This window comes from Tauraco erythrolophus, chromosome 5 (genome assembly GCF_009769465.1).
Source record: "Tauraco erythrolophus isolate bTauEry1 chromosome 5, bTauEry1.pri, whole genome shotgun sequence".
NCBI classification, from domain to species: Eukaryota; Metazoa; Chordata; class Aves; order Musophagiformes; family Musophagidae; genus Tauraco; species Tauraco erythrolophus.
In genome coordinates this window covers 80,097,104-80,241,282 of record NC_141469.1, presented here as the reverse complement: position 1 = coordinate 80,241,282, position 144,179 = coordinate 80,097,104, and the positions used below count along the sequence as shown (strand labels likewise).

The following is a 144,179-nucleotide window of genomic DNA, read 5'->3' as shown; positions in this document are numbered from 1 at the left end:
TTGGGAGTAAGAAAGCATCGCAGCAGTCGGAGGAGATGGATTGCATAGCCTGCTAGGTTGAGCCATCCCTTCTCCAAAATATCCACAGCCTAGCCTGAGCCCCGGCAGGCATGTGCTTTATTAGTTTCTCCTATAAATATTTAGACAAGAAACACTACAGTCAGGACTAAAAGAAATTATCGCTGTGCACCTACTTCTAAAGACCTGTTTCTCTACAGGAATCACCAGTCTGGCAAGATCAACTGTAGGAGTGAAGGCGACACTGCCACGCTAAATAACTTTTCACCTCCAAGACAAGCTTTTTTCTCTTTTTGTACTATTGATGGTGTTTGAAGTTTTTTCTGTGTATATTTCAAAGTAATTTTGATTCATTGTGAAAAATCAATGTGTAGACTCCAGTTTTACCTGTCCTTATGCCTTCCCTTTTTATCGCTTTTATCCTCACCCGTCACGCTGTTCTTATCTTACCAGTATCGCTGCAAACGTGCAGGGTGTATGCACCAGCAACTTTCCAGTGCTCAAAGTCCTCAGAGGGCCTTAACGTGTGAGTGCTCTTGTCAAAGCCTCAACTCTTCGTCCCTTGGAAGAGATCTTTGCTATGACTCGTGCACACAGAGTGACAGGAGATACGCTACGCACTCGCTTTTAGATGCACCCAGGCTTCCTTGTATGGAGGTGGGGAGCTACAGAGACATCTACACACTTCGCTGTCATGCTCCTCCACCTGTGGGGGGGATGGGACAGCTCTCTGCAGCAGTGCCATGGTGCCTTTCTGCTTCTCCACTGCCTGTCTAGTGTAATGGCTTTACGTGGGCAAAATTATTGCTGGCTGGTGAAGTCACTCTGCCGCTGCGTATTGAGACTCTCTTTCCGCTTGGTGGCCATTGCAGTGAACAAACATGGAAACGACAGTCTGGTGTTGCTGCCGCAGGACTCCAGCAGTGGCCTGTACCTCCAAACCAAGGGAACAGGCACGGTAGTCAACCCGCACCAACACTTTTCCAGAACTTAAAGGGGGCCTACAGGAAAGCTGGAGAGGGACTTTTGACAAGGGCATGTAGTGATAGGACAGGGGGAAATGGATTTAAAGTGAAAGAGGGCAGATTTAGATTAGAGATAAGGAAGAAATTTTTCACTCTGAGGGTGGTGAGGCACTGGAACAGGTTGCCCAGAGAAGTTGTAGATGCCCCATCCCTGAAAGTGTTCAAGGCCAAGTTGGATGAGGCTTTGGGCAACGTGGTGTAGTGGAAGGTGTCCCTGCCCATGGCAGGGGGGTTGGAACTAGATGATCTTTGAGGTCCCTTCCAATCCAAACCATTCTATGATTCTATGATTCTATGTTCTGGGATACTAAGTTATAAAGAAATCTTCTGTAACAGCTGAGGTATTAAAAGGAAACAAATAACTGTTTGCTTACTTAATGGCCATCAGTCTTGATGGCGCTCCCAGTTCGTTTATAGCTCAGGACGGAGATAAAGGTTAGCATTGACCACCCAACAACAAGCTTTTATATGCGTCTAATACAGTTGCTTGGGAACACAATGCCAATATTTTCCGTGTTGACACCAGCACCTGTTCTGTCTCTTAAGCAGGGTGGCTTCCGTGCAAATAACTCCTGTGTGAGTGCTCGCATCAACTGGATCCAGTTTGCTTAGGAGAATTAAAGGAGCACAACATACAGTGGTTAAAGAGATTTTCGCATTAATTATAAAAACAGTGTTTTTTCTGCGTAGATGCCAAATATTCCCTCTTGTCTTATGGATTAGTGGCTTTGATACTGCTTGACCATCAGTTGTGACCGAGGCCAGAAGGGAGCAGGAGTAACTTGGAAATTGAGAGAGGGTTGCTCCTACTATTGCGAGTGGCAGCTGAAGTCAGAGTTCTGACCGTGCTTTCTGTGGCATTTTGTTACCGTCCAGGTAAAGTACATACAGTAAACTGTAATAAGAGTTTACAGGGAGTTTTGCTCAAATATGCATCTGAGTGTTTTCACATATTCCTCCTACTGACTCCACTGGCACAGCCCACTAGTATAAAACAATCATTGGATTTAATGTGTTGATGGATAAACCGGGATGCGTATCAAACCTGCCCCCTTCCAGAGGGGATAGGGAAGCCACTGGTCCTGAACATGTCCCCCTCACCTGGAGTATTATGGAAGACATGCTGTTTTCAGCCTTTTCCATGCTGAGTGGCACAGAGAAGATATTTTGAGGTTGCAGAAAGTACTCGTTTACATTTCTAAAGCGCGGTGTAAGCTCGCTCTGCTCCTGGCTGCCTCAGAAATAGCAGGGCTGGCTGAAGCCAGATAAACCCTTGCAAGTGGAAAGGCAGCAGCAAACCACAGCCGGCTTTCCCCACCACTGTTCGCTTGCTGAACCAACACATACCTTTTCACACCCTGAGACTGAGTTGGGGAGGAAGAGGAAGACGACTTTTGCATGTGGGTAGATTGCTGTCGTAATAAACACCTGAACAAACTTCACTGTATCCTATCTTGGCTGTAACTGCGTATGTGGCAGACAGTCTACAAAGCTAAAAACTGTATAAAGTTTGCTCTTCCACCTCCACCCAGCCAAAATATATTCCCCGGTTCTCCCTCAAACCTTCTTAATTTGAATAAATAGAATTAAATCTCATATAAATGATGGGACCTGTGTCTTCTGAAAAGCACGACACCATAAAATCCTGGCTGGGGGAAATACCTTCTTTGGGCAATGCTGGCTTAAGCAACCATCAGCCCTAGCCCCAGCTGCTCACAGGTACCCCTGCCTCATCCCCTGCCTCATCCCCTGCCTCATCCCCTGCCTCATGCTGCCACAACTGCTTGCGTAGCTGGGTGATGAACTAAACAGAAGCACAGATCCAGATGGAAAATAGCCCAGGGGAAAGGGGGGAGGGAGATTTCAGCCAGATCGTTCCTCCATCTCCTCTCAAATGCGGGTGTTTACACCCTGCAGCAATAGTGGGAACAAAAATTTTCCGGGGGAGGGGAGCAGCCAGGGTGGTGACTGTTTAAACCAGTTTTACCACCCTCGCTGAATGCCAAGCCGTTGCTTCAGGATAAAAAACCCTCGGGAAGTCCCCAGTGTTAGGAAATGGGGTGGCTGATTTCCCTCAACTCCCACCCTAATCTGTTTACTTTTTGCTGGGACTTTGGTGCTTGTCACAAGGGTGTCACCAGCAGGTCCCTACGCACGCCTCTCCCCCCTGTCACCACTGCTCTGCCTTTCAAGGAACTTCTGTGGTCTGACTTGCAAAACACAGAGTTTCTTAGGGAATATCGAAGAGGAGGCAAGACAATAACACACGAATTGCCTACGTAATACGTGACTTCTCTGTGCGAGCACAAAGTCTTCCCAGTATCCCACTCACCGCTTTATTCCTCTGCCAGGCTCTGTGTTTGGGCTGGACACTTTGTGCAGCACTGGCACGGGGCTGTAATTTGACGTAGTAAATTGCTTAACGGTTTCATAACCTTTTCCTTTCACCTCTGGGTAGAAATGGGAGGCTTTGTTCAGGAGGTTGCATCACAGGAACAGCTTCTCCAAGAAAAAGAAAAGCTGGAAACGAGGTTACACTACTACGTTGCATCCCCGATTGTTTTTTTTTTTCCTACACAGTCCTTTGGAGACGCAGCGTGGCAACGCTAAAGCAATCTGCTCCGCCAGCGTTTGTCAGGGGGATGTTAGCTGTGACCCCCGGCAGATGCTGCGGCAACGAGCGTGCGAGTGACTGGCACCGATTAGGCTGTGCCACAGGGCTCCCGTCAGGCGTTTCCTAGAGCAGCGAGGGCCTTCGGGGCTGGGCACGGCAGCGGCGGCAGTGATTGCTACTGATGGCTGTTGGGGCTCTTCCCAGGATAAGTCCGGTCCAAGCTTAGATGCCAGCAGCTCCTGCTGGGTTAACATGAGCTCGATTAGGCCGGCGCTGCGGAGGATCACTAGACAGTGCCTGTGTGCCAGAGGCCACTGCTAACAGACGGGATAATAAGATCTCTTCCAGGGGCTGATCCGGCGGTATTACGAGCAGGTGTTTTGCTGTCTGCTTCCTCGGCCATCGGAGCGCGGTGATTTGTTACAACAGCCGCTGCGGGTCCTTGGCGGGTTTTTGTGTCACCTCTGTGCGTAGCGTAAAGAAGGACGCTGCCTGGTTTGAGGCAAGTGTTGGCTCCATGCTGCTTCCCACCTCCTGGAGGGGTTTTCATCTCCGTGCCAGCTCTTTTCTGCCTTTTCCTGGGGGATCGGTCTCCCTTCAGACCTGTAGATCAGGAGTTTCCAGCCTAAAGGCTACACCCCTCAGTGGGATGGGGAGCCTGGCAGATGCAATTTGACACATTAGGAGTTGGGGTCCTGGCCGGGCTGCAGGTTGGGCACTAGCCCTGGCAAAGGAGAAGGAGCCAGGGATGAGGGGGTGGCTGACCTCCCCTTCCCATTTGCCGTGCTCTCGGCTTCCCCGCTGCCCCAGCACTATGGAGAGGGAGGGCAGGTGCCCCATGAAAGCGTGGCCATGCCCTGCCCCACTCAGCCATCTCCCCGCTGTCGCACGGCCGGGGCAGCCCCGGCAAAGCCGGGAGGACGCGTCTCTGTTTCGGGGTGCCCACACGCCGGGCCTCGCAGCGGGGCGAGGAGCGTGCCCTGCAGCAGGGAAAAGGGGCGGCGGGCGGCTGCGGTTCTGGAGCCGGCTCTGAAACCGGCCCCGCCGGGCGCGCTCGCACGTCGGGCAGGTGAATGCAAACACTGCCCGGGGCGGCAGCTTCCCGGGGGTGGAGCCGCTCCGGCACAGGTGGCAGGGCTGAGCCCGGGGCCCTGCGGAGCCCTGCTCCAAACCCAAGCCCCAAGCCACCAGCCTTCACCCAGGCAGCGAGTTCACCTCCCTAAAATCAAGCTATTGCCCCCTCGCCCGCCACCGCCACTGCCAAGCAAGGCTGGCCATGGCGAGCACGGAGTGTCCGGGGAAGGAAGGCGTGGGGGGCAGGAGGAGGAATTTGGCCCTGCTGAGGAACAAGCTGTACATGGGGGAGAGGAGGAGGACGGAGCCTGTGGTGGAGAGCACGGCCGCCGGCGGGGACCACGGCACCTTGAGGAGGAGTCAGTCGGACAGGACAGAGTACAGCCAGAAGTTACAAGGTACTGGGGAGGCTCGCTTGGTGCTCCGCTGCGAGGGATGCTCTGGGCTGGGATGGTATCTCGATGCCCTTCAGCCTGGAGAAAAAGAAGGGCATGGCAGTCTGTGCCCCCACGCACTCAGAGTTGGAGGGAGCGATTGCCCCCTCTCACCCTTGCCCCCCACTTCCAGGGTGTGAAACGTTTCCTTTAATTTTTCTAAATAATGTCGTGTAAGCAGGATGCAAAATGCAATCGAAGGTGTCGGTGCGTTCCTGCGAAATGCGTACGCCACCGGGATCTTTCTTGTTTGTCACCACAACGCGAACAGTAATGTGGGGTATTTGATAAGTAATTAGAAGCATCAAAAGCATCAAGGTCAATTTTTTCTTCCAGTTAAAAATATCAGGATCTATAATGTGTTTATCTGTTGCTCAGATTGTACAAGCTTGAACTGAAGTACGTCCAAATACATGTTTTGATGGATATGCCGATTGAAGTTATACCATTATGGAGAGGGTTTCTTGTCAAATAACCAAATTGCATCTGGACTAGAAATTGGCAAAGTATGTCAGTATTGGGCCTGTCAATCAGAAATTTAATAGGATGCCACAAATTGAGGAAAAGCATGAAGAATGTTTATGGCTATTTCTGGGAGTGCTCTGGAACATCATGCATTTCTGTGGGTTTCTGGGGTGTTGAATAACAGGGTCCCATCACAAACACGGGGCTTGAGTATTATCGTGTTGTGAGTGTGTATTACTAATAGTGATATAACTGCCTAGTGACAGTCACTCTCATGGCAATAATCCTTTATGGGGAAATAAAATGGGAAAATACTTCGGGTTGCTATATTATGGTTTTGATGCACTTAATTAGGAAGTAGCATTCCTTCAGAGAGACAATAAAAGCAGAAAATAAAATAATAAACCTGAAAATAATAGTATTTCTGTGGGGGCTGCATACGCTGAGAACAACAGAGTGGTTCATCGATTATACTGTTCCCTCCTCGTGATAGCTAATCAATGAGAAGATGAAAAATTTTCAGTTAAGTCAGGCACGCACTGCAGGGGTCTGGTGGGAGTGTTTCATGGAATAAGCATGGATTGCTACGGCTGAGCAGGCAAGCTCCTGGCACACGTCCCACCGAAACAGCAGTTTTTTACTCATGAAGGAGGTTGCCCAGGTGAGGTCAAGGTTATCAGATCAGTATCCAGCAAAATGTGTGAGATCTTTCTGTCCCGTGTCAGGTGTATTCATGCCATGAACGTCTCCTGTTTAAAATCCGGAGCAAAAGAGGTGGAGAAGCCTAGGTAGTCATGGCAGAGCATGAGGTTATGTTTATGGCAGCAGTCCAAGGAGGCAGTAAATCCAGCTTTACGGCTCCTGCCACTGGCTGAGACTGCCGCGGCCACCTATTGCAAAGCACCGGTCTGGTATGGGCTCGCTCTGCTTGCTCACGTTTGTTCAAGAAAAACGGTGATGGGTTAACAAGGTACCTGCAGGCTTTATATTGGATTAGAAGTTGCCTGTCCTCAGAGTGAAAATATAAAGTTGGTAGAAATCCCTGTAAAGTGTATTTACAGTCGCAATAGAAAGAAATGCGGTTGTGTGCCAAGGCCTGATCAGGATCAAATTTTGCTGAGCTAGATGTGCCTGAATCTGGTAGTGATCACAGATCCCAGACCTGATGTGCTACCTGCTAGCACTGACGATGTGCTATGATTGTATGCCTTTATGTTCTTCATTTTTCTCACTAGCACTTGGATGCAAAGCAGCTTACTCCAAGGTGAGGGAAGTCGTTTTGTTGGCACAAAGCTTTGGAGTTCTCCATCCTTGGCAAGAAAAGCCAACAGACCTGTTGGTGAAGTAAAGGGTCTGTTGCGTATCCCCAGGTCAGGGCTCTGTGATCACCCTGGCATGCTAAATGCTTTGCAAAAAGATACAAATGGTAATCATTTGCACTTGCTTCCCATATGAATTGGAGGAAAAGCTCTGTGTTTAGTTGCCCCTCCCTTCTACAGTCCCCTGTTGCTATGTTTTCTAACACACAGTCTGCAGAGCTGCGGTGGGTATTAGCAGGGACAAGGATGTGTTAGACAGGGAGACACAACAGGAGCAAACCCCACAGAGGGAAGTCTCCCGTGAGTGGGGCAGGTTTCCACAGCTGAGAATCAGAGGCTGCAGGACCACCGTCTCTGCTAGTCACAGGCCATCTGGGCAGAGCATGAGGACCAAGCTGTCTTTACGCCACAACGCCCACATCAGCATTGCAGCACATTGGTGCAAGGTGAGGCACGGGCAAGATGTCTCTCCAGGGCCCTTCCAACACTCTTTATATGGTTCCCTGAGTAGAAACCGGGCTGTTGCCCCCCCAAGCCATTTCCAGCAGCTCTGATGTATGTGCTCAAAGTGCAGCTCAGTATGCTAGAAAAATAAGTCCTCAAATAAAAGCCCATAAACAAAAAAACAAGTAAGCAAGCAGTTGGGCATAAAACCTCCTGAGAATTCAGTTTCTGCTGTTGAATTTCTCTTAAGCTTTGCTGTTTTATACAGAATCCAAAATATTTTCTATAAAGAGTGAGAAAAGGACCAGGTACCACCCAGATCTCCAAGGTAATTAAAGTAGTTTGCTCTGTAAGTCTACAAACACGAGCACAATAGCATTGTCAAAGGTGCAACCCCCTGCAAGCGTTTTTCACTTTAAAATTAAGAATTCATTAAAAACACAGGAAAGCATTCTCATGGTTAATTATTATACTAGACACATCTATTCAATACTTTATCTGGTGTGAATGGCTGTGCAACACCTCCGCCTTTACTCCTTTTAAAAAGGAAACAAGATGCAAAGTAACCATTATATTCTCAAAGAGTTTGGCAAGCATTAGTGCCTCTATTTCAACTCATCCTGGGAGATAACCAAAGGCCTGCAGCCCCATTTTAAACGGGGAAAATGAGGAGATTGCTATCAAATGTCAGGTTTGTGATGCAAGTATGCAGTCATCCAGAACTCAGGTTGTAATTGCATTCTTGGACCAGTCCAGGAATACCTTGGTCAAGCCATATATATTTTTTCTTCCATGGTTCTCCATCAGCTAGACAGAAGCATCATTTTTCTGAAGAGGGAAGAATGGAGTTAGGGAAGATATATTCACTAGCACTTGTGGTAGATGCAGAAATAATACTGAGGGTCACTGCAAGAGCTAAGATGCAGCTCCTGTGATATTTCTATGCAGAGCTCTGCTCTATGTTCACTAGAAAATCCTGCACATACGTACTTTCAAGAGGACTGAAGAACTTGCTACTGTGCTTAAGCAATGGCACGTAATGGTATTTGGCAGCTCTGTTTTCGAAAGTATTATTCATAGCTGTTTAGCTGGTAGGAGTTGGTCTCTTTTCTACAGTGAAAATCCATCAGTAGCAGCTGTAAACATAACTATATTAATATCTATGTATTGCATTAATGTTGGGATCAGTCTCTGAATTACACTAAAGCTACCATCCCGTGAGTACCTATGTATTTCGGTGAGAGGAGTGTGCTTGATGTAGTTATTGGCACGTAAATGTTTGCAAGATCAGGGCAGATTGAGATATGATGTATCATGGGAATAGATGCTATCAACCAAGAAGGGCAGACCATAAAAAGGAATTTAAAACATAGTTCACTGACTGTTAGATTTTGGACAGATTGTTGGGGATTTTTAATAATCATACACCAAACTTGTGCTTGGTATGAAAAACAAGCTATAGAAAATAGTGGGTTTCCAGAAGGAATCGTGGATCACATTTGCAGTGTTCAGAGAGACAATACACGCTTTGAATATACTCCTCATCTTCCAAATCTATTACATATTAACTTCCTTATAACTTTAGTTGTGAATCGGTCAACTGTACAGTTAAATGATTTGCACGTGCTTCAATTTAAAATACATCAGTAACTTTCCTGTAACAGATGCAGAGATCCAAATCACACAACTACCACGATATATTGCCTCAGAGCTCATACCTGAACCTCTTATTTCATGTTTTGCCTGTGTCTGATGTAGTTATGAGAAACAACTGACAGCAGAATTGAAGCAGAAACCTGCAACATCATACAAGTTCCTGGAAAGCTGCTTCCCTTTGGTGTAAAAAAACCCAGTCAGAGGCAACTTATCCCCCTTCTCTCCATCACAAGCAGGGCACCTTCCTCCATCCCGTCCTCCTCGCTGCCTTGCGGAGCACACTGCTTCTTCCTGCGTGGGCTGCCCGTGCACCTCCTACCACGAGGAAAGATCCTCCGCGCCTGTCCCCAGTTCCTTGTTTGCTTTGTGCTGTACTTACTGATTAACTTTCTGTGAATGACAACGGAGATATATATCCTATTTCACTGCAAAGCGTATTGATCTTGGGAATGGCTGGTTTGCTGAAGTTCAGTAAGGAGAAAAAGTCCGGATTATTTCCTGAAGCGCAGGAGATGGCTTGATGAGAATACCCGCTGTGCCCTGTAGAGGAACCACACTGTAACAAATACTTTTGTGTTTATCCCGTGCAAACTTGAGCTTGGAGGATCTAATTCTGTTAACTTGCACTGCAATAAAGCTGGAGTTACTCCTCGAACTTCTTGCAGGGGCAGCCAGGCTGGGAAGTGAGCTCGTCGTTTCAGAGCAAAATCCATTTCGTGCTGCTGTGTTGTGTTTGCACCGCACTCGGCGCGGTCCGGTCCTGCCGTGTGGCTTAGGACTCTTAGGAGCTACTGCACCATAACTCCTAACAGCAGCTGGGGCGAGGGAGTGAAGACTAGGGCCCAAGGAGGTTTACGGATCCTTCTCTGGGCATATCAGCAAACATTTTATTAATTGGGATACTTTGTGGGTCACAGGGCTCACAGTTCGTACAGCTAATCCGTGGCAAATCTCGAGGCGCGTGTGTCCCAGGGGAAGCGGTTCAGAGGCAGCCCTTCCTCCCTTCTTACTTTATTAACATACATTAGCTCGATGCCAGAGGAGTGGTATGTTTAATACCGGTATGTGACACACTGGAAAGGTTTATTTGTAAGTATCAGTGCTAACAATAAGGGCATTCTTCTGTCACCTGATGATAAGCTTTCTTCCTTTCCACTGTGGTCACATGGGATCTCTCTGTACTCCTGTCAGCACACATATAATTAAAGCGGTCTGCTGTCAAGGAATTGAAGAAAGAACTTGTGTGTTGAATGTAAATATTTTCTGTACCTTATGGAACAAAAAAATGATCAAAGATTGAATGACCTAATTGCAAGGAAGTCTCTGATGCAGATTTTATGTGCGAGCCTGTTGCCCAGGAAGGCTGGTGCAAGGTCATTCTGGTCCCGCGGTGTTCTCCTCCTGTGCGCAGGAAAGGGGCTCTTGGCACATGGAATTCGGAGCCCGTGTGCAACAAACCTGCTCCTGAACAGTACTGCTGCTACGTACGTCTCTGAGTAAAAGAAAAAAAGGCCTTTTGCACAACCGTTTCCCAATCCTTTTGTGTTTCTATGCCCAGCTCGGAGTTCAGCGGATGGATCTAATTCGCACCATGTTTGCACCATATTGTTGCACCATAATAACTTTGGTGCAAAACGGTATTGACACCCCTGTGAAGGGATCCCTCACCCTTGCGAGGGGAGGGGGATCTGGAGTACAACTGCTTGTGTGTTAGCTCACTTCTCCTCCCGCAGGCAGTGGGACACTCCATCCTTTCCCGCTGCTTGTCCCATTTCAGGCTCCCTGACTTCCAAGGATCCCTGTGCCCCACAGCCTTCCTGGCACCCGCAGGGGAAGCAGGGGCGTAAGGGGCACAGCCAGGGCCACGGTGTGAGGGGAGATGCAAGGGGTGAGAGGGGAGCTGCCACAGAAGCAGTCTCTGAACTTGGCTGCCAGCGTTTTGTTCCCAAATCCAGCTGATAAAAGCTGGTGTACGTTACCATGTAATCGCTAGGTTATCTGAGGGTGTACAGGCTATCTGAGGACTTGCTTTCACAGAGGAATAATTTTATCTAGGGTGGTGTGAGACTCGGGTTTCACATGTGAAAACACAGTGCTGCTGTAATTTGTTTGTTATACCTTGATAACTTATGCCTTCACTGCTCCCTTGTGCCAGGCAAAATCCCTGTATCTGCACAGCCCTATATCTGCACATACCCAATCTCAAGAAAAATGCTGATTTTGGTGCAGAACTTGCGTTCCTTTGGTGTCTTCCAAATGCTGCCCAAGTACCGAAAAGGCCTGTAAGTCACTCCACGCACCAACATCACTGTACTTGTTGCTATGTCCTGTGCCAGTACCTTCACTTCCAGATGGAAAGCATCAGGTGGGGAGAAACCTGGGTCCCAGCCCCAAGGGCAAACGTAATATCCAACCTGAGCATCTTACCTGGGAGGAAGGGTGGATAGAACAGACCTCTCGGAGCTGCTCACTCTCCAGGTGGAAAAAACGGGGCATTTTGCACACATAGATCTTGCAAACCTGCTCTGGCTGCTCCTCCAGTCACTTGCTGTGGATCCCCCAATGCCTTCCCTGGACCTGGAAGATAGCTGCCACGTTTGCACATTGCAGGCTCTGTTCCTCCATGCTCTCACTGCATTGCTGGGTGTCTCCATCTGGGGGTATTTTTAGACTTCATGCTTGCAAGGAACTCTTTTTGTAAGAGTTGCTGCTTCGTTCATGTCATCACCTAGCGAACCTCTTGTTTTGTGCAACCAGAGCCGTGTACTTCAATACACAGCTGGAAAATCAAAGTCATCGCCTTCCTCTCCAAAGCAAAGTCCTCTAGAAAGGTGACTCCTGCAGATAACTGACATCACAAAGCAACAATCGCTAACACTACCTTCTACTTTACATTTTTATGCCTACTAAAAGTGCCAGTTACTTTCTTTGTAAACTGGTCTTAAAGTGTAGTTGTCTAATAAACCATTCAAAAGTTTTTTCTTTTTCCTAGACCTGGCATGTTTGAGGACAAACGAGCCAAATTCTTGCTGTAACAATTAATCCTCATCAATGTCTCTTCCTGCTAATCCTCTCTTTCAAACCATTCCGGGACTGGTATGCATTAACAGGTAGAATTGAGTCTGCTTATATTCCAGATATGCCCTTGCTGTTTGTGCATTCATTAAACTTTTACTTACTCCACAAGGATTTCAGCAAGCTACTAATGTTCTCAAACTGGTCAAAAGCAATCAGCTGAACATGAAATCACAGGTTTTGGCTGTAATCGTCACTTCAGGATCTTGCTGTTGCATTCTATAGAGACAGATATGTCTGAAATGAAAACGTGAACATATTGAGTGAAAACGGAAAATTATATTACCTTTAACAATAGGATACATTTATTAAAAAACATGTTTTCTATAAGGAAACAGCACCTACCTGATATTTCTCACGGTCATTTCTTCCTGTTGAGAATAATTTTTATTTCCTGGCATTACTATCTATCATGCGATAGGGATAATAGATGAGCCCTGACATAATTCGAGAATCAAATTTGATCAGGGTGATCTAATGACATAAACTGAAAGAACAGCCTCTCGAGGGATTGTGACTTCAAGCACGAAGTGGGTTACAGTGGCTTTGATTTGCTCATACAATGCCCTCCCCTGCCACAGGTATAAAAGATTAGAAAGTTCTTTTGCACAGCATCTTGTGTTTACCTTCAGATTCCATCTGGTATCGTAACAGTGCTGCATCAGAGATGAAACGGCACTACTGAGATCTTCCAGGATGTCTGGTCCTCTCTGCACTTTCTCAGGAGTCGCCCTGAACTCTCACATACAGCCACACACACGCAAACATTTTCATACCCAGTCTCAAGAAAAAATGCTGATTTTGGTGCAGAACTGGAACGGAAATGGATGGTTCATGTGGTTACTTGTGAATTTCCAAGTGTGGTTACATACTGTAAATTTTAGAGGAAAAAGCACCTGCGATTTTAGCACGTAAGCAGCAGGCAAGGCAGTCTCATTCTGCAACCCTAGCAGAAAATTGCTCAGAGGGAGCTGTGGAGTGGTGCTGGTACCAATTCTGCTCTCCTCCTCACTGAAGTAAAGGCAGGATCTGTTTCTTCCAGCACACAGCACCTTTGGTGGATGAGCTCTGCAGCAGGATGAGATCCTGTGTAGTCCGTGCACTCGCACCAGCACGGACTCATTAGGGCAAGATTCAGCTTAAAATTCTTTCGATAGCCCAAGCCTTGTGGAGGAGAGACATCCTCATCATGTTTCTATTTTGTTGTCTGTGTACAAACTTGAGGACAAAATGTTCATGCTTGTGTTAGACTTCAAGGCTAAAAACTCAAAAGTAAAAAGTACATCTAAATAACAAAAAAGACAGAAAAAACAGTCCCTCCTCCCCGGTTTGTTTTGGTTCCTTGTCCTCACTGTTTAAAACTACCAATACAGAGGCAGAGGTGCAGTCCCAAAAGCAGCTATTTAAAAACATAACTGTGGTCACATCAGTTTCACTAGGAAATGTGACAGGAGAAGGATTAATAACAAAATTATGCTGTCTGAATATCAGTGGTGAGCATAATTGTAGAAGGAGTTGGGGATGATGATATATTGGATTTGCAACATCTTACAGCTCTCAGTGGAAGACGGCTCAAAGCCCTCTCCTGAAAGTTGCTTTATTTTCCCACAAGTCCAGCTCCAGGTTATCATATACAGCCTTGGCCAGTGCTGTACTGGTGAGCCACATGCCGTTTGACGCTCACTTGAGTGCTCATGAGCTCACCCTTGACAATCAATTCCAACAACTGCAATATATTCCGTATTGGCTCTCAGTGAGCAAAGCATCAGATACTTCTTGCTGTTGCCTCATTATGCAGCACGCTCCCTACAAGAAGTTGGCTGGAAGGCACAGCAGTCTGATCCTCAGCAGAGATCCCCATCCTTTGCTGCTGAGCAATAAAAGCCCGTGCCATCAAAGCATGACCTGGGTAATGCAGAGATGAGTACAGTAATGATACGTCCATCTCTGTTGGTACTTTGCACCATCTTGTGGCTAGCAGAAAAATACCAGTAGAGCCTCTGAAACCTTCCACGTTTTGTTTTGGTTTGGTTTGGGGTTTTTTGTACGTATTTTTCCTAATGAAAAATACAGATTGTCAGTGTACAGAGATAAAATTCAGTGCCCTCTGTACAGCTGACATAGATGTCTGCAGGCTGGCTTACGAACCAGCAAAAGGGAAGCCCATCATTACAGATAAGTAGGTGGTGTGCAGGTCCTGTAGCATACGTAAATTATCTATCTGTAGAAGACTCTCTTGCATTTCTGTGTATTTGGAACAAATCAGATATTCTAGGTCTTAAGTATGGAAAAATAGTTAGGAATGTCCTGATCCCACCGACCTCTGTTGTTCCAAGAAATGTTTGTTATTGATCATTAAAGGTTTTCCCATATTCTCCTGTGATTCCTTTGCCTCTTTCAAATAAATGTTTTTATACAGAATTACAGGTTTTGTTGTCATCGTTAGTAACATTGTCTGCATTTGAAAACTTATCTTCCAGTGCCTACAGCCCTCAGCCTCCCATGAGTAGACTCAACATTACATCGCACAGAGCAAAGGTTATTCTAGTGAGGCTTATTTATGGTAAACACAGCCTCTTTCTTCCATAGGAACACGTTTTCTCCCATGCTCCAAATCATAATAGGTGTCAGACTGAGTCTGTGTTTTCAAAGAAGTAGAAGGACATCAGCTATCCTAGCATTTCAGTGTGACAAGGATCAGACACTCCTGTGCTCCATGGAAAATTTCTTCCCACATGCATAACGTTAAAGCTGAGGGAGCCAGTGATGGGTTATCCCCTTACTGCCAAACGGACAGTTTCCTTCACCAAACCCATGTCGACTTTTAGAGCAGGGAGATGGGTGACACTGTCTGACCTGGGGCTGCCATTTCTTCTGCTTCTTTTCCTGCTCCCCATGGCGATTTGGGAGTTGGAACACTGGTTGTGTTCCCCCACAGTCACACAGGGCAAGCTGGGTGAGCACACAGGATTATGATGCTCCTCACAAATCTTCCTCTTTTAAACAGAAAAAATGGCCCCACAGGCGGGGTCCTCAAGCCCTGCCACTTCGCCGCAGGAGGATGAAGAACAAGTTAGCAGACGCATGATGGCCAGGAGGGCGAAAATTATCGCAGAACTCGTGCAGACGGAGAAAGACTATATCAACGACCTGGATCTCTGCATCAAGGAAGTGATTCAGCCCCTGAGAAACAAGCAGGTGAGCGCCGGGGGTGGAGGACGAGGCGGTGACGTCAAGGTCTCAACTCACCCACGTTCTGCTTGCAGATTATCTTCATGCAAGCATGAGTGTCGGTGCAGGAGTGATGTGGTGCCGGGAGCGGGTCCAGACCTCGCTTTCCAGAAAGGGACATGCCAGGGCTCTAGCAAGGAGAGCGGGAAGTCAGATACACTCCTGACACTTGTGCTGCACTTGCATAAAGCCTGCATCAAGATACTTGCCCAGAGGGCAGCTTAGATGCTATATCCCTGTTCGTGGGCTGCAATAGCAGCTTCCACCTCTCCATACTGCTCTGTAGTCATATCCCCTGGTACGTGCCCTGGCAGACCTTTACTGGTGCCTTCAAAAGCAGTAAAAAACAATAAACCCAAGCATTTTCCGTGATAACAACCTGCAACACAGCATTCACAGAGGCTGCAAAAATTATATCTGCTGCTAATACAGAATAAAAATACTTTCAAACAGACCTTAAACTAAGTATTCTGTATGTAGAGTTCCTTATGAAATTGGTGACAAACTACGGTGCAAGGGCCAAAGTGTCTTTAGATTACATTGGCACTGCCTCCCTGGGAAATGCTGTGGGCAGCTGAAGCCTGTGCTGTTTAAGCTCCTGCAGGACCTTTTTTCTTTCTTAAAACTCTGTCAGAGTTTGTTCCAACCCACCTTCAGAAGAGCTGGCACCTGCTGGCATAACTTTAAGGAGTTGTTGACTACTTCTTCCTCCTCACTTGTTCATCCGCTTAGGAGTAGTCTCCCCTTGACTCCCTCCCCAGCCTGGCCAGCACCGAGCAAGAGTATTCCCTGGTTGAACTCGCTGAGATTTTTGACAAGCATGCTGTATTCCTTTGCTCTTTTCCAGCCAACTGAATTTTTTACCATAAGAGTTGTAGAACGCTGGAACAGGTTGCCCAGAGAGGTGGTGGATGCTCCATCCCTGGAGACGTTCAAGGCCAGGTTGGACGAGGCCCTGAGCAACCTGATCTAGTTGGAGATATCCCTGTTCCTTGCAGGGAGGTAGGACTAGATGACCTTTGAAGGTCCCTTCCAGCCCTAACCATTCTATGATTCTATGATTCTGTCCTTTGTCACTGTATTAACATGTGTAAGTGTCCAGGCACAGCGTAGTTCCAAATACTATGTAGGCATTGCGCTGGAGCGGAGGTCAGAAGTCCTGTGCTAGATGTATACAGGAAAAGTAATTTAGAGATTATAACTTGTCTTAATTTAATAACCTCTGCATTTTTGAAAGGCTTTCAAGAATGTTATACGGTTTTGAGACTAGTTCTCGGATAAACTACCGTATTGAAAGTTTGTAATGTGTTTAGAGAAGAGTAGCATTTAGAAAATTGACCTAGCAATGAATCTGTTTCATATTTCCAAATGGATGAAACACATTTTAGCCCCTATAATACTCATAAAGACATTAACTGCATTAGTACTGTAAGTATATTTCTGATTGTGTTACAATAGCATGCAATTTGATCCTCCTGGCATCTGGTCAGCTGCTATGTAAGTCAGCCATTCTGTTTCTGATGGAGAGATACTTCAGAGGGTATTGGTATGGATGTGGAAATCAGTCTTGCCTTTGTTCTCAGCATTAGCACATTACCACTGGCTATCTCCAGTTGTCCCTGGATATTAACTATTGCCCTGCTGTGCAAGGAAATAAATAACGGCTGCATGAAAAATATGTCGTGCAAATTTTCTACTTGCTCTAAAATGAGTAGGGACATGGAAGCAAATTTTCTGTTGGTGTAAATTGATGCAGTTCACTGAAGCCAATGTTGTGTGCCCGGGCTCTGTAGGAAGCTCTTTAGGTTATATTAATACCCAGAATGGTAAAGGTGTTTGTTTTAGTGGAAATTATATGATCTTGGTTGTATTTTTGGATTTATAGAACAACTAACTGAATGGTACCACCATCTTGAAGTCTTTGTACCTGGTATCTGGCCCCAAAGCACCAAGGTCTCAGTTTATGTAGCAGCCTCTGTTAGCAACTGGTAATCAGGGAATCAAACCCACTGTCAACTATTCTGTTCCTCAGTGGGAAAGTAAACAAAAATTTTAAAGCCAGCTAAGGATCTTTCTTTTATTCAGACGATAATATTTATTTCCTTCCCAGGTAAACACTTTCAGATTAGGAATAGTTCATAATAAGGGTAAAAGCACTTGATAACATGCCCTTTGTTAACTGCGTCAACCATATTATACTAATCTGAAAACTGTATATGTGTCCTTGAAGTCACAAGGAGGATGTTTACATGAGGTTTTGCAGAAGCACTGCTTCCTGGAGTGTTGAACACTCAGGGCATAGCAAGAGAAGGTCTGTAATATACAATGTCCTTCTTTATCCTTCATCAGTAGCTGCTTAATATTTGTATTCCATTAGATTGCTCGCTTTGACGTGGATGGCTTGTTTAGCAACATTGAATTGGTCCATCAAGTATCAGCCAAACTGCTGTCATTGTTGGAAGAAGCCACGACAGATGTGGAACCACCCATGCAAATAATCGGTATGTTTACTGTCCTCTTGAGTTCTACAAAGCTACGTGAAAGAATAAACATAACTCTCTCCTGTCCTCTGCCCTCATCAGACCTAACTAGTACCACTCCCAGGGGCTAACGTGCTACAAGCTGTCCATAATGACACAGGAAAAATGACATGTGAAACCTGTCCAGTTGCTCTACTGTACTCATATGATCATGATGCTCTTTTTCCATCCCTCTGGATGTTGAGAGGAAGGAAGGAAGGAAGGAAGGAAGGAAGGAAGGAAGGAAGGAAGGAAGGAAGGAAGGAAGGAAGGAAGGAAGGAAGGAAGGAAGGAAGGAAGGAAGGAAGGAAGGAAGGAAAGAAAGAAGGAGTTTAGCATGAGTAAATCTGCAGCACTAAGTTACGCCACGTACTGATGATATCTTTTTTGTCTGTTTTGATATTGCCTACCTAACTTTGCTCACTGTCGTGGTTTTAGGCTGATCCAGCAACTAAAACTCACACAGTCTCTCCTTCTCCAGTAAAGTAGAGAGGAGAGAAAAAAAAAAAACCAAAGGGGCTGAGGGTTGAGACAAGAATAGAGGGAGCACCCACCAATCATGGTCCTGGGCAAAACAGACTGTGTGAGTTTTAGTTGCTGGATCAGCCTAAAACCACGACACTCACGCTCTTACACCAACTTTTATATTGCATGCTCATAATTGTACCATTCAAGAAAAGCATTGAAAATGATTGGAATAACAAACACAACTCCCCCGCACATTGTAAACATGTATCTACTGGCAATACAATTCATGCAAGAGGTGGTTAAGGCTTAACAGGGACACGGTCAGTCAAGGCAAGAAAACTGTAATTGATGTGGAGTTTGTGGAAATCTGTGCAGGAATGGTTGTAGGGATCATAGGTATTTTCAGCAAACAGATCGCCCCTGGACATACCACAAAAGTCACGCGTTTTGCAGGTGGGTCCATGAATGTTAAGACTGTGATCTATTCACTTGACATTCTGGCACAGCTGGAGAGATTTAAGAAGTTGCCACTCATCAGCTCTCCCATAACTGCTTCTTCAGTGCACAGGCAGTAGGTGATCCACCTTTAATTTGCTTCAGAGCAAAGTCAGCCCGTTTAGTATAAAAATCTTCCAGCCATGATTCAGAGGTCAGAGAGGGACTTTCTTCCCTAAACTGACTACATACCACAGGTAACATGTTACAGAAAGGAGCCTTCTTCTCACAAATAATGGGATAAAAAATTATTGGTTACCGATTGACTTAGAAACATGATATTGAAGCATATGAGACTTGGGAAAAATATTAATCCCAGCATGTCTCAATCTGATTTGCCAAGGCAACAGCTTAACGTAGTTTGATGTGACTGTGTTGTTTGGCAGTATTTCAATAAAAGTGCATCATGATGAGTCACACCCTTAATAAGCAATGTTCTATTCTAGCAGGAAGTGCCTTTCTCACAGCCAAAAGAGTCATCCTTTTAGTTCCCTGCCACATCCAGAAGTAAAGAGAAACAATTTCATCCATCTGTTAGGGTGTATTTCTCCATAATCAGACAAAGAACCATGAAAATGTATGGGATTGTGGATCACAAAGTTGACTAAATTATGGCAGGAAAAAAGACGGCAAGTAAGGTATGAGATGTTCTTCCAAAGGCTGAGACAAAACCAGGGAGAATAATTACACCAATGTAAGCAATAAGTTAGTAAGTTTCTCATCCTCTAAAAGTACATCAAGGTGGTAACTTTGTCTTCAGGATCTCCATAATCAGTGTAAAAGTTGTTAAAGCCAGTCTATAGAAAAAGCAGGCTGAGAATCTGTTTAGCACACCAATCATATTCTATCACATTTATGGCGTTTAAACATCTTGCATTGAAGTATCTTACTTTGGAAGGCAATCCAGTCATGGTGAGGTTGAGGAGAACTTCTAATTCATTGGTTTGAAACCAAAACAATGCGGCTGCTCGTATTCATGTCTTATTTTAGTCTATGTTCTCCATGCCTCATGTTATGTCCACATTGATGAGTAGTAATGTTCAACAGGAGCAGACTTGTAGAGTGAAACAGTTGGTGCTGAGGACCTGGTATCCATACTACACGGCAAGAGGTCTTAGTTCAGAATGGCTGTAGCCTGTTCCTACAGATTGAGAGATTCCCTTTATGGTTGGACTGCATAAGATGTGTCCTCGGAATGCATCTTCTGGTAATTACCATCCTCAGAGAGATCTAGTTTGTGTGTCTGTGACTGCTTCACCACAAAGCCAAGGCATGGGAGATGAGGTCTACTGAGAGATTGGCTTCAAAAGCCCTCTCCTAATCTGAGGTAAAATGCTAATGTAGACGCACCTTTTGTGGTGCTTGGTCTTCTGATGCTAAACACCACTGAGGTTAAATACCCTTTCTAGTTCTCTCCTGTATTTTTTCTGCTCTCTGTTCTGAATCTGTTCTCCCTGTTCTGTTTTCCTGCCCATGGCAGGGGGGTTGGAACTAGATGATCTTTAAGGTCCTTTCCAGCCCAAACCATTCTATGATTCTATGATTCTATGAATACTGTATGTGGAGGAATATGAAGACTCCGTAACCTTACCCTGGCTTTAGCTATTAGACTCATTCTTTCTCCCTCCCCCACCACTGCCCACACAGGAAGCACCACTGAAAGCCACAGGGAGAAACTGTTTCTGTCGCTCAAGCCTTCCTCCTAGGATTTTCTCTTTGAGACTGATGACTAGCACACTTAAGAAGAGGCATGGGGCAGGTTTGGATCTGTCATAGTGCACAGAAGACTCAGAATTACTAAACCTGTGCCCAAATACAATGTGGTTTTGGCCCATAAAGCAAGTTATATGCCCAAAGCTCATCTGATTCGGTCCATATGGCTCATAACCAAGAAGGGCTTCAGGCTTAAGAAACCCATCTGCTTTTAAAAGGTCTTATCCGAGAAATCAGCATATAATTTTTCTCATCATTGGGCATCAATGAAAGTATCTGTCATTGCGGTACAATACATCAGTAAACAGATCCTGCTCCTCTCTTTCATTCTGGAGAAAAGAATGATAATTTCCAGCCTCTAGAATATGCTGAAATAAACTGTAAGTCAATAGCTTGCATTTTTGCTACTGAAAACATAACCTCACTTGTGGGCTTAGCATAGTACAGGCTGTGCTGAGCACTTAAAGTCAGTGAAAAGTGTGAGAGCTCAGCATCTCAGCTGAGCTCAGCATAGGAGAGCTCAGCATAGGAGAGCAGCCCTGAGGAAAAGGACTTGGGAGTGCTGGTGGATGAGAAGCTCAACATGAGCCGGCAATGTGCACTGGCCACCCAGAAAGCCAACCGTGTCCTGGGCTGCATCAAAAGAAGTGTGGCCAGCAGGTCGAGGGAGGTGATTCTGTCCCTCTGCTCTGCTCTCGTGAGACCCCTCCTGGAATACTGCATTCAGCTCTGGAGTCCCCAGCACAAGAAGGACATGGAGCTGCTGGAGTGGGTCCAGAGGAGGGCCACGAAGATGATCTGAGGGCTGGGGCACCTCTTCTATGGAGACAAGTGAAGAGAGTTGGGGCTGTTCAGCCTGGAGAAGAGAAGGCTCCGGGGTGGGTGATCTTATAACAGCCTTCCAATACTTAAAGGGGGCCTACAGGAAAGCTGGAGAGGGACTTTTTACAAGGGCGTGTAGTGATAGGACAAGGGGCAATGGCTTTAAACTGAACGAGGGCAGATTTAGATTAGATCTAAGGAAGAAATTTTTCACTGTGAGGATGGTGAGACACTGGAACAGGTTGCCCAGAGAAGTTGTAGATGCCCCATCCCTGGAAGTGTTGGCCAGGTTGGATGAGGCTTTGGGCAACCTGGTGTAGTGGTGGGTTTCCCTGCCCATGGCAGGGGGGTTGGAACTAGATGATCTTTGAGGTCCCTTCCAACCCAAACCATTCTATGATTCTATGATTCTATGATCTCAAAGGATCAGGCGCCAAGGGAGCGGGATCAAGAGAAAGCTTATTAAGGTTTCCCCTTACACCACTGGCTAATAAAGGCCTGTACAGAGAGTTCACGGGAAAGTCAGGATGCAATGAGCGTTGGTAGCCATCAGCATTAGCATTAAGCACAAGGCAGAGAAGGCAGACAGCTAGAGACCATTGAACTATGTGATGCTGGTGCTTTTCTGACTGTGGCCTTACAGTAACAAAAATGAATTCGTGTGGTCTTAGCTCTGCCATTGTTGTTCCCTTATTCGCACCTTGAAACCAACTCGCATTAGACAGCCCAGTTAACCTTCGCTGCTAGGGGAAAAAATCCAGAGCTGTGTTACTGTGGTAACTGAATCATTTTTCACTTTAAGACGGAACAGTTCAATGCAATGTATTATGAAACAGCCCGCTCCGGTCAGGATGAAACATGCAGGATGCCTGACAGCTTGGCGTTCACCCTGCGAAAGAATAGAGAGCTCCCAATTAATGTGGTGTTCGGCTTTTAACTTCAATAATCATTCCTATAACTCAACAGAAATGTTTATAAAACATTGGACTGGTTGCCACATAGATGCAATTTTCAGTAAATGCCCGAGACAGGAGTTTTCACCATTCTCGTCGCTTATTATATGCATTTCCAAGGATGCTGATCAGCGTGCTGCTACGTAAGGGTGTAAGAACTGAATTAATATCTCAGCAGAAGAGATGCAGCATGCCTTCTCCGCTCAAACAATATTTCTTACATACACAGAAACTGACACAGGAGCTTTAGGCTGAGAGAATTAGGCACCAGAATTAAATGGCAAACGGGTCCAGGACTACTTTAGTGCCTCTAAAATTCCCAACTGTTCTTTGGGGGAAAACGGTGGTGTAGAGGACTGGAAATGGAAGTATTTTCCCCTTTCAGTTGTATGTACACCGAAATACTATATAAAAATGGCTGTAATTCACGGTGGTTTTATTTATTTAGGGGAAGGGTGGAGGTTGTTCCTCTGTCACGTGAAGAAAAATCTCTCTTCTAGGCCATAACAATTGCCATTTCAGGATTTTGCAAAACAGATAAAAATGAAATGGCTAATGGGAGATGGAGTCATTATTCCTGTTATAACCCATTTAAGTTCATATTCAGTTGAAAAAAAAGCCAAATGGAAAATTAACAGGCTTACATTCATCCCTCCTGCCAGCCCACGACACAAAAATGGTCTCCCCTTATCGGTTAAGCTCTCCTGTGTGGTTTCCACTGAAGGGGGCATTAAGCTGGGGCAGTGAATTAGGGGGCTGAGTATGAAGGGGTGCAGGGTGTAGACATTTCATGCCTTTTCCTGAGGGAATTTTTGTGCATTAACACTGATATAATGGTGCCTGGCTATGACAAAGATGAGCAGCTGAGAAATACATGTAATAAATAATGCACATAAACATGCAAGATCGTTTCTAAGGGAAGTAAAGTGGAAGCCAGCCTTTTTAGCTCACGGCTAATGTGGTGGAATAATAAAACTCCTTCTGAGATGCTGTTGTCTGGCTTGACACGCTTTGTTTTTCTCCTTAACAGGGGAAGTGTTCTTGCAGATTAAAGGCCCACTAGAAGACACATATAAAATCTACTGCTATCGCCACGATGATGCACACACCATGCTGGAATCCTATGAAAAGGATGAAGAACTGAAGCAGCATTTAAGACACTGTGTACAGTCCTTAAAGTAAGATCTTTTCAAATGATGATTTCCGTCCATAGTCAGTTGCCTGGCAGGGAACATTTTAAATGGATGTAGATGAAAGGTCCCCTGTAAATCCGGAGTTTTATGAGGCTTGCTGGGAGCTCTGGCTTATGCTGCTTTCATGAAAAGATGACAAGCCAGGGGCCATGATTAGATTTCTTTCTCTCTGAGATGGCCAAAAATAGCATGAGAAAGGTTGCTCTTCCTTAACTTCAGTGCCCCATACTGGCAAAAAAAATGCTGCATCATATCATGGGCATATATTGGGAACACCTTGCCCAGCTCCTAGGAAATGTGCTGTCCTCGTCTTCAGCAATTCTATTGCTTGAATTGAAATAGCCTGTAATGGCACTCTTCACCCGCACGGTGTTTCTGGGCCCCTCTTGCAAAGCTTCAGGGATCTGGAGTGGCTGTGTGGTGCTGGACCCCTCGTGATGGGTGTGTTTGAGAGTGGTCAGCACTGGAACAAGCTGTCAGGTCCCACCAGTGGAAAGTGCTTTGTGCTGTCGCCTCCAGCACTAGTCCCTTAAGGAAATGTGTTGAGAACTGGGGATGCCGCAGAATCCGTCTTTCCCCCAGTACCATTTCCTCCTGCAGCCAGTTGCAGGAACCAGCTTATCCGCTCCATGGAGAGTGTTTCTCTTCCCACTCATAAACCCCCTTGCCTTCTCACTTTCCCAAAAGCATCACATGGAGCTGTCAGGAGGGCACACACCACAGTCTTTCAGATCAGAAAGGACAGGCCCATGCTGCATGCTTGCAGGAGAGATGTAAAGCGATCACAAATAATAGATGTAAAGCTATCACAAATAATGGACCACACATCAGCAACAGATATTTCAACCACACCCTCGTTAGTGATCGGTCTGCAGAGATGTGTTAAGACTTAGAAGATGGGAAGTAGGTCCAAGTGAAACCTGGAAAGAGCGGTGGAGGAAAATATTAACAACATTAAAAGAGAAATGTTCACTTTGAAGACAGGTTATGTTGAAAATAAGGCTTATTTTGTGCGACATGTCCAGTTATTAAATACATAACAAAGTATATGTGCAGGATACTTAGGCTTTAGCTACCCTGGAAGTTGAAAGAAATAGATTTTCATATCAACTCAGGCTTTCAGGCTAACGGATGGCCAGGTATCTGCCCTAAGGGGCTTGTTTTAGTTGCTGATGCCTACAATATTCTTTTCCGACTAATCAAGAGAACTGCTACTGTCATTCACTCATCCCTGCTGCGGAGGCAAGGGGACATGGAAGGAAATAAAGATAAAAGATAGTGTCCACATACATGCTAGGGTGGCTGCTGCCACTTGAATTCCAGAGCCAGCAAGAGGACCTCCTGTCCCAACATCACAGCTGAGATTTGTGAAGAGAAAGGATATTTTGTGCTGAGCCATTGTAGCCTTCGCTAGCAGGAAGTGACAAAGCCTTCCTCACAATGAAGCCTTGTTTTGTCTTGTTCTTTCCTGATCAGCCTTTAAACAGGAACCAACAAAAAAAGCACTTGTGCATGTATGCTATGTTGTGTTTTTTCCCAGTGCCTAAAGATTGCAGCCAATTCAAATATTAAGACCTGAAAGTGTCAACTTTTCAACTCAAACGCAGAGCTGTGGTCACCTAAACATGTTACTACTGATTGGAGAATACTTGCCCTGGGAAGAAAACTATGCAGCATTTTTGCCAAATAAGTTACAGGCTGTTTTCCATCATGAGACATAATAAATGTGGGGGCTGGTGATGACTATTCTTGAAAAATGTTTAATTATTAAATAATTATTTTTTCCTTGGAAATAATATTGTTCCATATTTAAAAAATTAAAATTGGCTAACGTTACTAGGGGCTCCTGTCCCTCAGCTGAGTAATATCTGCGATGTGAAAAACAACCTCTATATCAGGAACAATTTGAGTGGCACTCTGCACATCTGTACAGACAAATCAGATTTAATTACCCATGCTGAGATTCCTATTCCTCCTGTTGACTGAAGAGTAGAAATTCCATCCCAAAATGTAGGTGTCTGCCTTGGAGACATGTGCAAATCCAAATTCTGTAGAGTCCTGTGTTTCAGCAGCGATTATGCAAACTGGGGATGTTGTTTGCTAGCTTAGCCAAAGAAACGCAGCTGGTAAAAGTGAAAGGATGCTGGCAACTACCTGCTCTGCTTTCAGCCTGGAGTAGCTTGGTCAACTATTACAGGGGCAGAGGGACGTCATAAGCACGCAAAGTGCTGACGGTACGGAAGCAATGAAAGCACCAGCTTCCAGATGCTCCGTTAGGCACCGGTGGGCAAGCAGATGAGTGCAGGCAGTCAAAATGCAGTGGCTGATGATGTGATGTTAGGAAAGCCTAACAGAGAGATGGAGTGACATTTTGGTTCCCTCGCATTTGAGTCGATTCATACCATAAGGAAAATATTCTATGTGCATGTTTGCATGTTTCCAAACTACTCGTATGTCCTTGCTGCTTTTAGTACACGTGTCAACACCATCTTACTCTGAAGAGGTTTCAGTTGATGTGTAGCCTACAAAAAACTGAACAGCTTCTTTGATTCTATATCCTAAAAGGCTGAAATGTATTCCTTCTCATTTAGAAATACATTTCTTTTTAAAGAGAGTAGACGGGAATCTTTGTAAAGTATAAGAATGACATGTTTAATTTTACTTTTTGTATTAAAGACTTGGTATTACTTACTGCTGTTAGCACACTGACCCAAACTTCTTTCTCTAACAGCGTTAGGACAAGGCTTGGTCTTATAGCCAAAGCCACGTTTCTGACAATCCTTTCTCATTTGGGGCTGTCCTTTCAAAAAGACATAGGGCCAGATTCACTGGTACCCTCTGGCTGTTTTGTGCAGTTCTGCTGACACACAGCAGCCATAAACCTAAGTTAACTGGCCAGTTACAGCTGCTCTGTGTCACTGAAGTGTATCTGAGAATCTGGCCCCTGATCTGTGTAAATCCTTTTAGGAGGAATCTAATATATGTTTTGTTTTCTTCTCTTTTGCAGAAAGATATATGAGGAAGAGTAAGTACTATGCCTTTCTTACATGCAATATAATCTTTAAAATGTCTTTAATTTATCTTCAGTGTGCTTAGAGCTGTATGTGTGGAAATTTTAAGAACACAAGCCTTCTGTGTCAGTATAACCCACAGCTTTTTCCAGGACATATGTGATAAAGACTCTTGGTTTTAATTTCCCTGAGCCTTCCTAGTTTTCTAATTACCACTGCACTAGCTTTGCAGTACCTTTCAAAACTTGTGGTTTATGAAGCTACTTAATTTGGTTGCCAATTACTTCGGAGCCCTTTATTATCACCTTGCTGTCTTAGAAATGTGCTTAGAGAGCTCCGAGGTCTGCAAGAGTGGTTGTCAACAACATAGTGCTGGTTTCTGAAATCCAGACACTCTGAAATTATTTTGCTTAGGCCTCTGTAGACCTGCTACAACACACGTTAGGTTCACAGGTAAAGCTATTTCTAAGGTGACAACCCCTTCGGTAGCCCTGTTTGAGAAGTCCACCTTAGCATCTTCCCTCTGACGGTGGCTGGGAGAACATCAGAAAAGAATAAGCTCATTGCAACACTGTGCCAGAATACTCACTCAGCCATCGATAACTTGTGGTTAAGGCACTTCTTTGCCAAACGTGGCGTCTTTGAAAAGCTATGAAGGAGAGTTTATCACAGCTGCAGTTTCTGGACATCCAGCAGGTTGGGATCATTGAAATGCAGCATCTCCTGAAGTTACCTGCAGGGAGAGGTCAGAGGAGAGGTTAGCTGAACTGAAGAAAATTATTACAACCCCAGGGAGAAACGTTAAGGGAGAAAAGAGGAGCAAGTGTGCTCTATATTAGTAGGAGAGGAACACCTGTAAAGTCAGAGAATTTGTTAATCAGTCAGTCAATTGCACATTGTAAGTAAAAGATCAGTGTAAAATACACTTTGAAGGATTTGCATGTTGAAATTCTACAGTTGGGGTTTTTAAGCTTTAGTCTATGAAAGGAAATAGTATTTCTGCATTTTGTTTCAATAATTGACATTCTTGTATACTCCTGTCTCCCACGGAGCGGGGCTCCAAGAGGAACAAAATATCCAGAGAGTCACAGTAAGATCACGTGAGACAGCAACGCATGTAGAAGTAGCACAAGATGGGCTGCTCTGCCTTGCCTACCCTATCAGAAACGAATGCCCAGTTTTCTTCTTCAAAGAGTGTCCAGTGGAGTGTAGGATACAACTGACTTTCTGAGTTTAATCTGGCTCTTGTAAAGCTGTGCAGAGCCCCTTCCACCGGGTTTAGCTGCGGGACCTTCCTTGAGCTTGGCTACCTCGCACGGTGTAGTGGCGTTGGCCTTCCCCACTGACCAGCAGGCCACTCAGGAGTGCCATCACCTGCAAGTAAGCTCAGAGGTTGCAGAGTCTCAGCCGCCTTTGGCCAGGACCGCACCCAAAAATCTGGTTATCACTGAACTGGAAAATGCAGCATAACTCACCCGAAACAGTCCGTGATGTTGCTGCTCCCAGATTGCTTTTCATTCAAGCACGATCAAGAAAACAATTACATAAACACCAGCCAGTGCTGCCCTTTGCTAGCAGCTCGATAGGTCAAATTCTGCTTGGCTTAGCAACTGTGCAGCCTCAGTGGATTCCCTGGGTTCGCACGGGAGTCTCACGGCACAGTGCGTGATTTGCCCGGCATGTCTTGTACTGAAACGAGCTCACGGACAGTAAACCAGGCAGCCCGAGGCTTTAAGTCGCGCTGCAGCCTATGATGCCCCCACGCCATTTCAAAACTGCCAAGCTGAGCGTGACACCAGCCTCAGCCCTGCTGTACCATCCTGGCGGTCGTCTTTTCCGCTGGACATAGTTGCTGGGTAATGAGAGCGAGTGAAACTCAGTCCTGAATCACCTGCCTTTGCACAGCTCACCACCGTGTGTTCGTTAAACAGGCGAGAATCTTGGTGTGTTTGAGACTTTGTTTTGCTGGGAGGGGGGAGGGAGGGCGTGCTGTGAAGCTCACTGCAGTGAAGCCAGCGGCATCTACTGCAGAGCTACAGTAATAATTCGCGATGAGATTTGTACAGCTACACATGACCTAGAATACTTGCTAAATTCACAATAACGTAGGGAGGGGGAAGGCTGAAGGAGCGTCACAAATGAATTATCAACTTAATTTTCTGCACAATAGATGTCACAAGCCGTTACTCGCCTGTTTCGGTCGCGTGGCAAGGCCACGTCCTGCCCGGCGGCCGGGCGCATCCTAACGGGGCGCGTTGCTAACGGGACTCGGCCAGGGAGAGTGGCTATCACCAGCTAATCTTGCTGGGGAGAATTAGATGAGTTGAACTTTGTGGCATTTAGTGCCCCAGGGAGTCATTATCTTATAACAAACCTACTATCTCTCGAACCATATTGCAAGACTGTGTCATGCAGATATGCGAGCAGAGGGCTGTTTATCACTTGGGCAGCTGTCCAAAGCACAACTATATAAAGAGAAGACACTTGAAGATTTTTCCATTCATGAGGCAGCTTTTATAGATTTGCATTCATGGGGCTTTTCAGAGAAAACAATAACAATTTAAGATTTTTTTTTTTTTTTCATTATTGCTGCCAGAAGCTGAAAGAAGGGAAAATAGCTCTCTATATTTAATGTAGGATACAGGGGAAATGAGGGGGATTGAAATGATGAGAAGGTTTGGGGACATCAAGAAGCCTTAAAAGGCATCTACTGTTAATTTTTTTTCATGCAGAACTTTTTTACAGATAATGCCTGTGCGAGAGAGATGGTTTAAATATGCAGATGTCTCTTCTCAAAGGCATTCAAATTGTTAGTTAATTAGTCAGCGGTAAGGATTGGCTCTTGTAGTTTTTATACATATAAAAGTGGGAATGAAAGCTTTTTTTTTTCCTCTTTTACTGTTCCTGCTGCACAAAACAATAGATCAGCCTGCAAAACCAACTGGCTGTTCCCTGTTTTTTGTACTTTCCTTCTACATTGTGTTATTCCGTCTTTCCATATGCAGAAATCCTTCTTCCCCTAGCATTAACTCTTGCTTAGTTAATGTCAAACAATCTTTTCCCCTCCAAAGAAGCCTTTTCAGGCACGCAAGTGGAAAACTCACTCTGCTTTACCGCCCTTCACGCCGTTACCAACAGCTCACGCTCAGTTTCAAAGGGGAGGTCTGTGAGTCACAGGTAGCTGGTACCAGCACTGGTGCTGGAGTGTTGCCTGGTTTGCTCAGGAGCGTGCTGTAACAAGGAGAGACAGTGGAAGTGTCTGTCCCGCTGCTGGAGCCTCAGTAACAGCTGGCCCTGGCCCTGGGGCTTGGCCACCTGCTGTTACCTACTCCAGGGAAACCCCATGTTTCCACCAGCCACGCGGAAGGTAACGAAGGCACATGTGGCTTGGTCCTGCCCTTCTCCTGTTTTTTCCCAGGCTGTTGTGACAGCCTGCAAGCTGCACAGCTCTTTCAAGCCTAGAGAGCATCAGCAAAGGCTTTTGTCTGGAGTGAGGCTGGAGCATGAATTCAGCTGGCTGGTAACTCCCTTGCATGGAGGCCAGAGAGCTTGGGTGGCCTTGATGGCCTGAGCCACTTGGATGCCTGGGAAAGCCACTCTGCTGCCTCTGCTGAGCCAGCGGGGATGGAGCCTGGAGCTGCAGAGTGTCCCTGTGTCCGTGCTAGAAGCTGTGGCTTCCCTACCCCTCATCCTTCTGCCACCCTAGGCAGCTGCCTGCTTTGCCTTTGTGTAAGGTGACTTCCAGCAGGTTGGATCAAGCCTGGGTGAACATCCTGTATATTCAGCATTCCCCCAGGCCAGATTGGGTACCCTTTGGAAGCTCAGGCATCATTAAAAACAATCTACCAGCAGCCAGGAAAGAAAAAACACAGGTAAAAGACAGTAGAACTTGTAGGTCACTGTGGGGAGTCGAGAGACGTTGTAAGAAGGGATGCGGCCGTGAACGGATATCCCAGTTACCCGGTATCCCAGTTACTCGCAGCAGGGAGATGTTGCAATTTTAAGCCTGAGGGGCCAGAGCAGGATGTAATAGTCCCCTCACATGCATTTCTCAAACTTCCTGTTATTTGTTCTTCCACCTACATCTCCCTTCCTGGGTGTTGTGGTGTGCAAGTTGTACCACGTGCACCCTCAGACTGAGTGGGATGGTTTCAGAGGTAATGTCTAAGCAGTGGCCTGGTAGGTTGCTGAAAATACAGAAAACTCAGACCCGGTGTGTATTTCTCATTGAGGGGGCGAGAGGAGGGTTTCATTTACAACGGCCCCTGTTCCCTGACAGATGTATCTATTTTTTGACTTAGGTGGTAGTTGCACTTCAATGACTCAGTGCAAAGCACTGCTCTGGTTTTGATATTTTCTGTAGTTGAAAGCTCAACTGAAGGATATAAAAGGCAGCAGCATCAATGACTAGACAGAAATAATAATAAGTTTCTGTCTTCAAGGAGTTTCTCCTTATGTGACTTTTTTTTTTTTTTTTTTTTTTTTTATAAATTACAGAGGAAAGCCAAATCTAATGGACATGGGATCCCTGATGATCAAACCAGTGCAACGGGTGATGAAATACCCCTTGTTACTCTGTGAACTCTTGAATTCAACTCCTGCTTGTCACCCTGACCACAAGGCACTACAAGATGCCCTTTTTGCTATGAAAAACATTAACGTGAACATCAATGAACTTAAAAGGAGGAAAGATTTAGGTAAGAAAAAGGCACAGTAAGTTCTTCTGTCTTTGTAGGTTTGAACTGGCAATTACAAGAGAGGTTTCAACTCCAGTCATATCACTACAACAGTTTTGGCTGGTGCTACCCAAGTTGTGTAATGGCTGGGTTTCAAGAAGGTAACAGATGCCTTAATGTCAGTTGTGCTCAGCCAGCTATGTTATCTGACTGGTAACTCCAGAAATATGAAAATGATGAAAGAGTTAATGTTATATCCATGTTCATTGACGGTAACGCGTTGCAAACACTGATAATAATTAAGGTGCAGTGATAGCAATATTTCTTATAGGCTTGCCACAGTGAAGCAGCCCTGACTTCACTCTTCCCAAGGCTAGCGTTGGTAACAGAGTTTTCATCATCTCAAGCATTTTCACACAAGATTACAGCAAGTGACATCAAAGTGTCTGCTCTCAAATGGTTTCATATTTGTGTGCTGGTCCCTGTGAAAAGCCCCGCGAATACAGATTATTAGTGTCACGAGATTCTCTGTCTGCAGTGCTGAAGTATAAGAGGAATGATGATGATGAAACCCTTAAAGAAAAGTTTTCCCGACTGAATATCCACTCCATTAGCAAGAAATCCAAGAGGGTCACCAGCCATCTGAAAATACTGACGGGGGGAGAACCTCAGGTACTTACTCATCCAACTGCAGATTTGCATTGACAGCTTCACTTCTGCTTTTGCACTGGGCATTTTTTAAAACATGTTGGAAATGGAGTTTGTGGCGGTGCTTTTTTTTCTGTGTCATTTATAAAGTCATTTTCTGGTTGTCACAGAAAAGAGGAAAGATCTTTGTGATTGAAATAGAAAATAACGTAATGTGTTCTCCACCTTTTCCTTTTTTATCTAAGAGTTTCTCAAACTTCTGATCTTCAGCAGAGGGGGAGTGGCTGGTAGTTTTGTGAAACTCAGCCTCAGATCTGCTCTTTGCGGATAGACTGGCAGTGGTTATTGTTGGCGCTGCTCTGCAGCATGACATTCAGGTTCTGAACCCACCGAGGAAGATGAGTAATACATCTGATTAGGAAAGGTCATGGGTTTTGCCTCTACATGTGTAAGGACCTGGAACTGTCAAAGCTACCAGAGGCAAAGAACCCTGTGATAAGTCTGATGGGGGTTGGGTGGTCAAAAATAAAATGCTCCTTCATCATTTCGAGGTTGTAATTCGAAACCTAGCAGGACAAACATTTTCAGGAAAGCTTAAATCTCAATCTCAAGGAAAATCAATTACAACTGACCTTGAAAATGACATCCAGTGCACCTCACTGCATGAGATGGCTGATTATACAAGGTCACTTGCCTTTCTAGACGTGACTTTACAAGATATGTGCCGGTTTTTCCTGGTTTGTTTTTTTATCAGTCATTTCCTGCTTTCTCTGATGCAAACTACCCATATGTATTTTTTCTGTTCATTTATTTGTACAGTGGAAATTTTTGTTTTCAGAATGGGACACCAGCAAGGCTATAAAATCAGAGAAAAACAGGGAATTAAATTTGATTAAAGAGAGATGTGGTTTTCCTTTTTTCTTTTTCCTTTAGAATCTTCGGGTTTATGTTTTCTTGGTTTTGTTTTCTAATTAAGCTTCAAACATTTGAGAATCATTTTAGAATCAGGATACATCTGTTAGAGATTCAGCCCTCTCTCCTGCTTAATTAGACCAAGAAAGTTACCAATTCACATCTCTGAAACACGCTGTGACCCTTACAGCAACACCAATGAAAATGAGACTTGAGATTTCTCAAATTCCTCAAGTAAAGGAAAAGGTAGGCAAAAATAAGCGTATTCTCAGGGTTTTTTCAGTTAGCATAAAAAAGTAGGAGCCTATTTCCAGCTGCAGAGGCTTCTAGCTGAAGAGCTGGCATTGCTCTAGGGGTAACAGCTCCACCTACAGCCTGCCTGGGAAAAATCTCCCCACCACCCACAAAAAAGCATCCAGGGAAGTAATGCCATGACATAAAAATATCTTTCAATTTTCACCACTGTTTCCTCAAGTGGAGCAACAATAGACAGAAAATGAAGAGTTTTATTGGCACACATAGGTGTGCTTGTAATAAAGCAACTCCCTGCTTCCACAAGGATTAAAAATTAAATTCTCCATCACGTTGCCCTGTGCCTTTGACTCTTCTTGGATTAGAACTGGAGCTTGGGGGAATCAGGGGCCGATCTGTTCTGTCTTCAAAGAGACGAGTTCTGGGAAGGTTTGAGATTTTTCTGACAGTGCTCTGGACATTTCTTTCATTAGCCAGGCTTTTTTGGGCTGCCAAAATAACAGTGCAAACATCTATTTTAGGTGAAAGATCAAACTTTTAATAAGGAAGAAAAGTTGTTTCGAAGTTTAGAGAAGACTGTGAAAACGTGCGTGAAGAACATTTCACTCTCCTCGCAACATCTACAGGTGGGTACAGGCCTTTTAGAAGTTGGTGGCCACAAACCATGTCCATAACCCGTTTAACATACATTTCTGCCACGGGTTAGGCAACACCCAAGTATTTCTAAGCCGGCCTGTCTGCATCACAATATCAAATCAATGAGCTGTGCTGCTGCTGCGTTACTGAGCCCATGGCAAAGAAGTTTTGAAGCCCACACTTCTGCATTTTTCTGCTGGCACAAGCAGGCTCTATGGACACTCATGGGTGCAGTGCTGTCTGGTGGCACAGATATGATTTTCAATCCCTGTGTGAAGCCATCATATGGGACATGCACATCTGCTGCAGTGGAGCACCAACTGCTTCTCACTAAAAATAGAAGAACCGAGTTGCAGCCACATGAACTGAAATGCCCAAACCACATATTCTGGATGTGAGGGCTCCTTCCTTTATCATTTTGCTCGGTTGTGTAGAGGGCTAGCATTAGATGCAGAGAGTGCTCAAGTGCTGTAAATATCGTTGCTTTAATCCTCCTGTCTGAAGGCGCGGGCTGGCTTGTAACTTACCAACTTTTCGCTCTCACGGATGACTTGCCAACTTTGTAGATGGCATGAGGCCCTTCAAAATGTACGTTTGCCCAAACCAGACATGAAGGTTGTTCGAGAGGTAGGTACGATCAATAGCCAGGCTGGCCAGAGCTTATTGCGAACGCACCTCGTTTGGTTCAGGACACAAGGGAAGGCCAGTGAGCTCAGCCGACAAGGATTGTTGCCTGGGATGGTGTTGACAGTTCCTGTCCAAATGGATGCAAACTTCGTTAAGAGTAAAATTCAGAGTAAGCAAAATGCACCACTGTAGTGCAATTTACACCTCCAAAAGAGGCCTTTGAGGGTGCATGGGTCTTGAACTGGCTTCTTGCTGAGGAGTAGCTAACTTCCAGTGGGAAATTCATTAGGTTGGGGCTTAATTTTTTCAGTTGAACATGAACAACTTGATTCTTAAGCAGTTTACATTGAAAGTAGACATTGAAAATAGACAAAACACGGAAAATATTATCACAGTAAGCAATCCCACAATGGCTGAAAACTGCACTGAAACCGAACAGGTGTCCGAGATGGAAAATATTTCTGATTCCATCAGTATTATTGCAGTATCTGCATGAGTGAATGCAGTATATTAAACCAGATTATAATACAGTTTCATCTTCCTACTGTCTTCTCGTTTAGGATTCTATACATTTGGCTGCACAGAATATAATTGGGCTTCAGGAAATCTTGCAAGACAAAGATGATGAAGTCAACGACTGCTTGAAAAAACGGAACAACACTCCAAATCTCTGTGAAGACCTTGTAAGTTTATGCAGTGTCCAGTGCTACACAACTATCTGTATGTGTGAGAAAACAGGTCTACGTGAGGAAGACTATGACAGAAAAGAGCAAAAAACCTTAGAGATCAGTTGAGTGTTTTTGTTGGTTGAGTTTCTGTGCAAAATAAGGTAAAATTCACTGTGTTTTCCCTAGAAGAGCTAAAGAAAACTTCTCAAGCTAAATTCCAGAGTTTAAACTAAAATCTTCCGGCTAAACTTGCACATTTCACCTCAGGTTTGGACAGGAGCAGCAGATCTTTGCTTTGCTACTTTTGTTACCAACACTTGCAGTTTTAGAGAGACTTTTGTGATCTTTGTTGTGCTCATGAACTATTAGCTCCTGGAATCATAGATCTGTGAAAATCTCAGCTTTATTACCTTTGCAAGTAAGTTGCTATCCTTCATATAGGGAAACCATGAAAAATCTGAGTACAGCCCATAGGAATTAAAAAGCAATTAAAAATCCAAAGGTAATACTAGTTTTTTTTTTAACTAGTCTCTTGCTTTCAGGGACCAAATGAGTTCTAATGCCTTGGTCTACTAAGATAGACTAAAATGTCTCTTCAAAATTGGGCAGGCTGCTTCTTCAAACAGCTGCTCATGCTGAAGAAAATCAGAGGTGGAGGTTTTCTTATGCTTTCCTAGGTTTGCACCAACTGAAATATAGCCATTCAATCCTTCTCAAAACACTGAAAACAGAGCCTGCCAAGAAACAGAAGGATCTTTGACAGACCACATCCTCCCAGATAATGACAGGGAAGCAAGATGTTGTATTTCCTTTCCTTCGAAGTTCCCACATTTGAAAAGAATCTCAAAAATTAATCTCAATAATCAGAAAGATATTTTCAATGTCTTTACAATGAATGAGTGCATAAAGTGCAGAAGAGCACCCTTCTATCTTTGCAGCAGTGAGTGTCCAGTATGGAAGATACCCCCCTATTCATCAAAGAAAAGCAAAAGCAATTCCACAATAGATGAAATAGAAAACTTTTTTTTCAGAAGCAATTTTGTAACTCCTATTGGCTTATGACCCAGCTATTCTGAAGGTCTATGTAATTTAAAAAAAATAATAATCTTTTTTGTTTTAATGTTTTAACTGTGAACATTGTTATTTACCATGTTAATTTCTACTTATAATCTATTTATTTCTGTGTCTTGAATTTACAAGATACAAGGATTTGCTATCCTATGTATAAGTTTTTTTTAACAAAAAACTTCTGTCCTGAAAGTGCACAATGAGTAGATATTCCAGGACAGTGCATGATAAGTAGATGTTCTCATTGCACAATCCATAGTGTACTTTAGATGTTTTCCTGGAAGGGTAGTATCAATGGAAATCTCAGCAATGGGCTCAGGTTAATTTTTTTATTTTTCCTTTGTGCATTTGTCAATAATGAATCTTTCCTCTTTCATTATATTTTAGGGAAAATTTTAGGGTAGAAATCCACAATAGCCTCTTCTCTTCCAGAAATGCGGTCCAGAAGTTTGGAAAAATTGTTTTCTTAATGCATCAAAAATTGGTTTGCTAAACACAGCCCAGTTTTTCAGGTGGAAATAAAGTAGGAACTATCTAGCTAGTGTGCATCATCTTGGCCTTGGGAGAGCAGTTCTGGTGCTAAAATGGATCTCTCCTCAACTGTGGTGTGTTATGGAGGGTAAAGGGACAGCTGCTCTTTTATTCCCACATTCAACCCAAAAACTTAATTCACATTGGATATCCAAGAGCTTTAGTATGATGATGAGTTTCACTCACTACAAGCCTGTGCTGTGTTTGAACAAGTGACTTACAAAAATAAATTTTATTTCATGCAATATTAATCCCTTGAGACAATTAGAGACTAATGGAAAAGCCTGAGAAAGGCTTTGGTTTTTTTACCAGGTGTCTAATTTTGCTGATTACTAGAGATAAAACCAACAAGCATAACATAATTTAATCAAATCAAGTGATTGTTTGTGTTTGGTTAAACAGGAATTGAGTTACAGCTGTTTCCAGGAAAAAAAAAAAAAAAACAAAACAAAAACAAACTGAAAAAGCTTTGATAGCATTCAAGGCTGCAAGACTGCCATTTAACAAGACCTTATCGCCTCTAGACCGTATATTGACATGGACCTTCCAATTATGGAAATCCCAGTTTTGCTGGACCACTTCATGGATCCTTGCCCAGTTTTTCCTCAGTGCTAACACACTAAGGGCAGTACCGCCGGCTGCGTGCCCCAAGGGACAATTACCATTATCCAATGCTTTAAGCCACAAAACTGTCACCTCTCCTTTGCAGTGTTACAAAGGAGATTCTGACTCATGCAATCATAGAATGGTTTGGGTTGGAAGGGACCTCAAAGATCATCTAGTTCCAACCTCCCTGCCATGGGCAGGGACACCTTCCACCACACCAGGTTGCCCAAAGCCTCATCCAACCTGGCCCATGCTAGACCCTGCTTGAAGCTGCCTCTGACAGCAATGCTTTGTGAAGAGTAATTAACAGATTGCTTGATAAGCTACCATCAGGCCTAACCTGTTACTGGGTCTGAAGACCTGTATAAACAAAGTAATAATTAGGTCTGGTTTGTACCGTTCCAGATGGCTCAACTGGACAAGCTTGTTTTGACTCCACTCTCAGCACTACAAGCCTTGTTTTCAGGCCCACAGAAGCTCATCCAGAAGCGCTATGACAAGCTGTTGGACTACAACAGCTACCTTCAGAGGTCAACAGGAGAAGAGCTGGACCTGGCAAAGAAAGACTATGAGGCTCTAAATGCACAGTTAGTGGAAGAACTTCAGGTATTCAACAGAGCAGCCAAAAAGATTGTGTTGAACTGCCTGCATTGCTTCATCACTCTCCTCAGGAATGTTATGTCTGCAGCACTTCGATCAAATTCTGCTGTGGTGGTGCCTGTTCCAGTAAGTACATTAGAAACAGGTGTAGCTCTGCCTTTATTTGTCTTTTTCTTTCTGTATGATTTGGCTAGAGTTATGTAGGATGCATATCTACAAGCTACACTGATTTAGTTTTTTCTGCTAAGCATAGTCAGGTTTAAGTTTGTTTTTTTTCCTTGCAAGCTCACCAAAGGTTAAATTCTGGCCTTAAGTTTTGTCAGACCTGGACTTTTCATCAAGAATGATCCTAATGCAGCTGTTCCAGCTGCTGCTGTGATAGTAATGGTAAGAACATCACAATAAGGCAAAAAGGAAGCAGCTGCTAGCATTTTAGTCTTTGTTTCTTAGTGTCTACCCTGAGTAGCCCAGAAAAAATAGGAAGAGAAATTCTAAGAACCTACATGAACACTCCTGTTGCTGCTAGACCTGCAGAGTCACAGATGACTGCAGAAAAGCAGCATGGTTAGGAGATCTTCTGATGAAATAATCTCTATGAAAAGCAAGATGCTTTTAAACCCAGATACGCTGCAGAAGCTCCTGCAGACATCTCTAGGCAGTAAGGAATAGCGTTGTTTACTCTGGCGTTTTTATAAAGTTCAAATCGTTTCACTCACGTAGCCAGAAGTTCCAAAGATGCCTATACGAGCTACAATGAAGGGCATCAGTTCCTCCATCCCACTCTACTCTTTCTGGGCCCTATGATCATTACTTGAAGATTGAAGTTGAGAAATTATTAGTTTGTGTGAAAATCCTTCAGTGTTTTAGTTTTGTTGTACTTTTGCCTAAAGGACTTGAACACCCCAAGAAACACAGCTGCAACAATGCCTTCCACAAATCCAAATCCACTCACCTGAACTGGAGCAAAACTCTACATGGGAAACACACTGTAGTGAGGCAATCCTGGAGTATTCTTTTCCATCAAGGCTTGAGCACATCACTTTCTAGTCAAGGGCAGCAAAAAATTAAGAAAGCAAGGTCAGGATGAAAACGTAGAGCTGTGCTATTTCATGGGAAAACAAAGGCTTTTCCCACACGAAGAAATTGCATCTCTGTAATTTGACTATTTCATGTTTTGAAAGCTGTTGTAGTGAGCATTGTTTTCTGTGAGGCTCTGCCTACAAAATTACCTTCTTTTTCTTTTTTTTGTTCTGTTTACATCAGCAAATACACTTGGGGTTAGGCACAGACCAAAAGCACTTACCCAGTGCCACAGACAGAGCTTCAGCTTACCCAACGATTTTTAACCTGGTGGTAGCACCCAGTTGCACAAACACAGCTGTAGGGCAAACTACTCCAAGCCTTACAGCAGGTCGGGCCACTCTGACAGCCGCTGAGATGCACGTTTGCATCTGAAAGCAGGTGGCTTAGTAGCCTAGGTGCAAGGCTGTTCATTTGCAAGGCTGTTAATTTTCGTCGCTGTTTAGAATACTTTTTAATGATTTAACTTAAGTTGGCATGTCTTTTAAATCTAACAGCAATCATTAGAAACAGTTAATCAAGGACCTTTCTTTGCTGTCTATCTCATACCGAGCACACTATGGGCTCTGCAGAAAATAGCAGTAACTTGTCAGATTCCCTGACTCCTAGCCATCAGCCCATTAAACCGAATCTGCTCTTGCAAACCTCCTGACCATTTTGTTCATGAGATCTAACCCACCTTTGTGTTTGCAGCTGTCTTCCTCAAGCATCTGCGAAGTGCAGAATCAGTTGATGGAGGAGGTTCACAAGCTGAATTTCGTAAAAGATAACAGCGGTGCAACTTTTATTGAGAGAAAATTGAGCTTGGAAAAAAAGAAACCTGTTCCCTCTCCAGTAAGTACCGTATATCCAAATTGTGTATGAAGCACCCTCTTTTGATGACTTCCGAAACAAATCCATTTTTATGCCACCTAGAGGTCTGGGCTTGGTCTCTTCAATGGGACTCTGAATCAGGTTGTTGGAATGAAGCTGTTCCATTGACCGGTAACTTCTGAAGATTTTTCGCTCTGTGTTCACGTTATTATCTTGAAAATCCACTTGTAATTATCTCTGATTACCCTTAGGTCTTTAAGCACATGTCAAGTCTGAGGTTGTATATATAAACTTTGATTACTTCTTCTGTTAAATGCTCTTATAGTGCATCTTAGTCTTCTAATTCAGAATGTTTTTTCCCTCGTCCTCAGCAGTGGTTATGTGTACTGGTGTTTACACACATATGCACACACATACACCCCCACAGCAGAAGATTCAGAAAATTCACCAGGAATCTGTGTCCCCGTGGTTCCCAATCTTATCAGACATTTCCAGAGCTTATAGGAATCTAGTTTAAAGTAAAATAAAAACTCAAGTGCAGATTTACAGGAGAAGCTGAGGAAGCTGTAGGATTCCTTTTAGCTTCAGTAAAGCACATGTTTTCTTGCTTCTGTGGTATGTTAAAGATCACACTGACGTGCAGCACCTCCCTCCCTGCTCTCTAACCAAACACTGAGTGAATATGCTTCCACCAGCTAATAGCACTGGTTTTTGGATTATACTTTTTTTGGTGATATTATACAGTCATTCAAAGATCATTATTATGGAAGGACAATTCAGCAAATGAGGGTTCACATACAGAACACTGGCTCTTTCAGAGCAGAGGACAGACTAAAAGGTCTTTAATTAGTGAAATTCCTACATTTCTTTTAAATCTGCCCTTTATTGCTCACCTATCAATGTAGCAGTTGGACAGGTCCTTGCTGCATATGCAAAGATTTGGTTACATATAGTTGTGTAACTTCCTCCTTGCTTTGTGTGCAAAAACGTAGGGTCAGTTGCCGCATGCAGCACACACTGGTTTTATGCATACTTGTTGCTCTAGAAATGACCTCAGCATTATTCCCAGTGAATAATTTTTTTACTTTTCAGCTTGAATCCCCACGTCAAACAGAAGGCCACAGGTCCAAGCTGCTGTCTACGTACAGCACAGAATTGCTCTACCAAGCTAAGCGCAAGTGCAATGCCACGCAGGAATTTGATATTGATTTACACGAAGGAGAACTGGTGGCTGTCGTGGAGCAAAAGGACCCCTTCGGAAGCACGAGCAGATGGCTTGTTGACACAGGAAGTAGGTTCTTTGCACGAACATCCCAATAACAGCTTCCCTTTGGGATATTGATTTCATTCTGGCCCCATCTGTTTGCCTGTGTCATACTGACAGCTGCATAAAATGGCTGGTTTTGAAATATTCTGAGCAGCATTTTGCTGTTTGTTTATTTTCTCTCTTTTTTGTTCTGGTGTCTAGTCCTTAAAGGGTATGTGTATTCCTCCTTCCTGAGGCCTTACAATCCAGCCAAAGCACAGAAGGACGTAGCAGAAAACAGCTTCAGCGATGACGATTTTGATAATATCAGCCTCTTTGTCTCTTCACGGCCCTCTACTGACAGCAGCACAAGACGTCTGGGGCACAAGAAGAGTGACAGCAGCTCATCTCTTCACTTCTGTGAAAATCCCACAATTAATGGCCCAGGGACTGATGCTTTTCAGGATACGGATGATCAGCATGTAAGTATGATACACACTGTGCCTGCCTTCTTGTTCGCGTTTCAAATCTAGAATTATACTGCTTATAATTTAAATGGTTTCCTCTCACACTGGAAAAGCCTGGCACTAATCTGTCAGTATGACATGGGAACTCATTATCTTCTGTTCTTTGCTTTTCTTAAATAGCTTTGAGGTAGGAGAAGATAATCAGTTAAACACAGTCCTGTCTCACAGAAAACACAACGTTGCGTTACCCTACCTCATGTACAATGCCTCAAGGTATTCTTGTGGAGCAGGAATCTGCAAAAAGTTCAGTCTGGGCGTTTTCCCAGTTACTGTTGACAAGAAAGCTGTGGCAATGCTGGTCAGCAAGGCTCAGAGGTGACCCATGTGACACATTTGAGTACAGAAGCTTTAGGAAAGGTGATTCCCTGAGGAAACCTTGCTGGAAAATTCTACGTCCAATCCAAGGCCACTTGGTGTGACAGAAACAGGCACTTGGTCTGAGCTGAAAACCTTACTAGTGCAGAAAGGTGATGAGGTCTTGGAGCTTTGTTTGTTCCTCCCCATGCAGAATTCCCCAGATCCTTCAAATTTATTTTTATGTTGGCCCTGTTCATTATAGTCTGTCTAGCAATTTGTCCTAGTTTCACTGGGATAGTATCACGGAATCAATTTTCTGTTCAGAGAAGCTACATTTCTGAAGTAAGCTGCATTTTTTAAAAGACTGCAGCACTCAGTTCAGTGAGAACAAAGTTGATAAGACACTTTGTTTTAGTTTGTAGCCAGCGTGGTATGCAGGTGTCCACAGTGCTCAAGGACTTTTTGATTTGCCTTTGGTAACAACCCAGGCGTCCAAGAATCTGGGGTGACTGACACCTAAATTGGCAAATGGGTATTCCATACCATGTAACATCATGCTCACTATAAATTGGAAGGCTTGTTGGGGACTGGCTCTCTTTGGCTGTCCTTCGCTCTCTCTTGCTCCCCTTCACTCTCTCTACACTCTTCCTCAATGGTTGCTGTCCCTGGAGGGTCTCGCTCCTCATTCTGCTCCTGATGCCCACTCTCTCTCTCTTCTGGCATTGCGGTTTCAGGCCTTTCTTGCTCTGGGATTGCTAGCTAGAAACGGGCTGGACATTGGCCAAGGGGTGGTGAGCTCTGCACTGTCCATGACTTCTCTGTATATCTTATTATTGTTATGATTATCATTTCTAATTTTTATTTTTTCAGTTATTAAATAGTTATTAATAGAATCATAGAATCATAGAATGGTTCGGGTTGGAAGGGACCTTAAAGATCATCTAGTTCCAACCCCCCTGCCATGGGGGGGGGGTTATTCTTTCAACCCATGGGTCTTTCTTCCTTTTCCCGATTCCCCTTCTCGAGTGGGGAGGGGGTCACTGGGTAACAGAACAGCTGGCTATTATTTAGCTGCGGATATAGGCTAAACGGAGACACGACTGCAGACCATGCAGTTGTGTACTGGTTCGTATATGGTATCACATGTTTCTGTACACAGAATTCATACTAATACACAACGACAGGGTAAGATGTGGGTATATTTTTGAACTCAGATTTTGTTTTTTGTGGCTTTCATTTTTTCAGACCTTCTATGCTGTTTACGCATTTCAAGCTAGGAATGATCAGGAACTCAGTCTTCAGGAGTACCAGAAGATTAAGATACTTCGGTTTTCTGACCTGAGTGGAAATAAAGAATGGTGGCTAGCAGAAGCAGAAGGTCAGAAAGGATACGTACCCTCTAATTATCTTGGGAGGATGACATACGCTTAGGGACAGAAAGGCCCATTGAGCCAATTTTTCTGAAGTAGACAGAATAATACTCCATTATGGTTTGCAGCACGCAAGGCAAACTCACAAGTGATTGACAGGGCCATGGTATCTGATACAGTGCACAGATGATATTGAGAACCTCCATCCTCCAAAAGCCATCACCTTATCAAGACCTGAGGAAGGAAACATTTAACAGGAAGACTTGATTCTGATTAACATCCTGAAGAGCTTGCTTTTCTATTACCCCATAATCATCTCTTTTGTCAGTGTCCTACGTCAACAGTCAACCTACAAATCATAGCTAAAATTATGTTTTTCTTCCATGATATTTAGCAAATATTCCAGATGAAGAGAATTAGCCTTGAAAAAGGACATATTCAGTCTTCAGGGATGCTGTAGTTCAGGCTGAATTGCTCCTGAACCGCTATCTCAATGAACACAGAACACATCTTCAAACTTGATGTTTTTGGTTGTCTATTTTTATCGTCAGCCACTTTTGTAATGAACCTTTTTCTCAGAGGAGAGTATTGGAGTAGGAAAAGAAAAAGGGTTTTATTTTTGTAGGAAACATTTCAACTGAAAACATACCAAATGTGGTGGTACCAGTGGCTGGTGCCAGGGAAGAAGGTATGTTTAGTTAAACATGGAAATGGGGGGAAGGAAAGAGGCGGCACAAGAAATAGATACTGTGAAATAAAGAAGTTATAGTTTTCAAAATAACTACACAACTACTTCATATGGTGGGAAACAGTTTGCAGCAATATGAAAGTGCCCCAGGTTTGAAATTCTACATATGTCTCCACACTGACTGCTTTATAGTGCAAGATCTGTGTAGTGAAAAAAACCTGTGTTATTAGACTTGGGAAATTTATTAAGATTTAAAAAAAAAAAAGTCAAGCAGTGTCTTTCAATGAATTACTGCCTGTCTGATTCCTTAGGTTAGATACAGGGATCATAATGTCTAGTGAATGAGATAGGACTTAAGATGCATCAAAGTTTCTCTTCCAGAAAAAAAATAAAAATCATTCTCAAAGTGTCTGATGTTAGATTGAATAGTGAAGAATGTATTGATAGCTCTGTTTGCAGAATTCAGAGTCAAAAGCCCTGTATTTTGCTAAAGAATCTTCAAAAAACAGTCAAGGCTATTTTCAAAAGTTAATATAGTTCACACTGCATCCTCAATGAGCATAGAGAACAAAAAATCCGAAGGAAGGATCTGAATGCCAAGTAGTACTTCCTCAGAGATCCTTAGGTCACACTGGTGCCTTACACCTGAACTAGACTGAATGATGATGTAACAACATCTTGTTGCTACTGTCATCGATAACTGTGTTCATCACAGTTTATTTCAATACAGCAAGGCCTAGCGATAAGCGAGGACCTTCTTGTGCTAAGTATTGCAAAAAGGAAACAAAAAAGTGACTATACTGCAGCAGATAGTGTAATTAACGGTAAACTCGTCAGCTATTTTCTGTATTGCTGCATAATTGCTTGTTACTGACTGACCATTACAATGACAACACCATAAAAATGAAAGGGTGGAGTGTTGCTGATCAAGCAACAGAAATGGTTCTAAAGCTTTTGTGTAAGTTTCTACAAAACCTTTACTGAGATGTAATAGGAAATAACTTGTCAGCAAAGAAAGGATGAGAAAAGTTAGCGCAGTCGATGCAAACAATATTTTTTCCTGCACTAATGACCACAGTTTCATTTTCTTTAGTATCCCACAATTTTCACATTATTTCCTAACAAGGTAAAGAAAGTTCTCAGTCTTGCTTGGAAGATGAATGCAGTGGATCGCAGAGATGAGAACCTGAAATTTTTGCTGGATTAAATTATATGACAGAGAAACTTTGGGTTCTCTGAGATGGACATCCAGAAACTGGTATGTGAAACTCCGTGAACTACTGCAATCCCATGAGCAGCAATAACAGATAAAGCATTACTTTGCCTCACTGTGCATCACCTCATGCACTTAAATCTTGCTGTTTCCATAGCAAGCAAAAAAAGTTCTCATTCATTTTATTAATAGATATAGCCAGTTTCATGGAAAACTTTGCCTTTAGTTAAATGAAGAAAATGGAGTTTTGGAGAGGGAGTATCAGCTTGGAAGAATGGACTGAAAGACTCTCTCCTGCTAAACGTGCACTGCTTTGGCTTTTATATTTTAAAATTATGGGGAAGATGCACACAAGAAACTTTTCAGTATGTCTTACAATTTATATTTTATTTGGAGATGATCTATACTTTGCAATAGTTAAAACAGCTTTAGAAATGACTGAATTGTACTTAATAGGCTTAATGCAGTCATGTAAGCACAAGAATGAAGTTTTATATTTCAGACAGTGAAATTAATTAAGGGCAAGAGTCAGGAAAAAAAGATTTCTGAAGTCTTAGTTCTAAGAACTCAGCTTGAGTCATAGGGAGAGCTCTGATTTTGAGTGTGATGTATATTCCCCATGAAAAATCAAGCTCTGTGAAGATGTCTCAAGGTGTACTCAAATGCTGCTCTCCAGAATACTCACTATGTATCCTGAAGTAACAAGGAATGAAGGATGAAATATACTGGAACTGGCCACTTAATTTCATTGAACTTCTGTGGGACTTGGGTACTCCTAGTAGGCCATATGAAATCCCAGTATATGGTTAGGATCCATAATAATTTTTATACTGTGGGATAATTTATATGACTTTATTATAGCCTCGTAACTTGGGATCTAGAAAAAGTACTTCGTTAGGTACCCGGGTGGACTGGTTTACTCCATTTCAGAAATTCAGAGTTTTAGCTGTTCTCATTTGATATTACGGACATATTGTAAACTTCTATTTTTGTTTAAACAGATGAATGAAACTGTGATTGCCAAAAATTGGGAGAGACTCTTTGAATCTAAAGCCTTCCTACTTTAAGGAGATTTAAACAGTACTTGCTCAAACACATTTTTGTTAAGGTAGTGCTTTAAATACTCGAAACGGAGCTATGTTAGGGCTCCAGAAATTCCTAAGAATATGCAATGTTTTTGCAGCTGTTTCTTTAACGTAGAGAAGGTTACAGTATTCTAAGAGGTTTTTATTCTGATTAATGACAAAACTAATTTGTTTTGATTGAAGCAGGGACAGGCTGCTGTTTAATGGACCAATTTTGCGTTTATCCAAACGTGTGTGTTACTTACTCGAACCACTGTGACGATAAGCAGGTACAAGTACTTCCAGATTGGGTCCACTCAAATGGAAGTGTTTCTCCATTCAGGGAATTTTTTTAAGTGTTGCCATTGATAATTGGGAACGCAGAAAATGTCCAAGCCAACGAACAGCACGGAGTCTCTGGCTCCGACCTCTGACACCTGTGTGCTTCACCACATTCCCTCTGCTTGGATGGTGCTTGTGAATCTTATGGAAGTATTCACCTTTCCAATGTGAACACAGATTGAAGAATTAGTCATTCTGACTTTTTATCTTAGGAAGCTGCCCTGAGTAATTGCCTCCTTCAAACACTAAAGTATACTTTTGCTGTCATTTTAAGACAGCTTGTAAAAACGCAGATATGTGAAGCGGCCCTAACACCTGCAACAGGAAATGCAGCCATGACAATCCTTCTGCCTGTAGATCTGTTACTGATAATTCCTCTTACAATATTGTTTGTTCAGAAATCATGAAAAAAATCTTCTTTTAAATTATTGCAATAAAAATCTATTTTTTGTAAAGATATGTTTCTTTTTTTTTTTAACAAGATTTCTTCCAGAAGCAAAGAGCTTTGTATGCTATCCAAGATCTGCCCGCGTTAGCTAAAATAAGTACAGAACTTTGTGTTAGATCTTTCTTCTTAGACTCAGATATTTTCAGCATCACCTGGTTCAGCCAGAAGGAGCACTCATGGAACCAGAGTAACTTACAATTTCACATTACTAACGATATTAGAATTTGGGCACCTATGAAAAACCATCATATTTAAATGGAAGTAACATATTACCATATCGATTCATAAAATGTATAAGAAATTCAAGTAGCTATTTTTATAATAAATCACACAGCAATTTGGGTTTGAGATAGAAAAACCACAGGACTATTTTCCAGTTATTTTTTCTAAATCTGAGGTATACTTCTCAAAATTCAGAAGGGCCTTCCCTCTTCCTGCCCCGCACCAGATTCCTCAACCTAACGTGCCAATTTAGTCAAACAATCCTGTAGAACAGATTCCTTTCCTGAAAACACAGTTGTTAATTCTATCTTAACTATAACTTCAAAGCAAAAAGCAACTGTTCCCTTCAATCCACTCTATTTTTTCAGCAGTGCCTATCTTACATATTCAAGATAAACACTTGATTTAAAAGACCAGGTCTAGGCTCTAAATCCTTCCTGATATAATACTTCAAAGAATCACAATCCTAACTGACATTTTTATACCAACGGAAGGAGACTTTCCTATTTCACTTAGGAAGCTGGGAAAGTCGCAGTGGAGAGTCTTCTGCTGATACAAATTGCAGCTCTATTGCAGATTTTGCTAATATAAGTGATACCAGGAAGTCCAGCTAGACTTGGCCTTATTAGAAGGAAAAGTTAGGCATGTGTAAAAGGTACAGCATAAGTTATTTTATTCTAAATGAATAGGATCATAGAATGGTTAGGGTTGGAAGGGACCTCAAAGATCATCTAGTTCCAACCCCCCTGCCATGGGCAGGGACACCCTCCACTACACCAGGTTGCCCAAAGCCTCATCCAGCCTGGCCTTGAACACTTTCAGGGATGGGGCATCTACAGCTTCTCTGGGCAACCTGTTCCAGTGCCTCACCATCCTCAATGTAAAAAATTTCTTCCTTAGATCTAATCGAAATTTATCCTCTTTCAACCTATGCCAGAGTTGTAGATGTAAAAACATCAGGATACACTTGAATCAGGTCTCGGAGGTATTTTAAATGGCACTATCACCACAATTCACGAACAGAGATCTATTTTTTCTGCCTTTGTTCCCCCCATATGTAGTACCTAATGTAAACTACACAATTCGTATGTGAGCTCATGAACTCTTGCAAGCAAAACTGTATGTATATTCAGAGGCAAGACAGAGGCAGCCAGCATCCTGAACCTTCCTGTGGGAGCGGGTTTTACCGGGGAGTGAACACCTTACACAGGAGCACTCCAGCCATTAAAAGAATCTATCTTCGCACTCTACTTCATATTTCATAGGCAACATTATTCTGATTAACATTTAGGGAGAAAATATGCCTTCCATTTGCTAATGGAAACTGCTTCAGTGTCTTTTCCTACTACATCACCATTAAAAACCTTCTGTGCTAGAGAGGAAGAAGGATGGGCTGATCGAAAAGCAATAAAAGTTCTGGATTCCTCCTCCTTATGCTGTTATTTTAAAATCACCTAGGAAGCTGCAGGCACTAAAGACAAAACCTTTCTTTTTTTCCTCCACAGGAAATAATAGTTGAAAAAGTATGCAGATTCTCCAGGTAGCTAAGGCAATCCTGAGTAGATGAAACTATTCCTTTGGATGCTTAAATTAGCCTAAATTTTAACTGTGGAGAAGGGAAAAGAGGTATGGGAAACAGCTGCATGTATCAGCTTTACACATTTAAAATATAGGATAGCTAAGAAAAGCTGTAGCTTTCACCTTCCTATGAAAGTCTGAGATGCTTTCATGTTTAGAGATGCTCCCCTCATCACAGAAGGAATAGAGAGAGGATTCCTGAGTGCTGGCCACAGACAGCAAGACTCAAGATCCTTTTCCAGCACTCAGCCTGAGCCAGTTCTTGAGAGCTGAACAAAACCTGGAGCAGCTGGGACGAAGAGAGGGAGTGCAAGCTGTGAAGAACAGCTCAGGGGTGCAAGAGGAGAGCTGGAAGACCTGATACTTTTTCAGCTACCTTAGTCATGGTGGGTAAAGCATTAAGTGTAACCCACACGTGGCTGGGACAGGTTTGAAGTTGTCTAAAAGAATCCAGCAGGATATGCAGAAAGAGCTGAAGGGAGGCTTGTGGGTGTGAGAGCTAGGTCTAGTCAGGAGAAAGCCACAAATGCCTTCACAGAAAGCTCCTGAGAGGTGGTCACGGCGCCTACAAACCTTGTTTGTAACAGCAGATGGGCTAAGTGTAAGATTGGGCTGAGGCTGGAGAGGGCTTATATGCTGCAAAATGAAGACAGACAAAGCTGATCCCACCCAAAGTCCTGGAAGTGGGAATTAAGTATTCAGCATGAACAACACCCACACAGAGAGACAAATTCCTCTTCCTCCCTCCCCATCCCCCCTTCAAGTTTGTAGTACTATTAGCAGGCAGAGAACCCAAGATGCCACTAGGATACAAGTCACCTTGGACACTGCTGCCTGGATGCAGTGATGCCCTGGCACAGCTTCTCTTCCTGCAATAATACTGTGGCATCTGCTTCATTTGCTCTTGCAACCGAGATACTAAGTAACGATGCAACACAGATATGTAAACATAGATATGACAGTTCCCATAAAAGTTGTGTGGAATACATCAGAGCATAACAACAAAACTTTTCCTATATAGGATTAAGCAAAACAATTTTTTTTTCATTATTGTTTATGAAAGCAAAATACGAACCTTCCTTTTCATGAAGGGCTAAAAGAATATACTCAGATCCTTGAACGATCTTTTCTATTTAGAAGTCCATGCTATTAAAATATTTTTAACATATTTTAACTGCTAACATACCTTATATCACTATTTCAGGCACTTGCAAATCCACAAAAGAACTAGCAGAGGGGAAAAAAGGAAGTCTGAGTTGAGGAGAAAGTAAAAAGGCTTCTGAATACCTTTACCCCTTGCCCAAATCAAACAAACCCTTTGTCCCATCTATGCTATGGGAGGGACGATGGCATATTAGGATTCCCATTCCTTGGCTTTCCAAGTTCCAGACCCTGGCCCTTGTGCCTTCACACAGGTGACAGGCCAGCCAACATGAAACTCAAGCAGGGACCTTGCCGCAAGTCTTACAGTTAATATGTGTCTGACACTGTGCAACTTCAGAACCAGTGGGGTGGTTTGTAGTTTTTCCTTTAATTACAACTGAAGGGATTAAACAGGTACCATAATACAGCTGGGTAAGGTCTGTGTCCCAGCATTTCTTTGAGAATATGTTTTTGCAGCCAGGAGATTGGAATCAACTTTCTGTAAGCTTAAGACTCTTCTAAATCTCCAACATGTCCTAGCCCTTCTCTCCAAATTGTATCTGGAAATCCAACCCTTCTCCCCTGGCTTAAATCCATATACATACGAGTCTTGAAAGATCCAGTGCCAAAACTCAGTTAAAAGTTCTGCAACACTTGCTACTAAATTCAAATACAGAATCTTCCAGCAGATTTCAGAAAGCATGCACGAGCAGGGTCTTCCCTCTGAAATACAAATCACTGAGGGGAAGGGGAAAGAAACTGAACTTTTAGAATACACACAAGCCATTTGCTACTTTGACTATCATGAAAGAAGACATACATTTGTACTTAATGTACTTCTGTTTCTATCTCCTACAGAAAGTGCTGGAAAAGGTTTTCCAACTGAGTTCAAAACTCTGTAATAGACATATTTTTAAAAAAGCAACACCACCCCTAATTTAGAAACTAGCTGACGGCTAGAAAAGTATCTGAAGCGTTGAACAGTGACCAACAGTGACCAACACTGTCACTAACTACTGAAGAGATTTCTGCCTTTGCTCCTTCCCTTGTACAGAAAGCAGTAATTTTAAATGATAATCACACAGGCCACGGTAGAACAATTAAGAGAAAAGAGGCTTCATTTTCCAAGATAGATTGGCAGGCAATACTACTTGGACATATGCAAGGCTTGTGAATTTTATAGCAATATTTAACAGCATGGAATACTTAGGTGATCAAAAAGTCCTGTGGGTTTCAGGTGTACCAGGAAGGAAGCTAACTTATTGACACTTAAGACAATTCCCTTCATTTTCTTCTATTTTTCCCTTTCTCACATCATCAAAACAATGCGGTTCAATCAGACTGTGCTTTTAACTAAAATACACGCTGTCTACCACTTAATTCCATTCATATTCAACAGGACAATACTAAAATTCTTTAAATATTAAAAATCTTTACAGATTAAGAAAGCTTAAAACCACTGTTTTGTCGTCCTCTGCTTTTTTTTTTAACAGGTTAGGGGCCATGTATCTTCTGCCAATGCTCTTTCCTCCTCCCTCAGAGAATTACACCACCACGACCCATGAGGCTTCTCACTGCATAAAACCAAAATAGGCCACTTAAAATTCTCACTTGAAATAAAATATGTTGTTTAACAGTTAATTTTTGAAATTATTTAAAAGAATATATATTTTGTCCATAAGGAACTGTGTAATTTAGGATGAACAATTAACTCTGCACAATGTAGACAACTCTGAACAGGTAAAGCATTTTAAGTATTGGAAAATAGGGTGAAAGAAGAGCAGCAATGATTTCCTATATTAAAAACATTTAAGAACAACAGTTTCAGTAAGTTCAATTTATTAAGTGTCCATAGAAATCTGTTTTTTTTATACTCCAAAAGAACCGACTTTTACAATTTCAAGTTTCAGTACTCTGAGCTAAAAACCAGGAGCACATAATAGTGAATTCCTCCAACATATTTGATTCACAGATTTGCAAAGTCAGAAGAACTACTAGGATTACCAAAATTTGACCTCCTGTATAACATGGGTTCCAGGCTTCCCTGTAACTACTGCTTCAGTCCAGTAACCGGCCGATTTTTTTTGAGAAAAACGCAAACGCTGCTGTTTCACAGAACACAACCAGCAAATCCGCAAGCAGCCCCACTACTTCTTGAGTTTCTTTTGAGCAGCCTTCTTCTTGACCATTTGTAACCTCTTCATAGCATTGAGCTGAGATTCCTGAGAAGTTGGGCCTTTTAGGGAGGCTGACTGGTTACCAGTATCTGCCGTGGCTTTGCTTGCATTGCCCCCGCTGTTCCCTGCAGCCCCGCTGTTGCCGTTCCCAGTGCTCACGGGGCTGCTGGTGCTCGGAGTGGTACTGCTGGGACTAGGAAGACCTACTTTGCTGACGTTGTCACTGCTTACCGAACGGCTAAGGGTGGTTTTCCCCAGTGTCAGAGGTGGAGGAGGTTTCAGCGGAACTGGGTTTGTGCTGTTGTTGGCAGAAGCTATTTTTGATCCTAGTCCTGTTTTGGAAGTTGCCAATCCTGACAAACCCACAGGTTTCTGGTTATTTGAAGAAGCTGCTGGTTTCCCACTAGTGCTCTGTGCCGCTGATCCCAGTTTGGCAGTTGATGGATTGGCAGAGGAGGTTTTGGCTGCAAAAGCAGCCCATCCTGTAAGGCCACTGGTTGCTGAAGAGGAAACACTTGTACTGGCCGAGTTCCCCGAAATTGCTGCTGAGGTCTAAAACAAATAAAACATTCTTATTATAGTAGTGCTATTTGTGTAACGCATCACCGCAGGAACAGACCGAGCCTCTGTTTCAGTTCTTTCTCCAAGAACATCCAGTGGACAATATTTCATCACTAGTCACTACAGTTAAAAGTATTAACAGGAAAGGAAAATATGCCAGGTGCAGCCAACGTTTAATTTCCCAGCCATATAAAACCAATATTACCTTTCCTTCCCTTTCTTCTATACAGCTAGTAGGCTATCATATGGCATTGCGATCCCCTCAAACTCTAAAAGATGGTTTAACTGTAGTAACTACAAAAAGCCCAAATTTGTGAAGTATAAAAAAGGGAGGCAAGCCACTATCTTTCATTGTTTTCCTGTCATCACTGCTGCTATAAAGTCTCCCTGGAGCCTCCACCAGGCTAACAACCCCAACTCGCTCAGCAAATGCTCCAGCCCCCTGGTCATCTTCATGGCCCTCCTCTGGACCTGCCCAAGGAGGTCCATGTCCTTCTTATGCTGGGGGTCCCAGAGCCAAACACAGAACTCCAGGTGGAGTCTCATAAGACACAAGTGGAGGGGCAGAATCACCTCCCTTGATCTGCTGGCCTCACTTCTTTTGATACAGCGCAGGATGCGATTGGCTTTCTGGGCTGCCAGTGCCCATTTATAGGGATTTCTAACTGTCGTTAAAAAAAAAATAAAAAACCCCCTGTAAATTCTGTTCTCTCCCTCATAACATAAAAACACAGATGAGACATGGATATTTCACAAAATTAGAGCTGAATTGATTTTTTTACCCCACTCTTTATATAGTATTAATGCAAAGCCACTATGCTGTGGTACTACTTCGTACACACAGTACAGCAGACCATTTTCATTCATGGCTCTTGTGAGAAAAGATTGGTCTGACGGAAAAAAATTGATAATCTATGTAGTGAAATGTAAACATTTCCTTTGGAAAATGTAAACTTATTTATGTAATGTAAATTTACCTTGACTTCTGTTCTCTTGAATGCTAGAAAAGTTGGTGGGGTCTCAGGTTTTAACTTAATTTCTGGCTTCTTGACCAATGGATCCTTCACAGCTGGTGCAACCGAAACCACTGCAGGAGCTGGTTTTTGAGGTGGTTTTTGTGTCTTCTGAGCCTGTATAAGTGGTAGGAAATAAAAACCAAATTAGTCATGGGGCCCATAACACTGACTGTTTTGACTCTTAACAAAACGCATGAGTATTATCAGATTGTAACCTCGCCTTTACAGTTTCGAGCTGAACACTACCTGAAAAATAAGGTAAAATAGGTGTGAAGGTAGTGCTGAGTACGGTACTGGGGACAGAGTCCAGCCAAAAACCATACCGAACAGGACTTGATATTTCAGTGTGTAAGAGCGGCAGCGTTGACACTCAGGGAACAGGAAAGCTCTTGGGCCTTCACAGAAATAAGGCAAAGACAGGTGAACTTGAGGAAGACAGGGCCACAGTCCAGCAGTACTGGGACGCAGGCTGCAACAGCCTGCTAAGAAGTTGCAGGTAAAATGGTAGAATTTATGCTGGGGGAAAAAAAAAAAAGGAAAGGGCATATTGAAGGGAAGAACTGAATGGCTGCAATGGCTATCCTGTGCAATAACTGACCTCATGCAAACACTCCTCTGAGTTCAAAGGCCTGATAATCATCAGAATAATCATGTACTTCAGTCAGTGCCAATAACTTCTGGGCCAGGACCTTGCATCGCCTTCCTTTCTTGTTTCTTAGTAGAGCCATTTCAACAGATAACAATTTGCTAAGTTATCATAGAACAGATCCAAACCAGAACACACTCTCTGCTGTATAAAAGGGTTTGATTGTAAAATGTCAGAACTAAAGTTGTGTGAATAGTTAATGTTTCATGCACCCAATGATGCTTTCTTACTCTGATGTTTGTTTCTCATAATGACACGAGTGAGATTCCTGGAGGATCAGGAATAATTAATCTGTTTAGTCACTAAATTAACATGCAGATCAATCAAAATAAAGTTTTATTTTTTTCCTGAAAGACGCTACCCTCAGCTTACTGTTGAACCTGTGAACGCTCAGCACTTAAGATCTGGACTGAAATTTGCAGTCTTGTCTTACAGGAAAACAACCATTCCTGTCCAAAGCTGCGAAGAAAACGAAAACTCTATTTTAGGGCTATTTGGTGGATGTGTACTACAAACTGAGTATCACCTGAAATAAAAAGTTTTCAACTGCTGCTTACCAAGTAGGAAAGAATACTATTTAATTCTTCTTCACTCAACTTGCGATTTTTAAAAAGCTTTGTTTAAGAAGCACATTACAGAATACTCTGACATGCTACATTAAAAAACACAGCTGCAGCAAGGGAAGCACTGCTGAGAAAAACGTTTCTCCAACATGCTTCCAAAGATTTCTGCAGCCCATAAAATACTCTCATGTATTAGAAACAGCCTGTGGTATTCAAACAGTGCTCACACGAGACAAAAAAACTGATTCCTACCATTCTCTTCATCTGCCTGGTGCAGCGCGCACAATACCACACGAGTCGAGGATCATTCACTTCCTTCTCTGTCACCTGAGGTTTATGGCAATCCTGGTGGTAGAGATTATGGCACTCCTGACACTCTACTAGCTGATTCCCAGAAATAACTGTCATTTGCCTGCAGAGCAAATAGTTAAGAACAGATTAGGGGAGAAAGCACTTAAAGGATTATCCAATTGTTGCAAATTTTGCAAGGCTTAAGATAAAAACTAAAAATATTTTTGCCTTCACATATATTTTCTACCTGAGGCAAATGAAATGTATTCCTTTCCTTCCTGTATGAGTTCCTCCTAACAAATACCTTAGAAATTTTGTGTTTTTTAAAGCAACTTCTTTCAAGAAAATCTAAAACTTCTATACTATTAAACATGTGCATAGGACACTTTTGATTTCCCTGTTTGATTTTTATATGAGAAATGTAAGTCTTCCCTGCTTGGCTTCACCTGGGCATTTTATGGATACCTCACTGTATACCAACTCTGACTTCCTCATTATATTTGCACGTTAAGGCCTAGTTTACATTTGGATCATTTTGCTGTAAGCTGCAGAGCAATATAGTTCAAGAACAAACAATTTCTCAATGACAAGCCTGTAAGAGTGCTTTCTGCCACAGGATTTCAAAGCATCATCATCCAAGCCATATACTACTTTAAAGATGTTCTATTACCCGTCCTTTTGGTCTCTACTACACAGACAGACACTTGGAATTTAAGATAATACCAGAATCATGGAAAGATGGAATAGAGAGGATTAACTGTGCAGTCCTGCCTTGAAGCAAACATGTAAGCTAGTGATGAGGACTTAATTTTGCGTGGGCTTCTGGTGAAAGTAATCGTGCTGTATAAATGACAAATTAGTGATATACACACGACTGGGAGGATGTCTGTGAATTAGCCAAATACCGTTTTCCTAATGATTTCTTCCTTCAGATGACAAATTAGGCTATTTAATTGCTAAGCTGCTTTTGCTCATATTCCTGAGAAGCAGGTACCCAGGTAACCATGGAAACTCGATTTGTAGATGGGTGGGGAAAGGTAATACCTTATTTCTTTATGTGAAAGGAAAACGGAGTCTGAAGGTATTGTCCATACGGATACTAAAACATTCCCTAAGAAATATTTCTCTTCTAAATGGGCTGTTAAAAAACAGAGGGAGAAACCTTTCTGAAATTCCAGGGACCATTATTTTAGATGCAGGATATTTCAAAAGACGTTTTGTTTGTTTCTTATTCCTAAATAAACTGGGTTAGAACAAAGCATTGATGTTTCAACCCCATCTCTTGAGGGAGGAGACTCATGCTATTTTAAAATCACAAAGAACAATCTCAGACTTATTCAAAAACCATGAACTCTAAATGCCCCAAAACAACTTAAAACAAACTTATTTCTAAATGATACGATAACTGAGAAACAATCCGCATGATTTTTCACCTTCAGAAAACAAGCAAACAAAAGAAGTATTCATAAAAAATAAGGTTGCTCTTTCAAAACCAGGCTTTTTGTATTTTTTGGCTTTTTTGAGAGACAGAGTTCACTATCATCTGCTGCATATAGTATTTCCTCTTCATATAACTGAGAAGCCATATAACTGGTGAGTCCTGTTTTTCTAAAATCTGCAGGTATTGGAGAGGGTTATTTCAATACACCCTCTCCCTTTATGCCTAACTTGGTATGAAAACCACCACGGGCATCAATGTTCAATACTCCTAATCACTGAAAACACATTTGACAATTAGCAAACCTTGAACAAATATTTAATGTCTCTAGTTTTTGCATCGATAAAAAATGAATGTGTTGGATTCAGAAAGTCTGAAGCACAAGTACTCTGAAAAACATCCTGTCCAGTGTGAACTGGAGACAGAGAACCACACATGATCTCAGTTCCAGCAGCTTTCATGTGAAATTAAACCAAATCCTGAGCGTCAGGTGATCGTTGCCATTCCCTCTCTAATGGGCTGGTTCTTTCCCTGCTGTGCTTCTTCCCCTCTCTGGCCCCAGCTCAAGAGAGATATTTTAGTTACACAGGACAGATGCATCTTTTGCAAGAGCACTATGAATCTGTGACCACCATCAGCTGGAAGCAAAGCCTTCAGCAGCCACTGGTTGTGGAACAGCTCATGAAACCACATAGTGGGTCAATGCTATCCAAAGCAAAGTCTTGGTCATGCTAGGACAGCAGTTGCAATTTCCTTCCTTACTTTGCAGACATCTCTCATTATGCCTGTATGAGTTTTCCTTTGCCAGGGAAGATGCAGAATTAATAATCCACAGCAGTTCAAGACTAAACAAAACTCTTCTTTATCTTCTGCTAAATAAGTTAATACCATACTGGTTTTAGTTGCATTTTAACATACTACTGAACTGGGCTTTGCCCCTTTAGGGGACAGCAAAATGGAATTTGCAGGAAGAAAGGTAAAATTGAAATATTTATTTCATACTTCAAATGTTCTTCCTTTTCCAACGTCTATAATAAGAAATGAAACATTTGAGCTCACACATGGGAATAACGTGACATGAAATCTCATCAGTCTACAATTGGTAACAGTATAATAAGTGGTAACAACAGAAATTTATCCTCCACGGACTAGAGACACCTCCTTATTGCACAACTGGAACGACCACGGAAATGACTGAGGAACAAAGTTACAGAACAGTCTGCCAACTGGCTTAAGCTGAGCTAAAATACATACTGCTACCAAAAGGCTAGTCTCTGTCCTGGCTCTACACTCCTGCGTCCACACACGTGCCAGCAGAAGCATTTACACTCACTAAGCTGACTGAAACTTAAACCTACTGAAAAGCCAAAGCAGAGAACTTCTCCTTTCGGTAGCAGTGGGGACTTACAAGGATATACATAATCTGTGAAATCATAGAATCATAGAACGGTTGGGTTGGAAGGGACCTCAAAGATCATCCAGTTCCAACCCCCCTGCCATGGGCAGGGAAACCCTCCACTACACCAGGCTGCCCAAAGCCTCATCCAACCTGGTCCTGAACACTTGCAGGGATGGGGCATCTACAACTTCTCTGGGCAACCTGTTCCAGTGCCTCACCACCCTGAGTGAAAAATTTCTTCCTTATATCTAATCTAAATCTGCGCTCTTTCAGTTTAAAGCCATTGCCCCTTGTCCTGTCACTACATGCCCTTGTCAAAAGTCCCTCTCCAGCTTTCCTGTAGGCCCCCTTTAGGTACTGGAGGGCTGCAACAGGATCACCCCGGAGCCTTCTCTTCTCCAGGCTGAGCAGCTCCATGTCCTTCGATTTGATCCCAGGGTGGATATTCAAAAGCGTATTTTATACTTCTGTTGATGCTAAATTTCATTAAGAAAGATTTTTGAGCCCTTACTGAAAAGTAAAAAGAATCTGTCTTGACTGCTAGCTATATTTATGCTGTTAACTGAAAAAACATGGTTATGTGCAAATTAATGTCAAATGATTATGAAAAGGGGAGTGACACATACAGAGCTCATAATGCTGCCACTAAACAGTGTTTTCAGAAAAGAACTGATTTTTAAAAAAATATTATCATTAACTACTTATATTTTAACTTGTTTTCAATAATTAAAAATTAGTATTTGTCATGATAGGTTTTGCATCTTGTCTAGGTTTATTATTTTTCACTTGACCTTTCCCGAAGAAGGAAAGTTGTTTTTCTCGTTAAAGGTTCCATTTTCAAGAAGCCATTCTTATTCAAGAAGGATGCTTAAATGTATTATTAATTTTGGGTATGTGCTTAAGTGATTTTCAGAATAAAAACTACAGGAAGCATTAACTCAATAGTACACAGGAAAAATAAAGTAACTGCACGATTGCAATGAAGCAATGTTGACTTACCTGCAAACAACACAGGCTAGTCCCATTTCCATAGCAAAGTCATCAGCACTGGTTTCTTCAAAGCTAGATAAATCCGGCATGGATAAATCCTTGCTCGTCTGAACTGTAATAGGAGAGGAACGAGCCTCTTGCTTCTCTAGTCTGGGCTTCTTTGGTGCATCAGCTCCTTCAGCGGTATCCACTTTTATCTGTCACACACACACAGGGAACGTGAAAATGCAAAAAGCTGATGGATATTACTGAAATGAGAAAACGACTGGAACAACTAGGTTAGCAGTACAAGGTGGTGTACTTTACACAGCACATACACAATGTATTTTCCTTAGATCCATATTTTCTTTAAAATATTTATGAACTAGAAGCTCAAGCCCACTTTTCGTGCTTCACCTCCAAACCCTTCCAAAAGCTTTGGGAATCCCACATTTCAGCTTGCTACTTTTTAGTAACCTCTAATAGGATATTTAAAATATAGAATCATAGAAGGGTTTGGGTTGGACCTTTAAAGGTCATCTAGTCAATCCCCCTGCAATGAGCGGGGAAAACATTCACAGGTTGTAACATGGCTGTTGTTGAATTGCCCAAACGGCAACAAGACTGGATAATGCAGCTCACAGGCTACGTGCAACTAGATGAGTTGACTTAAATGGGTTAAAAAGGAGAGCTTTTGTCTAAAACATCTTCAAGTTTGTTAGCCAAGTTATTTCATTAGAGACCAAAAATTACTTACTTTATCAGCAGATCTCTTTTCTGTTTCCTTTTTCACCTTTTCTGATGCAGTGGGCTTGCCATTGTTGTTGCCAGAAGGCAAACTAGAAGAAGCTTTAGGCTCTTGCTTACTGGAAATAGGTTTGGTAACAGATACTTTCGGTTGCTCTACTTCCTAAAAACAGAAACAAAAATTGAAGGCAAACTCTACGCTTGAGTTACTTTCTAGTTTGCAAATAAATAACAGGTTAGGCAAACATGTCATACAACATTGATCATCTATATATATACATTTTTTTAACATTTCTTAAATATTTTCATATCGCATTGACAAATTAGTGTGTTTAAGCTGCAGTCAATTATTAAAACCTCCCCTCATCACTCACTTTCCAGAGAAAAAGGTGCTCCTTTTCCAAAGACAGATCCTCTTTGGAACATTAATTAAAAAGGAAAAAACTTTTTTTGCTTTTAAAATTCAAAGATATAATGAACACACAATTTCAGACAGTTCTGAGGACAAAATTCAATATAAGCTGAAAACATAAGTTGACATCTGATGTCACCTGACATTAAATACTTCATTCCCTCATGGAGAAAAATATTGACCTCCGCTTAATCTCACTCCATATTCACCTATCAGATTAATAAATTTAGATCTCAGCAGAAATCAACAGTTCTTATTGATGAACCATTAGTGCCAGCAAAGGATAATAAGCAAGTGAGCCTGTAAATGAGTGATTAATCCCAACAATATGCATAAATAAGGCACCCTCCCTCCCTCAGCTTGGTGAGATGGGAGTAATTCTCTGCTGAATACGTGGAGGAGTTCTGAGCCCTGAGCTTCAGCTCCGCCAAGTTCACTGACTTCCTGTTGCATCCAGAGGAAGAAATGGATTTTCTCATCTGCCCGACTGTGGTAATCCTGTGCTCCTTACTCTGTTCTTCGATTTCATGGTCAACCACAAATTAATCCTGCAGCCTGAGAATGTAAGGCAAGGAATTCTTGTACTTTTTTCCATTTCTGAGCTTTGCAGTCCAGCTGATACTGGAGACACACTGAAAAGAGGAGAACAAAAGATTTCTTTCTCGTGCCTGAGCCCGCATCTCACATGAGGACAGCCGACTACAGCCGAGCTGTTATTAGCATCGGCTTCTCAAGCCTCTCCGCACTGTCATTCGGCTCCCTGCTTCCTCCTTGCACCACAAACCAACGCTTGTTGGAGCTCTGACAGAGAGCTGCTGAGAGCTTTGGGATTCTTGTTAGAGGGAACTGCAGATTAGCTTTCAGGGAGTTAACAATCTAAATAGAAAGGAGTCGGACCACACAGTACAAGCATCACGTAGCAGCAATAGTGCTGTTCAGTTATTCAGAATCATGTACATTTTGTAGAAATGAAATATTACTGATGTATCAGCATACAGACCACGATTGGAACATACCAACCTGACTTCTGGCATCTCAGGTGAGAACACTCCCTCATCATCCACATGGCAACATGGATCAACATGAGGATGTCCCTGCTTGGTTATTTCCATATGCTAATCTCAGATTCAAACATTTTCTCTAGCAGATGTGTGAAGGTTTTCAGTAGATAAAAACAATAAATTTGTCCATTGATGGTGATTTTTTCAGCCTGCAAATCATTTCTGCTTGGAACCATTTGGTGGTTTTCATTCTCATATGACTTCATCAACAGAATTTCAAGAAAAGAGATCCAGCTTTATGAGTAAATAGCTTGGTTTTTTCATATTTATCTGTGGCAAGAATAAGCTGAATTTAAAGACCTTTTAGCTCTGATTGTAACTGGAGAAATCCATAATTTTGGGTTCACCTCAGATAGCATGTATGATAGCTTACTAACAAAAATGTCAAAACAAATAAAAAGTACTATTACAAAGTCATGACACTTGCAATATAGTGTTGAATATCTCTTTTACAGGTCTTGGTACATCAACAAGGCTAAGAGATTTATTTTTTCCATTAACTTCAATTAATTGAATAGATTATGCTGCATAAAAGGGGATTTTTTTCCTCAAGTTTGGATTCTCTCGTAACTTTTCAGCTATAAAAGATGAACTACGAATAGAAGGATCTTTAAAAAGGCATACGAAAATGATCCATGCTCTCTAATACCAATACCTTCTGAGACGGACGATAGCTCGAGTCAGTTCCTCTGGCCAAAGACTCATCAAGAAGTGCTTTCAGCTTTTCAGCAGAGTCCTTACTCTTTGAATGTAAGAAGCCCAGGGCTTTCAAAAAAATGGGATCAAGCTCCAAGTTCACTGTAGCAGCCATAGTGGTGTCTTTGGAGGAATAAAGAAACAAACAAACAATAACAACTTTACTCATATGGAGCATAACTCAAAACAGCACGTGGCTAGCTATCTCACAGAAGATTTTTTTTTTGTAAAATGAAATTATATTAAATCACAGCAAGGATGAGATGTGAATTAATTATCATCATTAGAAGATAACTGATTGTGAACTTCAGAGCTGTAGAACTTGAATTTGGCTTTACATCTGAATGATGTCAAATTCATTCTTTGGCATATCTAATGTTCAGAAACTAAATTCATCATACTTTATACATAAACGGAACAAATATTCCATATTCTTGATATTCCTTACACACAGAATATTGAAAAGTATGCAAAATAAATGTAAACTTCAAGAAACACAATTATTACCCTCTCCTTAACATTATTTGCACATACAGTGATTTCTATCTCATTGCTCACTTAAGAATAACAAGGAAAAGTCTCTGGTAGAAAAAATAACTTTTGAAAAGAACAGCTCATTGTAACATACAATGCAAGAGACATAAAACAGCTAGTATATAATTTCATGGATATATTAAAAATCTCAAAAAAAATATTGTCCATTTCTAAATTTAGCTGAAACAGAATATTTATAACTCGGGTTGTGATTTACCCAAGTCTCCTTGTGACAGTCTAGGCTTACATGTCAAGTAATGACTATCCAGAGCTCTAAGGTGCCACAGGGTCAATGTAAATAGGATAAAGTGAGGAAAAGGGTAGAAGGAATTTTAAAAAATATGTTTGCTTCACAGCAATACTTTCCTGCACTCTGGAGCCTTCTCTGTTAATTTCTTTAACAAAAGTTCTGAGGAACTGCATTTACATCACAAACTATCCCTACAAAGATAGGTATCTCTCTAACTTGACCAGTAATTAACAATCAATAATTTAAAAAAACAACACGGGAAGGGAAGTTTCCTGCTCTTTTCCGAAATGGATGAGAAGTGGTATTACTAATAATTGCTTCATTTGAAAGAGATCAGGATGTTTTATTTTTTACACAGTAATCCAGAAGACATTCTTGAAACGACTTTCATCAATTCTGCTCAAAAGCACTGCCCAGACAGCTTTTTCAGCTGGAGCTTCCAAGGTTTCGTCTGAATGAATTCCTTTTGATATTCAAGGCAGTGAACTTTTACCTCTCTGGCCAAAACACCAGCACTGGCAGCCCGTTCCCTCAACACTTGCCTAGAAGTCTCCAGGAACCTTTATCTCACGCTGAGCTTTCACGAGACACCAGAGAATCACTCGACTGAGATCATCAAGGAGTTCGACACACAGTAGACTTCATAGGGATTTTATCAATGGACCCAGCAGAGAGTTAAGGATCCTCTTGAAGAGCCTCTTCTCTCTTCCTTAATCTTTGCTACTTATCAAATCATTTTCTGGTGGCCACAGAAGTTCGGCTAGTAAGTACTACACACCAGTTACTCTGCTTTTTCACTGATCAAGCAGACACTGCGGTGCAAGCCCCATCCAGCCAACTCAGTCTCTCTCTGATGTTTACTAAAGTGAATTCAATGTGCATGGAAAGCACATATCCTCTTTTTCTATGCATCTACCTCTGACAAATTTTCAGGCTGAGTTCTGTGGGTAGGGTCTCCTATTTCTTCGTTCTGCGAAAATGCCTTCCAAGTTACAGTCCCACGCAATCTTAAATTAGGACTCTGCTAAACGTTCTGTGGAATGACCATAGTAGAATTAAATCATTGATTTCAGAAGTTTGGAATAATTGCCTGTTAAAAAAAAAATCCTTTAAGTTCTTTTCTGAGGCTTCTTCTTGTGTATGTAAGGAACAGGGAGCCTCAACAGTCATTAGCATCCATTTCAAGATGCCTGTATTATTTAGAGAACAAGTGTAAGCATACCAACTCCATTTTCATCTTTCTGAAGGTAACATTTCCCAGGTTTATTTCTAGCTCTAGCTTTTTAAAGACATCTATTGCAAAGGAACAATTAACATACAAATTTTAAAAGGGTTTTCTGCATTTTTTTATTTGCGCATGAAGTTGCTGCGATTCCTTCTCTGTTCTCAAGGGTACATTATAATGTCATAGGCTACTGGAGTTATAACTAACATCACAAGAAACTTCTCATGAGAAGGGAGAGAACTGGGCTTATTAAACTGCTCAAGTACGCTCAGTTTAGGCATACAATGTCTTAAAAATAGCGTCATCTGAAAAAAGTAAATTGATAAATACACTCTCCTTACTGCATCACAATAACACGACTGTCAAACAGGTTAATACCAACAACTGGCCTGGTCCAAAAGTCAAATTATTGCTTTTGGTAGTGACCTTTTCCAGATGCTTACAGATCAGAACAGTGGTTTGATACTTATAAACCCAAGATCCAATTACATTCATTCATCTTTTCATTCATGAACTGTTCCTCTGGTGGTGAAGTCAGCATACAGCAAGGTGATAGCCTTGGAGCAAGAACAGTACAGTGTTTTAACGATGATGCCATAGGTTATTCTGCACCAGAGCACTCCTTGACTTTCTTGTTGAAGTGGGATCTTTGTACAGGAAATAACTCAAATGTTGTTTAGGAAGAAGAAGCAGAAAACAAGTGAGTATGACACTGTCTTTTGTGTAGCAGTTTATAACGCAGCTGTGAGATTAGAGACCTGTGTTTAAACCCTGAACCCGGAGCAGATCTGGTTTTGCACAAAGCAGTAACTAAAACGAACACACAGGCAACTTCTGGAGCAGGGACAGGAACTCAAGTGCACCCTCTTACAACTAGGTATTACCACATCAGCCCAGCCCTAAAAGCACCTTTCTCAACTTGGGTCTCTGTTTGACACTTCACCATTGTGTGAGAATGTTTGATGACGGGTAGACAAGATGAAACATTAAGTACCAAAGCTCTCCGAAGTATGAGAGATGATATTAAAAATCACACAATGGACAATCACAGAGTAATCTCCCAATGTGGACTACTCTAAGTGGTTTAAATAACTGTGGGGAAAAAATGTTAATTAGTGGGTTGTTATTCTTGAAATGTTTAAGAATTTTTTGAATCTCCTATTTCTTGAGCATACTATTGCCTTCTGCCAAATATACATAAACTTAATTGAGCACTACAGAGAATATATGGTCTTCCAATTTAATAGACTTATTAGATTTCCAGTGTAAGAGTCCCTTTCTTTTCATTTATTTACCAGCTATTATTTTGCATGCCTACACATGTATTATCTTCTTCATCACCACTTTCAGTTAAATGGATCTACTTACACTACATTTTCAGATATGGTCATATTTTCACCCATTTGTTTCTGAACTCCTCTTTCTATTATTTTCTGAGACAGGTGTACAATTGAAGCTATTTTTCCAAGAAAGTGCACACCACCTGTTTATATTGCAATGCTTTTATCAAACCCAGTCTTCATAAATTCAGCAATACTTTTATTTTTCACTAACACTGATGATTAAAAGGACTTTCACTCACATATCTTTTCCAGCTATCTTCAGCTTCTGTAGCAGTTAAGTTAAAACCCAGTAACATGAATCAGTAGCACAAAATTCCTTCCAACGCATGGCACTGTGTTCATCCATAATTAAAATTCCTTCCAGTGCATTGCACTGTGTTCATCAATAATTCATTTCATTTATCACCATAATATCAATTCACTTTTTTCTTCCCCCTCTTTGAATTATTCTGTTCCTCACGATTTTCTCTCTTCCTGACTAATCTAATAACTGTGACAGTGGCAGATGTTGCCTATTTACTAATAATGCCTTTTCCAGATCACTTTCAGATTTAAAGTCTTAATAAAGTAGATCAAGGAAAATCTTAAAAGCAGGAAAAAGCAACTTCTATTTTCAGTTTTTGTTTTAGTATCTTAATCAGGGCTTGATTCATGACAACATAATTTCTCAGTTATCTCCCATGAGGGATATTTCAAATCTCACACACTTTAGTAGTCCGGACAACTGTATTAATCAGAACAATTGTATTAATCAGTTCTTATTTATTTGACATGTTCTCCAAAGAATTTTAGAAGACTGGAGTAAAAATCTTCTGCTATGGGGTTACTAGCACTGATAGCCTTCATTTTACATTCTATTCCACAGCATGTGTACTTTTAAATTAGTATTTCGATCAATATCACAGTAACCTGTTTATCTAAAATTTCTAAGACTATGCTATCGCTCTATATTTGCTGTTTTCTACTCCTCACAAACAGAACATCATTTAAGAACCACAGAAACATTCCGTTTGGAAGGGACCCCAAGAGGTCACCCTGTGCAACTTCCTGCACAAAGCAAAGCCAACACTGAATTCAGATCAGCTTGTCCAGGACTTTGTCCAGTTGGATCTTGAAAATCTCCAAAGGCAGGAATGTGACAAACCTCCTGGACAACCTGTCCCAACACTTTTACTTTGAATTGGAACCTCCCTTGTTCCAACTTACGCTCTCTCTCATTCTTCTGCAATGCACCTGAGTAGAAAGGCTGGCTCTGTCTTCTCTGTAATCTCCTCAGGTATATAAAGGCTTCTGTTAGGCCCCCCTAAGCCCATGGCAGATGACATCCAACACTCTCCATTCATTTTTGGATCTAGTTATTTTGCCACTTGTCACAGAGGACAATCCAGCTGGCCAGGCATTATTTCTCCTTGGTAGATCCCATGCTGGCTATCCCCAGTCACCACCTTCTCCTTCTTACGACTACAAATGGCTTCCTCCATGATCTTTCTGTAGGTGGAAGGAATGAGGCTGACCAGCCTGCAGTTCTCCAGATTGCCCTTCTTGGAAATGAATGTAATATTTGCCTTTCTTCAGTATTTGGGGATCTCCCCCAATCTCATGGCCTTTCAAAGATGACAGAGAGTAGCTTTGTGAAGACACTGTCAGCTCTCAGCACCCTTGAATGCAGTCCACCTGGGCCCATGGACTTGTCAGGTAAGCATCTCCTGTTTCAATCTTCTTTCATGCTTGTAGTTCTTCCTCTTCTTGAACCCTGCCTTGTGGCAAAAGGCCTGGGAGACCTTATTTTGGTGAAGTCTGAGGCAAAGACAACATCGACTATCTCACCCTTATCTGTGTCTCTTGTCTCTAAAACACTTGTCCCACTCAACAACTGCACCATATTTTCCTTGTGAATCCTTTTCCTGATAAATGGCATCTCTTCACCATTGATATCTCTTGCTAGTTTTAAATCTAGCTTAGCTTTGGTTTTCTTAACACCAACCCCACGTGCCTGGACAATATTTCCATATTCCTCCTTTGCAGCCTGTAGCACTGTGTACACATTCTGTCCATGTCCTTTTCGCACTGGAGCTCAGTCAGGAGTTCCTTGTCTAATCAAGCCCTTTTCCTGTCACGTTGGCCTTACCTTTCTGCAAAATGTTTTTGTTCTCAGGAATAGCTGTGTTGCCACAAAAGTCAGTTTTATAAAAAACATTTACTCAAGTAAATTAGGCAATTGTACCTATACAATTGACATTTGCTAATCCTTGCTGCCAGCAAGCTTCCATATTCTGCAAAAATGGACCTGAGGATGTTATTTAAACAGATGTCACTGCTGATGGGTTAAGTCACTAGTAACTTGATTATATCTCCATTGCTGTTTTCACCTTTCCCTAATTCAATGATACCAAAAATTTATCAGGTTTACAAATTCCCTAGATATCACCCTCCTGGTGATTTCTTGGTGGAAGAATCTAACTTCAGTTGAAACTGAATTTCTGAATTAGTCACACCAAAGCCACGATCCGCTCCTTTGCAACACAGTTGCTGCAAATTTCTCCCTGACATTTCCTTTAAGAATGAAAGGAAGGCCTCTCATCTGAAAGTCACTCTTTAAAAATAAAATGCTTACAAGAATAAAACGCCACCACCTTTTGATCAAAAAACATCCTATACTACCGTTGAAATGCATACACCCTGTATTACGCGTACATCACCTCCATTTGCCTGGTCTGTTCGCTCCTAATCGCCGTCCCCCGCCGCGGGCCGGCGCCGCCTTCCTCGGGGAGCCGAGCGCGGCTCGGTGGCTGTCAGAGGCGCTGACAACCGAGCCCGCCTGCACCGACGCCACACGCCGGGGCCCCGCGCCTGCCCGAGAGCGGGCCGGGCAGCCCCGCACGAACCGCCCGCCGGACGCGGGGCTCCCGCCCCGGCAGCGCCCGAAACGCGGCTCCGGGACCCTCCCGCGCCCATTACCGCCTCGGCCCGACTTCCTCAAGGCCGCGGCACCGGGAGTGCCCGTGTGCCCAGAAGGGACCATCCCTCCGGAAGCCGGCAGGAGAGACGCCCGCACCCATAGGGCCAGCGCGGCCGCCTCCACGGCTCCACTCGGGCCCTCCGCGCGCCACAGGAAGGTTCAACGCTCGCCCCGCCCCAGGACCAGGGATAACAGAATCATAGAATGGTTCGGGTTGGAAGGGACCTCAAAGATCATCCAGTGCCAACCCCCCTGCCATGGACAGGGACACCCTCCACTACACCAGGTTGCCCAAAGCCTCATCCAACCTGGCCTTGAACACTTCCAGGGATGGGGCAGCCACGACTTCTCTGGGCAACCTGTTCCAGTGCCTCACCACCCTCTGAGGGAAAAATTTCTTCCTTATATCTAATCTAAATCCCCCCTCTTTCAGTTTAAAGCCATTGCTCCTTGTCCTACCACTACACGCCCTTGTCAGAAGTCCCTCTCCAGCTTTCCTGTAGGCCCCCTTTAGGTACTGGAAGGCTGCTATAAGATCATCCCGGAGCCTTCTCTTCTCCAGGCTGAACAGCCCCAACTCTCTCAGCCTGTCTTCATAGCAGAGGTGCTCCAGCCCTTGGATCATCTTCGTGGGCCTCCTCTGGACCCACTCCAGAGGGTGGCCATAATGGCCACCAAATGTGTGGGTCAGCTCCTCTCTTCCCCCTCCCAAACCTCCCCCTTCCTCCTCCCGGGCCACCGCAGAGCCGCCCGCTGCGCTCTTACCACAAAGGAGAACGACGAGGGCATACGCGGACAGTCTCAGCTCACCGCCCGGCGCTCGGTGCACCGCCACGCCGGTCCCCCCACGCAACCGGGACCCGCATGCAAGAGGTTCCGGGCGCTCCGTGTGGGGGGGCGGGGCCTGGCGAGGCGCGCGCAGGAAGGGGCGGAGCCGGGGCGGCAGCGGCCGTGCCGGTGCGGAGCGGGCCGCGTGCGGGGCCGGGAGGACGCGGCGGGCGGGGCGGGGTAAGCGGCGGTGCGCGCGCGAGGGGACGGTGTCGCTGGGGGAGGGGCGGGTCCCGGTGTCGCGCGGCCGTTTGTCGGGCCGCGGCGGCGGGAAGGGGCCGGCGCTTGCGGGAGCGGCCCCGGTGGGCCTCCGCGGGCGGCGCCGGGTCTCGGCGCCCTGTGCGCAGCCCGGGAGAGCCCCGGTTCTCTGCTTCTTCCCCACCCGGGCGGAGAGCGGCCGCGCCTGCCCCCCTTCGCCGTCAGTTCTCTCCTTCTGTGAAGGAGGGTTGGCTGGAAGCTCCTTCGTGAGGTGTTTCTCGGTGAAGGCCGGTAGTGGTTGTTGGCGGGAAAGACGCTCGTAGCCTTCGTGTCGTTCACCTGGCGCTTGGTGACTTACGGCTAAGCGTTTTTGGGAAAAAATAAATAAATAAATGGATAAATAAAAGGTTGCGGTGTTGACTGCCAGCTCCGGTTTTTCTGAGCTGACGAACTGCTGAGAGGAGCTTGGGGTGGAGATTTTGTGGAGTAGGTCTGCAAAGGAATTTTAACTCGGTGGTGGTGTTATTTTCCGCAAAAAACGAGTTTTGGCGTGCTGTCTTTCTAAAGGCTGGCTTCTCTTCTTCGTAACCTGTGTCCTGCTTTCTCGAACCATTAACGACTTTTACTCCATTGATATACCTGTCTGGAATTCCAGTCTGAAGCTCTCGCAAGCTTGCATGCTTCCCTTTGGATTCACTTGGAGGCAATAGTGGCCCTGAACTCGTACAGCGAATCGGTCGTCTGGATAGAAGCAGGATGCCAACTTCCTAAGTGATCTGCCTTAAAGCACAAATATTACTTTGTTCTGAGTTAAACATTTGCTGGAGGAAAACTGCAATTTAAAATCACACGTTGTGTCGAACAATTCTAAAATGTTAATGTGTGTATTTAACAAAAGTTCTGTTTTACCATGTAACAATTTAAAAAATAAATTGCCTCTTTTTTCAGGAACTGAAAGGAAGAGAATGTTTATATACTTATTTATTTTTTTATTTTTTAAGTTTTTCATTTTCCTGGGAAACATTTGGTTTTAAACCAATAATTTTTCTTTATTACGTTGTTAACGTGGTATCTCAGTGAAACTATTTAACTGTTGTTCAGTGCATGTTGAAAGGGAAGAGGAAATGGTAACAAACAGTACAATTAGTAAAAAGTATACTTGCTCATTGTTTATTATTTTTAAATAGCCAGGGTGGCATTTATAGCAAAGGTAGACAACATTATTTATGTTGTCTTTAAGTTAAGTTGCCAGTACTGTGATGTTTGTTACTTTTCCCTTTCCCTCTTTCAGCAGTGGCTACTGTAATTAAGGCCAGTACAGAATGAAAAAAACCTCTTCCCACAGAATTTACAGTCTAATTACAGAAAGAAAAGTGCCGGGAAAATATTTTGAGTGAATAGTTTAATGTCTTGTAGGAAACAAGACATTATAAATGCCTGTGCTTAGAGACAAGATGTTAGGAGAAATTTTCTGAAGTAAAAGATGGGAGAGGGACGGGATAGGCAGTGTAAGAGTGTGCAGTTTGCTTGAAGTGATTGTGCAAGAAGGCCTGTCTGCTCACAGGAAACAATTTAAGGAAACACAGGTAAAGTCACTTACAGGCAGAACTCTGGGAACGGAATCTCTGATAGAGACTTAGTTTATTCAGAACGACATTTGTCTGTTCAGCTTACACATCTGTGAACAAAAATAACTTAATTGCTGTGTTTTGGCCTTCTGAAATCTCTTATTTGGAATACAAATGTATTAAAAAAGCAAAAACTGCTTCAACTTTGGGGCTGTTCTAAAGGGGGATGGAAAGAAAAGTCTTCTGCTCCCTAAGAATCTTGTATATTGAGAATTAACTTAGAAACAACTTTCAGCCAATTTAGTTTCAACAAGAAACTTCCAAGTTCTGTTCTCACCAGCAAAGAAGGGCTGGTGAGGAACGTGACGCTCAAGGACAGCCTTGGCTGCAGTGATCATGAAATGGGTGGAATTCACGATTCTTAGGGAGGCAAGGAGGGTGCTGAGCAAGCTTGCTACCCTGGATTTCAGGAAAGCAGACTTCGGCCTCTTCAGGGATCTCCTTGGTAGAGTACAATGGGATGAAGCCCTGGAGGGAAGAGGGGCGCAAGAAAGCTGGTTAATATTCAAGGATCACCTCCTCCAAGCTCAGGAGCGGTGCATCCCAACAAAAAGAAAGTCAGGTAGGAACACCAGGGGGCCTGCATGGATGAACAAGGAGCTCCTAGACCAACTCGGGCACAAAAAGAAGACCTGCAGAGGGTGGAAACAAGGACAGGTAGCCTGGGAAGAATACAGAGCCATTGTCTGAGCAACCAGGGATCAGGCTAGGAAAGCTAAAGCCCTGATAGAGTTAAATCCGGCCAGGGTATCAAGGGCAACAAGAAAAGCTTCTATAGATATGTCAGTGACATGGAGAGTGGGATCGAGTGCACCCTCAGCAAGTTTGCAGATGACACCAAGTTGTGTGGTGTTGTGGACATGCTGGAGGGAAAGGATGCCATCCAGAGGGACCTTGACAGGCTGGAGAGGTGGGCCTGTGAGAACCTCATGAAGTTCAACAAGGCCAAGTGCAAGGTCCTGCACGTGGGTCAGGGCAATCCCAAGCACAAGTACAGGCTGGGCGGAGAATGGATTGAGAGCAGCCCTGAGGAAAAGGACTTGGGAGTGCTGGTGGATGAGAAGCTCAACATGAGCCGGCAATGTGCGCCGGCAGCCCAGGAAGTCAACCGTATCGTGGGCTGCATCAAAAGGAGCGTGGCCAGCAGGTGGAGGGAGATGATTCTGCCCCTCCACTCTGCTCTTGTGAGACCCCACCTGGAATACTGCATTCAGCTCTGGAGTCCCCAACACAAGAAGGACATGGAGCTGCTGGAGCGGGTCCAGAGGAGGGCCATGAAGATGATCTGATGGCTGGAGCACCTCTGCTATGAAGACAGGCTGAGAGAGTTGGGGCTGTTCAGCCCGGAGGAGAGAAGGTTCCGGGATGATCTTATTGCAGCCTTCCAGTACCTAAAGGGGGCCTACAGGAAAGCTGGAGAGGGACTTTTTACAAGCGCGTGTAGTGATAGGACAAGGGGCAATGGCTTTAAACTGAAAGAGGGGGGATTTAGATTAGAGATAAGGAAGAAATTTTTCCCTCAGAGGGTGGTGAGGCCCTGGAACAGGTTGCCCAGAGAAGTTGTAGATGCCCCATCCCTGGAAGTGTTCAAGGCCAGGTTGGATGAGGCTTTGGGCAACCTGGTGTAGTGGAGGGTTTCCCTGCCCATGGCAGGAGAGTTGGAACTGGATGATCTTTGAGGTCCCTTCCAGCCCAAACCATTCTATGATTCTAATTACAAACCAAAACAGTGGCCTTCATACCTTTAGAGTTCTGAAAAATGTTGTCTTCCCACTGCTCAGCTCTTAAGGGTGTTCACTTGGGAGCTGATTTTAACATGAGCACTGTTAATTGCCTGACTGTTGATCACCAACACAAATATCAGCTAATAAGCTTATCTGTTCTTGTTTGAGGATGTTACCTTCATCTTAATGATTTGTATTTTCAATTGGGTGAAATAAAGTGAAGAATTTTGTGTCCAGTTTTGGGCCCCTCGCTTTAAGAGAGATATTGAGCTCCTGGAGCGAGTCCAAAGAAGGGCGACTAAACTGGTCAAGGGGCTGGAAAATAAAACTTATGAGGAGCGGCTGAGGGAGTTGGGGCTGTTTAGCCTGGAGAAGAGGAGGCTGAGGGGAGACCTGATTACAGCCTATAAATACTTGAGAAGGGATGGTGGGGAGGTAGGGGAAGGGCTCTTTACATTAGTGATGGGTGATAGAAGAGGAAATGGGTATAAGCTTAGTCAGGGGAGATTCAGGTTGGATGTTAGGAAGTATTTCTTCTCTGAAGGGTTGTCAGCCACTGGAATAGGCTGCTCAGGGAGGTGGTTGAGTCCCCATCCCTGGATGTGTTTAAGAAAAGGGTGAATGAACTACTTAGGGATATGGTTTAATGGGGGATTAGGGACGGTTGGACTGGATGATCTCTAAGGTCTTTTCCAACCTAGAAATCTATGAATCTATGAATTAAGTGTGAGTATTGGATGGAGAGCGAGGAGCAAACCTGAGTACATTGGCAAATGAATCTTAACCTTCATTAAATCAATAGTTAAGAATCTTAAAAATGTTTAGTTAGATATTTCAGCCTGACTTATCATGAATTTAAAGATATGTAATTTAACATGTTTGTTTGGACTTCCTTGGAATTTAGATACAAGTTCTTTGGCAACTGTGAAGTTGACGTGTTGCTGGACTGCCATGCTGGGTGTCGCAAAGGAGGAGAGAAACAGCTGGAGGATGCGAACAGGAGCTTTGAGTGCATCATTTCTTTTGTTTCCCTGCTGAGTGAAGCTCGTCTTTTCGTCTCTTGAAGGTTAGCTACAGAAACAGAAAACTATTATTGTCTAAAACAGACCCTAATTAAAAATATAATTTGCTCCACTCCACAGAGTAAGTTTAATAACTCAGACTAAATTGAGTTAGCAGTAGCAGAACAGGGATTACAGTTCTGAGAAACCAGTTTCAGTGTTGTAGCACTGCAAATTTGAGAAGAGAAAGGGACTTTGGAAGGAAAAATAGTAGTATACTATGTGAGAAGGATTTAGGACTAGATTTGAAAATAATAGGACAGTATATTGCGAAGACATCTTCAGGTCAGGTGCCACAAGTCCTTGCAGGATCCGGGCCTTTAGTTGGGAGAGATGTGGTTGCCTGCACGAACGGAAATGAGTCGCTGTCGTACGAATGATGGCACGACAGGTTGGTGTCAGGGTGTGGAAATCATCTGTGTATGGAAGCACCTGTTCTCAGATTTACGACCCGATCTTGTGAAACGTGCAATGTTTTTAACTCTCCCTGAAAAGCAAAGAAATGAGACGTTACCATTTTTTGTGGTGAGAGCCGGAGTTTCTTCCTGGTCTGGATTTTCTTCTGGTGTTTTAAGTGTAAGATGCTAGTTGCTTGCACTTGTTTCAGAAATTCGCGATTTACAGTTTGCTTTTATTTGGTTCAGGATTACTAACTGAAATGATTAATTGTTGCTGTTACCATTAGAGAGGAAATTCTCATAATATTGAGCTTAATTTTCGTCTTTGGATTTCCCCTTTCTCCTCCCATGTGGGGACAGTTTAATTAACCGAAACAGCTGCCTTAGCTTAACCCTTCTCCTTCCTCCTCCTCTTGATATGAGAATCCCTCTCTAAAATTTTTTATGAGTACAAATGAGTAAAAATCTGAGTAGCTAATGAATGTTTTATGAATGAGTGGTATTTAAATTTTTACTTTTTGGGCTAAATGAGCTTCAGCACGTGCTCAGAACCTCGCTAAAGGAGAATCTAGCTATTGGAAGACTTATTAAAAATAGCTGCCTATCCAGCTAGACGAAAATGTAGAAACGGCTTTTTTTATATATCGGAAAATTCAACAGCAGATATTTCAACTTTAGAGCCCTGAGGTTCTTGTCAGTGAGCAATAAAAGCTCTGGTTTTATTTTGGGGTTAATGCAGCTACTTGTGTTTGAGCAGCTGAATTTCAAATCCTGCTGAGTTATGCTTACCCCTGCAGATGTGTTCACTGGCTCTTGGTGCTTCGTGGAGGTGGATCGTACAGTTCTGTGGAGAGTTACTGGAGAACTTTTTTGTTCTTTTGGGTCATGAGTGGATAATTACAGGCAGGTACTGGAGGACTGCCAGCTGCTGAGTACAGTAACTGGTGTTGTACTGGACAGTCTGAAGTGACCACCTCTCTCATAGGCTGTCTAAGCTTATTTTAAGGACACAAGCCTGTGTCAGTTGGGTTTACGTGGGGAAGGAGAATACAAGAAAGAACCAAATCAGAGTCTGAACTGACTCTGTGGAGAAGGTGTAACTGACAGGTTGTGGGAGTAGAGGGTACTATGCTTATTCAGTGTGTGACACTAAGACCAGTTGATGCTATCTAGGTCTGAGCCACTGCCAAAACTAGTAATTTTCTGGGCTCTCTGTCACCTGCAGTTGCAGATTTCTACCATGTCCTTTATATGGGCACTTTTTTGGCTACATGCTGAACAACGTTGATTTGCTGCTCTGGCTGAGGGAGAGGAAAAGTCTTGGCCTTTCCTTTCTCCCCTCCCCAAAATAATTCGTTCTCAGTCAGTTCTGCAAACTGTTATGATTTTACAGCACACAGCACTGCTGTGTTTCTTTCTTCTTTCTGTCTTTGTAGAAGTTATTTAAGTTCAGAAAAATAATTTAGCCTCTCTGGCATTGTTCACCATGTTGCAGCTGAGTAGTGGTAAATTGCCGTTTAAGCTCACAAAAAATTGCAGTGAGTTTCGAAGAAGTTAGTAACCACCCTCAAGCTGTCTGGCCCAGTTGTCTCCCAGAAGTTCTCTGTTTGAGGCATTTAGAAGAACAGGCCTTTCCGGAGTGTTCCTTTGCTTCAGTCCAAAATCCAGAGCCTTACCTAAAATGGTTGAGGGAACTGACTTTCAGATACTGTGGATTAAATGGAGTGGGCTGCGTGCATATTCCCGTTTTCTGGCCCTGTCAGGAGAATGGAGTGGGTAGCTCTGGACATCTGCTTATCCTGCTTCAGCAAGATTCACCAGTACTGGTGAATCTGATTTGTGTTACTTCTGTATGTGACAATTGTACACCTGAGGATAAGAATAGTTGAATTTGACCAGACAAATTTCAAGTCAAATTTCAAACCTCAAGGAGACAGGTGCATTAACAGGATGGTGTCAGCTGTAGCATTTACTAGGTTGAATACAGAGCAGACTGGTAACCAATAAGTCATTACTTCCAGTCATTTACTGTCTCTGGGACTGACTGACGACTGCTTTCTATTACTTGTTGCTACTGAGTAGGAATAATTTTGTTCTATGGACTGGAGGAGAATTCACATTCATGGTGTTCACCCTTTCATCTATCAGTTTTCACAGCAGGATGTTATTGTAATTTTCAGCAGTAGCCTCTATTTGGGCATCTTTAAAGTATTTATTTTTTATTTTTAGTCTAACGATATCGTATCCTCTTTGAGGAAACTGCTTCAGAGCTGCTACTCTGGATGAAGATGGTCAAGGGCAGGTGTACCTGTTGAGAGTACCTGTGTGCTGAAAAAGGGAATGTTTTACACGTGCAGTCCTGAGATTTGGAATAATTTGTAAGGACTAGTGATTAACAGATGGAAACTACAGAATAATATACTTTGGAAATAGAAACCTGATCTGTATTTACCAAAATATTTAGGAGTTCTATACAGTATGGTAATGACCAACAAACATGATGGTCTAAGAATTTATAGAAAAATCCTGTCCAGTAAGGTCACCCAGGAGAAAACAATCAGTATTGAAGTGATTTGTAAGGTGAATGTATCTGTCTGAGTGGCTGAAGTGGCCAGGAAAAGATGGGATTGTATCCTCTACAGGTTCCCATGGAAAATAAATAATACCCTTATATGTGTTTGGGTTGTTTTTAATATTGAAAAAAGTACTGTAGTCAAGGATGTGAGTGTAAATGCTAGTAACTATGGATTTAGCAGGTAGAACTAACTCTTCTTGACTAATCTCCTCAACAGTACACTGTATGATTTCTTCCACAGAGCTGTACTTATGGTATTGAATCTATCTTGACTTATATGCTGTCAAGTTTTATCCAAACAAAATAGCTTTTAGGAAAGTAGGTATTTCATTATGTGTTGTATTATTCTTTGTGTGGCAGGCGCATTAATTAAAGAAAAGCAACAGTGCTACTATGTTGAGCCACTGTTGTTCTGAGACAAAGTCATATAGTGTAATGGTTTAAAAATACTTCACTGTAACAATCATCATTATGATCTTTACTTAATGCCAAGTGGACTTCATTTTATTCTTCCACTGCCTCTTTTTGGACAATTGATTTGGCCCAGTGGTAGATGATATAAAATACTAAATTTGATGTACACATCTACATGAGAAAAAATAATCCAATAATCTAGATACAGCAAATGATAACCTTGTTTGCTTTTTAAATAATTACATATTCATGGAACTGCACAGAGACCTTGTTAATCTAGACAGTTATTTGAAAGACTGATGCTGTTCTAATGTCACCTGTGCTTTATATATGCGTATAAAAAACCATACTGGCCTTCCTTAGGAACGTGCAGTTTCTTTCCCTTACTATAGTAAAACTTTCTTCTATAAAGGTTGTTTTAAGAGTGCCATCTAGTGTCTAAAATTTTTCAAAATGAGTTGTGATTTATAAGTTAATGGGCAATTTTATTGAGTGATGGAGCAGAAAAACCATTGCATCGTTGTTTAATATAAAGCTTGTATGGAATAGTTTAATAGAAAAAATGTAATTTTCAACGAAGTATAAGGAAAATTAATTTTTTAATATAATGAGAAGACAGTAATTTCAGCTATGTTACTATTGTTTTTAACTGTTTTAAAGTAGTTGTGTGTTTGAAGTGTTCGTGTAACATTCTTGAAATGGAAGTGTTTTTTTTTCTTCTTGTGTGTCCTGTTGACCTTCAGTTAGTATCTCTCCAGGCTCTAGATTAATTTTTAATACAGAAACCAATATTATTTCCCAAGGCCTAAATACCTTATATATGTGCCTTCTAACAGTTACAGAAAGACAAATGTGTGCATTAGGAAACTGACAGTTGTAGATATGTGCTCAGGAACTTGTTTTTTCAATACTATATGGTTAATGTTGTGGAAGGTTATTGATTTTTAAAAAAAAAAAGCCTTGCCATAAAAGGTTTATACACTAAAAAATTTAAAAGTAAGTATTTTCTGTTGGTTTTGTATGTCTTGTTTACTGTCAGAAACACACTAAAATGTAAAAAATTTTTTTACACGGGTCGTTTGTATGTGAAGAGACAGTGTATATGTGAAACCACTTTTTTTCTCTCAAGGAGGGACTTCGGTCCACTTATTCAGGCACGATGTCTTTAATAGTGTCTTATGTTAAAATCAGTTTTAGCAGATAGTGGAAGGACTACTGTTTCAAATCTTTTTTCGTTCTAAATTCTGTATTCTTTTATGAATGTCATGTTCTGATTTCTATTTCAGGAACTTCAGCTCAGGAGGAAGATGAAAGATAGTGTCGCTGAAGAACATTTATATTTGGGATTTTCTCATCAGTACAGAGATAGTATCTTTCCTCTTCATACATCTATTTCACTGTTTTTGCTATCCTACTGTGACTGCAAGTTATTCAAAATTTTCTTAGTGCCGACTGGTGAAAACGTGGATGATCAGTTAGTGACAAAAAACCTCCTTGGAGATCTTGAGGTCCATTTAATCTCCAGATGTCAGCTTCCAGTGGTTGTGCAGAGCTGCTGTTTACCTGCTGTTGTCGTGAAAGATGGCAAGTTCTGCCGGGCTGGGCTTTCTGTTGTCTTGAGGCATATAATACAGAAAACATACGAGGCAGATCCGTCTAAAAAGGATGTTCTGGAACTCTTAGGCTTTAAGAAGACTTGCTTAAAAGCCTGTGCTGAAGTGAGTGCATCTCTTTCTCTTAGATACATTAATAGGTTTTTTTATAACAATTAAATACTCTGAAGTAGACGGTTAATATTGATGTAAACTAAGTTCTTTTAGTAAGAAACTTAATTTGCATAGAAAATGAAATTTCCTCAATGGAGAAATATCTATATTTAGCATAAAGATGAAGAATAATTCTTTTTAAAGATTCTGCTTTTTATTAGCACAAAAAGAACCTTAAGATTCAAAAAATGGATCATCTCTTTGTTTAATGTCTAGCAGTGTAGTTTCAATGAGTTGTAAAATACAGCTTTTCCAGTTTGAAGTAAACTAAGAAATACTTAATTTATTGTTAATTTTGATTTCAGGAGCACTGTACACTGTTAGCCTTCCTCGCTGCCAAAGCCCACTGCTAGCGTATGTTGAGCGTATGCTTACCAGGATGTCCAAGGTCTTTCCAGCAGAGCTGCTTCCTGGCCAGGCTGTTGGTCCCTAACCTGTACCATTACAGAAGTTTAGTCTGTCCTGGGTGCAGGGTGTTTTATTGAGTTCCGTGAAGTTCCCGTCAGCCTGTTCTCTAGCCTGTGTAGGCCTCAGTGAACGGCAGCCCGTTCTTGGAGTTTATTGACTGCTCCAGTCAACTCAATGTCATCCTTGATGTGAGTGTATTCCATCTCCCCCTCCAGGCCATTGGTAAAGATAATTAAATAGCATAGGCCTCAGCATAGACCCCTAAAGAGCTCCACTTCTAACTGACCTTCAGGTAGAGTGTGAACCATTCACCACTACCACCCTTTGAGGTGATATTTCATAGAATCATAGAATCGTCTGGTTGGAAGAGACCTTCAAGATCATTGAGTCCAGCCATTCACCCTGCACTGTCAGGGTCCCTAAACCATGTTGCTCAACACCAAATCCACACGGTTTCAGCCCATTTATCACATAGCAGTTTACTCATCTGACAGCTCATCCATCTAGACTTGCCTTCCTCACTCCTCGCAGGAGGTTGAAACTATTTCATGACCACCACATCCATGGTTGCCATTGATTACTGTACCTCCAACCCAGTTCTCCCCTGTTGGTCAGTAGCAGATCTGGGGAGGCATGTCCTTGTGTTAGTCCATCTAGCACTAGCATAAAGAAATTGTACCTGACATGTACTCCAGAGACCTCTGGTTCTAATCTCTTCTTAGAACTTCTGGAAAACTTGATTCCGTGCTTCAGATGGCTGCAAAGTGAGTAAGTTGTATAAGAAAAAACCCAAGAGTTTAAAAGTTTTAAAACCTTTTAAGTACAGATAATAAGAAAAACAGTACAAAGAGAAGAAGATGAGAAAAATAAGTAATTTTTTTTTACGGTATTTTTTTGTTAGACTAAAAGTTTTTTGATGTTGCATGCTAAAAAGCTGCTAGTAATATAATGCATTTCTGTGAAATAAATGTACTCAAAATCTGTTCAGTGTAATCTCCTGGTTTTAATATGAGAACTTGATAGAGATGACATATAAATTGATCACGGCTTTGCTTCTCAGGAGTTACGTAGCCACCCTAATCTTATGCCAATAACCAGGAATAAAAACATGCTATCCTGCATAACTATTTGTTGTGTTATATATAAGATTTAGCTTCCTAATTCTGCTGTTGTAAAAGAAATGCAGAATATCTCATCTAAGATTATCAGAGAATGTATTTAAAGCTGGAGTTATGACCTTTGGCTGGAATTTCTTTGCTTAATGTGGACGAAAAGGTATCCTGGATTTTGTTTCTCTTTCTGTAGAGACGTTAATTACATAAATTTATCTGACAGGTTAGCCAGTGGACCAGACTTTGTGAGATCAGCATACCTCTGGCTGTTGAAAGATTTTTGACGATGTCTCCTGAGCACTGTCAGACTATTCCTCCTGACATCTTACAGCTTGAAAGGAAGCTTGGAGAACCTGTCCGAGTACATAACGATGACAAAATTCGAAGGCAGAAACTTCAACAACAGAAGGCAGGTGCCAAAGCTGCAGAGCCTGTACTTGGTGAAGGAGCAACAGAGGAAGGAAAAGCAGTGGAAACGCATGAACATCCACTCCCGAGTTTGGAACTGAGCATAGCCTTCTCCAAGCTCCTTGTCCAGGAAGTATCAGGTGCAGTCAACAGGGAGGCGCCTCACATCAGGAGAACAAAAACCTCCGACCTTCCGGTTTTGGACCATGTTTTTGCAGAAGGTCTTTATTTTACCTTGGCAGATATAGTGCTTTTGCCATGCATCCATCAGTTCTTGGTAAGATGATGAGTTCTGCAAATATTAAGTAGTGTATATGTAATTTTTTTTTAAGAACTGGAAAGTTGTAAAATGTGTTGATTTAAAATAGATTGTGGCATTTGCAATGTGAATTTAACCTGAAACAGAAGATTTGTCTTTCTTTTGTACACACGAAAACCAAAGATCGGTCAGATCACCAAAATTACCTTTTTAATACGTAGAATATCAATACTTAGTAAATACTATTAACTCTTAAAATATTTTACTGAAATATTTTGTCACCAAGTTGTCCAGAAGATTTATCTGTGAAAATACTTAAAATGGACACTTGAAGTACGTTCTAATATGCATAAAGCAAGTAGGTAAGCATAAACGTATTTTCTTGCTCAAATTCAGTAAACTAGATTTACGACTGTGACTCAGTGGATGTTTACTAAAATGAGACTATTTTATCCATGAGGATTTTTTTTTTAAATTTAGAATTTTGATTCCATCAGAAATTGCAAATTTTAAAAGGAGAGAGGGTTGAGAACAGTATAATGATTTTAAAATTCTGGAAGAGATGTCTCCCATGAGAGGTTTAAAACGGACACTTAAAGTACACGGTAATATGCATAGGAAAAAAGTAAGTAAGTGTGAACCTATTTTAATTTTGGTTTCAGTGTACTGGGGGGCAAGGCAAAACGAATTCCTACCCAGTTTGTTTTACTACATGGGTATTATCTGAATTGGAATTCTTTTCAGCAAAGACTTGAAACTTTGTCATTTTATCTTGACGTGGACAGATATGTCTAGAAGAGAAGAAGTACCTTCTAGGAAAGTAAGATTGCATTTTGGGGAGGCAGTGAATAGAGAGAGATTCAGGAACTATGGTGGCTTTTTAGAGGTGTAAATCCTTGACTTTTGCTACACATGCTAGAGCTGAAGAGGTACTCAGGTATTGACTGGGGGAAGGCTTCAAAAAGCTCATTTGTTTATGCTACTGGTATGTAATTTCTTGGGAGTTTTTTTTTTGTCTACAAATACTTCTTTTTAAAATATGGTATGCTATGACTTCCAATTTGCTTGTTTCTTCTCATAATAGGTTAATTATTCTTAATCTATGCTGTTGTTTTCTTCTAGTCCTTAGGAATGGCTTCTTTCTTTGGCAGAAAACATTCCTGTGTGGCCGACCCAGCTTTAGTGTCTCTCAAATGAGTACTTTTCCATCAATCCCTCACACGTAATAAACCAGTTTCATTGCGCATCTGTAGATAAAGACGAGTGCCTCTGACAGCATAATACCTACTTATCAGCAAACCTTTTATTCTTCTGTGCAGTTTTGTTTTTACAAAACTTGCTCTGTATTCTTTAAGCAAGGACTTATCTCTGTGACCCTGCTCAGAAACAAGGCGTTGTGTCTAGGGAGCCAGCTTCTTTGGGATGTGCTTGGGCGCCTGAAACTTCAGTAGTCTGCAGTTTTGTCATTCATAGTATTGGTGCAACTAAACTGTTCTCCAGAGTTTGTGGAAGGTCCTTTGTTTACTGCACTGAGAGGAGAGGTTTGTTGGTAAAGGTTACGTTGCTAGCAGCTCTTGGAGTGAAGTTTATAACTGAAAAGTTATAATTCTCCTTGCAGTCTTATGAGATTGGCTGCTTTTTTTTTTTTTTCCCCCAAGCAGAATCTTGTGTTATTTGTATGGTCCAATAACATAATCGTAGAAAGTCCACGTTTTCCTTTAGAGAAGTTGAACATATTCCTTTCAGATTGTGTAAGTATTTTGGAAATGCCAAGAGCCTGCAGCTCTGCAGGTAGTCTGCAGCTTATGAGTGATATATTGCATAATACATTTTTGATAGTTTACACCAAGGATTGTCCTAAAAAACTGGCCTTCAGTTTTGTTTTTACCTAAATTATAAGAGCTCTGGGATAATGTTGCTTTATTTCTGTTCTTTAGTGAGTGATTAGTTTTCTAAGTAATTACACTGTGATTCCTACAGTTATAATCCAAATTTAATAACTTGCATTTGAAAGCTTCTTGCAGGCACTGGGATGAAACTGCTCTTGTTGATGGACATGCCAGAGTTTAATTCTGTATTAAAATGTTATTTATCACTTGTATTACTAGACTTCCTGGGTTATGTTTAAAAAAAATCATTGTAGTTGCACTTCCACTTTGCTTTAGAGTGTGAATAATAATGAAGTATTCAATGCGTATGTGCCTGGAAAGTGTCATACAATAAATATGAGGAGACCTAAGTAGGTGATTGTAATTATAATTACAAAAAGAAAGATACTGAAGCTGAAAAGTTGTTTTTCATTACCTATTTTCATTTCTGTTATCTTTCTGAGGTTAGCTTTGTTATGCTTTCTATTAGTTGTAACTGTTTAAAATTAATAGAAGAATAACAAAAGCTCCGTTCTCCGTCTGGAGAAACCACTGTTCACTCCATAAAATATGATTTAGAACACTTGTTTTCAAGTGTAATGGTGCCTCTTAGAATTACTTTCCAAAATACTTCTTCCTTAACTGGATTAATGTATTTCTGCCTCTGTTAGTGTTGGGATACTGAATTAGATACTAAAATTACACAGTTCATCCTCTTTTTGCTCCTTTAGCTATTGCTAATTGCTTGTGATTACCCTGAGAATGTTATAAACACAGCAAGCAAGAAAGCTGCTTGAAATTTTGTGTCATTTCGGGTGTTCTTTACCAATTCCTGTTTCCACACTGAAGGACAGACGTGTGGAGGCACACTCTTTTGGCATGGCCTTTTCTACCCTTTCCTGTAATCACTAGTTTTAATTTTCTGCTTAAAGCAGGGCACAGTGTCCCAGAATAGTTGAGGATGGAATAACTGAGGCTGGAGGGCACCTCTGGAGATCATGTTGTCTGTCCCCCTTGCTCAGAGCAGGGTCGACTAGAGCTGGTTGCCCAGGGTTGTGTCCAGTCAGGTTTTGAGTGTCTGTGAGGATGGAGACTTCACAACCTCTCCTGTAGGAGGATGATCTTCACTATTCTGAAATATTTGGGAACCTGAACAAAAATTGCTACATCAAATGTATCCTTTTTTAAAATAAGCTGGTCTTCATGTAAGAATGTGATCTGGGTACATTTTTTGCAGTATGTGCATTTTATTCTTACTTAAGAATTATTTTTTTTTTTTTAAATTAAAAATTCTAATTTCTATTGAAGGCCACTTCATCTTACCATCATATATACTTAATCCAGAAAAGAAATATATTAGTTACCATTTTTGTATAAAAATATGAAGTTAAGATGGTGAAAAAGTTTGAGTAAATATATGATTTAAAAAGAAAGTTTTGGATTCAATGCTAGTTAAAAAAAAAATTCACAAGTGTAGTGCAAAGATATTTCAATAAAGACCAAGGACAACGTATGCCTTGCCTGTTTTGCTCCTACCACATAGTCAAAGGCATGTTAGGCTTGCAGTTGCTGGCAAAACAGCTGTCCGTGGATGAGCTTTTAAGGGTTGCAGGGTGCCTGTGGGAATGAGGAGCATTCAGGATCCATAATGTCTTGCTTCAAGTTCAGTATTCATTGCAAATTACTGTTGGTTTGTGGTTTTGGTTTTTTTTCGGTGATTACCAGCCAAATGAGTCATTGCCTTGTTAGGAAATTTTAAATTGTGTTTTCCAGTTACTGACTGAAATCAGAATTAAAATCGGCCATGTAAACCTTTTCATTCTTCTAAGCAAATGAGAATTGCAGATGAAGTCTCAATGGCCAACTGGCAATTCCACCTGCAGGCCCGAGCTCTTACCTAGCTAGCTTTTTACATTAGCATCGTGCTATGAGTAAGCATGCTTGGCATCGAGCTGAGCTCACTTCTGTAGTTCTTAGAATCATAGAATCACAGAATGGTTCGGGTTGGAAGGGACCTCAAAGATCATCTAGTTCCAACCCCCCTGCCATGGGCAGGGAAACCCTCCACTACACCAGGTTGCTCAAAGCCTCATCCAGCCTGGCCTTGAACACTTCCAGGGATGGGGCAGCCACGACTTCTCTGGGCAACCTGTTCCAGTGCCTCACCACCCTCTGAGTGAAGAATTTCTTCCTTATATCCAATCTAAATCTCCCCTCTTTCAGTTTAAAGCCATTGCCCCTTGTCCTATCACTACACGCCCTTGGAAAAAGTCCCTCTCCAGCTTTCCTGTAGGCCCCCTTTAAGTACTGGAAGGCTGCAATAAGATCAGCCTGGAGCCTTCTCTTCTCCAGGCTGAACAGCCCCAACTCTCTCAGCCTGTCTTCGTAGCAGAGGTGTTTCAGCCTTTGGATCATCTTCGTGGCCCTCCTCTGGGCCCACTCCAGCAGCTCCATGTTCTTGCCTTCTTGTGGCTTGTACGAAGAAATTTACAGTAGCAAGTAAACTTTCTGTTTTATTTTTCTAGGTTTCCAGCAAAAAACTAGGCAAATATTTGTTAAATTTACCTCTGATATCCAGTTGGTATCAAAGAGTTCAAGAAGTACCTGGAGTAAAGAAAGCTGCTGGCAAATGCAATATGGAGCTTCTCCAGCTTCCAGAGTTCATGTCTGCTCCAGAGGAAGAGCTACACGACTGCTTTTTGGTTCCCGATGAAATAGAAGAGGAGAAGGAAGACAGTCATTTTATAGGTGGTCCAAGGCCAACTATGACTAAGTTAATGGTAATTTAAGCTTTTTAATGAGTTATTTTTCGTAGTAATATTCTACTTGATTTGCAGTAGGTGAAATTTATTAGAACTGCACAAGTTAAGTCTGACAACCTTGAAGAGTTTAATGCATTTTGTCTGTCTTCTGTCTGATTTGCAGTGACTTAGAAGTGATTTTACTTTTTTGTTCTGTTATGATGTTTGATCAATTCAGGAGTACTGGAAGCCCTATCAATAACTCTGAATAATCAAAGTAACTTTTTGTTTGGATTGCAATATTGTATTCCTCTTTTAAAGATATTTGTATAAAGGATGACAAAAAAATGTTGCTTTTATATTTGGTTTCATTTTTCTATTGTTTCTGTTCTTTTGCCATTTGATTAGAGCTTTGAACATCTGGGAACCCTAACAAGTTTTGTTAAAGGAAACTTTCCATCATGGTCCATACCTTTCCATATTTTTTTCATAGAGACTGATGGCATTTCCTAAAGAAAATTAACAGGGATTTCTTGTGAAAATGAGAGAAATACATAATTTGAATCCCATATACTGTAGAGTCAGCTGCATGTTTAGTCTGAGGTAGGCTGGAAGTGTTGCAGAGTTTGATCTGATGCCATTAAATTCACTGGGAATCTTGCTCCCAGCTTCAGCGGGTAAAGGATCAAGGTCTTAATTTCTTTCCCCCTTTCACATAGGAAAATGGTATTGAAGCAAAGTTTTCTCCTCATCCATGCCCTAACTGGACCCTAGACTGGACCAGTCTACCATCCGCAGTCAATCCTGGAGAAGGTAAGGGATTGTGTGTGTGTCTGTATGTATTTAACAGTACCTTCTTCTGGTGAAGCTACTTGACCATTTCATAGGAAAATATGTCACTTTTCAATGTATTTCGGAGCTCTGTAAAACAGGCAAGTAGTTTTAAATCTGTTTTAAAATGCAGCCTGCTCGACACTCATGGTGAGACGACTTCCCTCAGGTCATCAACAGCTGATGACCAAACTGGGAATAAAAGCTTCATCTTGACTCCTGAACTATATTTTTTTCCCTGTTGTTTCCCGCTTTCCTGAACTTTTCTTCGTACCTAGAACAGTAAATTCTGGCTACATGATATTAATATAATTGGCATGAATGTTATACATGGACTGAGTGTCCCAACGCAGCAGCGGCTGATTTTATTCTGATGAAAATAATATTAATTAGCAAAGTTTGATAACTACCTATGAGTGAGTCTTCCCTTTTGTGGCAGTATTCCCTGCCCTGGAGGGGTTGTTTGCTTTGCTGGATGGCAGGGCCTAGTGGCTGTAGTTCTTCAGAGAAAAAACTCATTTATCACAGTATGTTGTGAATACTTCTACAGGGAAGAAAACGATTTGTGTTCTCTTGCGTGAATAAGATAACTTAGGTACTGGAGTCAGTCTAGCCTTATTGGCGTAGAACTTCTGATTTAAAGAATACAGAAATACACATGCAACGTGCAGATCCTCACAGAATATGTTAGGAATCACTGAAGAGCTATAGGCACTTACACAAAATACTCTTTCTTAATTAATATCCAACTGTGAATACAAGCGTGCATTCCCATCCATGATATACAGGCTATAAAAACAAGATCAAATTTGAAGTTGGTTTCCTCCATTTTGGATCTGTGTGTAGTTCACAAAGCCATGACAAGACCCTCATGTGTACCATGAATAGATTTAGTTGTATAGAAAGTGTCCATCCTTCTAACGTGAACTGTTTTCCCGTGGTTTAGCTGCAGGTGGCAACTCGCTCACACCTCCCCCACAGTTGGGTGGAGAGGAGGAAAACAAAAGGTCTGAGAGTCGAGATAAGAACAGGGGGGGATCACCCACTGACCATGGCCACAGGCAAAACAGGCTCAGCTTGGGGACAAATCAATTTAATTCCTTACAGGTTCTTTCAGGGAAGATAAGGAGAAACAAAGCCAGATCTTAAAAACACTTTACGCCCACCCCTCCCTTCTTCCTGGCTCTGCCTCCTCCCCCAGCGGCAGGGGGACAGGCAGTGGGGTTTGTGGTAGGTTCCTCACATGTCATTTTTGTTTCTGCTGCTCCTTCCTTAAGGGGGAGGACTCCTCACGCTCTTCCCCTGCTCCACCGTGGGGTCACTTCCCACAGGAGACAGTTCTTGACAGACTTCTCCGACACGAGTCCTTCCTGCAGAATCCAGCCCTTACCCATCAAACTGTTCCAGCACAGGCTTTTCCCACAGATTCATAACTTCTTAAGGTGCAGCCACCTGCCCTGGGGTGGAGTTCTCCATGGACTGCAGATGCATTTCTCCACCACCAGTTCTCTCTTGCCATGGGCCGTCTCACCACGGGCTGCAGGGGAATCTCAGCTCCGACACACCTCCTCCCGCTCCTTCTTCGCTGTCTTTGGAGTCTGCAGAGTTGTTTCTCTCATGTCTCACTCCTCTCTGCTGCAGCCATGCCGGGTCTGATGAACAACGGTGGTCCTGTCAGGATGAGTTTCACCCAGCAGGCACCCCGGGAGCAGGATGCTTCGGAGTGCTTCAAGCCATGCAGCCATGGCCATCGCCAGTTGAGTGGTGGCAGCCCAGTGCGGGCAGCTGCCCATGCGGGAAACTGGAGGCCAGGCTTCCTGCTTCCCTTCTCTCTTCACTGCGGGTCCAACAGGGCTCAGGTTCCTTTGTCCCCTTCTTAAATATGGCATTCACAGAGGTGCTCATTGGCTCGGCGCTGGCTGGAGACGGGTCCGATCTGGAGCTGGGCAAGCTTCTTGCAGCTCCTTACAGGGGCTACCCATGTAGCCCTTCCCCTGCTACCAAAACCCCACCACATAAACCCAGCAGACCTTGATTTTCTCCAGAGAGCGCTCTTTTCTGAGAAATTGCACACCCTGCTTTAATTGTTGATCCTTTCTTTCCTTAAGCGTGGAAGGAAAAACCCACCAAAACTTGGATTTGCATCTGTGAAATTACTTCATGCTTCTTCAGAATTTCTGTGGGTGTTTTAGATGTAGTTCTTATGCTAAACCAGCTTTGTAGCCTGGCTGCTGAAATGCTCAGGGAGGATTTGTGCATTGAATTTCTGTGACAAGTTCCAGTATGGTGTCGTAAGTGAATAAACATTTTTGCTTATTTCCAACGGCCAGGGTTTTGGCTGTTCATACTGTTGTCAAGATGTCTCTTTTCTTCTACTTAAAGGAAGATTTTGAAAAAGATGCATAGCAACCAAAAGCACATAGTGAATGTGTATTTGGAAATTTTGTGCCGGAAGGAGTCTTTTGGACTCGATTTGACTGGGAGAAGAATCCGCTCCTGCTGCTTCCTGCCTGTGTGTGTGTGTGCCCTCTTTTCACGTTTGCTGAAATAGTTACTAATGACATTGATATCTGAAGCCAATTTTCAGTTCAATTTTGGGGAAAATTTGCTAGCTCAACAGGTGCCGGGAAAGAGATTTCACCTCCCTCTGCTCAAGATCACAGTGATTCTGATGCTGTTTTCTGATTTAGGGAAATTACAAACGCTTGTACTTTTAGTCCAGGAGCAACAGAGACGTGTAGGACAAAAAGCAGCTTCCTGATATAAGAACTGATTTTACTTTTCGGTTGGATACATCTGCATGCTTTGATGTTCGAAGTGGTACTATTGTCTGTTTCCCAATTCTTTTTCTAGTACAGTCTAATCATTGTTATATGAATTAAATTCTCACTAATTTGCTACAAAATCCTACCTGGCACACTAGGAAAATGGTCACTGAATCTGACAGAGTTTTAAACTGGGTTTGAGTAATGCAATTCAAGCTTTCAAACAGGTTACCCCTATAGCTGGTAAATAAATTTCCTTTTAACTAAGGCTCATAGCGGTTGTGACAAAGTAGAGAATGTTTCAGTTAAAACTCACTTTTTTTTTTTTTTTAATCTAAAGTAAATTGTAGGATATCTACATGATATACTTTCTTTGCTCTATCTCAGATTAGATGGCTCAGAATTTGTGTTATATGCATGTGGAAGTTCTTGAACTGCATTGTTCAGTCTCTCGGTAAGTCTAATTAGACTGCCTTGCTGTCGCAGCTATTTACTGCAGAAAAGAATTACTAATGATTGCAGTTCTAGTGTATTATTTAGATTATACATTTAAGTTCATTCTTTTTTTTTTTTTTTGGTAGAGATTATTTACTGTTGTAAAAATGAAGATTATTAAATCATTATTTGCATTTCATTTGCTTAGTCATGTTTCTGAAGCAGAATGAGATAGTTAAAACATCTGCTAGTTGTAGTCCTGATGAAATTTTTAAAAGGTATTCAATTGACCAAAGTGAAGTCATGTTTACATTTTAGATATGCTTCAGCTTTTTAAATTTCTGCCATTATGTGAAAATATTTTGCTTCTAAAGTTGTGTGTATCAACCTAGAGACACGTGTGAATCTGTAAGACTTTGTGAGCATCTGGACTGTATTTGAAACATTGCAAAATATGCCAAAATATGGTATCTTAGTGCCCTCTGTAACTGTTGATATTCTAGGATAGAATAGAACTAGAATGGAGTAGTACTTGAGTTGTTGTTACAAATTTTCACTTTTGAAAGGAATTTAACACCAAATATTTTGTTTACTTTAAAATGTATTGTAAATGCTGGTTTGTGTTCTAGTTTACTGTATAAAAGCTTGGCCAGTACTTTAGCTGTATTTTTTCAAAGCTTGTTTGCCAAATCTATGTTTAGATCAGAAATACCCTGATTCTGTCTATTAAATACAGAAGCCAAAGCCCCTCAGCACTTCATTTTTTCTTCCAAATCACATAGTGTGTGAAGACTTACCCCCGAGCACACAAACCAAATCTGCCTGGCTAGATGCATCTCTTGATACAGAAAAATTAATGTGTGCTAAATCTCGAAAGTAAGTGTACTATTTCAAGTTATATTAGGGGCAAATACTGGAAACTTGTATGCCGTTAAAATATTGAATGAAATACTTATTTGCAATATTTGCAATAAATACTTCAGTTGGCAGTAGACGTAACCCAGAGATCCTAACCCAAGCTCAATGCTTGGTTGGATTGAGCTTTCCATAGAATTAAAGGTAGATATGGTTGTAAATATGTGCAGAGGGTAAAAGAGGGTGGCAGGTCAGAATATAAAAGTATAGGTGGTCACAACGTGAAGGAAAATTAGATACTTGTGTCAGCAGTACAGAGAAGTAATCACATGACGTATGTCTGCGTAGAAAATGTTTTCATTTTTTCTCTGACAAGGTGGTGGCTGAAATTTTGGGAAGAGGGGCTTGTTGAAATGATAGCACTGAATGGAAATAGTGTGCTACTGCTGGTTAAACTAGGCGTCTGGGAAGAGCAGGCCAAATTTAATTACATTTGTGACCAACAAAGAAATGAGGCATAGAATCCTAGAATGTTTAGGGTTGGAAGGGACCTCAAAGATCATCTCGTTCCAACCCCCTTGCCATGGGCAGGGAAACCCTCCACTACACCAGGTTGCCCAAAGCCTCATCCAACCTGGCCTTGAACACTTCCAGGGATGGGGCATCTACAACTTCTCTGGGCAACCTGTTCCAGTGCCTCAACACCCTCTGAGTGAAAAATTTCTTCCTTAAATCTAATATAAATCTGCTCTCTTTCAGTTTAAAGCCATTGCCCCTTGTCCTGTCACTTTTATGTGGTTTTTGTGTCTTTTCTGTGGTTTCACAGTTCGTATTAGGCAGCAGTAGAAAGAATTTTTTTTATCCTTTTTGGAACTTTAGTCAACCCTGAAGTCTTTGCTTGTATTCCTGGTACTGTGTGTGTGTGAAACTGTTCCTTGTCTTCAGGTTAATTTCTTGTTAGCTGCAAAGACGTTGTGGATATCAAAATCAGTTTGGCTGGTTATGATTAGAGGTACTTCCTTTAGGCTCGCCCAAAGCACAGTAAGGGGAAGGGGAAAGTATGTGTATGTAGGGGTGGGAAGTGATAACCCGTGTCGCTGCTTCATTATTCTGATGATATATGGGGATTTAAGTCTTTGGTACTGTCATTTTTCACTTTTACCATTTTTTTACCATTTTTTTACCATTTTTTTACCATTTTTTTACCATTTTTTTACCATTTTTTTACCATTTTTTTACCATTTTTTTTACCATTTTTTTACCAGTCAAGCATTATGTTCACTGAGAAAGAAAAAAAGGGAGAAAGGTCATGTTTTTTTAACAAGAATCTATTTTTTTTTCATTTAAACCAGCTTTTTATTTATTTAAGTTTTTTACCCAATTGTGAAATTTGAGAGTGAGAAATAACTGACCCGCAGTCTCACAAACCCTTACTTCTTCTCTCGTAAGCTGGAATACTTGTTAAGCAGGAAGTACTTCAAAGTGCTTTATTTGTGGTGTCACGTTCTCAGATTACCAGCGGGGCTGACCGAGTGTGCACGTGGTGGTATGTACTTACAGAGGGAGTGGTTAGCTGTGAACAAATTTATAGTATTCTTTCCAAAATGTGAAACTGCTCACAGAATGAAAGTAGCAAGTAGTAATCTACATTTGATAGGCTCGTGAGTAATGGCCTCTTCCTCATAAAAGTAATTTTTCTTAAATGACGGACTTCCAGTTGGTCAGAAAAGAGCTCCTCCAGCTGAAACACGATTTACTGTCAGGTGAATGGGGAAAAACCATAGAATCCTAGAATGTTTAGGGTTGGAAGGGACCTCAAAGATCATCTCGTTCCAACCTCCCTGCCATGGGAAGGGAAATCCTCCACTACACCAGCTCAAAGCCCCATCCAACCTGGCGTTGAACACTTCCAGGGATGGGGCATCTACAACTTCTCTGGGCAACCTGTTCCAGTGCCTCACCACCCTCAGAGTGAAGAATTTCTTCCTTATATCCAATCTAAATCTCCCCTCTTTCAGTTTAAGCCATTGCCCCTTGTCCTATCACTACACGCCCTTGTAAAAAGTCCCTCTCCAGCTTTCCTGTAGGCCTCCTTTAGGTACTGGAAGGCTGCAATAAGATCACCCCGGAGCCTTCTCTTCTCTAGGCTGAACAGTCCCAACTCTCTCAGCCTGTCTTCATAGCAGAGGTGTTCCAGCCCTTGGATCATCTTCGTGGCCCTCCTGTGGACCCGCTTCAGCAGTTCCATGTCCTTCTTGTGTCTTGTATTATAACCACTATAATAAAAACTCAGAGTGCACGCGCAGTAGAAGATAAAGGATTCAATTGCAGAATCTGTGAAGAGATTGAGGTGGAGGAAGTTAGTTTAAAAAATGTGAGCAAATAAAGCTAGAACAAAATAAACAAATGCGTTTTACAAGTGCAGCTTGCTCTTACCAAGTAATGGAAGACATGTAGCCCTTTAACTTTGTAGTTGGCCTTATTCTTAGGGCCAGTTTTTCCTAAACAAGTGCATTTTAATGGATTGTGTATAAACACAACTCCCAATGAAGCATGTCAAGTATTATATATGCTTAGTTAATCCTAGTCAGAAATTGATTGTTTCTTAGTATTCAATTGATTTGGACAAATGTTTGACTTAAGGAGGTGAAATTTTCCATGTATGAATTAAAAAAAGCCAATATGGAGAAAGAAAAGGCCTTTCACACCTCCTGTGTCCAGCGCGTGGGTGTAAGAAAGGGTGTAAATCCGTTGCAAGACGGTGCATACTTGCCTGGCTGAAGTGCAGAATGACTCTGGTCGAGTTTGATTTATGCTTGCTTTGTGATCAGTAGCAAGTTGATGGCCAAATTAAGTAACTGTATTAAACTGTCACAGAAAGGTTAGCCTGAATAAAATGATACCCTGGTGGATACTTGCCCCTTGTTTGCATTCAAGTCTTCAGACTTTTGAGAAAGTTGCTAGATTTTTAGCATGCTTAGCTTTTTGAACAAGACAAAAATTTAGAGAGCCCAACATCTACTATTCAGGGATAAGGCTGTCCCTTAAACGGTTGTTGAGAAGCGATTTGTTGCCTTGATTTATAAGCCACAGAATAATTCATAATATACTGTAAATGTTTTTTCTGGGGGGAAAAAAAAAGAGAAGCAGATTTCCGGAAATACAGGTATACAATATTTAAAAGGTTGCCTTTGTGTTGTCATCTTTTCCTAAATAATTTATGTCAGCTGAGAATTTGATCTTCAATACTTTTTCTGAGAGGCCTGCTTTTATTAATAGTATTTTAGTATATGCATGAATATAAATCTTGCTAAAGGTGCCATTCAGTTATTTATGTACGTACAGAGTACAAAATGTTCACATTAGAAATAAAGAGCTATCTGAGTTACAGAAAGAATAGTGACATGAGGATGAAGCTCTTTGTACTGTGCCACCTTTCTTTATGTTTGGTAGTGGTGATAATTTTTTCCCGAAAGGAAATGCTACATTTTTGGGATTAGAATATTGTTTTATTTGGCAAAAACGTAAGTAACACTGTTTGAATATAATTTCTGATAAATGGTTATCTCAACTCATTTGAGTATGATAAGAAATGATGAGTATATCTAGTGTGTGGCTTTCAGAACTGACAATACAGTATGTGTGGCCAGATGAAGAATAGAAATCTTCTTAAAATTATTTTTAAAGAAACTGCTCATGAACTAAGAATGTGGAAAGATGGAAATTTCTACTATCTTTGTGTTCCACTGAGGAAAAAATAAAAAAAGCTCTTGATGCTATATGTCTGCAGAGGAATTGTTTGTCACCATCTCTTACCCTCTTCAAAAAAACATCACTGACACCCCAAGGCAGTGAAACTTGCTTCTGTCCAGAAGAAGGATTTTTGTGTTCCACAATTGTCACGTAGAGCTAATGCTCATGTTTTCTTTGTGGCATTAATTATTTACAAACCAGGTTTCGTTTTTAACCTACTGTCCAACACAACTCAGGGTTACTGTAACAGAAATCTTTTTCTGGCAGAAAGAAAAATGAATTACAGATATTTGGCTGACACTTTGTTGCACTGGAATTTTTAAAATATCCTACGAAGCCAAGAGTATTTTCCTTCATGGGCAAAAATGAATCTGCTACATAAAAATTCACTGGGCTGTGGACCTTGAAAATGTTTTTTATTGTTGGACAACCATTGATCTTGGAGATCTCATTTTTGTATGTTTTTCCAAAGCAATTTAGTTTGTCCTCTGGGGTCAGCTCTCAAGGACTGCGTTTGTTCATCGTGAGTGATTTGCAAATACTGAGTATGATGTCAGTAATTTGCTACTGTGCGTGCTCTCTCTCCATACCTACTCTCCTTTCGTTCTCTGTCCATAACCACTGCTTTTCATAGGACGTTCTGTAAGAAACTTGCATTATGCTTTGAGAAAATATTTGCAAATAAAGTATGTAGAGGAATTTATTTCAATAGTTTTACTTCCTCATCTGCTTTCTGTGAGACATCAACTTAAGGTTTTTTTGCCATTTACAAATTAACAATGCAGATACAGTCTAGCTTAGGAGCTGCAGTTCCTTCATCAAATGACAAATTAGCACAATCAAAACAAATTTCCCCATGATGCCTGTCCATCAGGTTTGACCAATGTCACTGTTCAGAGTGATATCTAGTCTTGATTTCCAGTGTGCAAAACTCGTTAAGACAGCAGCTAATTTGTCTACAGCTGAGATAAAACCTCTGGTCTTACTTTGAAGACTGAATATACCAGTAGTTGTGAGGCTTTAGTTTACCTGTTTACTAGGATATTGTTTAGAAAAATTACTTCTGTGGTCCTCAAATTCTCCCCAGCTCCTCCTACCCTCCTACCTCACCCGATAACTCTGTTATCTTTTATCTGGACAGGATCTGAAATACTTATCTGGTAACAAATGCCTCTGTTCTCTGTTTCTTTAGATCAGTAACACTCTTTAGGCTCACCAATTCATACATTTCAAAGCTAGACAGACAATAAGATCCTCTATACCTGCCTTGTGGCCGATTCTGGCTATAAGCTAAATTTGTAGTTGCTCGTATCAAGCAGAATGACTCATAAAATAATAATATTAATGTTTAATAAAATACCTGGTTGAAGGAAGAGTTGTGGATTCGCAATATAATTTTATTTCTCCAGAATATTCTAAAGTGAAAGAATAAGTTATGAAGGACAGCAGTTGTTTTTTTTTTTAAAAAGAGCTTCTGTTAAACGTATCGGGTGGACCAACAGGAAAAATACCAGTATTTACAATTTTAGTTTAGAAACCTCTTGAAAACTTAAGTACCTTGAAATAACAGAGGCTAGAGCAATAACACAGAACACAGTGTTTTAGTTCTGTGGAATTACCTGATGCTTTGATCGAGCAGTCTTACTGGTGTACCAGACAACAATTCTGGAGGATCAGTGTCCACTTCAGCTTCCAGAACTGATATTAAGTAAAAGATACTTCAGTTGTGGTGTGGCCTCGCAACAGGGAAGATGCAGAGACTTGCTAACTTGGCTGAACAAAATTTTGAAAAATTTTCAGCCCTCATTTATCATATACAAAGTTAGATTTAGTGAAAGGAAGGAGGAGACGTCAATGAGCTATGATGAGATTCTTGATTTGATCCATCAACCATCAAAAAGCCTGGCTTCCCACTGAGTTCCCTGTATTTTGGACATAATCTTGATTATTTGGGTTTTACCTTTATACCAAATGACTATCAACCGTTTCCTGACTTCACGTGATTAAAGATTACTGATATTTTAATGATTGATGCATTTTTATTTTTTTTTTTTACAACATTGAAGGAAAACAGCATTAAATGAGGTCATTATCTTTTAGCCAATTTAAAAGTTTGTGACTTTGGATCCATATTAAAATTGTTTGTAATTTCTAACACCACTAACATAATAACTGTGGAATAAGCTCTTTATTAGATGCAGAGTTATTTGATTTGAAATTATTGTCAAGATTGACTCAATATATGGAAATTGCTTCTAGGATTATTTTGTGAAGATAGGTCACAGTTATTGTATTTTGTTCTGCTTCTTATATTGATGTTACCTTTGAATGTTTTAGACGAGAGATATTCGAATACATGATGCTTAAAAATCAAAACTGTTTTAGGGAATTGGATATTTTATTCAAATTTTGGCTAATCAAGAGATGCAAATTATAAGTTTTACTTGAAATGTTAAAAGCAACAGTGTTTCTAAAATGAGATCTGGGCAGATTTAAAGAATTACAAGAAACAAGTTAAAAGTTCTCTATTTCCCTTCCAAGTCTGTCAGAACTTTCTGAGGGACTTTGAAGATGATTTTTTTTTTTTAGCCTATTTCAGTATCTCAAGCATCCTGAAGCAGGAACTCATCCTTCTTCTTCAGCTGATTTTTCCATATTAGACAGCTCTTTGCCTGCAAACCACATGGGTAACAATTCAAGGGAAAGTCAACTGAAGCTGCTTCTCATTAACCTCTCCTTAGAGTTATAGTTTTGCTGCACTCATTTAAAAGTTTAAACCACATTTATGATTGCGTTGTATTTTGCAATTCAAGATCTGGAAAACCTGTGATGGCAGTGGAGCCACGTTGCCTCATATTCTTAATAAATACTTGAGAAGTAAATAATTTTCAGTAACAAGGAGAAATGGAAATGCTTATGGCTTGAATACAGGCAATACAGTATTTGAGGTGTTAAGTGTAAGAAAATGGAAGCTTACAACGACAGTTTCACTCTTCTTTCATGTGGCTTATCTTAAAAAGAGGATTCTTGCAAAACTTCAGATTTCCTGTGTGACTGATGTGGGTCTTTTGACTGTTCTGGGATATAGCATTGCATAGTTGGCCTGGAGACAATTTCGATGGGAGCTTGAATGCAATTACTAATTTTTAGACAAAAAAAATATATATATATGTAGCTGGAAATAATAAATTATGCATGCCACCAAACCAGGTCACTTGTCCATGGCACTATACACTGTTTCTACTGTTACTGTGTTCTACCTCGATTTTTCTTTTGTGCTTGTCTTGGTCGCCAAACTAAACAAGGGTAGGGAATGCATTATTTTATATTTTTAAGGTGCCTATTTGGAGACAGGAGGCAAAGCTGCTGTATGACTAAGTTAAACTTGTATGTAATAATGATTTTTAGGTCCAATGTTTTACTGAAACGAATACTTTTTGAAAACACAGAAGGTTTGTATACCTTATGAAAACAAGGCATCTGCATTATGAGAGATACAAGTTCAGTACATTTATGTTTGCTGGAAGTATGTTGAATTTTAATGTGATGTTTTGATCTAAATAACACACGCAACAGGCTCTTAAATATTCAAAATCTGCCAAGAAAAAACAGCGGTTGCTGGTGTATCTTATTCAAGTTCTAACAGCTGCATTGTGGTACACTTGGTACACATTCTCGTTGGTGTTTGGCCTGTTCTACAAGAAATTATTACGGTCAGGGTGATGGACAGACTCTTCATAGGGCTGACAGTCACACTGAAAAGTGTCTCCTTTGGTTTAGTGTCTTGTCTTGTGGAATAAGTGGAAACCCTCGGAATTACTGAAGCCCGAGCCCTTCGCATTGAATATCCTCTGTAACAGCAGTTCAGTTTTTGATGGAGTTTAATCCGTAGAGGTATGGTTTTACAGTTCCCAAGTCCTTGTTAACTGTGAGTTTATTAGGCTTCAGAGAGATTTGGTTTATACAGTACGATATATGAAGTTCAGTGGAGGCTTTTTTTTAGCCTCATTGTGGTTTGTGCTGGTTTACTGATCATATCTAAATAATTAAATTTAAATGCTGCAGTTTGCCAGGTGAAATGTTTTAGGGATTTACGATTTGGGAACTGAAGGCGATTCTTAATAATTTGTTTTTGTAATTCTGACAGTGAAATTAAAAAATATTCTTGATTAATCAGGGTGAACTTTTGCAAAGTGTCTGCACTTGGCAGCTGCTGGCCGAAGCTGGCCGTGCGTAGATAGAATTTGAGTGTGATCTGCTCTAGTTAGAAAAAGTAGTTTTATTCTTTAGACTGGGGAGTTTTTCTCCCTTTTGTCTCTGAAGTTCTCACCCATATGGAAGGATGTAAAAATCAAAAACGTTAACTCATAGATGACTAACAGATTTTTTTTTTTTTTTTTTTTTAACTGGACTTGAAAATTAATTTTCCTTGCCTTCCCCAGAAATCTTTAGTGAATGGTAAATAGCACGCTAAGTAACTCTGGCCTTTGTTTCATTTAAACTATTTGGTCTTTCTTCTTCTCCTGCTATCATTGTACTAGAGTTTACTTGTTTTTTGCCCTTTTTATATTTCTATGTTTCTTATTCATGTGATACCAGAGCCCCAAAGTTTTATTCTTTATCTCTTAAGCCAGAGGTTTAGAGAACAGTTTCTTCTAAGTACTCCATAGTGCGGAGGTGCGGGTCATTCTTTATGGGAGATTACTATTGAGGGAAGAAGGATCCATGATCCATTTTAGCAATTCTGGTTTGGGACAATGTCCACCAAAAATCCAGGACAGATTATTAATGTGCTTCAAAAAGACATTTTCTTCTAAACATGGCTCTAAATCATAATCAGGGGTATTTTGAGGGAAGTCAGAGTATACAGAAATTTATCTCCTTTAATGGTCAGTGCAGTGTACTTAGGAGTGATACCGTGGTACAAAGTGACAATTTGTAGAGAAGACAGTGATGACACATATCTTGCTCCTTTGTTGCCTGGAAGCTACATATGAAAAGGCATTTAACTACTTTTTTTTTTTTTTTCTGGAGTCCTGTTTATAGTGTTGCCATTTCATAATAACCCATTCCATCTATGTCATCCAGTCTGAATTACACAGATGCTGACCAGTCATGCACTGCTGGCCCTCAGGAGGTCCTCACGGCAGCTGGATAACTAGTTTAAAAAAACCCCAAACCTGCCTGTTTCAGAACTTCAGCAAAAATATAAACAGATGATTAGGTGGAGGGATGCTGGCTTTTTTGTTCATGTCCCATTTATTTTCTCTTACTTGCCTCTGAATAGGTCAAAATAGACTTTACATCTGCCAGTATGAGGAAGAACGAAATGCTTATTTTGGAAGCTTTGCTCTTTGCACTAGTAGATGAGAACTTTCCTACAGAGCATATGTAGTGTTCAAAGTTACAGTAGATTCATTTTTATACCTTGTCCAGTTTTAAATGTGCAGGTACCTGATTTTCAGCATGCTTTTGTAATGGTGTGCCTGTTTTTGGAATATGAATTCCTTTAAAAACATTTAGATACCATATAAAACTTGGTAGGTGTGTAAAGAAATCCTGTCCTATTTCCACATAAGCAAGGAAAAAGATTGCTTTTATTTCACTGGGGCCAATGTTTCCCTTCTTGAAAGATCTGTTTCAGCTTTCTAAATATTCTAATCAAATGTTGTAGTAATGACTTCCAGATGCATTAGCATATTGGTATTAATTACAAAGATTTAGGAGCCGGGGGAGTTAAAGCCTTTCTTTGTCTCCAAGTATTCTGGATATGCTATTGGATAAAAAGTTGAATTGTTGATGACATTAGTCTTCATAATTTTTTTCCAGAATTTACTAATATCTTATTATTCCAGTTACTGTACAATTTAAATTCACCTTTTGTAGCACTAACATTGTCTTTAGAAGACATATTTCATCTCCTTCAGTATTCTGGTATTTCTTGCTGTAGAATGTCTTCACTGCTTGTTTGAAGATTGTTCTGTAAGTTTTCTCATTAGACTTAAACACCAACTACATCGATGGTAAGGTGTAACCACTGTGCAGCTTGTGTCCTTTAGCTGTTTCACGTGTCATCCGTTTATCTATAGGGATTCATCATCCATATAGCTATGTAGCGTCATCAACACAAGGATTTAAAGTTAGATTTTTTTCCCTTTCTTTGCAGTGTTTTTATAGGTCGCTTACTTCGTTGTATTCCACACATCGTAACGGAGGGACAGCTGAGTTTTAAATTTATCAGCTCAACTGTTACGTGAGCATCACTGATCTCTATTTCTGCTACAAAGCTTAAGCAGTTCTTTCAAGCAGAAACATCAAGAGACCTTCGTTACCTCTGCAACAGCATTTTGGCTTTTTTACTTCTTCAAACTCATTTTGAGCTGCACAATCTGTCTTTCAAAACAGAAGTGTGAACTGGTGGAGCAGAATCAGTTTTTCTTAGCTGTTTCACCAGTGCACTGGTGTGTGTGTTTGACTTTTGAAGCTTAAAATCTTCACAGGCCACAGGAGGGCAGCAAAATCTGTTTGGATAAGAAACTATACCTGGATGAATGGAGCTTTGCCCTGCTGCTAACGAGTCATCCAAGAACAAGATACCTTTTAGGTGGCAGTTCTTAGCTCAATGACTTCTAATCCCCAAATTTGGGACCACCTGTTGGAAAAAGTGATTTAAAACATTTTTTTTCTTTCAAATTGGAGTTGATGATTTAAAAATTGACATATTCATTGTGTGGGAGTAGGACATAAAAGCAGTAATTGCAGAGCCTGTCATGCTGGCTGCTGTATGAATGCATAGCAGAGTAATGCCTTCTGCCTTGAACGTTTTTGAGTCTAAGAAAAGAGGTGACAGCTGAGCAGGGAGTGATGGAGGGAGAAAGTTCATAGACTCAACTTCTGATGGAGTTTTATATCTTTTAGGGTAAAGGAGAATGCTGGGAAGATATTTGTAAGAGAATGAGGACCTCAATGGAAATTTCTGGGAATTTTTTCCTGACACATGTGTAACAACATGAGATGAATTGTGCAAGTGATTTAAAATTTTTATTTTTTTAATTGATCAATAAATGCTGCCATAGTTCAAGGGCCAACATTCTGGTAATTGAAAGAGATGGTAGTGTTGAAAGCTAGATTATGGCTGGAATTCAGAGCAAAGGGAAATAACTTGTTTGATATGGTAGAAGAAAAAAGTAAGCAAATGAAAGGATGTAAAGAGGTGAATTTTAAGCACTAACCAGTAATTTTTTTTATAGCAGCACTCTAAGCACATGAGAATGTGACCTTCATCGGGAGGGAAGGGCAGTAGTTTAGAATGTGAAAGAGCTGTCTAGCCTATGCAAACGTTTGAAAATGTTCCCCAGGAACAAGTCAAAAAAGACTCTTCCCTAATTGAACCTCTCACAACTTCTCTTCCTGGTATAACCTTGCTTCCAAAAAAGTAAATGTAGGCAGAGAAATTACACAAAAGTGAAGAACAGAAGATTAACTAAACATGAGAAGGAAGGGAGAGTCTCTGCTTGAGCACAGAAAAGACTGCAGCCCAGAGAACGACTGAAATTGAGCCCGAGTGTGTCTCTTTCTCCTATGCCTTGGTAACAAAACGCTACAAACATATCAAAAGAATTTATATGTTTTTCTCACTCAAGCATAGTGACATTCACCCATATTTTGTTCTGGGGATAGGTTCTTTAAAAACATTATTTGTTATTGATTTGGGAGGGAAGGAGAGGATTTGCTGGAAGTTCAAAGATTTTGTAGATTATTTACCTTCTTTTTTGTAGTGGTCTTTGGAGAACCCATTAGATTATTTGTAGATTATTTCTGAAAAATAATTCAACCCGTGTTCTTAGTTCACAGTTTATTTTACTGGATTACTGAACCTCCATTCATCTCTCTTACTTTGTATTTGATATCCTTAAGGAGTTATGTCTAAGGCTACTGGTTGTTTCCAGAGTTTGTGATTGCCTAGACTTTATGTCAATTCATAAATGATCATAATAAATAAAATGGAAGTTTATTTTGTGGTTATTAAGCTAGACAGTTTCCTTCAGAAATGCAGGCATACATGTTTTGAACAACCTTACTTTGCAGTGTCAGAGTTCTGTGTGTTGTGGGGTGAGACTGCCTCATTGTAGTGTAAAAAGCATTATCACCGTTGAGGTATTGTCAGGTTTTGTGCAGCTGTACTAAATTTCTGTAAGCTCTTTATTGACATTGTAGAAAGAGTTTATAAATCACAACAGATTTCGTGGAAGAAATGCAATAGGCTTTTGTATATAAAACATATTTTGAAACTAACCTTCCTGCTATAAACACAGGTATTGTGTGTACTCTTAAAGGTAAGCATTGTACAAGTGGCTGCATAGACTTTCTTTTCCTTCCCCCAGTCTTTATTTGGTGCAGAATTCAGGTGCAGATTTTGTTTCCAATCCATAAATCATTTGTGACAAAATATGAGATAAGGAGCAATTTTTCTGTCTCTTGAAACAGACAGAAAAATAAAAAATAAGGAACAGATTTTCTGTTGTTTAAACTGAAAGAGGGCAGATTTAGATTAGATCTAAGGAAGAAGTTTTTCACTCTGAGGGTGGTGAGGCACTTGAACAGGTTGCCCAGAGAAGTCGTGGATGCCCCATCCCTGGAAGTGTGCAAGGCCAGGTTGGATGAGGCTTTGGGCAACCTGGTGTAGTGGAGGGTGTCCCTGCCCATGGCAAGGGGGTTGGAACTAGATGATCTTTGAGGTCCCTTCCAACCCGAACCATTCTGTGATTCTATGAAGTTACTTATGGTTTCCATCTGCACTTTCAGTGTTTTCAGATTTCCATGTTAAGAACTGTGAATATTTTACTTGATTTGGATACAATTTCGCATTGGATAAGGTCACGTGTTTAATTTTAGCTTTTCCTGAAAGTGAGTTCTTAAGCCACAGTTGGGCATTTAAAGTTCTAATCAGCAATTTCAAGGAAGGACAGCACTGCCTCTTCTAAGAAAAATACCCCAAACCAAATAATGTTTGGAAAAAAAAAAGAGTAAAATTATTTTGTTATGAGTGATTCATAATCTGTTTTGAGTAGTCTGATGCTTTCAAAGCTTTTAATTACACAAAAGAAAGACCAGACTACTGTATGTTCAGTGTTTTAGTGAAGGTGGTATTAATTATTTTGTACTTGAAATGCATCTTCTCCAGATGGTCTGGAATAGCTTCTGAAAAGTTAATTTTTGGCGCATGTCTCATGTCAAATTTCTGGCATCTTCCCATAGCAATATCAAAAGGAATTCACATCCTTTAAAAACTTATAAAATATTGAAGAGCAAAGGCAAGCAGAAAATTCAGCTGTTCGTCGAATTATCTTGTAAATGTAGATGAATTGGAGAATAATCCCAACATTAAAATCAGTCAAATCTAATCTGAAGCAATAAAACTCGTCCCCTGTTGTTGTGGAACATTAATCTAAAACTCCAGAGATAAGAGGGAGATATGATGCTTTTATTTCAATTTGTGCCAGGATGTTCAAAACTTTTGCAAATCTGTCACTGAGTTGTTGGTCTTTGTATCGATGTTTAAATTACTTGTGTAAGTATTGAGAGTAGACCAGTTGAGACAGTATTCATTCAGTCATTCCATCAGCAAACTCTACGGGGAATTTTCTAGTTTGTATGATTGGTGAAGTGCTCTTAAATCTGCTTAAATGTGTTTTGTTTGTTTGTTTGTTTTGAAATATCCCATTTGCAGATCTTTCCTATGTTCTTGCATTTTTAGGGACAAGAAATAAGAAATAAAACAACATCCTCCATCTCCAAAGACTAAGATACCTCTTAGCGCAGTATACGCTATTCCGAGTGCTTCCATGAAGAAATGCTAAACTGGATGAAGTTCTTATCTTGGCTCTCAGTTGCACTGCATATTTTCTGCAGTCCTTCCTTTGTTAGGAAGAGTATGCTGGAAAAAACAGAAATGCACTCCTAAACTTTGTCCTTTTATGCAAACACTTCTTGCTGTCCTAGACTTTGAGCGTGATATTATGAAATCTGCACTGAAAGTTAGCTCAGGTTGGAAACGGTCCTAGGCTGTATATGTGATATTCAAGACTGGATATGGAAACCAGTGTCTTTTCCCTGTCCTTCATCAGTTAAAGACATTGGAAAATCTTGGTATATGTCATGGACTTTCATGAGCTAGCATTTCATGCTGGATGGGTTCACGTTTCAATTCAAGTTCAGCGGGACTTAACTAGCCAGTGTCTTTAGGAAAGAACAGGGTGCTGTCACTTGCAGCTTTTTTTGTGCAAGAAATAAGGCAATTTGTAGATGTAATACCTTGAATCATGCCTCATGTCTCTATTGTGTTTTGTAGTAATATTTGGTAATATTGAGTAATATATTTTGCTTGAAATTTTATTTATCTCTCTGTATCATTCTTATATTTCTCTGTCATCATCAGAAGTTACTTGGATATGTGTTGCCTGTTCTCAAAATGCATATTTCAATAATGTGAACAGGGATTTGGTGTTTGTAGCTCGTTTTCCCTCACACAGGGAAAAGAATGTAATTAAATCTTTTTTCAGAAGTACTAACTTGAAAAATGAACCAGGGTATCAAATGCACGTAGGTAAGCTTGAGAAGCCAGACTTACTGCACAAGATAAATTTTTTTTTGATTTTAATGACAAATTTGACATTAATAGGGATACATTTCTAAAGCTTTTCGTATTTTAAATTAATGATTTGGACTTTATTTGGACTTACATTCTTTAGACCTTTTCAACTGTAATGGAATTATTGTTTTTACTTGTAACAAGCTCCATATTACTGCTACAAATCTAAGTGTGGGTGAAAATGTCTTTCTCTCTCTTTTTTAACTGCTCTTTAGAGGTTACAGTATCTATATTCTTCCACATTCTCTCAACATGGTTCTTTCTTTTTGATGAGTGCATTTTCACATCCTCTGGCTAAATACCTCAGTGGATTTTTTTAAAAATAGATACACTTAGTAGTGTGAAGAATGGAGAATTTTCATTTTCAAAAGCAGAAGTAAACAATTTGCTTGAAGGCTGCTTTTCACCAAAGGTGACTGTTCACAGGTGTTGATCTTGCTTGTTGAATGGAAGTGAATTCTTTTGATGCTGAAATCAGCAAACTTTTTCTTCTTAACGTGACAGGGAGAAGCATAGTTTGTTCTGCAGTGGGAAGTTAAACTAATTTTTTTGTTAGTAGTCTGCTGTGAAGAGCATCTTCCAGACCTTGAAAAAGGTTACTTTTATATTTAACAAAATGGAAAAAGAGATGAAGCAACAATGCTAACGCTGAAAAATGTTTTAGTTCTATTCATTGAGTTCTGTATTCTGTTTGTTCTTGTGCTATGCGTCTTCGTGAAGGCATGACTTTAAATTGTCCTCTGTTGACAAGAGGACTGCAATGTACTTCTACAGTATAATGCTGCAGGACAATCCAGATAAATAAGAGAGACTACCTCAGTCTTGTCACCGTGACCTTAGTCATGGGTGGCTTTGGTGTGACTTCCTTCACTTCTAGTTCATGAACGTTTGCTTGTTTTGAGCTTTCTAATCATAGTAGGCATCTGTTGGTCAACACAGTTCTAAGGCCAGGGACTTTTCTGTTGTTTGTGTTGCTGTAGTACTTATTTTTCTCAACAGAAGCAATGGTTTTACTGCCGGATCTCTTCGCAGCACAAGTCTGATCTGAATTAGACATTGGCATGCTACTGTGTCTGTGACAAATTAGCACACAATTTGGAACTTGTGCCTAGATACTGCTATCCTAGCTGTGAAAGGACACCTGAAACCTGACTTGGCTCGAAAACAGTGCTATGGATAGAGAGCATGTTACCTAAATTAGTTTTTCAGTGCAAGTTAAACGTTAAAAAAAAAAAAAAGTGGGTGAGGTTGGAATTAGAAGTGTCATTTGAGCTTCTAGGGTGATATCAAATCAATGCCTTGCAGTATGAGGAAGCTGCATTTTTTGTTTGGTATTATTAAATCATGCTTGAGTGCATAATTTAATAACTTGCTTAGCTTCCACCTGACCTAGAATCCTGTCTTGTGCTTGATACTGCACATACCCGTAATTGGAGTCTTGTCCCAGAAGAGCTTATTGTCTGGAGAATCTGTCCCGTGTTCTTCTAGAAGAGTCTGACTCTGCCACTTCCTCCATATATTGAATTGTACTTTGATTGCGCTTGGTTCATTTCCAGAGTAATTTCCTAAGGAAGAAAAGGTAAGGATGGAGAACTCAGCAGAGAGTTATGGCTATCTCACTTCTAATGAAGTCCTTCTTCACTTCCAGTATTGAACATCTGAAAGGATATATGACCAGTCTGTTAATTTTACCACCTCATTGCTATCAAATTTGTTTCCCACAAACTCTGTGAAAACATTTTGAGATCAACTCTGGACTAATGTGAAAACAATGTGCTATTTTATTTCTTTTGACAACAGTTCAGCAGCACAACTGGTTTTGAAAGAATCTGGCTGAGATCACTGCATCTCTGATTGCCATAAATCAGTAAATTAAGAAACCTGAGGTCGTACTAAGGGGTTTTATCTTTTGCTTTTGTTTTTCTGAACCAAGTGTATGTATTATGGCAGCAAGTCTTCATTCTGTCTTTATCCAGGTAGTTGCAATTGTTTGCAAGACAATTACATGGATATCTCTGTACATAATATAATCACGTGGATGTACACTTTTAACATTTCTCATCTCTGACTTCTGTTTTTCCAGAAAACCCTTGATTGGATTTGGTGTAGCACTAGTTAGTGATTTTTAATGGAAGAAGGAGGAGGAGTTGAATTGAGATATGTTTAGTCTTTTTAGCATACGTTGAGACTAAAAATAAAATAAAAAATACCACGAAAACATTTGTAATGTTCATCTTGATCTCTTTTCCTGTTTACTTTGTAGAATCAAATTTTTGTGTGTTTTCCTCTTGTTTGTGCTGCTTCTGAAATACTTTAATTGTCTGTACCTTAAAAATCTCTTCTGATGAGTGGATTGTTGCAGTGTGGTTGTTCCTCGGCTGTTCTTTTCCAACATGGGTCTCTTTCACAAGTTTCTTCTGGAACTGGGAACACTTTTAATTGTATCCTTTTTTTTTGTAGATATTTATATTCCTGCTATTGCTGTGGTATCTAGTTTATAACGTCTCAGCTGTTAAAATTCGGAGTTGACTTGACGTAGGACAACAGTAATACCCACATAACAGCTGAGACACTGGGCTCAGCTCATGTGCCTGAGGAGGTCCATAAGAGAAGTATGAAATAGCCAGAACCTCAACTCTGCTTCCCTGTTAGTGTACTAGCCAATGACCCATCTTTTTCTCCTCAAATGAGATTGAAACTTCGGGTATGATTCGTAGTAACGTAAAAATCAATATATTTTAATCATGCTGGGCTCTGAATATTGCAGCTGGGCTGGAGTGTGGGATTTAACTGGTTTTAGAATAATTTTTTCTCTCCCATTTTTTCACCTTTAAGGGAAGGAGGAAGATTCAGAAAAATGTGGACAGTCCTACCAAATTCAGTAAATGGCTTAATCTGAAATGCACAACTGCTTAATATTGGAATGAATGGATCTATCTCTACAATAACTCATAGCCTAAGAATTTAGGCCTTGCTTGTTGAAGACTCTATGGAATCCTGATAATAATATAACTGGTTCCCAAATTAATGAATTGGGATTTCCAGGCCTAATTTACCCATAATCCAGAAACTTGTTTCTGACCAGTGTGGTGTTATATTAAGCAAGTAGCAAGAAGTTATTTTTAGTATAAAAGTGCATTGTAAGATATTTATGACATGCTTTAAAGTAATTATGTTCATGGATCAGTGTATATGGATAGATTTCATTCCTATTTATAATCAAACTATAAAACTGTAAGCAAGTACTGTGAAAAGTCTTGTAGCCAGGGGTTTTAGAGTTATGTTTTTGTGTGTAACTTTTAGTATCAAGGGATAAGAAAGACTGTTTACTCTTGAACAGCTTCTGAACTTATATTTGTAGCTGATTTGATCCTTTACTTTAACCATAAAGTAGCTGTACAGCTTTTTTATGTGTGCTGATCCTGACATTGTTTGCATTCTGTGATGGTTTCTGTAGCAAAGTGTCATAAATGTCACTGTGCATTAAGTGTAGGAAATGTGGAAGCGAATCCCAAATTTTACATCCAGATCCTGTAACTTCAGACTGGTGGTTTCCAAATAAGACATTTCATTTTTTAGTCACTTTAAAATTAGGGTTCGCTAAAAATCTTTGACAAGAAGTCTGGCACTTAAAATTTTGGTAGCTTTTTTGTTCCGTATATTTTCTCCGGGTTTGCAGAACCTCTCATTCTTCTAATAGACTGTGAGACAGTTTTGGACCTCTTTGTAAGACATTTGTTGATGGTGCTAGTTTTTGAGGGAGATGGATGCATTTTGAACTAATGAATAAATCAAGTTAATGTTTCATGCTTTCTTAAATTAGCCACTCTTGATTCTAGTGTGGGTTTTTTTAAAATATATAAATGTAAACAATAAAATTAATTCCATTGCTTACCTGTTGCTGTACTCTCATTGTTTGTAATCCAGGTTTGTCATCCCCAAAATTTTTTCAGATTTATGTGAAGTAACCGTAGCCTGCTAGGCAGGTATCAGTTTTGAGGAATTTTGACAGTAGAAATAAATTTTGTTCATGTGGTTCCTCTCAGTTTACCTGATCTAAAATATGAAAGCCAACATAAATGAGTATATAGCTGTCTTTCAAAATTGTTAGTGTCCTTACATTCCGTAATGTATTTTTGAAAGCAGTCTGCTGCTGTACAATTTTTGTGAAGCATTGCCATAATTTCTTCTCTAGACTCTCATCTTTTTTTGAATGACTGGAAATGATTTCTTAATTAAAATAATCTGTTTCTCTAAAAACAAAACAAAGAAAACCTCCAATTTGAGCTGACAGAACAGTTCTTAGTCCTGTGTTCCATACTATTCATAAAACATCTGCCAAATGGATTACTTTCCATCTTATCTGCAGCACGTATTTGACATTCCTCTGCTTGTGCGTCTTACTGGATGCTTTGGCCCGGTTGTGATCCCACTTGATGTACATTGGAATTATAAGTTCTCTGTAACTTATTTTCATAGATTTCATAGATTTCATAGATTTCTAGGTTGGAAAAGACCTTAGAGATCATCGAGTCCAACCATCCCTAATCCCCATTAAACCATATCCTCAAGTAGCTCATCCACCCTATTCTTAAACACATCCAGGGATGGGGACTCAACCACCTCCCTGGGCAGCCTATTCCAGTGGCTGACAACCCTTTCAGAGAAGAAATACTTCCTAACATCCAACCTGAATCTCCCCTGACTAAGCTTATGCCCTTCGATGATCTCAAGTAAGATGTTATGCAGAAAATAAATCATACCTTCAATCAAGCTTTCTTGACGTTTTGCATCTTAACTGCTTTGTAAACAAAGGTTTGATTGTTCTTTCTAAATTTGTATTCCCCATTTTTTTCTCATTTCATGGTTAATACATGCATTTTACATTTCTGTATGTTTTTAACTGTGGCATAAAGGTTACAGCCACAGTTGATTCTCGTTTGTGAGCAAGTAGAGCACGACAGAGATTATGAATGTTGAACTCCTGTTTGAGCCATAACGTCAGAAATTTTGTTTAAAGGTTGGTTTGTAGCTGGTGCAATGGCAAACAGTAGGGCTGAAAATCACTGCAGTAGGTTTGTACAGAACACACTGGTTATTTGTAGATTCAGCTTTACCTGGTTTTGTGTCGGGTTCAAAACATTCAGGTCTATACAAATGTAGCTGTTCATGATTTTGTTGTCAGGGAGATGAGCAGATTTTTGTGCTATATATTTTCCTGAAGGTCCTGCAAGGATATGTTAATCTTAATAATTAGGTAATATTTCATATCTAGTTCAAGGCATTTTATGAACATAGAGCTTTTTTGTGTAACTTGTTCATCTTTTTAATAAATACCATAGGGAAATACTTGCTTAAAAAACAGTAGTTTCTTAAGTTAGTTAAAAAGATATAAGGAAACATCCTTTTGGTTTTGTTTTTTTTTTAGTAAATTTAATTTTTACGGTGACTTGTTGAGCTTATTCTTCCCTATTGCAACCATGCACAAATGTGCTGCATAGTCAAGTGCTCCACACTGTATTAATTCCCCATTTGATTTGATTTTTTTGTGTGTCAGAGAGGGACAGAGCATAGTGCTCAACTAATTTTTTTTTTTTCAGTTACTTTTCTGAAGTATTTTCAACTCAGTAATAATTAATTAATTAAAAATCTCAGCCCTAACCCTGTAATGTTTTAGTCATTAACTTAAAACAGCTTTATGGAGAAATCAAATCTGATGGAATGTGGTCCGTAGTCCATTCATCAGACATCTAGCGGCTGCTGCATGAGTAAAATTAGAAGCGTACTTGATTATATTTTTATATAAAGCTGCAATGCAAGAGAAGAAATGGACTCTACAACAGCCGTTGATTATCAAGGGCTGTTGAGCTCCTTTGTACTTAAGGGGGGAAGTGAACTAAAAACCATGGATGACTTTATTTTCCATCCTCAGACTTTGGAGATGGTAGAGTATTTGCATTGCACTTTTCTGCCGATGTTCACCATTATGCGGGTACCCGATGGAGGTTGTGGTTACTATCACAGCTCAAGTTTTCTTGGATTTTGTAATTAAAAGTACCCCTTAAAATTACTGAATACTCAGTTATGGATACTCCTATACTCACATATAGTCTTTTTTTATCCTATTGTTAGAAACACTTTTCCCTATAATTGCAATATAATTATTTTAGTATGGAGATGCTTGTTCTGGCTTCATGTCTTTTTGGTTTGGTTTATTCAAGAAGTGGTTTAATCTAAATAAAATAATCCCATCAAATAGCCTCAAAACAATTCTGTTTTTATACCAGAAATGTCCATTTTAAGGATTATATTTGTATAAGAGTATTGATCTGACTGATGACGCTTCGCTTAAGTCTTTGGACTTGAGGAGAATTTGCTCGCAATGTCGATGCTTCTTTGGCTTGACCTCCTTGGAATGCTTGCTTTGTGCTGTGGGTATGTAGGGGCTCAAGCATCTGCAGAACGTCTGCCTCAGAAACAACACAGGAGTATGGACGTGCCTTGCTCTTGGAGGTGGTGTCCATGCAAAGGTGAAGGGTCCCCTTGTTCCTCAGTTCTACTCTGAGGAGCTTTGATTTCCTTGTGAGCTGTTACTGCCATCTTCCTTTCTCAATTCCCCACACACTTACAGGTCCAAAGAAGCCATACTACCTGCCAGTGCCTACATTGTAGGTAGAATGGGATGCAGTAGGAATCTTGCAGGTTTTTCTGTGTGAAGTTCATGAATAGGAACACTTAGGGAAGTAACAAAAAAGGCAAACTGTTAAGCTCACTCTGAAGTGACTGAAGTAGGTGACTATATCATTGTCTCAGCTTCATTTATAGAATGAGAGAATCATAGAATGGTTAGGGTTGGAAGGGACGTCAAAGATCATCTCGTTTCAGCCCCCCTGCCGTGGGCAGGGACACCTTCTACTATACCAGGTTGCCCAAAGCCTCATCCAACCTGGCCTTAAACACTTCCAGGGATGGGGCATCTACAACTTCTCTGGGTAACCTGTTCCAGTGCCTCACCACCCTCAGAGTGAAAAATTTCTTCCTTTTATCTAATCAAAATCTCCCCTCTTTCAGTTTAAAGCCATTGCCCCTTGTCCTATCACTACATGCCCTTGTAAAAAGTCCCTCTCCAGCTTTCCTGTAGGCTCCCTTTAGGTACTGGAAGGCTGCAATAAGATCACCCCAGAGCCTTCTCTTCTCCAGCCTGAACAGCCCCAACCCTCTCAGCCTGTCTTCATAGCAGAGGTGTTCCAGCCCTCGGATCATCTTTGTGGCCTCCTCTGGACCCGCTCCAGCAGCTCCATGTCCTTCTTGTGCTGGGGACTCCAGAGCCGAACACAGTATTCCAGGTGGGGTCTCACGAGAGCTGAGTAGAGGGGCAGAATCAGCTCCCTCGCCCTGCTGGCCACGCTGCTTTGGATGCAGCCCAGGACACGGATGGCTCTCTGGGCTGCCAGCGCACATTGCCGGCTCATGTCGAGCTGCTCATATGTTACGTTGCTGCTGCTCTGGATTCTTTATTAGTTGTAGCTGTGATAGCGTGAACATTGTTGAGCTTGAGTACACGGAGTAGTTTATATTCTCATCTTTCTAGCAGAAGTGGTGCTTGATTTCCTTGGTTAGAATAGTAATGAGCAGTGCTATTATTACTGTTTTTCATCAGTATGTGGTGACTGTGATTGCTTGCCTGAGAAAGTAAAAACTGAATATTTACATTATATGTAAAGGAAGAAATTTAAGGAAGAGGTGATGCTAAAGTGGCTTAACTTTTGTATATTACCCATACATTTTTAAAATCTAAATAACTTCAAAAAGAATATATTTTATTTTCCACTTCTATGTAGTGATTTTTGAGTGTTTAATTTGTAACTGATGCAAAGCATTCCTACAGTCAGTTGTCAGAAATATGTATGTTTATATATATTAGTTCTTATGTTTAAGAACTATTAGCTGAGGCATTGCTTAGTACAGGCACTGCTGATGTGTTTCTTAGACATGTACTGCTATGAAGTATTTAAACCTTTTTTTTTTCCGGTGCTAGACATCCCCCATCACAATTTATGAGGTAGTGGAGAGGTCTATAGCCACAGATACTTGGTGACCTATTAGGTTAGTTTCTGCATCGGCATTAAATGATGATGATACAGTAGATGCCTCTGTACAATCTCCAGTACCACAACTCTGTATCCACAGATGATGTTGATGAAGGAAAAAGAATCCTATGAGATTATTTTTGCTCTAGAAGGGCAGTGTGGTGCTTGAATGGATTACCCAGGGGCCTGTGGTATTTGCATACTGGGGTTTTTTAAGACGTGACGAAGTCTTGATGGTAGCTCTAATTGGAGCAGGTGTTTGTACCAGAATAACTCCAGAGGTCTTATGCAAAAAAACATTGCTGTGATGTTGTGCTATTTTTTTGTGTGTGCGTTTACCAGCTTTTGGCTCCTTTGGCGTTATACTGGCATATAAAGTTTGTGTCAGAGACTTTTTTCTACGCAACAACCTACAAATATTTGCCTGTTGTTTAAATATCTTAGGTTTATGTTCTTTACTACTGTTGAAATACCTCGTGTTGTTACTATTTTCTTGTGTTTAGTTGTGTGTTTTTTATTAAGGCAGATGTTTTGATGAGCCTACCTTCTGGCAATTAGTAAGAGATATATTTTCTTTTTAAGTTTCTGAGGACAGATGTTTCTTTAGCCTAGTCTTTGCTTAGTTGACTGAGCTGATTAATTTCTGTTGGACAAGAGTTCATAATTTTTAATTTCTCTCGGCTTCAGATCAATTTCTGAAATATTTATGAAAATTCACCACGCTGTTCGAATTACTTCAGTCTATGCTACCTAATTTTTCTGTCTCTCTCCAACTCCTCAAAACTGCTTGTCTGATTTTCTTCAAGTATAATAAAGTAATTAAAATATATTGGGGAAAATAAGGGAGAGAAATGTGCTCATGTTTTCCCCTTCTGCAAAGAACTCAGTGTTGACATAAAGAGCAGGAAGATACTTCCTTATATTTTGTCTTCTAGATTAATTAATACAGAGTTTTCATGCTGGAGATGAGTTTATAGATGACCTTACTGTTTAGTTAGGTGGCCTTAAGTATGCTGGTAGTTTATACAATAAACAGAAGTGATGTGTAAAGTTACGCTGACAGTACTGCTGTTTGTCCAGCAGCCAGCTGTTCAGAGTTACTCACTGTGGAGGTGCCAAATGAATCATGTCTTTATTTTCTAACTTTCTTTACATGTAAAGCCTGGTGGACTGGAGTACCGTACTGGGCTGGTGCCCACAGTTTCATTATTTTTTTTTCTATTTAAATCCCGGACTCGATTCCAAAGGTGGTTGAAGGGATTTATGGATTTTCCTGGCTATTTGCTTTCATAAACTATATAAGAATAATACAAAAGACCACCCAGCAAAAAACTGCTTGAGACACTTACGTAAGAGGAACTTTTTGTTATTAGAACCATTGATTAGACAACAAGTGCTAATTGTACATATTCATTGTCTTGGGAGCTCAATTTTTGCCTCTGCTTTGGATTTCAGGAAAATGAGTTAACCTGTGGCAATCTTTGCGAGCTGGAGTACTTTTATTCTGTGTAATATCAGTAAGGAAAGACTCTTCTTTGCGTTTTTGTCAAAGGCATGTATGTTCGTAGTGGAGAACTGTATGCGCAATTAGCTTTTCCGCAGTGTTTCTGAAGTGATCTTACATTGGATTAGCCAGAATTAAAATATTTTCCATTTAGGCAGCTGTCTGAATTGATATATCCAGATTGTCTCTAATTGGCATTTTTCACTTGCTCTGAAATTCTTCGAGGAATGTATTTATTTGTGACTAAGTGCTGTATAGCATAAGCTGACACTTCTGCGTTATTTGAGAGACGTTTTTCATTATGTGTTGTCCTACAGAAATGCATTAAAACATGTTGAAATTTTATTACATTTCTTTTTTATAAACTTGATGTAAAATGTTATTGCCTGCATGCTACATGTTTTTGACCCGTTATGAAAAACTTCTATTTATGACAGGATCGTTTAACTTCACAATCTTTCTGTCACAGTGTGCAGTAAAGTAGCGTTTGTTCGTAATGGATGACTGTTGCTATGAAGTATGATCCAGATGATCACACCATTATTTTTTATTTATTAAAAGGGAAAAATCAGATATTTATTCTGTTCATTTGATTGGTTTGTCTTCCACTGCATTATAATTAGCTCGTGCTGATTGTAGTCAGGTTATGCTTTACCTAATCTGGAAGGATTTGAATGGGTGGTTTGGATTACTGACAGAGATGAGCAGGTTGAACAGAAGCATTCTGCAAAATACCCTCATTCTATTAGTTTGGATAAATAAACATATGTATTACAGCTCTACAGGTGGTGAAGGTACCAATGGATTGTCTTTATGAATACTTTTGTTACAAAGCCTGTTTCTTCTCATAATAGTAAATGCCAGAGTTGCTTAGCGAGTGGTCTGATTTTACATAGTTACAGACCTCCTCAAAGGAAAAGCTGACAAGGCTGAAATATTTGTTGGTCCTGACCCAAACTGGTTACCCAGAGCACTGTAAACATATTGAAGGACTACTTGGTAACCGTACTTGGCTGTGGTATGCTACCTGCAAAATTGCACAGCTAGCATAACAGGAACTTAATTAGGGCTGAAGGACTGCCATCTCAGCCACTTTCGGCTTGTGTTCGTAGTATGAGAAAGCACTGGAGGCAACATGCTATGGAAAGAAAAATGCTAATTGAAAATAGCTTTTTTTAAAAAAAAAAAAATCTGTCATGTGTACTTCTTATAACAAAAATTTATTTATTATGGAATGCAATTCTGGAGGTTATACTAATTTTAATGCTAATCATCAGCATTCTCAGTAGTAGACTGGTAACCTGGCAGAAGCAGATACTGACCTTCAACATCAGAGATTCAAAGAATACTTATCCAAAGCTGGTGACTTGCTTCAAAATGGTATGGAAAACATCCTAGCTAACTAGGTATTCAAAGGAATGAATTGTGTTTACTATCTAAACTGCAGTTCATTTTGATTCCCAGCCCCCCAACTTTGCTAAGAAAATTAATCAGAAAAAAAAGACATGAAAGAAAAACAGTTAAGTGGTCAAGCAGTTACTATTATTGAATTAAAACCTTATGATTGAGTCATGTAATTCCTATATTTCCTATGAACTCTTGAATGTTTTTTCAGCCCTTTTAACTAATATAAATCGTATGAATACCAGAGACACTGATTTTATACAGTAAAATTGATTGAATTGAGTAAAATTTTCATAAACTCCAGATTTATAGAGGATCAAGCTGCAAGTGCTGTGAGAATTGCAGCGTAGATCAGACAAGGTAGAAATCTGTAACCTTGGCCTTTCCACCTAGAATGCCTTTTGCTTGGAAGTCATATCCAGCCATTATGAACTGGTGTGGTTATTGCATATTAAAATGTCAGTGAATTACGAATCAGTCATCAAACTCTTTACAGTGTGGGATTTAATTTTTGTAGTGACTGAAATGCAGGATGAAGGTAGGTGTTTTGGAGGGATTCCTCCAGCCATTAACCTCTGTACCATAAACAGATATGACGTGTAAAGTTAAGCTGAAAGTGCTGCTGTTTGTCTAGCAGTCAGCTGTTCAGTTGCTTGACACATAAGGGCCAAATGAATCATGTTTGTCTTCTAAACCAGCTTTTCCTGTTTCTGAATTATTAGTTCAGGCTTTCTCACTTTTATTCATAAGAAAATCAGACACAGGAATAATCCAAATTATTAATGTACCTAGTATTTAATTTTTTTTTGCTTATTTAGGGGTTGTAGTGGGAATTAATGAGCTGATGTATATCAGAAGGTGTCTTTCAGTCTTTCCTTCACCTAATTGTGCTCCACTGCTCTTTACTATACAGAGCCATTTAGCTCTTACCTTTTCCTTAACAATCAGTTATATTTAATTCAGCATAAGGAGCTGAAGAAGGGAAATCCCTATGTTCCTGCATGCACTGTGAATAGGCTGCCTCTTAACTACCAAGAGTTGGTCGCCTGAAGGCAAGATCCTGCTGAACAGCTGTGAGTGTGAATGCCCGGGGCTTCTAGCCCTTGTTCTGACCTCAACAGGGGCCCATCTCTGTTTCCTGCTAGGGAAGGAGCTCTTCTGTTTCTGCAAGAGACAACCACTCGTAGCCCCTGGTGAGCGTTGAATTCAGCAGGAATTAGCTGTTCCCCTTTCTCGGCAAGACAGTAGCTGTCAATCAGTACAGTAGGCTTATGAGAGGTGAAGAAACCATTTTTTTCTTTTTTCATTGTCAGGCAGTAACATCTTCATCTGAAGAAATTTTGCAGAAAGTGAGCAGCCCCTACCTCACAAGCCTGGATGTTGCTGAGATTTGGTGTAATATTGTGCTTAGGTGAAACAGTGCTCCTTTTGGGGTTAGAGACCTTTTTCCACCTTTAGCACAGCAGAGGTTGCTTTTCCCTTTCCTTTATTCTTCCCCAAAAGTTTTATTGTCTTTCACTTCTTAAGGTTTGTTTTGGTGTGCTTTCCTCCTTACATCTTACTCAAACGCTTTCCTATCAGTGATAGGTGGGTTTGAGCACATAAGGAGCAGAAGATGAAAAGGGCTGACTGCTCAGGTGTAGTGAGATCATGGAGAAGTGGCAACAGAGGAGATAGAGTGAGAACAGGAGATGTGAATTTAAAGGAACACTGCTGTTGTAAAGCTGTTACAAACCTGTCTGCTGTACTGTGTTTGCTCTGACACTTACTCCTTGAGCAAGGCGTTCTGCAATCTTACTACCTGAAACATACCCGTTTGTAGAATCGTGAGATAGTTCAGGTTGGAAGGGTAGTCTCAGGTGGTCAGATAGTCCAGTAGGGTCAGTCCTGACCCTGCAAGTGCTCATGAGTTCTGAACGCATTGACTTCTCTTTGTGTCATCTTGACCCTAAAGAAGTGAAGGTAAGGGAGGAAGATGAAGGAAAAAAGAGAGAAGAGTGGAGAAGAGGCAGTATATGAATAAATGTGAGAAAAAGAAGTGAAAGAAGGGTAAATGCAATGTTATTTTTCTCACAGTTCTGTCATGACACAGTGTTTGACACCTTCCTTGAAATCCCATGATTGTATAATATTGCCTGCTTTAATTTTAAAACAAAATAATTCCCTCATCTTTGAGATTCTGGAGAAATAGCTGGGAAATATGAATCTCAAAGGTTTCAAAATGAGAAGAAGGATGAACAGACATTGTCAGTCTTAAACATGTAGTAGCTTAGCATTTTGAAACTAGTGTTTTAGGAGGGGTGCTGATACATGATTTTTCTAAAGATTGCTGTTGGCAATATTATAATGTGAAAAACTTAGATGAGCTGTCTCTAACAAGTACATACTAGTGTGGATAACACATTTGAGAATAAGTAGAGGCTTCACAATCGAGTACAAAAAAAGTTTAAAAATAGTGTAAATACTAAGATTAAATGTGTAAAAATGATGTTAGCTATGTCTGGGTTGCTTTTTTTGGAATATTGTTTTGAAGATGAGCAATTGGAAAAAAAACCCCAAAACTTTTATAAGTAGAACATAGTTACATTCAAAAGGAGCCCAACATTAATTTTCTTTTTTTTTTTTTTTTTTACTGGCATCTGTTGATCTTTATTTTTTTAAAGGCGACTTGCTCTTTTGTTGTTTAAAATCCTCTAATACAAAAAAGGAAGCAGACCAAATTCCTGCTTAGGTTGTCAAAGGTCAGTTTTCATAGCTGTCTGACCTTTCTAGACTACACCAAGATAGTGTATGTGAAATGAAGGTGGTTTTTATGCCTGAAATGATAAAGCTATTTTGCAAAGCTTGCCTTAATAAAGAGCAGCTTGGTTAGTAAGATCATGAGTGATTCCTATTTAAAAAAACCAGTAAAATAGTCTCATGGAGTTCAGTTGTCTTTCCTGTCCTTTTTATTATTGCCTTATATCTGTATATTTTAAACCACGCGTTGTAGCATTCTCTTCTGCTGCCTTGGCTGTAGCTAAAACATCACCACATTTGATCATAAAAGCCTTTATATGGTAAAAAATACTGCGTACTCTGGTGTTCTCTGTTCTGGCCTTATCTGTTGACTGAAATTGCATGCTATGATTTATCTGGAAGGAGAGTTTATAGGCTTTATTTTGTGATGTTTGGTTTTTGGTTTGTTCCCCTCCGTTCAACAGATGCTAAAGCTGTTATTTTATATGTGTGTGCACGTCAGGAACTTCATGAATGCTGTTAGTTCTCTGAGACTTGCCCAGAACATTCAAGTGTGCAAAACGTGGTCTCTGCAGAATGAAGACTGGTAAATTCTGTTAGTCTACAGTGTGGTATGAGTTCCAGAGGAGGGCCACGAAGATGATCCGAGGGCTGGAACACCTCTGCTATGAAGACAGGCTGAGAGAGTTGGGGCTGTTCAGCCTGGAGAAGAGAAGGCTCCGGGCTGATCTTATAGCAGCCTTCCAGTACCTAAAGGGGGCCTACAGGAAAGCTGGAGAGGGACTTTTTACAAGGGCATGTAGTGATAGGACAAGGGGCAATGGATTTAAACTGAAAGAGGGGAGATTTCAATTAGATATAAGGAAGAAATTTTTCACTCAGAGGGTGGTGAGGCACTGGAACAGGTTGCACAGAGAAGTTGTAGATGCACCATCCCTGGAAGTGTTCAAGGCCAGGTTGGATGAGGCTTTGGGCAACCTGATGTAGTGGAGGGTTTCCCTGCCCATGGCAGGGGGGTTGGAACTAGATGATCTTTGAGGTCCCTTCCAACCCGAACCATTCTATGATTTTATGATTCTATGAAATAATGAACTGCGAAGTGCAGAGCAGCTCTGTATTCTTAGCTGTAACAAGGCTCTGGGCAACCAATGTTGGCTTTTGTCAACCCATTTGTTAGTCCCATCTGCCTCACAGGTTAGTTAAAAACCAACAAAAAAATTGAAACTAAAAAAAAACAAAACCAACCTGAAAATCTAATTATTGTTGTGAGGAACTGAAAAAGCTAAGACACAAAGTAACAATGAAAATATCCAGTGATCTGATAGGAAAAGGTGAATAGACTGTATACCATGATAAATTAATAGCAATTTTCTTCATTTAAGAGAGCGCTGCTAGAAATACATGAAGCTGTAGAATTGGCATATGTACCTGTTACCTCTTTTTAAAAGTAAGCATTTACATGCACTTTTACCAACAAGTAAAGGCATGTGGAGTCTTTCCTAACTTCATAGTTCCAGAATATGTTTTGATAAACATCCACTCAGAGTTAAAAAAAAAATCAAACCAAACCAAAACAACAAAAAAACCCACAAAAAATCCCCCTTCCTCAAACTGTTTGGATAAACGTGGCTGCTGATTACTTCTACTCATAAAAATGCACTCTGGGCAGCAGGATATCTTTGTGTCTGCTTCAAACAGACATATTATAAAACAAGTTGTTTTATAAAATATTAATTATAGAAATAGAGGAAAATGAAGTTTTCTTCATTGCAGCCTGATCTATCAGTGTTTTCCCTGAATCTTTAGCTCATACTTTTGTTCTCCAAGAGTGAATGGAGAGAGCTTAAAAGGAGGAAGAGGTGAGGTGTGGAGAACGGTAATAAAAGCACAGTCCTTCAGTGAATGCTGCTAGTTTTTATTACTCACTTGCTCTGTTTTGTTTATGTCTGTGATAAAGTAGGATATTTCATGATAGAATTACTGCATTAACATTCTGATGCAGAAGTAAGGAAATATTTATACAATCAGAGCCAGGTTTTGTGGTTTTTTTTGTTTGTTGTTGGTTTGGGTTTTTGGTTTGGTGGTTTTTTGTTTGGTTTTTTTTTTTACTTTGAGCCAACTCAGTTACTTTTGAAATTAAATCAGTGGAAAAACTGTTTTAAGAGGAAATTGAGTTAAGCCAATGCAGGAAGTCCAAGCTGAAAAGAAATGAAACACTGGCATATTTCTAGTGTACCTATATTATATTAACTAAGGTCGAGTATCTGCATTGGGTTTGCTTATATATATATGACAGTATTATATTTTATGCATGTACATATATTTGTACATATGCATATATATGTATGTGATAAGGGAGGGAGATCAGAATAGCAATTTCCAAAAGTAAATGAAGAGTGAATGAGTCAATAATAAACCCAAGCTATCTGATCTTCTATCTGAATGAACAAATGTTTTAGCCTCTCTAAACAAACACAATAATTTATATGTAAAAGAATGGGCTCCTGTTTCTCTGAGGGCTACAAGATAATGATAGATTTTTTTGAGTCATCTATGTAGGAGCTTTAGGAAGCAGGTGATTGCTTGCTATAGATGTTATTCTGCTTTACTTACATTTTCTGTTGAAGGTTGTTCAATGTGCAATTTTTCAATTCACCTGCAAGCTCCCTTTTGTACCTTAGGATCCTTATAATATTATACCCAGAATGAGGGAAAACGATATTTAATGTTGTCTTTTGGTGATACAAGCAGTAAAGCTTATCTTCTAGTCTGATTTTGGCATAGGCATTTATTCCTGGTTCAATAGAGGAAGTGATTTACACTTTGAGGGCTTCAGTCATGGCAATATGCATGAGAAAACGTTCCAGAATTGTTACAAGCAGACTTTGCAAGGACAAAAACAATTCTGTTCTGTCCTAAAAAGCTGTTTTGCCTTCTAGAACATTGTCACAGTGCCTAGAGAATGCCAAGGAGGAAGCTGAAGCGTGTGTGTACGATGTAAACATAGAGTACAGCACTAGGGCATGCTTGAATAAGCAGTGAGCGAGATCTACTTCATATGGTGCAGCGTAGCATCTTACAGAGAAACAAGGAATTTGGGTTTCTGTACTGGCAGGGCTGTTACTGCTCGAAGAGCCAGTACAGTCACCACCATCTTGTGGAACTGCATCTTTCTGCTGCACCTTGTAGATACGTCTCTTGAAAAGGCTTGAACGTTTAGTTCTCCCAGTAGGCTTTGGAGATCTCTGGCCCCTCTGTCTTTATATCACATTACAACTCTCAACAAATGAGACTGTCTGCAGAGCCAAAAAGCTTACACTTTCCCCGCCTGCAAGCTGCCTTTTGGGTATGCCTTAGGAACAAAGGTCTTCGAAAGGCAACAAGATCAGAAGAATGAAACAGAAAAAAATTTGGGTTTACCGTAGTTTTCTCTACAATAAAACATAGTTTCCAGCATAGAGCTTTGGCTGCAGAACTATTTGATGCTTTGTGATGCTTCAAAGTAGGTCTTTTTTATTTCTGATGATTCTGTTCCCTGGCCTTCCAAAATGTGAATTAGATTCTTAGTCTTCATGCATTGCTGCAGGTAGGACAACCTAGAAGTATCTCCTCAATACAGTGGAAATGCTAATTAAATACCTACTTTAGAATTCAGTGAAGCTCTTCTGAGTTAAATGTTTCCATTTACTTTTTGATGAAACTGCTTTGGAAAATTCACCTACTGTACTGGATTGTTAAAGGGAACTGATGTAGTGGAAAAAGTGAAAACAGTGAAACTTTTTTTTTTTCTATCATTTGAATGATGTTTTCTTTGTCACTGTTAATTTCAGCAGATTCAGTGTCCCTCATTGTAAGAAATACTTTTATGACCAAATTCAGCCGGTTTTGCATTTCTGGAGTATTTTCAGCCTTGCTTCTCTGTCTATTTTGTGTCTTCATAAGCTTGTAAAATTTCGTCTTAATATGTAAAATGATTTGGTTTAGCATTTGTCTGGATCAGTCTTGCTTTTTCGGGTGGACTCAAATTTATTTTTCACATTCAGGTGTCCCTTTAATATTTTTCTTTGTGAACAAACGGAAGAGAATTCTCAAGATGAGGAAGCAAATATTTTTTTCAAAACTGCTCTGTGATAGAGGCCAGCCTTTGAATGCTGTGTTCGTGTCAGAGCTCAAAGTCAGACCCTTGGACTTAATGTTATTCATAAAGGAGTACATTCTTTGCAAATAAGAGGCAGACTTCCAGTGGCAAACACTTTTTAGTCCAGCATCACCACAAACAGCCAGACTGAATTATTTCACAAAGCTATGTAACAATGAGGGAGTCGGGCATAAGGAAAACAATTTATTTCAAGCCTGACAAGCGGGGGACCAAGGTTAGTGTCATTCTGCAGTCTAGACTGCCATGAGGAATCAGTTAGGGACATTTTGCAGTGTTAATTGTTTTACAGCTTCTCTGGAGCAAGAGCTTGCTTTATTCCTGAAGCTGAAACCATAGTCTGAAGAATGTTAACTTTTTGCTTTTGAATAAACGGATTTATATCAGTTAGGAGATTGTTCAAGTCCTGATACAGGGTATGGTCAGACTTCTCTCTCAACAGCCACACTTTCTTTTCTGAGTCCCCCACTTTGAGTTGTACCCAAGTGTTAAAACCACAAACATGCTGTTTGCTGTTTTGAATTCAAATACTGCTCAAACAAGATTATCATCCTGTTTGCCCTATCGAAGTTGCCTCCCTCCTTTGTTATAAAAGGGGGGTGAGAGGGAGAGGAGGATTGAGATACACATGCCTCTTGCATGCCTTTTTGACAAGTTTGCCTTTTGATGTGTGTATTTCAGACTGTGATTCAACTGGGTCTTTACCATGACATACTTGTAGATCATACTGAGACTGGCTGACCCATCTCCTGCTACTTCTCTCTCCTCTGGTGTGGTCATGCAGTAGGAGTAGCAAACAGATGTGATTGAAAGCTAACAGCTCCCTTCTTGGGAGAGAGGAGAATGGAGCTAGGTCAGTGCAGTGAAAGGGAGCAGCTGGAAGGTGGCCCCAGGCTGGAGCAGGGAAGGTCAGATCTTCAACTTTCAGCTCTGGCTGGTACAAATTGACTTAAAGCAGATGAAGTTGAAGAAGAATATTGTTCAAGTAACCAAGGTGACCAGTGGACCATAGCAAAGTTATTGTCCTTGCTAGTCGTAAAGATTTAGTGAGGTTCTTTATAAGAAGGTATTATTATTTCTGACTAGTAAGAATATTTCTTTGTAAATAAATGTCAGCTGAGGTGGCATCCTTCATGTATTTGAATTCTGCTCTTTCTAGCAGTTGCAGGGAAACCACTGTACAGCTATATTAATCTGAGTAATACTGTGTTTGAAAAGAAAAAAACAGCCATAACACAAAACCACAACTACCCCAAAACGAAGCAAACAACCTCCCCACTCCCCAATAGGAACCAAAAATAGTGTAGCAGGAGATAACATCTTTGAAGTGAAGGAGATATGAGCTGAGTATTATTGTAAGGAACTACCAGGAGAAAAAGCATTGGTTTCAGAAAAATGTGTTCAGCTTAGTATGTCGCAATAAAACTGTCTCTGTTGGCTTTTGCTTTATAGTTACTGATCCTTTATGCTGTAGTAAGATTAAATCAATATGGCAATAAATATTCTCTACCTGAATTTCCATGAAAAGTAGACTCACATTATCATTTGATTTAGTTAGCTGAGGCTTATGGAAAACCTAATAAAAAGATACTTGTGCCAAAACAATAGAAGTATGTGATTCTGCTATATGGAATAGAAGAACGTATGTATTGTGTGTTATATGTATGTTTTGGTAGCTGTGTGTTCCGTTGTACTGCGTTATGACTTCAAAGTTGAAAAGGGTTAAAGTCTTAGTGATGCTATTTGGGTTTTGCTTATTTAAGGAAACTTTAATGGCTTTTCAAGTTTAACTTGCAAAATACAAAAGTATTATTTGAAGACTGAAGGACTATATAGAATCATAGAATCATAGAATCGTTAGGGCTGGAAGGGACCTTCAAAGGTCATCTAGTCCAACCCCCCTGCAAGGAACAGGGATATCTCCAACTAGATCAGGTTGCTCAGGGCCTCATCCAACCGGGCCTTGAACGTCTCCAGGGATGGAGCATCCACCACCTCTCTGGGCAACCTGTTCCAGTGTTCTACAACTCTCATGGTAAAAAATTTTTTCCTAATATCCAACCTGAATCTACCTCCCTCTATTTTAAAACCATTACCCCTTGTCCTATCACAACTGGCCCTCTTGAACAGCCTCTCCCCATCTTTCTTGTAGGCCCCCTTGAGGTACTGGAAGACCGCTATAAGGTCACCCCGGAGCCTCCTCTTCTCCAGGCTGAACAGCCCCAACTCTTTCAGCCTGTCCTCATAGGAAAGGTGCTCCAGCCCTCTTATCATCTTCGTGGCCCTCCTCTGGACCCTCTCCAACTGGTCCATGTCCTTCTTATGTTGGGGACTCCAGAACTGGACGCAATACTCCAAGTGAGGTCTCACGAGGGCAGAGTAGAGGGGGAGAATCACCTCCCTTGACCTGCTGGCCACGCTCCTCTTGATGCAGCCCAGGACACGGTTGGCCTTCTGGGCCGCAAGAGCACATTGCCGGCTCATATTGAGCTTCTCGTCCACCAGTACTCCCAAGTCCTTCTCCTCAGGGCTGCTCACGATCCATTCTCCGCCCAGTCTGTATTTGTGCCTGGGATTGCCATGACCCAGATGTAGGACCTTGCACTTGGCCTGGTTAAACTTCATGAGGTTGGTACGGGCCCATCTCTCCAGCCTGTCGAGGTCCCTCTGGATGGCATCCCTCCCTTCCAGCGTGTCGACGGCACCACACAGCTTGGTGTCATCGGCGAACTTGCTGAGGGTGCACTCCATGCCACTGTCCACGTCACCGACAAAGATGTTGAAGAGGGCCGGGCCCAACACGGACCCCTGAGGGACGCCACTCGTGACCGGTCTCCACATGGACATATGAACACTGAAAAAAGGCAATATAAAAATAAAGGGCTTTTTTCCTGCTGAAAAGTTCTATTTCTTTGTGCCAAAATGCAAGACCTCTAAGTGCCACAGAGACTTTAAAGCTCTCCTTGACAAGGGCTGAATTAACAGTAATGTTAGGTTCATGAAGCCCAATAAAATATTTTTGTTGTGACCATTGATTAAAAATGAAAATAAATCTTTCTGGGACTGTACAGCACTCTGTCAGTTGAGAGTCCTATGATGGGAACAAGGCATTTTATGGAGGCCTTTCAGTGTATTGTAGCAAAAGGTCACATTCTTCAAGGTTTTGCCTTGTAGGGCTAAATTTCAAGGTACCTGCCCTCTATTGTTCTTGAAGACAACAATTAGCACTGTTTACCATCATAACACTTGAGAAATGCAAAGTGAGCTGTACTATTTGTAGGTGCAGAGATTTTAGTTGAATTTATTGCCTGTTTGCTGTAATGAAGGACCAGTGTGCCCAGTTGCGCTAACATTCTCTACAGGCTAAGTCACGGCTTGCTGTGTTTCTGTGATTCCAGCTACCGAGCTCAAAATATAGAGGTGGAGCAGACAAAAGACCTATTGATTCGAGCTTGGTTTTCTCCATCTTTCAAGGGAAGGCATGCTATTTATTGTCTGCACAGTAAGGGAGGATGGAACCTTTTTTGTTGATAACCATGAAGAGTTAATTTTTAGTGAGTTTTTAAAGGCTATAGGCTAATTTTTTTAACAAAGTATTGCTTATTAATTTAATATTCAGGATGTTGACTGACTACCAACTAGTGGATCTATTGTTGCTGATGAAACCTGTTACCGTTTTACTTTTTGATTTTCAGTGACTCTAGGATCTGTTTGCTGACTCTGCACCGTACGAAAGTTTGATGGCGTTTCTCAGGAATTGTACTTGATATTAATAAATCCCAGACCTCTTGGGAAAACCTTAGGGCTCGAGAATGAGAACAGAGAAGTTGGATAAGGAAGTAACGTCACTTACTTGCATGGATTTTTGTGCTGCTTGTGACAGGACAGGTGTGGTCTGTCCTTCGGTATTGTGCAGGAAAATGGCTCAGAAAATTTGTGCTGATGCCTGTTGAAAGGCAGGAATTGGAAACAAAATAGTCTGCCTGGTCCCTCTCATAATTATGAGAGTGAAGCTGAAAGTGGATATAAAAGAGTAATACAAAAGTTACCAGGGAAAAAAGCATTTACAGCAAATCCCATTAAATTAATTGCAGCAGTTACTTGAGCTCAGGAAGCTTTGAATTCGGAAGGTTTTCCATCAAGGGAGCTTGCAACTTTATACTGTGAATGAGCTTTAAGTACTTCTATTACTTGTTTTCACCCAATAGAAAGAAATAAATTTTGTTGGTTGGTTGGTTGTTTTTTTTTTTGTTTAAGATAATGCTTGTGAGAACCAACCACTGTTAAAACCGAGTTACAGCGTAAAATGAAGCCACCGAAGCTTATGAGGCAAATATTGTTTGTGTTCAAACCCATTTTGGAGAACGGAGCTGACCTTTTATCTTCACAGAGTATTTCTGACTAAGGGATTCTGTGTGCTTTGGCTGTCTTGAGGTTAAAAGGGCAAGTCCATACTGAATTCTGTCAAACAAAAGACTGTTTATGTTTTTATTGTGCTTTTGGAAAGCCCGTTTTTCTGTTTTTAGCTGAACCTGAAATTTTATCCAGTACTGATCAGGAGTTACGTCCCTGCTTCTTTCTTGCCATTTGTGCCTGCTGCCGCTATCTGGACCTACAATACCCCAAGAGTAGGCTTAGTGCAGTTAGAAGTGTGCCTGCATTTTATAGAGATAAGCTGGACTAATCTTAGGCAGGTAGCTTGAGTTTTAGCAGCATAGGAGCTGAATAGGTTTTTGGGAGGCCAGCTCGCCCTAAACGCAGAGCTGTCATAGCAGCGTTGCTGTTGGTGCCCAAACTGGGGGGTTGAAGCAAGCTCAGATTTACTGGGCTGAGTGGCACTCACACCCCTTGCAGCTGTGTAACCATGGTCGGATACAGATCCTGTGCGTGGACAGCTCCAAGTGGGATTCTAAGGAAGCTCTGTGTGTTGGGAAGTCTAGGCTTGCTTCCCTGCTCATTTGCTTATCAGATGGAAGAATTCAAATGTGACTCGGTTTCTTGCTGCCTGCATAAAAGAGGAAAGCATCTGGTCGTTTCTTTTTGTGTTTTTTGTTTTAAAGCAACAACTCTTTTATTAAGTACTTTATCAGGTAGAATTGAAATAATTGAAACAAAACCAAGATCAGTTGATTCATGAAAATAAACCCAAGCAGGAGCCTGTATTATTAAGATAAGAGTCCCTGTTAATTGTGCCCCCCTTGTCACAGCTGTATTTCAGGTGCGGGGGATAGAGCAGTCAAATATAAATTAGATTTCTTGATTCTTTTCATTTATTGCTCAGGTAGCCTCAGTTAGATTAAAGCTACGTGCAGGATGACAGCTGTGTTCTAAAACTCAAACAATCTGCTGTGGTTGTGTGTGAATGTACGTACACATACATAAATGTACACAGAGAGCATACTGGTATGGTTTTCTTAGATACAGGATTTTCTAGGTATTAGTGTCACAATATCTGTCTACCTAACAAATCGTAGTTTTGACCTCACGCGCTTACTTGCTAGCTCAGACACTGTGATGGTGCTGGATTTTGCACGTGCTGGAATGCCTACGTCTTCCATTGGCTTCAGGTAGAACTGTAGGTGTTGAGAACATTTGAACATTAGTTTATCAAATGGAAGCATGAAAATTAGAGGCAAGCTACGGAGCAGTTCACGTAGATGTTTGGCACGCAAGGCATTAGAGTTTCCAGTATATTCTTTCCTAAAAGTTTTTTCCAAGGATCTACTCATGTGAAAGAGATGATTCCTTAAAATGTATTTATCGTCTTACATAATGCGGTAAAGGTTCCATATCCACAGTCCTTGTTTGCATTTTTGTCATTAGAAACTTTAGTTTGCTGGAACTCTTCTTTATGGCAACTTTCACAAAGCGTAAAAAGATGTTTGGAATCCAACAGTGGTTTTAATTTTATAGAATGTGCTGATTTGTACTTAAAAAGCTGATAAGAGGTGAGGGGGTTGTGGTTCAAGCTCTTAATTTCCATTTAGTAGTAGTACGTGTTTTAATATGTCACCATGCAGTGCAGTCACCTAGGAATATTTTTTCAAAATGTCATTACTCTGCTTCTTTTAAATGACTGTCTGTGCAGCAACTGTGCAGAATGAACTCAGCCCTACTTCCTTTGCCTTCTGTTGTCAGTGTTTCTCTTCTTTGCCCTGACAGTTTAGGCTGTAATATCTTAAAAGTGATTTCCCCCCACACCCCCCCCCTCATTCTACGCAGACCAATGTAGTGATCATTTTATCTGATGAATTTGATGGATTATTTGTAAAGTGAAATGTTATTTACAGTGAAATATAATACAAAATAGTATGTTTTCAGGATAGAAATTTAAACAATAAACTGTTTATTGAGAATTGAACTGCTTTGTAGTAACCAAGAAACTTCACTGATTTGTGGTTTTTGTTCTGAATTACTCCTCAGTACTGAGAAAAATGTAATTTTAATAGACAAAGTTAATGAATTTAATACAAAACTGGAGAGGTTCAATACTCAAATATAACGTGGTACTCCAAGTGGGAAATATGTTCATATTTCAGATAGTATTAGGATTTTTTGGTACACCTAAACCTCCTTCATGAAAACTCACTCAAAAGAGTTGTTTCAGTACCTTATTTCTTATTGTAAAGATGAGCTCATAAACGTTTTTACTGTCAGTATCTGTGTCAAACTCTGCTTTCTGAACAAAAAATAGAGTATTAAATAGATGTGTCAGCACTCTGTTAGCCCCACTGGGACACGATGCATCTTTACAAATACGTAAGTGCTGACTAAACAAATTCATTATATCTGAAGCAACTGTATGTTGGACTTTACCAAGCACATGTGAAAGAAATTAATAGTTTTTCCATTTCTGGTTGTGTTACAGATGTGATGGAAAGCCAGACTTAGCTACGCAGGAGTAGTCGCTTCGAGAAGTACCTCCTTGCCCACACAGCTGTTTAAATAAACAGGGCTGCTTATGAAAAGTGAAAATTGACAGGAGAAAGTGTACAACTTTTAAGAACGAGATGCTTAAGGATAGTATATAGATATAGTAAATAGAGATTTATTTTGGCAACCTTACTGTGAATGGGTTTGAGCTCTGTTTCTGGGCATGATTCACAGGTTTGGAATATAATCAGGCTAGAGCTTACACCTATTTGCTTACTTTATATTAACATGGCTTCCAGTTTGTACGAGTCTGTTCCTAAGGATACATTAACAGCAGCAGCTGGAAAGTAAAGTTTTAAATATGCTAAAGGTATAGAGAAAGGTCTACCAAATATTTATGAATTTAGATCAAAGTGGATATGATGACCAAGTGTTTCAGGCAGTTTTTAGTCTCGGCCATAAATTACATGTGCGATGCTTTACTGTTACCCATTTAAAATTATGGCCAACTGCTGATCAATGCTTAGGCATTTTTTTCTGTCACCTCCAGGAAAGATGTCTAGAGACCGGGCTCTGAGGAAGCAGCAGCAATTGAATAATTTGGTAGCAGCGGTGACAAAGCTGGCTAAGCCTGGAGATGTGATTGTGGATTTTTGCAGCGGAGGGGTAATGTATATTTTTCTTTACATTACGCAGTTTCTTTCAGCTTTCATCTTTGCAGTGCTAAGTGGTGGCTGCCACAAAGTAAAACAAAAGTTCAAATGCTGAAATTTTAGCTGCTTTCAAAGGTTCTGTCACTGGTTAGGGAATGTTCATCATGTAATGAGTCAACAACAAGGACACTGAAAAATCACTCAGATTTTATTGTTTGTTTTTTGTTTTCACAGGGCCATGTTGGAATTGTTCTTGCTCACATGATGCCATCATGTCAGGTAAATTCTAAATATAAAGTACAGATCATATGAGCTTTTGGTCTCTGATGATCATCTTAGAAAGATATGTGTGTAGGAGAATAGATATGAAGACGCAATTGTCTCAGCAGAGGACTTAGATTTGAAACATGCAAAATTTTAGCATAATCCCAAATGTACTTGCCTGAGAAAACAAAAACTCTAAGAATATATACAATATTTGCAAGCTGATTGATATTAGCAAGTATTAAATGTTTTCTGTTGTTGTTGGGTTTCATGTTAATCATTTTGGAGATCTCGGGCTCTGCCACATGTAATTTAGAAGTTTTCTCAGCTAAACTACAAAGTTTTGTGCTTGTTAGTAATGTTGTACTTTGATTTCTCATTATTATTTTTGCCTTACATTCTCCTATGTATGAAATCTAGGTGGTGCTCATAGAAAATAAGGAGTTGTCTCTGATCCGTGCTAAAGATAGAAGTGATGAACTAGGTTTAAACAACATTTGGTTCATTCAAGCAAATTTGGACTATTTTAAGGGAACTTTTAATATTGGGGTAAGTGATTGTAACTTTTCCACTTCAGAACTTCAGTGTCTGGTTAATTACTCTTAAAACAACTAAAATATCTGAGAAAATAAAATTCTGTGTGTCCTTACAGACAGGTATTTTTGATGCTATGAAAAGCAACCTTGTTGTTACAACCTGTGTTAAGTTAGTTTTGTATTTATTATTTGTTGCAAATTGGCATCACTTTTATATTACACGAGTGAAGAAAGAAATGTCTGCTCCAATCAAATGCAAGAATAGGAGTGCTGCCTGACTATGTTGAAGAAAAAATGGGGTAGATTCTTGGTTTCATCATGTTACTTTAAAATCAGTGATTTGTTAATGGATATACTCTGGAGAAGATTTCGAAGATGGGAAAAGAAGACTACTGTTGCTCAAGTAAAGCCTGAGTACAGCAAAGTGAGATCAGAAGTGTGGTTAGGTGACAGTAAAGCATTTTAAGATAAAGCAAACAACTCAAGAATACATGATGCAAAACTGAGAAGGAACTATCTTGACAGGGAGATTGTCGTACTAATGATATACATGTGTGTTCATTGTGTAGAGTGTACTTGAGACCAGTTGTTCTCAGGGTACCCAGCCTGCTGAGCTGTAAGACAGGGAGGGGGAGCAGAATGAAGCCCCCATAATCCAAGGGGAAATGGTTAGCGACCTGCTACACCACTTAGACACACACAAGTCTATGGTGCTGGATGGGATCCATGCATGGGTACTGAGGGAGCTGACGGAGGTGCTCACCAAGCCACTTTCCATTGTTTATCAGCAGTCTTGCCTAATCAGGGAGGTCCTGGTTGACTGGAAGTTAGGAAATGTGATGCCCATCTACAAGAAGGGCTGGAAGGAGTATTCAGGGAACTGCAGGCCTGTCAGAATTTGGTGCTGGGAAAGGTTATGGAGCAGATTGTCTTGAGTGCCATCACATGCCAGGCCCAGTCAGCATGGGTTTATGAAAGGCAGGTCCTGCTTGGCTAGCCTGGTCTCCTTCTATGACAAGGTGACCTGCTTAGTGGATGAGGGAAATGCTGTGGATGTTATTTACTTGTACTTTAGTAATGCTTTTGACAAAGTTTTCCACAGCACTCTTTTGGAGAAACTGGCTGCTCAAGGCTTGGATGGGTGTACTCTTAGCTGGGTAAAAAACTGGCTGGGTGGCCGTGCCCAAAGAGTTGTGGTGAATGGTGTTAAATCCAGTTGACAGCTGGTCACAAGTGATGTTCTCCAGAGCTCAGTACTGGGGCCAGTTCTGTTTAATATCTTTATCAGTGATCTGGACAAGGGGATCAAGTGCACCCTCAGTAAGCTTGCAGATGACACCAAGTTGGGTGGGTGTGTTGATCTGCTTGAGGGAAGGAAGATTCTGTAGAGAAGGATCTGGACAGGTGTGGAGAAACCTTTTGGCTGCTGCAGCATCCTGTGAAAGTTCTTTCCCTATGCAGGCTAACTAAGAAACACCTGTAGCTCGTTACACTGGGAAAGTTACCTTGAAACAGGTGCTGTAGCATTCAGCCAATCACTCTGGGAGATGGATGGTCAAGTGACCAATAGCCTTGACCCATCTAGCAAACCATGTGACTCCTGACTATTTAAGGCGGGGCGTTTACTCTTAAAGGAAGGCATTTCCTCCTGAGCCTTGGGGGAGTGTGGGCCTTCCTTAGAGTAGAGCCTGAAGCCTTTGCATTAGAACATTGGTCTGCTTGGAGCCACCTGAAGCCTTCCTGCTGCGACAGACAGGCTGGATTGATGGGCCAAGGGCAATGGTACAAGTTTCAACAAGGCTAGGTGTCAGATCCTGCAGCTGGGTCACAACAACCCAATGCAATGCAACAGGCTTGGCGCAGAGTGTCTGGGAAGCTGCCTGGCGGAGAAGGACCTGGTGCTTTTGGTTGACAGCTGGCTGAATAGGAGCCAGCAGTGTGCCCAGGTGGCCAAGAAGGCCAATAGCATAGAATCGTAGAATGGTTCGGGTTGGAAGGGACCTCAAAGATCAACTAGTTCCAACCTCCGTGCCATGGGCAGGGAAGCCCTCCACTACACCAGGTTGCCCAAAGCCTCATCCAACCTGGCCTTGAACACTTCCAGGGATGGGGCATCTACAACTTCTCTGTGCAACCTGTTCCAGTGCCTCACCACCCTCTGAGTGAAAAACTTCTTCCTTATATCTAATCTAAATCTCCCCTCTTTCAGTTTAAAGCCATTGCCCCTTGTCCTATCACTACACGCCCTTGTCAGAAGCCCCTCTCCAGCTTTCCTGTAGGCCCCCTTTAGGTACTGGAAGGCTGCAATAAGATCACCCCGGAGCCTTCTCTTCTCCAGGCTGAACAGCCCCAACTCTCTCAGCCTGTCTTCATAGCAGAGGTGCTCCAGCCCTTGGATCATCTTCGTGTCTCTCCCCTGGACCCCTATGGCAGGGGATTGGAACTAGATGTTCTTAAGGTCCTTTCCAACCATTCTATGATTCTATATGGGAGAGGAATGAAAAACTGAGGAACAAAGGACCAGGCCTTTGGCATAACAGTTTTCGCTGCAAAAACTTCCTCGTGTGTTTAAGTAACTCAGTCAACCAAAAAAAAAAAAAAACTGCAACAGAATTGTACGTAGAATATTTCTCTAAAGAATTTGCTTGCATCTTTATTTTTTGTTTTTAACACTGTAGGTGGCTCTGCACGCGTGTGGTGTGGCAACAGACATGGTGATCGAGCACTGCATCAAGGCACGAGCAGCCTTTGTCATCTCCCCTTGCTGTTATGGCTTCATTCAAAACACAGTGAAGTTTAAATATCCACGGAGGTAAACTGAAGCTAACGAGATAGACGTTAAAATATCAACTGAAATGAAGGAAGAAAATACTAAAAAGAGTATAGAATTAATCAATTGAAGATCATTGCAAGCACCCAGGCTAAACTGGTTCAGTTCTAATGCAAGTGTTTCCTCCTGTTTTACTTTGCAAACTCATCCTGAAAGGGAGACAGATTGGTAATTCCTGGGTTGTTTTTTTTCTGGATTTGTCCGTTCATAGTTTTGAAGACTTTATACCATCAGTATAGTAGTGCAGTATGTGGGGATCTATGTAATACACAGACCTTTTACCTTGAAACCACAGACATCATAGAAAACTTATGAAAATTACTATAAGAGAGGGAATTCACATTTTAATGTTGGCGAAGGATGTAAGCAATCAGCTAAAAGACATGGGGTTTGCTTTATACTGCAGTTTACTGCTTGTGAAACTCTTCTGATTTTTTCCCAAGTAGACAAGCTCTCCTGTATTTCAGTTCATATTTTTAATACTTTTTCAATGGAATGTGTAGATATTTTGTCTTCTTTTAATCTGCCATGTTGGAGAGGTGCCCTGGAGCTGTTCAAGGCCAGGTTGGATGAGGCTTTGGGCAACCTGGTGTAATGGAGGATTTCCCTGCCCATGGCAGGGGGGTTGGAACTAGATGATCTTTGAGGTCCCTTCCAACCCGAACCATTCTATGATTCTATGAATTATATATTTTAGACTTAAGAATTTTGGTGCCTTGATATAAATAGAATGTAAAGGTAAGCGTAAAATGGCACAACATAAGAGGCTAACAACTTTTTGAGGCAGAACTAGATAGAGGAAGAGGGTTGTGGGTTTTTTTTATATAGCTGAGCTTTGCATTTTGGATGTCCAAGATGAATCCAATTTAATTCTGCTAGGAATTAGAACATTCTCTTAGGTATATATTTGCTGAAATAAGAAACTGAAACATGCTGTCTTAAAAGGAATCAACAAATCTAAAAAACCTTTATGCATCCATGTTAAATATTTTTCATATTTTTCTATAATATCAAAGCATACTGTTAGAAAATTGCGTGGAGAGTAAACAGAATTTGTTAGTTCGATAAACTTTGCATTTAACAGCATTTCTTAGTCAATTTGATTCTTCCATCTCTTTGTGTGTGCCCCTTTTTGTCTTCTCTTGTGACTCAGTAAAACAAATAAGTATTCTTAAGGAAGAGGCAGTAAAATTTTAAGCCTTCTAAAGTTAGCAGGCTTATAGCTTTTCTCTGTTCACTTCTTTTAAAATTGACTGGATACTGTTTGATAACTTTTCATAACTTTTGACCAGTTATGTTTTTAGATCATGAAGACTGGAAATGCTCACTGCGTTAGGAAACTTTTGTTGCTGTAGATGCTGCAAGACTGTGAATTATAGTTTTGTGTTTGCTAAAATTTTGAATCCAGCATCATAAGCCTATGTAGAAAATTGTTTGGTTCATAACATACCAACCCTAGCTCAAGCTACATTTTAGAGTTTGCTTTTTCTTTTTTCCTTGTTTCATATGATCATAAAACATGATAGCCTGCCCATATCCCCATATTACCTGTGTTCTGCACTCAATTCCATTGTAGTGGCACCTTACTTTTATGATGCAAACAAAATATAATATAAATATTATATATAAATATAATATGAACATATCATATAAACTGTTTATATGACAATGTGGAAACACCAGTAAATCTGTGTTAGCATGTATAATGATTTAAAGAGATAATTTTTAGGAATAAAGCAATAGGAAAAAAAAAAGATGACTCTAAATATGCTTTTCCCTTTCTAGTGAACTGGAACTGTAATGGTTTCTGGTTTTTTTGAATGCCTTTCTGTAGGATACAGATATTGCTATTTTTTTAAAATGTGTTCGAGTATGTAATGATTGCTTCTATTTTCCACTGCTGCTTTTTCAGATGTTAATTGAATTAATCTTTTTTTTTTTTTTTCAGTCATCAGTTCAAAGATATTTTGTCCTACAAGGTATGTAAAAGGGTTGGGGGCAGGGGAGAGGGTTATGTGCAGATTCTTGCATTTCACTGGGTCTTCTTATCAAATGAAATATAAGCAGTAATCTTTTAATTGCAAGGAGGAGCATGTGTTATGTGAAATGTTCATTAGTAGTGCACATGTTATTCTGTTACTTTCTTTGCACCATCCATTTGTTAAGGCTTTTTTCTTCAATACAATTAAATAGTTTCTCCACAAAAGAACTTTGTTAATCATAATGTATAAGCGAGCCATTCCTAAGATACTTCGACATCCATCAGATAACAATTACAGGATACCAATTTATTTAGGTGTTAAAATACAACTGTTTATACAGTGGAAATGTCTGACCATGTTTTAGGTAAAATTATTGCTTTTATAGGTATTTTCTGATAAATTAGAATTAGATCTAATTAGAATTAGATTTCTCCCTCTAACTTACGTCTAGAAGATTTGCCATAGTGAGTAGGAAGAGCTTATACTCATCAGCAAGAATTTTATACAGTATTGTTTTAACAATGTTATTCAAAATTGTTTCAGAAATATTCAAATGTGTTTTGACCCTGGGGAGCCAGGGTCTGCGTGGAGATAGTCTGAGAGAAAAGTGGGAGAAAGAATCAATGAGGCACGCAGATCCACAGGATGATAACAGATAGCAGGGGAGTGGAAAAGGACAAAAGCAGAGAGATGGGCAGGAGACGACTGGTACTGATCTGTTAATCTTTGTCTGGTACATTTAAACTACTTAGTGATGAGCAACCAGAAATTTGAAGGTTAAAAGCACTTAATGTGGCATGGAAAGAAAATGTTTCCATTTGAGAGAAGCAAGGTTATATAGAAACTTTACTAAGTTTACGTGCCAAATACCATACTAGACAAGGGTCTTGGTGTTTACAATATAGAAAATGAGTTTTGGTGATGCACAATAATTCTTTGTAACAGAAATATGAGAGAGACGGTATTTTGAATATACATATTTTTGGGGGACAGTAGCATAGCAAAGGTGCGATACGTAGCAGGAAAACAGAGATTATCCTTTTTAATCCTCAAGAAAGAGAGCATTTTAAAAATTCAGAAAATTTTCAGCCATCTTCTGTAGGGAAGTTCAATTATCTGGTCATACACCAGTCTTATCTTCATGACGGTCTGGTTTCTGTACACTTTACTAATTTACATGGAAATAAATGTCCACAGATTGAGATTATTAAAGTGGCAGAGTGGATTTGGACCTGCCAGTATTTTTTCCCGTCATTTAACATTCTTTTCAACACATTTATCCGTTTCTCAGCCATAATCATGAAGAACTCCACTTTCAGTTCAGAAAAAGTTTATTTATTTGCTAACATACTGTTAAAAGTAGACCTGTTAACAGTAGAGAGGGACGTGATGAGAATTATAAAGTTAAGAATGCCTTGATTAGGATAGCGTGTATAATCTCATTAAAACTTGGTGATTTTTTTTTCTTGATCTGTTAATCCATGGAGGTTTAAATCACAGGGTTTATCAATGCTATAGAGGTTCCAGCATTTTGTTTTTTGTGTTGTGCAAGAGCACAGGGGCCAAGGACAATGCAAAAAAAATATTGCTGCTTTTAATAATGTAAGAGTCTGTACAAACGGTCTAGGCTGGTTGGTGCCTCAGATAATCCTAGTTATAAATAACTTCTGTTATACAGCTAGCTATATGCATTTTTGTATCTCATATTAATAAATTTTTACAGGTTATTGGCTAGTAGCCAGAGCTGCCATGTGTTAGCCAGACATTGCCTGTGTCACCCCCCGCTCCGGATCCCATTTTAAATTCATTTCTCTTATCTTTCATTTTAGTGAGATCTAAAAAGACATCCAGAAGTCTGGCAATTCCAAAACTTTTTTGATGAGAACATTATGCTGTAATTCATTATCTTATAGCAAGGAAGAATAAGGTTATGATAGCTGTAGATTTCTACTATGATACGTTTTGAGACTCTCTTTGTCAAGACACTCTCCTTTTAGGAGAACTGGAAAGTAAAACCAAGTAACTTTGCACATGCAGCTTTGAGAACTTAATAGGAATTGAAGGTGTGGATGTTCTAGGAAGCAAGTTAACTGTTTATGCACACACAAAGTTTGGGCAGTTTATAATTACTACCTTCATTGTTTCAGAAATGCTTTTCGTATTTCTGCCAACAGGGAATGTGACAATTTAATGACTGTGTCATTAAATGAGGAAAATGAGGTAGTCATAACAGGCTCAAGTTTAACTTTTTGGATCATCTCTGTAAGAAGCCAAGGCATTAGAGTCCGTCCACATTTTCAGGTCTTATAAGTGGTGAGGCTGCCTTCCCTCTCATCTAGTCAGATGAGCTGAAAACCTGGTGTTGCAAAGAGCCGGGTTGTGTTGGGTGCCTGAAGGCTAGTGGGGCTTCTGTGCAAATCTGGATCTTCTCCCTCTCCTCTGAATCCCTCTTTTTCTCCCCAAGCTGCCTATCACTGCTGCTTCTCTCCCAACAGCAACCTCATTGCCTGTGGCTCTCCTCCTCAGCCATTCTCCAGTAGTCACATCTGAGTTTAACCTTTTCAGCTCTTTGGTACTGCAAAAATAGCCACATCTGAAATGAACCGACTGGGCAGAACATGTTTAGGACTTAACATATGTAACGTTCTCATTTTGCTTGCTGAAACCTTCATGTGAATGAGCTGTACTAGGGAACAAATATCCCTACCTCAGGATACTGTAAATTTATTTAAATGAGTAATATTTGAATATCAAGTAATAATATTACTTGATACTCAAATATTTTGTTTTATAATACGTGAGGAAACTTTTTTATGGTCAAGTGTCTGTTAAATTTATGAATTGGATGGAGCGTACTGTGGAGGGAGTTGTCATCTTGATTTACTATGAAGATGGGATTTCATTCAGTTTTTTTGTGAAATGAAGGCAAATGAGGATGGGGTTCTGCCTGCTTGTGTAGTGATCTAAGCGGGGAGTAAGGTGGTGGGGCTAACTCTCCACTGCACCATACCCCTGGCTGACAAGACAGGAAGAAATGAACAGCAGCTGTTGTGGAAGCCTCTGCAGAAACTTGAAGTGGAACAGGGATAGTTTAGAAGTAAATTGTGCTTATTTTGATGTAGGAAACTTTCTTGTTCACAGCCAGGTATTTTTTGCTTTCAGGATCTTTTGGGTTGATCCTGAATGGATCTGGCAGAGCAGAGGCAGCTTGACTCACAAGGAGATTCTTCTGGGATTCAAAATCACTGCTTGGGAGAAATGTGCAGTAGTTCCAATCACCTGTTTTAAGAATTTTATCTTGGCCACTTATTGATGTGGACATGCTGCCCTATGATGACTGTGCTAAAAGAAGGCTGTATTGCTCATCAGTAATTGATGGCAAAATTAGTCTGCAGTATGTCTTTGAAGAGTGCTATCTTCTATACGTTGCGTCTCATTCAACTGCTGCAGAGAAGTAGAGAAAATTTAGCAAGAAACAAATACTCATGAGTAGAAACGTGGTCGTGGTTACAAACACTTGATTTACACACATTTACAAACCAAAGCAGTATCAAAACTAGGATTTGCACACAGATAATTCTTCTAGAAATATGATCCTCAACATGATAGCATTTTTGATACTTTTAATAATTTAATTAGTTTTTTCTTTCTTTATTTGGAAGAGGGAAATGCTACTAGACCTAATTTCTTTACTTTTTTTTTTGTTCTAGGAGCACATGATCCTTTGCAGATTTGCAGATCAGACAGCTGTCCAGCTTCCACCTGAACGCAGGCTAATTGGTATGAATTTCGGCAGCTGTTGTGTAACTATCTCAGTAATGTGTTTACCTTGATATATCAAAGAAGAAGTAGGACATTGATGAACAGGGCATTAAGTTGCTGTCTTCACATAACATTTGAAAAATTTGAGTTTCTTCACATTTTGCCTCTTACTGTTCTGAACTATGGTATAGAAACTCTTTTCTTCCTTCAGAATTTTCAATATGAGGTAGAGAGTTTGCATTTTACTGATTTTTGCTGCTTCACTTTTTTTTTTTTCTCTCTTATCATTCTCTGAAAAGAATGAGGTCTTTGTAAAGTTTGCTAAGGTCCTGCTATTGCCGGTTTATCTTACATTAAAGGCACAGGCTATCCATAGTAGTGATTTTCAGTGTGCACCCTTTGTCCTGCTTGTAACCGCTGGTGATAACTCTCTTAGAAGGACAAACATCTCATGCCAGCTGGAAACAATAAGGCTAAGTTGCAGATGCTGGGCTAGCTTTGGTACAGGCAAGCTTAGGAACTTACAGACCTATTTGGCCCACCTCATTATTAGGATCATCATCTTAATTTTAGAAAAAAAAAAAACACAAACAGAAGGTTTTCTGGGATTTTTTTTTTCCTTTTAAGTAGTGAATAATATTTATAATCTGAAGACCTTGCCAAGAACACAGTTTGGCTTACTGTTTACCTGGGGTACCAGCCTTCCCGTTGTGGGGAAACTTACATTATAGCTACAGCAGTTCATGACTCAATTTTTACCTTTCAGTAGTCATTGCTGTTCTGAAATTCCTGTGCAATTAACAGCCAAAGTCAGTTGATCCCTGAGATTTTAATTTCTTGGTTGGGTGTCAATGGTTTCTGAGGAAAAGAAATCCGAGAAGCTATCATTAAGATCGTGGGAATTTCATTACTCAGAAGGACAGCAAAATATGTAACACGTCAAATATTTGAAATAAGCAAAGCTATTTCTTCATTAAGTGCAGTATTCTAGTATTCTTTGACATAATAAAGGTTATAATGTGCTTCTGTCTGGTATTAATGTTCTGATGGAAGCTATAAACTGGCATCCAGGTCAGAAAAGACAGAAGGGTCTGCAAACTCTCAGGATACAACTGTGCCTTCTTGGCTCACAAGAAACACTTAGAAAGTATATTAAAGCAGTAGTAAAAAATAATCATAATGTTTTTTAAAAGCTTCATTTGAAGAATTCGAAGTATTTCTTATACTCACTGCAGAAAAAGAAAATAATACAGATTCTGAGATAATATGTATTTTGTAATAAATTTGTAAGCCCTTTTGCAATCATCACAGCATTAAAAAAAAAAGGTGAAAAAAGGGCAGTGTTCAGTTACTGCTGTAGCACCCCACATTGTCTCCTGCTGCTTGCCAGGTGGCCTAAAAATTGGAAAAGGACCCAAAAAAAACTTTTTGAAAGATTGTAACTTTTATCTATTCTCTGTCTCTGAAACTGCATTTTTTTTCCCCACAAATTTAACTTTTATGTGCTTTACCCTGACAAAAAGCCAATCATAAATCTTATTCCTCTCCCTTCCCCTACAGGAAGCATCTTTGCTTTTTCTGTTTCAAAGAATGTTATTTTTTCTGTAAGTTCCATGTAATACTAATCTGTTTCAGTGAAGATCATTCCCATTTCAGTGTTCTGTTTCAGCTTTGAAACTGGTTTTACGGGAGTCTTGTTGGCGTACTGTTAAGTTTTGCTTGGAAATAATTAAAGATTGAATCAGATCAGTGTTACAGCCATGGTGAGATTTTTTAAATTTAATTTTGTGCAATGCATGATCAGGCATTGAGAAAACTGTGTAGATTTCATTTAATGAAAATATTCTTGAACATGTGGAGACTTTTCTGTTGTAAATGGTGGCAAAATCACTCATTCCCCTACTTTTTGAATATTTTAGGATTGTATTGTAAAGTTTTTTAGCAATTACCGCTGGGTTTATGCAGCTTCAGTGAAGTGACAAATTGTTTTATTTCATTACCTGTGAGCCCCCAAAGCACTAAAGTCCAGCATTTCTGTCTGTGACTGTCATGGCTGAAACGACACATTTTTGAAGGGAGTTACCACGACCTTCTGCAATATCCGTGAACACAAAAATAAGCAGTTGAACCCAGTTCTGCTACACACAGCAGTTACCTCTTAAATGAGCGAAGTTGTTTTTCCCATTTTCACTGGACGTGTGTGTTTTATCCACCGTATGCAGTCATGGCAGCTGAGTGCAAACACCGCTGAATGGTTTCGTGAACATGGCTGCAGCTCTCCTGACCTGTTCTGTCTGATCACAGAACTGCTCCATGTATTTCACACCGTTTTTCCAAGAGCACCTGGGGAACCAGGTCCCAGTTGTGACAATCCCAACCTCCTCTGAGTCAGTACGCCGAATAATAATGGTGTTGCTGTCAGTGGCAGGGGCGTGTACGTGCCATTTTGTTCAACCAACCGCAGAAGGTGACTTTCTATGAAACCACAAATGTAGAAAATAATTCTACAAGAATGAATTTATGGAGTTCTCTTCTCGTTGGTTTATATAAACTGATAATTTGACCCTGCAACATATAAATCCGTACCTGAGTTGGAAAGTTCTTTTTCAGGCCTAACCTCATTATTGTATCTCTAAATTGTCTCCTACCCAATTACTACCCTTCTCAAATTCCAAGTCACCAACAGGATGGAGTCCAAATGTCATAATGTTGGCGAAGCCAAAGTAGTGAATTTCTTTTGTAACTAAGGAATTCAGCTGAGAAGGAGAAAATACTTCTGGCCATCGTCTCACTGTGGAAAGACAGACTAGATTGGACTGAGTACAGTATTAAAATGTGATATGCACCAGCAGTTCTGAATCCAAGGATACTAAGGAGCATGTACATACATGGGGTGATCTTATTGCAGCCTTCCAGTACCTAAAGGAGCCTACAGGAAAGCTGGAGAGGGACTTTTTACAAGGGCATGTAGTGATAGGACAAGGGAAAATGGCTTTAAATTGAAAGAGGGGAGATTTACATTGGATATAAGGAAGAAATTTTTCCCTCTGAGGGTGGTGAAGCACTGGAACAGGTTGCCCAGAGAAGTTGTAGATGCCCCATCCCTGGAAGTGTTCAAGGCCAGGTTGGATGAGGCTTTGGGCAACCTGGTGTAGTGGAGGGTGTCCCTGCCCATGGCAGGGGAGTTGGAACTAGATGAGCTTTGAGTTCCCTTCCAACCCTAATTATTCTATGATTCTATGTTAGTGCCACCTACCCAAAACTTATGCGGGCACCTAACGAGTGCATACCAGGGCTTGTAAAGATACAGGTACTCAAGCTAGGTATATACTCAGGGAAGAGAGGCAGGCAGTTCCAGAGGATAGTTCGGAATGCCAGACTTGTATCCCGATGGTAAACAGAATGAGTGCTCCTGTCTCTTCCCTTCATCTTGGACACCAAATATATTTAACTGTACAATTCTGTCAGGATCAAGAAAAGGTGTAGGATCATTGGCTTTGAGGCTGAAAAGGCATTTTTTTCTTCCTGTGGCTCTTACATTAACCCATGGATTTTTCTGTGAGTTTATAAAGAGCTGATAATCCTCAAGATCTTTGCTAAATGAGGGTTACAAGTCACAGATGTGATTTAGAGCCATTAATGACTGTCTGTTTGAAGTAAAACAGAGTAAGATAGGGCTTTTTTAAGTACATTTGGAACTTTTTTTTTTAGATGATTTCCTGATGTGTTTTCCTAACATTGAATATCGAAGTGTACGCTTCTGATAATGTTTCTACATTTCTGGAGTTTCCATGCTCTCCTTTGCTCTCGTTTTAGGAAAGCAGTGTATGGGGCTTGTGGATCTGGATCGGGCATGGGCTGCAGAAGAATGCAACTACTCTGTCCAAGTTATATCTATGGAGCCAGAGAGTTGTTCTCCAAAGAACAATATGTTTGTGGGCATCCCTACTTAGGATGTGAAACTTGCATTTGATTTGAAGTTGAACATAAATCTTCGGTGCATAATGACATCCAGCAGATAGAAGCATAGCTGGGAACCAGACATCACGCATCTTGAACCCATTGCATTCGGAAATGGAAGCAGCACAAAAAGTCTTAGAAAGTGAACTGCATGCAGAGCATCACAAATCGTGCTTATAATGTGTCATTCAGCAGCTTTTGGTTCTCTTACTGAGAAGTTTCTGGATCTGACAACTGTGCATGGAATGATAACCATCTGTAAAGGTTTAGAAAAAAAGTTGATTTCATTGAAGGAAAGGTGATTTCCTTTTTAGTGAAGCTGTTTTGGCTGCTTCAAAATTGCTTTCATGGTCAAAACTGCGTTTGTGTTCATAAGCAGAGCAGTTATCATCCAATAATGCAGATCACTAGAGGAACAGAAAAGATCAAATTTATGGTGTTGATGAAGAAGGCTGTGCAACAAGTGGTGACTTGACTTTGCTACTACTGTAGGAAGATTATTTTTAATAAAAGCTCATCAGGATACTTCGGGCATTGTTCTGCTTCTCAAAAGTCTATTCTAACTTACCAGTCTTTTAAAAAAGGCTTAAAAATTATCTTTAAATATTACGCAAGGATTCTGTAACCAGGCATTTGAAAGTGTGTTTAGTTAAAGAAAGCAGACCTCTAATTATCCG

General features: G+C 40.7%; 3 protein-coding genes across 4 annotated transcripts; 2 read left to right on the top strand and 1 right to left on the bottom strand.

The window, feature by feature from the left end:
* The first annotated feature begins 4,933 nt into the window (after positions 1 to 4,933).
* ARHGEF38 (Rho guanine nucleotide exchange factor 38) lies at positions 4,934 to 43,147 on the top strand. The gene is made up of 14 exons (XM_086612139.1): positions 4,934 to 5,129; positions 15,132 to 15,322; positions 17,733 to 17,856; positions 23,356 to 23,503; positions 26,526 to 26,543; positions 31,027 to 31,226; positions 31,744 to 31,877; positions 33,539 to 33,643; positions 34,841 to 34,963; positions 37,559 to 37,879; positions 39,527 to 39,667; positions 40,739 to 40,937; positions 41,115 to 41,374; positions 42,962 to 43,147. The coding sequence occupies exons 1-14, from the start codon at positions 4,934 to 4,936 to the stop codon at positions 43,145 to 43,147; spliced, it is 2,346 nt and encodes a 781-aa protein (XP_086468265.1).
* Positions 43,148 to 51,626: 8,479 nt separating this feature from the next.
* On the bottom strand, positions 51,627 to 68,905 carry INTS12 (integrator complex subunit 12). 2 transcript variants are annotated; one of them, XM_086612178.1, is made up of 7 exons: positions 68,837 to 68,905; positions 61,720 to 61,883; positions 59,602 to 59,754; positions 58,875 to 59,062; positions 55,000 to 55,159; positions 53,500 to 53,652; positions 51,627 to 52,513 (listed from the first exon to the last, which is right to left on the bottom strand). In XM_086612178.1, exons 2-7 carry the CDS (start codon positions 61,873 to 61,875, stop codon positions 51,932 to 51,934), a joined length of 1,392 nt encoding a protein of 463 aa, XP_086468304.1. In that variant the 5' UTR covers positions 61,876 to 61,883; positions 68,837 to 68,905; the 3' UTR covers positions 51,627 to 51,931. The 2 variants fall into 2 exon arrangements, with proteins under 2 accessions (XP_086468304.1, XP_086468305.1); XM_086612179.1 differs by lacking the exon at positions 68,837 to 68,905 and adding an exon at positions 63,461 to 63,639.
* Positions 68,906 to 73,499: 4,594 nt separating this feature from the next.
* On the top strand, positions 73,500 to 143,495 carry GSTCD (glutathione S-transferase C-terminal domain containing). The gene is made up of 12 exons (XM_086611981.1): positions 73,500 to 73,515; positions 78,184 to 78,615; positions 80,407 to 80,868; positions 85,244 to 85,498; positions 86,179 to 86,272; positions 130,066 to 130,181; positions 130,403 to 130,447; positions 130,853 to 130,981; positions 133,647 to 133,780; positions 135,747 to 135,777; positions 139,491 to 139,560; positions 143,359 to 143,495. Exons 2-12 carry the CDS (start codon positions 78,205 to 78,207, stop codon positions 143,493 to 143,495), a joined length of 1,884 nt encoding a protein of 627 aa, XP_086468107.1. The 5' UTR covers positions 73,500 to 73,515; positions 78,184 to 78,204.
* The last annotated feature ends 684 nt before the right edge of the window (positions 143,496 to 144,179 follow it).

Bases quoted from the DNA above. Each gene is read 5' to 3' on its own strand.
- ARHGEF38 (XM_086612139.1), top strand. From the start codon at position 4,934: ATGGCGAGCACGGAGTGTCCGGGGAAGGAAGGCGTGGGGGGCAGGAGG. The intron at 31,878-33,538 runs GTACTTACTCAT...CATCTATTTTAG, and splicing joins TGACGGGGGGAGAACCTCAG to GTGAAAGATCAAACTTTTAA. The intron at 41,375-42,961 runs GTAAGTATGATA...TCATTTTTTCAG, and splicing joins AGGATACGGATGATCAGCAT to ACCTTCTATGCTGTTTACGC.
- INTS12 (XM_086612178.1), bottom strand. From the start codon at position 61,875: ATGGCTGCTACAGTGAACTTGGAGCTTGATCCCATTTTTTTGAAAGCC. The intron at 55,160-58,874 runs GTAAGTCAACAT...TTTGCTCTGCAG, and splicing joins CTAGCCTGTGTTGTTTGCAG to GCAAATGACAGTTATTTCTG. The intron at 53,653-54,999 runs GTAGGAATCAGT...CCACTTATACAG, and splicing joins CCAGGCAGATGAAGAGAATG to GCTCAGAAGACACAAAAACC.
- GSTCD (XM_086611981.1), top strand. From the start codon at position 78,205: ATGAAAGATAGTGTCGCTGAAGAACATTTATATTTGGGATTTTCTCAT. The intron at 130,448-130,852 runs GTAAATTCTAAA...TATGAAATCTAG, and splicing joins ACATGATGCCATCATGTCAG to GTGGTGCTCATAGAAAATAA. The intron at 133,781-135,746 runs GTAAACTGAAGC...TTTTTTTTTCAG, and splicing joins AAGTTTAAATATCCACGGAG to TCATCAGTTCAAAGATATTT.